Source organism: Hoplias malabaricus, chromosome Y (genome assembly GCF_029633855.1).
Source record: "Hoplias malabaricus isolate fHopMal1 chromosome Y, fHopMal1.hap1, whole genome shotgun sequence".
Lineage (NCBI taxonomy): Eukaryota > Metazoa > Chordata > Actinopteri > Characiformes > Erythrinidae > Hoplias > Hoplias malabaricus.
The window spans coordinates 17038918-17183096 of NC_089820.1; the positions used below are offsets into that span (position 1 = coordinate 17038918).

A 144179-nucleotide genomic window follows, 5' to 3' on the forward strand; every position below is an offset into this window, starting at 1 on the left:
AGGAAACCAGAGCACCCGGAGGAAACCCACGCGGACACAGGGAGAACACACCAACTCCTCACAGACAGTCACAGATGATACTTTTTTTTACAGCAGTTACATATGAATATGATTTCAACATTATCCTAAATGCTCACATAAATGTCAGCTGGAATGTCACTTGACTGTAACACTGTATGACATCCTTGGCAGACAGACTGAATATCCATCTATCTATTTATTCATTTATTGACTGACTGACTGAATAGAAACACATTATCTATGTACATGCCCCTCTCCAGGCAGATAAGGATGGAGTTTTAATGAATCTCTGCTTATTTTAGGCCAGAGGAGTTAATCTACAGTAGTGAGAGTGTTGTGAGAGTGAGGGAGAAAAGCCTCTTGGTTAAGTAGGTCACTGTGACAGAGTCGTCCATCACATAGTGATACATAAATAGCCAGCACCTGTCCAGAGCAGTTTTCACCAGCCTTTTGTCTCTTCACAGCCAAAAAGGTGATCTGCATAGTGTTTTCCCACCCTCTCTCTCTTTATCCACTCTCTCTTTTATTCTGTTTTCACTTTAAACATAATTTGAAACATCTAGCTGACCTTTACCCAGTGTAAATGGACTGACAGGTACCTCCAAACTGCCTAGTATGTGTTACTGTTGGGTTGTTTTTATTCAGTTCAGCTCATTTCTCAAAGGAGAAGGTGACCTACATAATAATTGTGGGGGTTCATTGATCAGTAAGGAATTTAGTAGAAATGTAATATTTGCTTCCATTAGTGCAGAAAGATTTTTTTCCAGCTTTAATTAGTCTACTATGACAGGTCAGATATCACCATCTATTTATCAACTCCCAGTTTAACAAAAACACATAAAATACAACTCTTCTTGCAGTAAATATTTCTAATGATTTTTGACATTAAATAATTCACTTGAATAAGGCATGAGTTCATCCTGACTGGAGGAGATGCGACTAACAACTGTGCAAGACCTGGTAGGCTATTAAAACTCATCAGATAAACAACATTTAGACCACATGTGTCAAACTCAAGGCCCGCGGGCCAAATGTGGTCCGCCGTGTCATTCGATATGGCCCGCAAGAGCTTAAAAGATCCGATTGACTGCAATCTAGTGGCCGTCACTTCATGGGTTACATAATCGGCATGAATTGTGGGAAATGGAGTTTATGGTCAATGCACGCTTTTAGACTTTATTATTAATTATTCCGCCACTAATTCTAAAGCATGCATTGAACTTAAACTACATTTCCCACAATGCATGCCGATTATGGTGCCTGCCAAGTGACGGCATTCCACCACTAGTTTGCAGTGTATCCTCTTCGATGTAATTGTTTTCAACAAGTGGAATTAAGAAATACCTATTAATATTGATCCCAAAATGTCCAGGAAAAGAAAAATGCTCGCAGCAGAATATGTTCACAAGAGCTACGGCCCAAAATGACGCAGCTGTGAAAGCTAGCTTTATTGTAGCTGAAGAAATCGATCCCATTTTCAGAGAGTGCATTTTTGATGCAGTGTATGATGAAGGTCTGTGAGCAGGTGTGTCCCGACCGGATACAGACATTTAAAAATGTCAGGACCAAATTAAGGAACTCGCAGGAAACCTGGCAACACAGCTGGCCGCAGAGACACGCAACTAACCTGACAAATTAACAGGATTTATGTTAAAAAATATTTATAAGTTGAATAAGTAATAAATGAAAGTTATTTAACATTAAAGAGTACTTACATTTATTCTACATTACGTTTGTTTACAATTAGTTACATTTATACTGTCTTATAGTTACATCTGACCACTTGAGGGCAAGTCAATGTGATGTGGCCCTCTGTGAAAATGAGTTTGACACCCCTGATTTAGACAAATCTTTGCTATGGGTCTGAAAGGATTTAAAACAGTCAAGAATTTGTCACGGAGTAAAGGAATTATTTGCTTGTGTTCTCAGAGGGGAAACGTATTAATACTGCCAGCTTGTTCAGACTTGACTGTGCTGTCATGAATTAGAAAATATTACAAAATTGTAAAAAGTGTCCTATTGCTATAAGCACATGAGTTGTGATGAGTCCTTCACAAAAACAGCATGCAAAAACCCTCATTAAGTGTGGAGAAGAGAGAAGAAATAAAGAAGGAGGGGAATAGAAGTGCAAGGCCACACAGCAGGGTGATTGGTAGCTCTTGAATCATTATAAGTGAGTGTTTATGTGTTCATTGATAGTGTCTTGATAATGGCAGTTAACACAACCTTCACACATCGTCTCGGCACCCACACTCATTACAACAGGAGAGAGAGAGAGAGAGAGAGAGAGAGAGAGAGAGAGAGACAGAGAGAGAACAGTGATATATTACACTCCACTTAGAGCACTAAACTTTACAAAGAATGCTGACCTTCTAGTGACCAGGCCACTGCTGACTCGCTAAGGACAGACTTTACAGTCTGACAGACAGAGTTACAAACAAGCCCTAGGAGTACTTTTATTTACATTTATATTTCCCTCTCATGCAATATGACATGATAAGCATGCCAGTGTCAAGAAAGGAAAATAAAATTGGATTCTATACCGTATATACTTACACAAAATGCTTGGATTAATCTACTGTTTTGGCTTACTTGGCTTTTAATGCAGTATAATTTACTCCAACAAAGATTATATATAAGTCCTTTTATAATATTAATTCATTCATTATCTGTAAGCGCTTATCCAGTTCAGGGTCGCGGTGGGTCCAGAGCCTACCTGGAATCACTGGGCGCAAGGCAGGAATACACCCTGGAGGGGGCGCCAGTCCTTCACAGGGCAACACACACACACACATTCACTCACACCTACGGACACTTTTGAGTCACCAATCCACCTACCAACGTGTGTTTTTGGACTGTGTGAGGAAACCGGAGCACGCGGACACAGGGAGAACACACCAACTCCTCACAGACAGTCACCCGGAGTGGGAATTAAACCCACGACCTCCAGGTCCCTGGAGCTGTGTGACTGCGACACTACCTGCTGCACCACCGTGCTGCCCTTCCTTTTATAACAGAGCATGGATGTTTTGACACAGCATTTCTACACATACTCGTTTTCTAGAAAGCATAAATGATTTTTATGTGCATACTATAACAGAACTATTCCAAACGAAACAAAAATCCCCAGGGTCAATATTATTAGCCCCCTTAAGAACTGACTTGTTTATTGAGCCATAGCACAAACCACTGCTGTGTAATGGTGTGTTTTAACTTTGTGATGATGATAGCTTGTTAAATCAAGTCACAGCTGAGGATTATCTCCCAATTTACACACAGTATAAAAGCTTCAATAAGAGTTTGAGCTGTCACGTGAGAAAGCATCATGCCAAAATAAAAGGAAATTAGCTAATGCTTAATCATTGATGCTTACAAAGCAGAAGAAGGATATACAAATTTATCACAGCGTTTCCAAACGTCAAGAACTGAAGTGAGAAGTATTATCAAGAAATTTAATACACAATACAGATCAAACCTGGCAGAGGTAGGACGCGCACGATTTCAAAGACCCTGGAAAGGAAACTAATCAGAGATGTGTCTAAAGACAGCAGAACACTAGTGAATGACTTAGCAAAGTCAGGAACCATTGTCTCAAAAAAGACAATCACTAGATCCCTGCACAGGAATGAATTGCGAGGTTGCAGACCAAGAAAAACTCAAAGGACTCTGAAGTATGCCAAGGACAACCTGGAGAAAGATTGTGCATACTGGAAGCATGTCGTTTGATCAGAAGAGACAAAACTAGAGCTCTTTGGCCATAGAGACATTGCTTATATTTGGAGGAAAAAGGGAGAGGCAAAGAACAACGTCCCCACACTGAAACACAGTGGTGGGAGTATTATGCTGTGGGGATGCTTCAGTGCATCTGGACCTGGGAATCTCGCCAAGGTGGAAGGAATCATGAAGAAAAAAGAATATGTGAAGATTTTAAAAGAAAACTTTAAGCAGTCAGCAGCAAAACTGCACAAAGCCCTGACTTGAATCCCATTGAAAATATGTAGGGTGAACTGAAGAAGAAGGTTCACGCCAGAAGGCCATCAAATCTGGAGGAGCTTGACAGATTTGCTAAAGAAGAATAGACTGGAATTCCTCAGGAGATGTGTAAGAGACTTGATGAAAACTAGTCTCTTACACAATTGACCATTACCCTCGGGGAGGCTAATAATTTTGACCACAGTAGTTTTTGTGAAATACTTTCATTTCTGTGGGAAAAGAAAAATGATGGAACAGGGCAAATGCATCATACTTTTATTGTGCAAGTTTTTTTTCAACTCTCAGGTCCATAAAGTGTATAAATAGAATATAATAAAAACAATATTTGTTTGTCACAAAAACGGCAGCACGGTGGCGCAGTCCTGCTCCGGGTGACTGTCTGTGAGGAGTTGGTGTGTTCTCTCTGTGTCCATGCAGGTTTCCTCCGGGTGCTCCGGTTTCCTCCCACAGTCCAAAAACACACGTTGGTAGGTGGATTGGTGGCTCAAAAGTGTCTGTAGGTGTGAATGTGTGAGTGTGTGTGTGTGTGTTGCACTGGGAAGGACTGGCGCCCCCTCCAGGGTGTATTCCTGCCTTGAGCCCAATGATTCCAAGTAGGCTCTGGACCCACAGTGACACTGAACTGGATAAGCGCTTACAGATAATGAATGAATGAATGAACACATTTGCACAAATACGCCTGTATATCAGCCCCACTTAATCATGCAAAAGCCATAAAGAATGTTTCTGCCTTGACAAATTTGTAATTGAGGCACAATACCATGCATCCATAGCTCATTCACATATAATCGAGATTAAAATCAATGAAACAAACATAGTTTTTTTTTTTATATGGAGGCTGTAAAATGGTCGTGTAAGATTAAACAAAGCTGTTATATTTGCTTTTTTGTTGCCTGTTTTGTTGCATATTTGTAATGGTTGCCTGTTTGACCAAGTGAATGTACAATAATTTCTAATGTCAAAACAGTCTAATGTGTGTCTCTGGGGAAGATAAACAATATATATATATATATATATATATATATATACATATATATATATATAGAAAATGAATAAAAACAATCATTATAACAGAGACCTGAATTTGTGTAGGATAAGATTATTTTTATCATTTCTGCTCATGCATTTTTTTCTTCAGTTCAATTGTACGTCTTAAAATAGTAATTAATGACTAGATTCTAGTGACCAACCCACAACAATGTTGTAAAGAGCCTATGAAACACATACTGCAAAAAATGTAAGATAACACGAACCTTTGGATAGTATACCAGTGAAATTTGTCATACATTTGTCACATATTTGTCCCTGTCCCCGGTAGTAGGTGCTTAGTGAAATAAATTCGGTTCTGAAATAGTAATAGTATGAAATGCATGTGTGTTTAATTGGGTAAAGTGGGCAGAGACTAGTGAGATGATACCTTTTATAAGCTTACATTTTAAGGGTACGTTTTTCATGAAATCTAAGTGCATTCTAATTGTACTGGATGTTTTAAATATAAGATTATGATGGGTAAGGAGTTATTAGGATATGAGGGTGAGACATGATAACTTCCAGAAGCCGGTTAGAAGTACACGGAGGGACTAGCCCCATGAAGCTAATTAAAAATCATGACAGAATTTGGACAGAGATGTAATGTTGGGTTATTCATCAAAGTCTCTGTATCATCCACAGATCCATCTGGGTCACTATCTATATTTATCCAAATTTATATTTCTCCTTCTCTCATTTCATTGCTCATCTTAACTACTGTCTGCCCAGTTCAATCCACCTACACATCCAGTGCTAATCTCTTTTCCGTTTCCTATTCTCCCCATTTCCCATTACAGATCTCTTCTTTCCTATCCTTTCCATATTGTTCCATTTTCCTCTTTTTAGTTCAATTTAGCTTTAGGTGTTATTCTCTTCTCTTCTCCGTTCTTGTGTTCTCTACATATTTCATCTCCTTTCCTTTCCTCTACACCTACCATCTCTCCTCTATTGATCCCTCCTTCATCTTTTTTCTTTCCTTCATCTGCTCTTATCATTATACCTTCTTCTCTGACTCTGGATCCCCTGTGTGTAAATGCATGCCACACTCACAAAGCTTCACTCCCACAGTTACCAATAACATGTCCTTCATTTGCTGTTTTTAATGAGGGACTGTAAGCTATGCACAAAAGTGTCCATGGAGCTGAATCAGTCACCGGAATATCCAACATAATCAAAATGAAGACCCAAGGTCTGCATGCTACTGTAGAATTTGACTTTACATTATTACTAGAGAGTCATATGGGGATGGTTATGTTTCTTTTGCTATGACATTAGACACATTACTATTACTACTACAAGCTCTTACAATTGCAATTGAACACCAGTCATGTGGTTATGTAGTATGTTTCTAACCGAGAGTTCTGGAGGATATCACCACAGAGGCTTCACATGTTTCACTGGAAACCAGTTTATTGGAGTCTGAATATAATAGGCATGATGATTCTGCATTATGCAAATAACACTCATTGCTAGCAGCAAGAAAGTCCAATACTCCTTGGATAATCACAAGGCATTCATTCATTATCTGTAAGCGCTTAACCATTTTAGGGTCACGGTGGGTCCTGGAGGGGGCGCCAGTCCTTCACAGGGCAACACACACATTCACACCTATGATTCGCCAATCCACCTACCAACGTGTGTTTTTGGACTGTGGGAGGAAACCGGAGCACCCGGAGGAAACCCACGCAGACACGGGGAGAACACACCAACTCCTCACAGACAGTCACCCGGAGCGGGAATCGAACCCACAACCTCCAGGTCTCTGGAGCTGTGTGACTGCGACACAGCAGTCTGTCAGAAGGCATTCTCCCTCACAATTATCATCCTCACTGTCATTCATAATACCATCACAGTAACAAACCAAATGAGAGTCACAACCATGCCCCAACTCTTTATTCTGACTGCTCCTCTCTCACAGAGAAGTCTTTGTCATGTACAGGGAAACAGGTAAGTGTGCTTCACAATACAATTCATTGGCATCACAATGCACAAAGCTCCTCAGGAGACCAAGATAATAGAGAAAAGGGTCCAGAGGAACTCGATGACATCATCACAGGATAAATGAACTTACTGAGGTTTTACATGAAATTATAATGACTGCTACATTATTTAGCACACACAACAGTCCCCATAACAAATTTATAACTGTAGTGCCAACGCCTCTGAACCTAAAGCACTGCTAAATGACTACACAGTCTCTGCACTAATGTGGTGAAAATTCTATGTATGTCTGTATTAATCAAAGGCAGGTGAGTTAAAATGTGTGCCATGTATTTAAGGCACAGCACCACTTCGGTATACAGTAAATTCACCAGTGTTAAATCAACACTATTAGTGTTAAATTAACACCGTTAGTGTAATAATGTAACACTCTCAGTGTTAAGTTAACAGTAATAGTGTTTATTTAACACTGTGTACCAAGTAACAGTTTCCCCTCTGTGGCAGCAGTAAATAAAAGAATTTCAGAATATCAGAGAAGAACAATGACTCCATGGATGGTTGGAGCACAGTATAAGGTCAAGTAAAGTAAGTGATAACAATGGCAGCATTATTAATAAAAGAACGATCGATACCACTTTAGAATAAAATTATACTTACAAAGGTTAACAAATGGTTTACAATCTGTTTATTAATGGTTATTTATTAGGTCATAAGCACAAACAGATCATTAATAAACATTAATCTCCCCCTTAAATATCCACAAGGATAGTCAAAGTGTCTGTGCTAGCGCTGAAATAAAAATTTTATAGAGCCCTCATTAGTGTAAATAAGATGTCCCCACTGAACTAAAAGCATGCAATGAGTTATAGGTATCAGATACTTTTTATAACATATCAGCATGTGTTCATGTGTTAATGTGTGAATGTGTGCGTTTTTGTGTGAATTTGTGTGCTTGTGTATTTGTGAGGGGGTATGGGTAGACACACACAGAGAGAGAGAGAGAGAGAGAGAGAGAGAGAGAGAGAGAGTTTCAGGTGTCTAGAAGAGTAATAGAAGTGCCAGACACTTGTGAGCTTCCGATTGATTTATGGCCCTCTTTAGCTCTCACTAAGCTTACACAATTCACACACACACACACACACACACACAAACTCTCTCTCTCTCTCTCTCTCACACACACATTCTCACTCACTCACTGCACACATTCTGAAGTGAGAGTGTGTGTGAGTACTTGTTTAATAAAGCTTGGAGAAGGCCATAAAAAGCATAAAATAAGTGAAATGCTGCAGCATTAGCTCATTAGCAAAGGGCCATGAGAGAGCAGAGGCATACAAAAATAAACATTTATCAGAATTACAAAAGACCTTCTGAACTTTAATGTACTCTAAATTTGCAAGATCTCTTGCCAAGACGTTTTGGACAATTTCTATGAGTCTATTCAAGATGAAGTATTCACACAACACCAAATGTCGTCTAGAGACATTGAGTTAAGGAAGGACTAAACTGGTCTAAGCATGGGTTTTGCAGAATGCTAATTAATATTTACAATGTGCGTCCCTGAACACTAGGTAAGATTAGATATTTATGAGCCTGGGCTCACCCTACAGTTACAGAGTGTGATTCACTTTTATAGCCAAGTGTTGAAATGAAGTGTGTGTGTGTGCTGAACTCAGAGTGGAAATGACAGTGGCTCTATTTTCCCTATTACATTATTTATATTACTACTCTCCTTCATGGTGACTGCTAATGTTTTCTATTAAACACATTTTAATGAAAAAAGTACAACACATGCAATCAATAATCACGTTCTGAGGCAAGTGTGTAATGATATTTCGCAGTGCTGTTCAGTGTGACTATGGGCTCACCTGTTAGCAAGGTTAACCTTGTAAGCCTATTTAAATTCACATAAGAGTATATCAGTGTGTACTTTCTGTGTATATATTCAAGCATTGATTATACAATGTCAATTAAAACTTCAAATTCCACACTATAAAGAACCTAAAACAAGGCATCAGTCTATGATGAGCATCTCTTGTGATAATCAGTGGGCCACTAACCTTTAGGAGGTGCAATGTGAGAGGAAGCTTGATTAAAAGAGATTGGCTGCTCCAGAATACAGATAAACAGACTGCAGAGTCACTGAGAACTCAGTGAGAGAGGAGGAGGGAGAGAGAGAGAGAGAGAGAGAGAGAGAATGTGTTCATAATTTCGAGGCTTTGATCAGTCAATCTGAGAGATGGTCAGCATGTATTGTGTTCTTTTCATAGCGAATGGGTGAATGGGGAAAGGTATACAGAGGGTTCAGGGATTCTTTGATGATGAAGGGCATTCCACAATCAGGTGCATCATTCAGTCTGTTGATCACATTAACAGCAATAATTATTAGTAAATTAAGTATGCATGATTATATAGTTTTCATTTCTATACTGGCAGATATCTGCATTTAAAAATGTAAGCAGTGATCTTTCAAAAGGTACTTAGTTATATATTTTTTCTACTCTGAAAGAGCATAACTTTTTGGCAACACTTGGCAACTCTGGGTTGCCATGCATTGTACTGCATTTGTGATGCTCTATATATCTTGATTTAAAGTCTCAATAATAATATTGAAATAATAAATATCAGATATCAGCATTAGTAAACAATCCCTCCAGTGTATCTGTAAAATAAAACTAATATACCATATCCCAAAGAGCACACCTGAAATACTGGGATGTACATTTCTGTAAAGCAAACAATAGCAACAAAATAGCTATCAAAGATGTTTTTTTAATGCCTTTTTTGGTTCCCTACGTGCAATTCCCACACTCAACACAAGCCCGGAACCCTTCTGTATACTGCCTCCTGCTGCCGTGTTTCTATTTTAAGCTGCAGTTCAAATGGGTCCCAGTAGGTGGTGCCACACCCATACACAAATCCCGCAGCTAACAAAAATAGAACATCAGAGCGGAAATACAGCCCAGCCTGAACAAAGCTATGTACTCATTAGACATGCACCCCTTTATCCGCTGTCTTGTTCAATCTCTATATTCCTTAAATATTCCTCATGGATAGTTAATCATAGTCTAAACCAACAGCCTTACTTTAATATAATCTGCCAGGAATAAGAATTCTGATAAAGTAAAAGCATGTATATACTAATATTTTCCTTACAAACTGTAACATAAAATGACATAGTGTCTGCAGTAAATGTACAACAGCACCTGAAAACTGATTACAGCAATGTAGTTATGCATGCATATCTGCAACTTCCTTTAATGTGGTTCTATTTCAGAAGGCTTCTCGGAACAGAGATCAGCCCTTTGTTATCCCCTGCTGTCAGTATCTCAGTGTTTCCTAATGTGAGGTGGGATTAAATATGTCTGATTAGAGCTCTGTGAATCAGGGTCACATGGATTGGCCCTCCATATTCATGCTGCCCCTCAACCTCATCCTGTACCAGTGCTTCTCCATCAACTGTGTTCCTGCTGCCTCTCTACCTCGTGCTTTCTCACTGCTTTGAGAATTCCCACTGCCGATCTAGCTCTTTTTTATTGATGCCCCTTACTCGCCCTGCTTCTCTACCTTTGCACTTATGCTGTCTCTTTGTCATTTTTTATTGCCTCAGGTTGCCACTTCTCTATTTTGCCCCTTCTTGCTTTCTCAAGCTGCCTGTGAACCTGAAGTCCCCTCAATTCAGATGCATTTTACCTTATACAACCTCATCCATCTTCACAACCACACACTGTCCCACTACTTGAATGCTTCTCTGCCTTCTGCTGCCTCTCCCAGTATTATATTGACCCCCACTGACTGTCCCAAGCTGCCTCACTACCACGCCATCTTTCTACCTTGTGCTGTCTTTCTTTATCTTGTGTTGTCTAATTTTTACATTTCACATTTCCTCCCTCTGATGTTGCATCTCCATGTTTACACCACACTCCTAAGTTACATCACTACCCCTTGCTTTGTTGATTGATTTATGTTGCTCATATTGCTTCTGTATCTTGTGCTGTCTCTGAGGCTGAGTCCCATTAAGTGGGCGTGATCTCAACTAACACTGAGAGACCCTATGAGTGCGTAACTTCACAATGTGACAATAGGGACTAATATTTGGAAGCTATTTTGCTGCAAATATTTCTGCCGATATCATATTGACAAAAGTCAGCCATGATTTGGACTATATTTGTTATATTCCAGTGGTAAATAAGGCATATTTTAAGTTGTTCTGACTTGAAGGCTTATTTGTGAAGTGGAAGAAGCAATAAAAGGGCAAAAAAAAATCCAGTAAATCAACAAAACAAAGATCTCATATAGACAGCTTCCGTCAGGCATTAGGAAGAGTTCAATAATGAAGCAGAAATAAGTGGGCACACAGTTTGATATCATTTTACATTGCTTTTATGTTCGAACTTCAGAGGAACTTCTCACTTCCTACATCATTAATGAGAGATGCCAAAAATTTCTCCAACAACAGAGGTTGCATGATTTACGTTTCTATTGTGCGTACAGCCTGGGGCAGGTTGAGCTAGAAAAGATATTTAGCACATTAAGATGTAGCCTCATTGCAATGCAAGTAACTGTTTATTTGTGTAAACATTTGAGAATAATATCTCTTTTATGGCCTTACACTCAATAAGTCTGACGTTCTACTAGTCATCAGTCAAAAAAAAATACTGCAGAGTTCAAACCAGGAAGCATACAATCACAACCCATGCAGCGTTTATGCTAAAAGGCTTAGACTGGACTACGTGAAGTACAGAGCAATATTTAGAACTAGCAACCATCAAACAACACAGAAAGACTGCAAGAATACAACAGTAGACATGTTTAAATCTGTAGCCTGTCATCCAGCCCTATGAGTGCAATATTAGCTTTCATGAATTTTTAATTGATATTTTGTGGTAGGGGTGGGTAATATGACAGTGCTATTCTTATTATAACTTATTTCCTATTCCATAATCTGAGCACATCATTGATATCATCTAATGGGTAAAAACACTGTGTTACTACATAGTACCCAATATTCTCAGTTTTTATATAAAAAATGAATGAATATAAATACTCATGCTCTGTGTATATTTTTTTTAATTTTATAAATTAGAATTAAAATGTTCATACTACGTTAAGAATGTTGAGATGATTTTTTTATCATCATATAACTGACCCCTAACGTATGTAGCAATGTTAAATCTCATCAAAAAATTATTTTGGTAGCATTTAGAAAAGCATTTACTACAAAGTACAGAAGTTTGAACTTGAAGTATCTTGCATTGGGAAAGCCTGTGAAATGCAAAAACCCAGTGTAACCAGGGCTTAAGGCTATTCATGCCAAACCAATCAATGAGCACCTTGAGGAAAAGTAATTGGGAAATCCTGGGGTACGGGAACATACTGGAGTTGATTAATTGTTCAGTTTACTAATAAATATATCAGTTGATATCAGCTCATAGCTTGATTGCAGTAGCAGTAATGATTACAGAAATCACTAGTGCCATCTGAAATGTGAGGCTGCTATTTAAAAATATATATAATTTATTACAGCAATTATGATTAAATGTGCTGTCCTGTTTTTAGAATATATCTCAAGAAATCAATTCTTTAAACTGGACTGAGCCAAATTCCAAAGTACCATCTAAAGTAAAATTTTCTGACAGCACAGATAACACTCACACCCACACATGCAGAGTCTTGAGGGCTCATACACGCAGAACAAATAGTGTTAAAGGAATATACTTAAGCTATCTTCAGGATCTTTGTGGTTGTGTGCTAGAGGCAGGACAAAACCTGATGTGTGACTTTTTACACTTCGTTGGAGGCTTTGAAACAAGATGAGAATTCTTTTTTAGGATAAGAGAGACTGTAGCTCAAATAAACAAACAGTCACTTTGGTTGTTATGTAAGGTCACAGCGCAAGGCATTCTTCCAGGGAATAACAATTGATTATCGGGCTGCCTGAAAACTGAAAAGTCAATTATATCTATCTCCTCCATGCTAAAAACCTCATTCTCAGCTCAGGCCTGCAAGAATGAGATTTCGCACAGGGACAGGCAGGCAGCCCCTGAGTTCTTTTAATTAAACTGTGGACCACTCTGCTCCTGCACCTCTTATATCCACTATGTACTAGGAGGATAGAAATGACCTAAAGGTGTAGTTCATTAATTTAATCAAATAACACTTTTTATAAATTTCAGAACATGTTTCCTCACCATTTGCTAGCTCTCCAGTCTGTTTGCTTGCTCTAAATCCGGTCTGATGTGCTTACAAGCCAAATGAGCAAAAACAAACTGGCTCGGTCTGGTATGCCAGTATTTTTCTCGCTCTCTGCTTATGGCAGAGACATCTGGAGTTGTTTTAAACAACAGAGAGCTCTCCAAACATTGAAAAACATGAACCAAAATAACAATTGCTCTATCCCTCCTCCATAGGTGGGTAATGACTTATATTTGCTTTTCAGGATCACTTAGTAAATGTCTCCAAACTTGGGAGATGGCTAACTGCATTACAGAAAGTGCTGCAAAACTAAACAACTCAAGTTACAAATGAGATTCTGTGGTAATTCAAACAGTGAAAATAAATTACAGACAATTTTAACTTCAGCCACCTACAAACAACAGTCGTCATTTTCCCTCAAATATAATGTTTCACTTTAAAATGCATAGAGCTTAGAGTTGCATTTCCCCACAATCGTAGATGTTCTCTTTAATAAGATAATGTAATTAACCTGGGGAGGTGTAACAACGGAGATATATAATGATATGTGTCAGATATTTGTAAAGAAACAAACAAACAAACAAACAAATAACAATATTACATATACAGGGGGTCCTCAACTTGCGACGTTGATCCATTCCTACATCGCGTTGTAAACCGATTTACGGTGCAAGTCGGAACATACGTACATACTGTACGTAAATAACATACTGTAAGCACTTATCCTAACACCTATCCTCCTCAGTCCCAAGCCGCGTAACCGTGTATTCTTCCGCCGCGCACAACAAACACGAAGTTCGCTTTACGATGTTTACGATGCAAAACCTCTTAAGTCGAAACAAGGCTTTATACAGTAAATGGGAGATGTGTCATAATTACGAAACATCGTAACTCGAGACTGACGTAACCCGAGGACCTCCTGTACACAACTTATATATATTTTATTCAATTAAACTTGGTCACCAAAATCTATTACTGCATTAAAGTAGACAAACTGTTTTATTGATGTTTAATCATTTTTAAGTTTAATTCCACCAATTTTTGGAACATAGCTTAATTTGTTCATTGACAAGTAACCAAAGACTTGTTTTGTGTATGGAAGTAAAAGTTTCCATTCTAGGCAAATGTATTTTGGGAGCTGGAATTACCGAACTGTAATGTTTTCCAGAAAGGAGGATCTTTGACCAAACCGATCTGAATGACTATGATTATTGTTAATTTAATTTAATTTAATTATAATTAAATTAAGAGAGTTATGATGAAAGTCTGAAAAATTGTAATATGCAAGGAAAAGAAAAGAGAGAGACATTTCCTTTTAGTGAAGATGAGTAAAATGCCGTGACAGAAGCTTTAATGTAGACATAAAAAGTTATGGGCAAAATATCATGACAATGTTTTCTCCATAATATTTCAATTGTCCTTTGGCCATTTTCTGCTACTATGATTTTTTTCAGTTTTAGAGCTGAGATAACCCCAGGCAACAGCGGCATGTGCAACAGTGAGCGATGTCAGACAAGTTATACTGTATGGGTAAGCAGCAATGCCACAGGCTATTTTCACCCAGAGATGTATGCGTAGTTTTCCCTCTTCATCCGTACAGGACATAAAAAACAGCTCTCTCTTCATATGTCACATTTGAATTAATTACAAACGCTGACAGGACTATACACTGTCCTTTCTCTATCTGCCGGGACCTGCCAAGATGGCCTGTCACATTACTCACCGGCAGATCAATATAGAAACTTTCTTTGCAGTGATTATTTCTAACAGAAAAGCCCAGCCCCAGCTTTCCTACAAAGATAATTACTGCTCTGCTGAAGGTGGTATGAGGTAGGGGTTCCAATGAATATCACTGAGAACAACAGAATGTGATTACATACCCACACATCTGCTGACACACAATTGGTCCAATTACAGGGTACCAAGTAAAGCTACTACAGATAAAGAGTGCCGTCCCAAATAAGATGGTAGTTTTGGCACCTATCAAACAAACTGAAACAGCCCAGATATTCAGCTGCCATTTAAAGCACAAAACCCCAGTCATAGACACAACAGGCCAAATATAGCGACACATATTCAGCTGCTGAAGTAGCCTTTTTTGTTGTTATTTTATTTTTTTCATTTGCATATGTATCACAGACATATCCATTATACTTCAGTTTTAATTGAACTGCAAATGGTTTCTGCTCATTTACATTCTAAAGGAACTGAATACAGATACTATTCTAGTGCAAATATTTATTGTCAACTAGGCCTTTTTCCATCTCTACAACTTAGTTTATATGTGGCAACAACACAACTCCTATTAAATTGCATTTCTGATTGAAACCCATATAACACTTTGCTGGCCTTTCATCTAGTAGACTGTCACACATCTTCTTTAAAGAAAAAGCATCATAAAAAGCTTTCATGAAGTGTGACTACCAGCACTGAAGATACAAGCAGAGCAACCCTTGCCTGAAACCTTCTTATTAAAATGTAATATCAATACAAATGCTAATTGCATTATATTTGTCTTGAATAACAGAGCATGCATGTGAACTCATTAAGCACACTTCCATGAGTTCATCTAATTAAATGGCAGGGGCCTATCTTGTTTATTTTTCCTAAATGACAATCAAATGTATTTATAAATCTATTTACCTACGTTGGTTATTAATATATTAGTCATTGTTAGCTTCATGGATGATATAACTGGAAGCATAATTTTATTTCCACGCTGCTGTAAAGGTCTATGAAGATAATTAATAGGGCCAATTAAATTGAGTTTCAGTCGTATTACTGCAGAACCAGATGAATAAAAACATTAGACTAAATCTTAAATTCCTTTGAGACTAATTGTTTTCTTGCATGGTCTCCAGTTCTTAAGCGACACCAGGAGGACTTCCTTCCCAATGAGTACAGAAAGGACATCTATAACGCAGACCAGCAGTCTGGAAACTAGAGTGTAAATACATCGGCCAGAAGAGAAAAAGACTCTGCACCCACCCGGCCATGGAAGAAGATTACACCTCTTGTTTGCCTGGATAAAAGAAAATGGATCATGAAACATTGCCTCTAAACATGGGACTTCCAGTAGACATTACCATCACTAAACATAAACACAGCTCTAATAGAACCAAATCTAAAGAGGCAGTGAGCTCCTTGTTGTCCCACTCATTCAGAATTTCTTTGTAACAGAGGACACAAGTAAGCCCGAAGCATGAGTAGGTTCAACAGACGTACTTAATTAAAGCTTTACAGTCCCTCTGCATTGGGCTGTGGAGCAGTGGAACTGTATTCCTGGAGTAATCAGTCTGCATCCCTTTCCTGGAGTAATCAGTCTGCATCCAATACCCTTTGCATTAGCTGGAGTGGCCATGATATACAGTCTGAGCTTTAACTTAATAATGCGAATAAGAATTGTAATAACAATAATTATTTCTACAGTTCTTATGGCTGAATGCATATTCATATTCTCACTGCATCTTCCAACATCTAACGTAAAGCTTTGCCAGAATTGTAGAGGTTGTTACTGTAGACAAGTCTGGACAGAAACTCCCTACTTATATCCTTGATTTCATTATTTTAAATATATTTCAACAATGCTCCACCGACTCTTACACAAAGAGTTTGCAGCACTTCCCGCAATAACATGTGATAACTGCTTCATGAGAACAAAAAGGAAGCTTCATTTACTGTAGGCTATTTTGGTAGACCTGACATAGACAATCCAATTAACTATTTCTGAATTGTTATTCAGATTGTGAAAATGTTATATTTATAATGTAGGACTTGTTGTGTTGACTTCCTGTTCATCAATATAAAATTAACAAATTAATATTTGTTTACGTTTACATATAATCTGTCCAGTTTCTCACACTAATCACATAGCCAGGATATTTTGTATATTTTGCATGTAAATGCAGCTAGTGAGCTGTGATGATCTTGTTTTACATTTTCTGCTGTCATGTTCTTCATGTGTATCTTCAGATCATCCCTCACAAGCCCCCTGGAACTGCTAGGAATGATCATGATATTATTGTGACGGCATTGGGGGAGGAGAGCGGAGCATTGTGATCTACTAAAAACAGCTGGAGATCAAGGGTCTTGTGAAAAAGTGGAGGAGGATGGGTGGGCCATTGTGGTTTACAACTGGGTGCGAGGAAAAAACATGACCCAGATAGCATCAGAAAAATCAAATCACCATTAAATAAAGATTGCTTGTGGCTCTCTCAGAAAGATTTCAGTAAAACCTGGCTTCATTCACATTTTTTGTTACATTTCTGTTTTGCATAAAAATGACAAAGTCAGCAACAACCCAACTCTCTAAAGGAGTAAAGAGGACAGAAGATGCCTATAATATTTTAACACAATAAAGCAGGTTTATCCAACCATAGCTATTATATATGTATGCGACAAAAGTCATGAGCCAGCCTTGTCTTGGGTTATGGCATATGTTTATTGTGCCATTCTTGGGCCAAATGTAATGAGCCAGGCTTGACTTGTGTTATGGCACATGTTGTATGGGTCAGACAATTTGTTCCACAACACACCCGAAACCTGGCCCATATAAATGGAGTCAACCAGAATCACCCTGAGTCAACACCATCATTCAAGGTCAAAAGGTCACATTCACTCACACCTACGGACACTTTTGAGTCGCCAAACCACCTACCAACGTGTGTTTTTGGACTGTAGGAGGAAACCGGGGCAACTGGAGGAAACCCACGCCGACATGGGGAGAACACACCAACTCCTCACAGACAGAGGGTCAAAACTGCAGATGTGCTACATTTGGGCCAAACATTCATTACTATCTGGGAAATATCTGTAACATTGGCACTCCAGAGTGGCTCAACTGTCTAACAAAGCACAATTCATGTTCTCTAGGTGGGCAGGATGGCCTTCCCTCTCCCACATCACTCTATCACTCCATAACAGAACCATGCAGTTCCCATTCTCCTCCAAACATGTTAAGCTGCTTTCACCCTTTTAGCTTTGCAGTGTTAATGTAATTTGGAAACAGAAACATGTACTCTGTGTAGGGATTCTAATTTTGTTTCAAAGTCTTTTGTCTGTTATACAAAGGTCTAATATCCTTATTTAATTTGAGAATTGTCAAAGAACAATTGTAGCCAAACAGATGGCAGTAGAGGACAGTCATAACATATTTCTCCTTTGGGAAAACTCAGCAATCCCAAGCCAAACCCAGACTACATCTGTGAATGGAAGTCTGTTCCGGCTTTGAGTCAGTGATCTGAGTTCTTATCAATAGAATAAGAAGTGTGTCACGACACCAGAGAACTAAGACTTCAAATGAGATCCCTCCGGACAGGGATAAAATTAGGCCACATGATGACTGGATAAAGACATCAAGCTCTCAACGATGAGTCCAAATGAAGTTCTTTGGCGAAGGCTATTTATGCTGAAGCCACCTTGATAACCACAGCCTATGAATCACCATCAATGGAATCTAATAAAGGATTAGCTTTCATAAGGCACACTCACACAAGCACCACTCACTTTCATCAACATGCATTAGTCAATACCAAAATAATATTATAACATCTAGAGCTGTATTGAACATGAATAAGGCCTAGTCTTGTACTGCTTTAACTTGTCATTGAAGAACCAAAACTAAACATTTTTGTCTTAAGCTTCATATAGTCTGGGAACATGGCCCCAGTGTTTATAGAATACAGAAGCATTCACATATATGCAAATGATTTAATATATCTAACCAAAAAGGTATTATATAAATAATAATATACAATTTATAGAATAATATATATATATATATATATATATATATATATATATATATATATATATATATATATATATATATAGATAAACAAGGATTTCTGCTTTGTATGTGGTTTAATTGACCACAGTGACACAGAAAAAGAGGACAGAGTCAAAGACAGGTGACGGGTCCTTGACTTGTCATATAAACACAGTCAGCAAAAAAACAATAAAAAAAAAGGAAGGGAAGCCATTAGGGATACAGCCTGAGCTAGCATTCATAATGTACCAGTATACTCCTCACTACTACGATATAATATAAATGTGATGATAGCAAAATGGTGGGCTTGTGTCAAGCAGTTGTTTCCTGCTCACTTGTGACCTTGCACAGTCAACACTGCTTTGTAGCATCATTAAAAGTCTAAATCTACACTTGACAGCAGTCAGAGAATTGCCCATATATTTTTACCTATAAGCACACAATTCACTGCATGAGAGAGCACCCCTTACCGGCACTTGAGTGGTGAATTTTTAAAACAGGTCAACACAGAAGAAGGAGAGACAGTTACATCTATTATATAAGTGCTATGGAGAGCAGCATAAGGAAGGGAGCTGGAGGAAAAGAGAGAGAGAGAGAGAGAGAGAGAGAGAGAGAGAGAGAGAGAGAGAGAGAGAGAGAGAGAGTGAGTTTAATTATGAATTGAGCGAAGGAGCTGACTAGACCTCACATGATGTTCCAAGTTATCCAACAGTCCAGATGTATATGGGACACATGTATGAAAATAGTCCAGGCTTTCTACAAATGTAAAAGCTACTCACTAGCGGTTTCAAGCAGTGATGCTCACTTGATTGCGGGTACATATAATTAATTTTCATTTATCTTTCTTTCATCCTTCATCCTCATATACTGTACTGAAATATATTACTGGAAATATTGTACAGCATAATATTTTGTAATGTTTGTATCATAAACTTTTTAGATGTATATATTTATATTGGTACAGGAGAGACCAAGTACTAAATAAGGTATGCTTAAAATATACGTTCATTAATTCATTCATTCATTGTCTGTAACAGCTTATCCAGTTCAAGGTGGGTCAGGAGCCTACCCGGAATCACTGGGCACAAGACGGGAACACACCCTGGAGAGGGAGCCAGTCCTTCACCTGACGACACACACTACTACATGATATACTACCTGCTGTGCCACTGTGCCACCCAATATGCATTGAGATATATTTAAAAATATTCTAAAGCAAATGGATCCCAACAAATTTCAAACATTACCATGGGTGGAACAAAGTATCATGTGAAGTTATTAGCTTGTGGGTTATTAAAGGCTAAGCACCAGCTATATGAAAGTGTCAAACAAATAAATACATTGCCACCCCAATGTGACGTAGATGGTGGACAACAACTCTAGAAGTTGCACTTAATTTAATGCAAAATGACGAAATGGTGTGTTGTTTTTGGCTGCAATAATTCAATCTACAGTGGGACATCTGTGCACAAATGGCCCAATGATCCCAAAATATCCAGAAAATTTACTAAATTTGTCAACTTTAAACGAGCACTTTGGAAAGGACCATCCACTCACTCCGTTATCTGTAGCTCATTTCACTGGCACCCATGAATAATGTTGGTTATTTAGCTAGCTAGATACTGTCATAACAGTGTTTTACTGCGGCGTTGTTCAGCTGTTGTCCACCAGTGATGTCACGGTTGCGTACAAGAATTTCCGTAGCGAGCTCGGGTTTTTCCGTAAATTTAATAAAATTGTCAGTTTTAAAGCAAATTAAGCTGCTATTTTCATTTTAATTCATACTTATATATGTCAGTAACTAAAATAATGTGAAATATTCATGGATGTCCATTAAGTGTTGCTTAGCCCTTAAGCAGTAGCTAGCATGTGGCATGTTGTTGGCACTATAAAGCACATATATTTATCCAAACAGGACAGTGATATTGTAAATCAGTACCCATGCTGAGCATTCTGATAAATGGAAAATGAAAAAATGAACACATTACCATAAGGTTAATTTTAATTTGGGCTGGAATTTGGGCTGCATCTAAAAATGTACCTAGGTCATCACTGTATTATATTGATTAAAATAATTATTTTGATTTAAAAAAACAAAAACATGTTCTTCTGCTGCTGCTTATGCAGTTACCATCAGAAGACTGCATGCTGTCATTCATCACAACATAAATTATATTGTTTCAAAGGAAGCTGAAATTTCATACTGTCCAATTCCACAAACATTAGAAGAAAATTAAATGTTATGAGTAACATAAGCAAATTGATTCATCCTGTGAAAAAGCCTTCTATTTTCTCCTGTTAATTTGTTATTTAAATGACTTCCAGGGCATACTGTTTAACAAAGTTATACAAGACATGCTTTTAAACAACTTATCAACCCAAAGTTATTTTCCTAACAAAGTTTTATGTTCTGCAGAGTCACAGTGGTAGGATAAATATGTCACTCTATTTCCCTAGTTATACATGAAGGAAAGCAAATATGTTTAGATGGCTGATTAAATATGTACGCACTAACTTGTTTTGTAGTTTAAATTTGTTGGTTATTCCTGAGGAAACAGAGTATACAATAGTTGAAGTTTTGTTTGGTAAGGGTTAGGGCACTTATGGTCAAAACCTTTTCCTATGGAACATACAGAGATACTGCATACATTAATTCATACATATGACCTATGAATATCCTAAGTACAAAAGAAGGCCCTTTTAGTCTCTATGTTATAATTCTTTCCTTCCAAGGCTTTTTATGTATTCTTTATTAGAGACCCTTGCATGGCAGCTAAGCCCTTGAATTCATGCACAATAATGTGTGCAAGCCACAGAAACAGGCCTTTGTCATTTAACAAAGACTAAGTCTAGTGTTAACACATTCAGAAGTGATAACCACCAAACTAACAGGTTCAGGGAGGGTGACAGATATGAAAATAAATTGTAGAAAAACACCTTTTAGACAGTGCCTTTAAATGAAGGGTCTAGTTTTAAGAGGCATTTGGACAGAACGTATTTGATGCTTATCAGATTAAACTCCATATTAACATTATTTCATGCATTATCCTTTATTATCTCCTTCTGAAATGAAAAAAAAGTCTATAAACAAAAGAAATCACACTAAAATAATGTATTATTTCTTTCATTAGTTACATAACAGAAATCTGTAAAATTTACAGTACTCAAAACCAGCCTTTAAGTGGGAGTGAGCAGTGCTGGGTAAGAAGTGATCTGGACCATTGCCAGTTTTTTTTTTTTTTGTTTTTTTTCTGCTCAAGCCTGTCAGTAACCACATCAATACAGCATGAGCAGCACTCACATCCAGCTTTATACAGCCTTCTTTCAATCTGAGGAAAAGGCTTCAAGCTACAAAACCTAACAACCTAAAAATCATAAATATACACTACATAGACAACAGTACTGGAATTCACAAACTAATGATTGAATTCAGATGTTTCATTCTGCCCCATTGCCACAGGTGTAAAAAATCAAGCACTTAGCCATGCAGTCTACTTTTAGACATATTTGTGAAAGAACAGGTTGATCTAAAAACTCACTGAGCTGGGGCATGTTACCATAATTAGATGTCACCACCTAGATATTCCATAATCAAATTTCAGTGGCGTTACTGAAAATTGGAAGCATTTGGAAGGGTTATTGGCCTTGGCCCCCTTAGTTCCAGTGAGGGGAAAACTTACCAATGCTGCAGCATATCAAGACATTGTGGACAACTGTATGCTTCTAACTTTGTGGGAATAGTTTGGGGAAGGTCCTTTTCTGTTCCAGCATGACTGTGCTAGGGGATGGGCGGTATCCACCTTGTTCATACCGCAATTCCGGCTCAAAATATTATCGCGGTATACGGCATTACCGTGGGGAGGGGGTGCTCTGTCAGGCTGCACTGAGCCTTATATTTGTGAGCACAAAATCGAGTAAATTTAGTTAAACACAGCCCGACAATGCACACCAACACACGTTTTGATGATAAAAACCCATATCTGAGAGAGCAAATTTCAGCAACTGGTGCTGAAGGAACAGAAAAGTTCAAAAATAAACAAAGTAAGACGGTTTAGCAGCACAGATGGCGCTAACAGGCACTGGTGGTTTAGCACACCACAGCAGATTTTTCAGCCAATTGAGGCTCGAAACACACATATTTAGAGCATAAAGCCATATACGTGTGAGCACAAAGTCGAGTGAAAGACTTTCTGAGAATTTTGTCTGTTTTCAGCTTTCTTTCTCTCTCTTTGAACCCAAATTCAGCACTAAACTTACAACTGTGGTGGGTTGTTGGGCTTGTGTTTTTCTCCACCCGTTTTCAAACTGTTACATCAGTAGTCATATATCTCCCACAACGCCCCCTCCCTGTGGCTCTCTTAAATGCACATGAACATTTTAGCTGACTTATAAAGACACAAAACAGAAATTTGGCACACCACACAAACACCATATATACTGCCCTCATTTTGAGATACCATCCACATTTTAAAATACCAGGGTATATGGTATTATCGTTATACCGCCCAACCCTAGACTGTGCCCCAGTGCACAAAGCAAGGTCCATAAAAGCATGGCTGAAAGAGTTTGGAGAATGTGATTGACCCTCACAGAGCCCAGTCTTCAACACAATCAAACACCTTTGGAATGATCTAGAATGGAAATTCTGAGCCAGGCCCTTTCCTCTAACATAAGTGTTTGGCCTCATAAGTGCTCTTCTGGATGAATGGGCAAGAATTCTCACAAAAACATTCCAAATCTTGTAGAACGTCTTCCCCAAACAAGGACATGAAGTGTTTTTAATGAGGGATTTTACAAGCCTGTTCAAGAGGTTCTCTGTATAAATATATCTTTATATTTCAAAGATTAACAGGTAATATATCCAAGATGTTTGACATAGAGTATGTTGCAGTTTCCGGTAATGAATCAAAATAAAGACGTTTAAAACATGTACTAATGCTTTGCATAAATATTAACATATCATTTGTATAATGGCCTAGCTAATATCAGTAGCTTGAAAAGTGCTATAGGCCAAATTCCAAATTTCCTATACAAACTATCCTAACTTTGCAGCACTTTACAGGCCTGGGCAGTTTTCTTGGTTTACTGTTTTCTACTCACAGAAATCAAACATATTCAGTTTATAATATGTCATAACTTACATCAAAATATGTTCATTGTATTAACTAAGCTTTTAAATGTCAAGAATTTAAAAATTGATCTTCCCCTCTAAAATTGGTGGCAAGCTCCCCAGACAGCAAGCATATATTGGTCCTCTGGCATAAAAAGGCTGGCACACCACTTCTGGTCCACCATCGGACCACTCAGATTATTGTCCTGTACAGGATATAACTCATTTTTAATCTCTTCAAACAGATTTTAAATTCACAGAGACTTTAACTCTGGAAAACAAACTAATATAAATATTACCAACAACTGTGAGAGAAATAATAATGAGTATAAGCTTGATATAAAATGATTATGATAAAAATGTTGACACTGTGCTGGATTAAAATTATTTACTAACCTAATTTATAAAGAATAACAAAAGAACCTAATGAAGGACAAAAATTGTAAATTGGACTGTGAATGGAAAATGTTGCATTTGTCTAAAATTCTGTTAAATCACCAGCGGTCTACCAAGAAAATGCTGTGCAAAACACTAGTGGACCTCCAGCTTAGCCCTCAGTGGCCAACAGTGGTCCACCACCCCTTGCTATCAGGGTCCACATCTCAACCACACAAACTGATGTGCTTTTTTTCTGCAGAAGCTACAGGTCACACTTTTCCTAAAATAAACACTAGAACCCATAACTAGCATGAGGTAATCTGCTTTGTATCTATATCTGTATACTATGAACTGTCATAGCATAGCATCAGGTGCTAGCTGTTGTCCATTTTGATTGTAGCATCTTAATTGCAAGAACTACAAGTTTAGTGTGACCTAAAGTCAACAAAAGAATACTAATGCTAATAAATCTGCTAACAGAATAAATACCATAATTAACAGAAACCTTTAGCTCCTATTCACTTTGTGGTCTAAGCTGCTAAGGTAGACTTCATAATTGTTCATAACTGTCATTTGTTTTACTTCCATTTGACAGAAACCATGTTTATGGAGCAATCTGTAACACTGACAGCAAGCATTTAAAATGGCTACCGCAGTCCATATTCAAAACACTGGAGAGAGATTTCTGCCCCACCACTGTCCTCCCTATATGCAAAGCCCACACAGGTTAAGGACACGTCAACTTACGCAAATGATCAAAAGACAAGTTCAAGAACTTTGAAAATGGCAAGTGATAATGAGTCCAACTGTAAGCTGTTCAGCTGCTTTGAATATATGTATTGTTTGCACATGATAAACCAACTCATGTGGATTTTATATAACTCTGTCAATGTTAGCTGGCTAGGTTAGGCAACGCTAGACCTAAGTTCATTATTCCGAAATCAAAAGCCACTTCACCAAAAATACACACTATCAAGTTGCTGTTACTACTTTCCAGACCCAGATAACATACTGCTCTGTTGAACAGATAACGCATCAATTATTTTACATTCATTTTGAGTGTTCTTCTTAGATGCACCCTGATATAATTTCAATCTGTTATAAAGTATGTAATATGCCATATTCAACATATTTACAGAGAAGAGTGTACAAAAACACAGAAATATCCACCTAAGCTAGCAAGATTTCACTACATCCACCAATACAGTCACAATAGTGCCGCTCAATGCCCCAGAGAGTACTTTGAACAATGCCATAAAATAACTATTATTGGTTCCATAAAGAACCATGTTTGATAAAGAGATATGTGTGTGTGCAGAACCTTTTAAATTGCCTACACCTGAGTAAAAATGGCTCTTTATGGAACCATTTGGCAACTATTTGGAACTGCTCAAAAAACCCTTTGTAGCTCCTTTATGTTTAAAAAGTGCATGGGTTAGAGGTATAGCCCTCACAGGCTGTGGAAAAGTAGAGCTGTATTCTCTAGAGTGATGAAGCCCTATCTCTGACATGAACTATGTCCAACATCAGTACCTGGCCTCACTAATGTTCTTGTGGCTGAATGCAATCCAATATACACAGCAATGACCCTAATTCTAAAGCTACCTTAGAAGAGAATGAGCCATTAATGAAGTAAATGGGGACAAACTAAATATTTATTTCAGAATAAAATTTGGATGAGGTTTTGTCCTCAAACTTTTGTTCTGATAGGGGATAAGTTACAGGAATGACCCATATGACCACTTTTGAGGTCATTTCATAAAAAAGCAGTGTCCTTCAACAGAGACAGCCCTCTGTGAGACTCAAGATTTGGACAACCCTCAGACACTGACCGAATCGCTGGCGTTCTTGCTCAGCTCATCTTCACTGGACGCTGCGGACTCGACCACCAGTTTCTCGAAGCACGCCGAGCCCAGAGACGAGCTCTTCTGCTGCTGGGACAGAGCCAGGTGCGCCACGGTGAGCTGCGGACTGCCGTGAGCTGAGACCGAGAGCTCTGCTTTGTTAGACACTGCTCCGGTGGCGGTAGCGGGCCTGGAGATGGAGACGGAGCTGGGCTCCGCTTTGTCGGTCAGAGAGGCCGGGGGAGAGGCGCTTAGGTTGGGCTGAGAGGACGAGAAGACGCGGTCCAGCGCCTGTTTCTTTTTGCGCTTAAACATCCAAAGCCCTGTCTCTTTTTTCACGGAAGCGTCCGTGCCTCGTCGCTCCGAGCCGAGCTTGGGACTCAGAAACGGCTTGGTCTTCTCCTGGAAGTTCCTCCACATCCTGCGCTGGTAGGACGTCGACTCCTGTGCCTTAGCGCCACCGCTGCTACTGTCATCTTTGGGTTTCTCCTCCATTGTACCCGAGCAGCAACCCGCCAGTCTTCTGCTACTGCTGCTGAAGGAGCACGAACACACACACACACACACACACACGAGCGCGCGCTAGGGTCAATATCCCGGTCAAAAGACCCTCTCAACACGCAGGGGAAACACTCCGCTCAGTCATTAGTCGATATAGCTACAAAACACGAGGCAACTGAGCGTAAACGTGGTCGTTAACAGTTCGCGCGCAACAATTCACAAAAGCGCGTGCCACTGTCATCAGTCATGAAACCTACTGTGGAGCTCCACTCCGCGTTAAAGCCCTAACTGCTGATACTAGCCTCTGACTCTATTCAGGACGCTTCGGTTACGCAAGGTGAACGGACGAAGGCGCACAATATGACTCTGCACGTGCGCTGCTCTTAATTTTCGCCTTTGCCCTCGTTCTCATCCTCATCCTCGCGCCCTCTAGTCCACGCTGACGCGCGAGCAGCCAAGAGTTTCAACGAGCAAAAAAAAAAAAAAAGGAGAGAAAAAAAGTTTACACTCACGATTAGAGTACCACGAGACGCCCCCTGCCGGACAATGTGCGTCATTTGATCTGAAATGAATATGAATTTTCAGAATATGAGTTGTCAGTTTGTGTTTGTGTGTGTGTGCGTGTGTGTGGGTGTTTTATCAACCTACCCTATGCAATGATATATACATTATCTTATTCAAACTAATATATGAGCTATAAAATGACCACATTCTTGTTTCTAAGGTGTGGTTTCTTGTTTCTTGGTGTGGTTGTGCTGCTGGTATGAGTGGATCAGACAAAGCAGTGCTGCTGGACATTCTAAACACTGTACCAACGTACTGTCCACTCCATTAGACACGCCTTCCCTGTTGGTCCACCTTGTGAAGGTAAAGTCAGAGACAGTAGCTCATCTAGTGCTGCACAGCTTGTGTTGGCTGGATATTTTTGGTTGGTGGACTATCATTATTGAGCAATGACAATGGGGTGTATAAAAACATCTGTAGCACTGCTGTGTCTGACCTACGCATACCAACACAACGCAAAATAACACCATCACCAGCAGTGAGAATGATCCATCATCCAAATCATACATGCTCTTCTGTAGTCCTGATAGGAGGCTAACAAAGTATGCAGAGCAACAACAACAAAAAAAGAGAGTAACTGATGGACTACACTTTGTAATTGTAGAACTAAAACGTGTATATGGTAAATGGAACTGATAAAATGGAAAATGAGTGTACATAGATACAGAGGATACATGTCCATTGCTTCTAGTTAATGGAGTAAAATCAATGAAAACAGTCTTTGCCCTTCCTGTTTTGTCACGTGTGCACACTAATAATTGAGATTTTAGCAAAAATCAATAGGAGCTGAAAATAACAGTAGTCAGATTTACTTGAGGGTGTTCTAAGTTATGTCCTGTGCCTTGGTTATCACCAAAATGGAGAGGTGGTGTTTTTAATTGGATAATTTAAGCACTTGACAAGAAAAAAAGGGAAATCAAGAATAAGATTGTTTTTTATCTCTCACTCTGTTACTCATCTCTCTCTGTTTTTCATGTGAGCACACACACACACACACACACACACACACACTGTGACACAGCGGTGAGGATTAGAAAGCCCACAATGTAAAGTAATATGGTAGAAGTAATCCAAGGTCACATACCACTTTTTTCCAACCCCAGACAAAAGTGTAATTGCTTGTGAAGGACGAGCTGCATATTCCTGTTGAATAAATTACACACACTTATTCCTCAGAAATGACCTAGGCTTTTGCCTAGATTGATTTTAAAGCTATTCTTCTACATATGGGATTTATACTAAGGGACCACTCAACTGATTGAACTAAAGAGCCAAATCCAGGACAAAGACACTTCTTTTAAGAATGCCACAGTTAAACATCATTTCTCATCAAATCCTCAACAGCACAAAAGTGGATGCAGTAAAAGGTACAACATCTGCTATCCAGTGTGAGCAATACAGCAAAATAAAACAGCATATGTGTTTAAAACTTTCATTTCAACTATACAGTTCCCTCTGAGAAGTTTAGCTCAAAGTGGATGGTAGATATGAATCAACATAGGACATGTAACATTTTAGATATGAATATTAATAAACTCCTAAGGCAGTGCTGATGTTTATGAGGTGATTTATTGTATGCTCAGTAAGGAGCTCAAATTAAATTCAAAGTGTCTGAAATGAAGGGGTCCAGATAGAAACATGTACTATATAGTCCAGTTGTCATGTAGACAGACACGCCCACAAAGCACTTAGTGCCGTAGCTAAGAGATCGATCCAAACAACAGACGTACAATTCACCCACCAGACGACAGGAAGCCAATCTGCAAGTGAGTACTGATGTCGGCATCAGAATATAATATTAATACAATAAAACATTTTTTATGTCTAGCAATTAACTTAAGTTTACTGGGTGAAAAAAAAAATCATGTTTTTAGTTTAGTTTGCTTTCATTAGACTTTATCAGCATCATAATTCATCAACAGGTCTTATAAGCCAATAACAACATTCTATTTTAACGTTATAACACATTTAGTTTATTGGAACACTGTGGAGATTGTGGTTGAATTTAATTTACATGAGCCCAGCTTAAAAAGATAACTGCAACTGAATGTGGTCTAGTTTGTTTCCCAAATAAATAAATAAAAATTACCTGGTAAAGAACCACTTAAGAAAATGGTTCATTAACTAATCAGGGCATTCTACATAACCATTGTCTTTACTGGAATCATTGAAAACACAATTTTCAAAAGTGCGTACCTACAAATCAGAAATGCTTTAAACCTTTCAATGGGCTTTCACCATGAAATGTCTCATTTTCTAAAGGTTACCTGAAAGGATCTTTAGGAAACCAAATACGTACCTTCGATGACATTGCTGCTAAGATCACTTTTTAAGCAAATTTTTTCAGCAGCCACAGAGTATAGTCATGTTAAATGTGAAATATTTAAAAATCACTGACACAGGGAGTAGGATATAACTCTTATCTTGAAAAGTGCTGTTAATTAAGCTTCCAGATCAAGGAGTTTAGATTTTATGACAGTGACAGACACATAAATAGTGATCTTTTAGTTATTTGATTTTGTCATTATTAAATTAATCCCTAATCTGAAAAGATCATCTGCTAGACACAGGACACAGAGGTAGTTGATCAATGACTGCTGTGGTCTGAGAAGGTCCTCGGGGGTTTGGTCACAAATTGAACAGAATTGAAAAGAGTCACGGCTCATAGAGTGTTTCCTGTGCTTTGAACATTTTGTCCTTCTAATATGGTCTCCAAGATCTGTAAATGTAAACAATGACTGCTACACTGATTATTAAAGGAGTAGCACAACAAAATATTACACAGCTAATAATGCTAACAGTGCTAAAGTTAAATAGAAGCCAGCAACTACTGTTTGATTCCAGTTAGATTTCATCTGCATAATGCTAACCATTGGCTCTTCACTTTAATACCTCAACTCGGGTTATCTTTTCTGTCCAAACTGTTCCTTTAATGTGGAGCAAGGCGTTCATACAGCGCTTCATTTCCCTGCCACCTGTATTCTGAACTAGTTCCTTGAAAAAAAATAAGTCATAAGATTCATAAGTAATGTCCTGTGTTTAACATAGTAATAGTTTCATGTTTTATGTTTCATGTGACTCTACAGGACACATGACCTTTCCTCAAACCCTGAAAATGTAGACCATAAAATGAATCAATCACATAGAAAATATCCAATGATTTGAAGAGGTTATTCATAATATTTAGTGTTTTGTTTTATTTCGGCCTGCAGAGGTAGAGAATCTCTGCATTGGGGCTTCACAAAACCATAACTCCAAACACAAAAATTCACCATCACCTTGCCAGCCCTTGAATTTGAGAAATATTTTGTCATTTCATAAATTCCAGCATAGCTGGAGATGACCAGAGAAGAGAACTCCTTGGCCACCCTGCTACAGCAGGCCTTCCAGATTAAAGAGGACATGCTCAGCAGTTTGCATGTCACCCAGGGCTCTGTCTTAATGGAAGCATCTGCTAGAAAACTTCTACAGAACCATATTCAGACCATTACACACATTGTCAAACAGCTCAGCAAGGACATTCAGGTCAGTAGAATTTAAGTGTCAAATTTGATTTCTTATCAATGACGTTCAAAAGGTCTAGCAGAGATCATGGCTCTTATTCTTCATCTAATATAAAGTCACAGATCATATTTTACATTTTCAGGTAATCATATTTAAAAAAAACTTTCCTGTATAAAGGCTTAAGTGGCTGCACTGACCACAACCATCAAATTCAATTAAATTCGATCAGAGAGTCACCACTAGATAGTTCTTCAACACCATCTGAAATGTAAGACATCCCAGACAAGTACTGGAAAATGGTTAGACATAGAGTGTTTCCTTCTGTTCTTGCTCAAATCAGTTTAATTACACCAGCAAAATGTCACACATAACTACATCTTGCCCACCCTTCTTCACTCATTCCTTGTATGTAAGCAAAAATTGTAATGAGGTTCAATAAATTGCAAAAGGTTTTCAGAGCAGATGCCAAGAGCCCCATTTAACAAGGGGATATATTATGTGGGCACAGCGCATAAAATAGGGTAAATTAAATAAATCAACATTCACAGGTCATCTGTGGCAGAAAGGGCTTATGTCAGAGGGACTACAAAGAATCGCTTCTGAGCTGCTGATGAGAACACAGTAAACCAAAACAAAGACTTCCATCATATCAGCTTTATGCCTCTATCTAAGATTAAAACAATAGCTCATATCAGACATTCTGCATGCCTATCAAACACTGAACTGCTTAAGGCAACCATATTCCAATCAATCAAGTGTACTGTCACACAACGTACATAGAGTACAGTCCAAATTTAAGAAACTATCTTCAATTTATTCCATTTTTGGGGTATTATTTGCATCAAGAAGCAAAACTGGAAACATATATTTAAAAGACAGTATACAGTACCCTTAAATACATATAGATTATATCAGTATTACATCAACAAATGAGGATACTGAAAGTAAAACAGTCAGTTTGTAAAAAAGGTAGGTTGTTACTGTTATCTTTTGTCAGTTTTTTATGTGTTTGCCAGTTATTGGGCGTTCCTTTTCTGTTCCTCTCACAAACAAGCAAGCAAGCAAACAAACAAACAAACAAACAAACAAACAAATAAATAAATAAATAAATAAGAAGCGTAAATAACATATCAGCTGTTACTCACAGGTACTGGAGGCTCAGATTGTTCAAAGGGATAGTGTAGCATCAGGGACATCATTTGCAGTTCAACGTCTGGACCACAAGAACTTGACGGGTATTGGAGACCTCCGGGGCAGAGTGGCCAGGTATCTGTCACGATGAGAAACATTAATGTCAAAGTCATGAAGCCAAAACACACACACACACACACACACATGCACTTACACAGTGGCCCTCTGACACTGTCTCAGTCACAGTTTCTAATCCACCTATATCTTTCTCAGCTAAACATGTCAGCATCAAGTTTTTTTCAGTCTGTGGAAAGTTGTGCAACTTCCACCTCGTAGCACGAGTCAGAGAGAACGAAACATCAGATGTTGAGAGATGTAACTAAAATCAATCCAAAAACTAAATAACACAACAAACATTAGACATCCAATTAGTCACGTAATACTGTAGCCCAACGTAACTGTCTGCGATCCCTCAGAAACCTTTAAGGTTAATAATGGATTATCTCACTGTGACTTTGCTAATGTGTCCTAAAAATGACAAAATGTTTCCTAAAACCAGTGTCCATTTTATCAACTCCACTGACCATGCACTTACAGACTGTAGACCATGAATCATTCTCAGTGCTGTAGTGACTCTAATGTGGGGTAGTGTGTTATTGTGTGTTGGCCACTGGCCACTGTATTAGATACACCTACCTTGCTGGTCCATGTTGTAGATGCAAAGTTAGACCATAGCTCATGTGTTGCTTTACAGTTTGAGTCATCTTTAAATCTTTCATCACTACACATAGTACCTGGTTGTATGGATATTTTTGGTTATTTGACTATTCTCAGTCTAGCAGTGCCACAGCAGTGTTTTAAAAGCATAAGAAAACTTAAAAGCCGTTAACAACAGACATTAACATTTACAAACAATGTATTTAAATATATTTAATTATGTACTGTGATGATATTTAAGCTTATGAAATGACAAGATTAAAAGGTATAGTTCCATTATTTAGCACCGTTACTGCCTCTTAGTACTGTTAAATCTTTTCTTAAATCCTTTTTAATTTTTGATGTGTACCGGAGACTTCCTTGAGCTCATGTCTCAGCAAGCTCATGTTACACGGGATAAAAGTAGATCAAGTTGATCTGGTCAAGCCCTTGAATGATTGAGGGCCGTAGTGAGAAGGAAGCACTCCAACAGATCCAGTGCAGGTCACAGCAAGTGGACACCATTAGTGACCAGGTTTTGATGAGAGGTCACTCACTTCTGTGCTAGCGGAATGTCATGTCAATGTAATTGATTCTGAAGATTTACTGTCCTACATCTCTGGGTAATTTTGTCCAACTGTGACTCGCGATACAATAATGAGAAATTTATTTATGATGTTTATGGCTTGAATCATTCTTCTTGCAGTCACAGTCATTAAATTCACCATGTAGTCTGACATCGCTAAAAAACTGTCTGAAGACGAATCACCAAAATCTTATCCATTATGTTCCTTGTTACATTTTTCCATCACAAAACAAAATTCAAACCGAAAACCTCGTGCTTATTTAAAAAGTTAATAAAGAAATAAACCATAGCTAGTTATTTTAAATGTCATTTGTTTCCTCACTGCCAGATCTAGTACAGTATTTAAATCCTTTTCCTCCGTCTAGTTCCTGTCCATTAACATTTCTATAGATTGTTCGCATTAATAGCATTCCTCCTCATTAAATTGCTGTAGACTACATAGGGAGAATATTGGAAATTACATCCCAATCATTATGGATTCAAAATGTTGGTTTTGCGGCTTAATTTATACAGGAATTTCAAGGACTGTTACCAGCATCTGACATGCTTCAGCCTCTATTTCCTCAGGTGTGATGCTGGCATTGCTAAGCTGTCAGGGGATGTCAAAACTGGCGAGCAGGAAATAATGAAACTCCAAAAAAAAGTTGGTGAGATGCGCTCTGTGATTGAGCTCCAACTGAGAGACATAGAATTTAAGGTAAAAAGCTTATGTGTCCACATGGAAAGCCATTACTATAATCTAATATATTTCCTTTTAAAATAAAGCTGATAATCTGGAATGATCACGTTATCTGATCACCAAGTGAAGGAGAAGCTCTAGGAGCAGCTCATATGAAGTGGGTGTGGGAGTTGTGAAAAGTGTTACACTAAACTGCTTTGCACAGTCATGCAGTTTCCCACATAAGTGACCAACATGTTTTGAGGCTTTAGTTTACTTCTTTAGTTAGAACTGCATCTGCAAGGCTAACATAACTAGCAAAGCATAGCCCAAATCTTTCATGTAACCACACATTAGGACGGATAGGTCATACTCTTAAGTTTTCTTAAACAAATTCGGCTTGATTCTACAACATTTCACATGCAACACCTAGATAGCTGTCTTAAAGATATTTAAACATTTTTATAAAAACTATATTTGTCAACAGAGTATACTCTGAGTATACAACAGAGTAGACTCACACCTATAGACACTTTTGAGTCGCTAATCCACCTATTAACATGTGTTTTTTGACTGTGGGAGGAAACCGGAGCACAGGTCCCTGGAGCTGCGTGACTGCAACACTCCCTGCTGCACCACCGTGCCGCCCCGGTGTCAAACACTAATATAGAAAATATTCTAACAATGCAGTATATGCATTTGAGCATACATAAGTTGGATCTTATTATATTTTAACCTGTCATTTAAAAAAACAGCAAAAAGGATCACAGTAGGGAAGACTGGAGGTAAGTGTAGACATATATATATTTACAGTTAGGTGACCCTGATCAAATGGCATATTTATTTGATTAGTGAATTCCCATCCTTTACAGAGAACACTTCTGGATTCTAGATTTTTTTTTTTTTTTTTTTGCATTTTTAATGTAATAATGGTTGACTAACATGAACACACAAAGCATGAACTATTATTTGTATACTTAAAATTGAGCATTAAAGTTAGCAGAACCATACCATTTTAATATGTTCTGCATAGAGGATATGTGGAGGATATAAGTGCAATAAAAATTGTGTATCTCCATAACACACTGGATATATGCTAAAGAGTAAACATGGAATATAGAAAATATGGCTGTGGCTATACTAATGGACTCTACCCCATAAATGCTTATGAACGCATTAATAAACATTTCTGGAGAATGAAAGTGTTAGGAAAGTGCCTCAGATTCAACACATATAGCTCATTACTACTGGCAATAGTTCATGTCGGTTGGATAAGTTCCATAGGAAAACCGCTGTCTTCTCATTTTCCCTTTAAAAGCCCAGTTTCTGCAATAGCTGCAGAGCTCTGAGTTGCATGGTAAATCACTGTGATTTAAGTCTAGGGGGAGTGGTCCCCGGCTGCCATAAAGGTAATTGAAAATGAAAGGAAGCAGGTCAGTGAGAGCCAGCAGCAAGCTACACAAGGGAGCTCTCTTTCTCTCTGACCAGCACAAAAGTCAAAGGCCAACAGGGCTGCAGGCATATGAAACGCAGAAAAGATATGCATATCATTAACACGTGTGCTTTGCATAACTGCCCAGTTGAGGATGCAATGTGATGAAATCTAAAAATGTTTTCTTAAAAGCACTATATAATGCACAAGTTACATTTCCTCTGTTTGATTTGTTTATATTTTAATTTAATGAAACAGCTAAATGTAGAATGCAATCAACTTTAACATCCCAATTTTTTTTATTCATCCCCAGTATGAAATTCATACTACATTGCTTTATGAGGTCACAATACTCCCACACAAACACATATGAATTTAGTCTACAGCAGTATAGCCCTGCTAAATATGTGTGTTTATTCCACTTTGAACTTCTTGAATGGGCAAAAGTACAGGGCAAGGTATCAGAACAGAGGTGATCTACATGGGTACATACAGGGGTTAGACAATGAAACTGAAACACCTGTCATTTTAGTGTGCGACCAGACTGGTGGCCAATCTTCATTAATTGCACATTGCACCAGTAAGAGCAGGGTGTGAAGGTTCAGTTAGCAGAGGGTAAGGGCACAGTTTTGCTCAAAATATTGCAATGCACACAACATTATGGGTGACATACCAGAGTTCAAAAGAGGACAAATTATTGGTGCACGTCTTGCTGGTGCATCTGTGACCAAGACAGCAAGTCTTTGTGATGTATCAAGAGCCACGGTATCCAGGGTAATGTCAGCATACCACCAAGAAGGACGAAACATATCCAACAGGATTAACTGTGGACACAAGAGGAAGCTGTCTGAAAGGGATGTTCGGGAGCTGACCCGGATTGTATCCAAAAAACATAAAACCACGGCTGCCCAAATCACGGCAGAATTAAATGTGCACCTTAACTCTCCTGTTTCCATCAGAACTGTCCGTCGGGAGCTCCACAGGGTCAATATACATGACTGAGCTGCTATAGCCAAACCTTTGGTCACTCATGCCAATGCCAAACGTCGGTTTCAAATCTTGGGCTGTGGACAATGTGAAACATGTATTGTTCTCTGATGAGTCCACCTTTACTGTTTTCCCTACATCCAGGAGAATGCCCAGAGTGAAGCATGGGGCTGGATCAGTGATGGATTGGGCTGCCATATCCTGGCATTCCCTTGGCCCAATACTTGTGCTAGATGGGTGCGTCACTGCCAAGGACTACCGAACCATTCTGGAGGACCATATGCATCCAATGGTTCCGTGTATCAGGACGACAATGCACCAATACACACAGCAAGACTGGTGAAAGATTGGTTTGATGAACATGAAAGTGAAGTTGAACATCTCCCATGGCCTGCACAGTCACCAGATCTAAATATTATTGAGCCACTTTGGGGTGTTTTGGAGGAGCGAGTCAGGAAACGTTTTCCTCCACCAGCATCACGTAGTGACCTGACCACTATCCTGCAAGAAAAACGGCTTAAAATCCCTCTGACCACTGTGCAGGACTTGTATATGTCATTCCCAAGACGGATTGACGCTGTATTGGCTGCAAAAGGTGGCCCTACACCGTACTAATAAATTATTGTGGTCTAAAACCAGGTGTTTCAGTTTCATTGTCCAACCCCTGTATGTATTAAAGGCACAAAAAGCCTGTTTAATTCTGATGCTATGTTTTTGTTTATCATCTCTCATAGATAAACTCACACAAACCAAAATAAAATAATACAGAATATTACAATTAGTCTGTATATGTTCTGATATATTTCAGTCACTTAGAAGCTTGGAGGCTTCCCAGTTGGAGCAGATTACATCCCTGAAGAATATGACAGTAAATATACAGAGAGACATCCAACAACTTGAAACAAGGTGAAGTAAACTATATTGCCAAAATTATGTGGCATCACGACACATTCAAAATAGACACTTAAAACAGAAGTTTATAAATCACATTCAGTAAGATACTAGAACAAAAAACAAGAGTTGGAAGAAGAGTTACTTAATTAATCCACTTGGGGATATGAACTCTCTGCATTTCACCCGTAGTGAACAAACAAAAACAAAATAGTGTTGTTTTTTTGTTTTGTTTTTGCTACAAACACTAGTGCTACTGAGCGCACAACTGGAGCATCACGATTCCAGCCCTAGCACCCAGAGAATGGTTTGAGGGTTAGGTGCGTTGTTTAAGGGCCATAAACTCATATATGGGGCCTGTGTCATACAGATTCAGAGACCACATAAGCATAAGCAAAAATAAAATTACTTGTGATTACATAAAATCATAATGTTTTTTAGACAGGTCTCAGCCATGCAGTGTGAAAGTAGTGTATAATTCTCCATCATGTAGTCTTTTATTAGAGTGTTACTTGTTAGCCATTTTGCCCTGTGTCTACAACCATATGGAACTTCTCCTTAAAAGAAAGGGTCCTAATGGCAATGCACACAGCAGCAGCCAAGTTCAGACTAGAGTGGAGTTTCTGCCATATCACATTAAAAAATCAATTCACAGTGTGCATTAGCATGGCTGCTTGAGGGTCCACAGTCATTTTTGAGTATATGCACTAAGGAGAAAACAAACAGTTTAAGGGGAAATTGTGCTTTCAAGAAAAACTTCTCCACTAATACAAACATTACCAGAGGTGACCAGAGTGATTTTCCAGTAATGCCTGTGCCATGCTTTTATACAAACCTATAGGATTTACTTTTTCTTTTTTAAATTCCACAATTTACAAATGTATTGGCTAGGGATGGGTGGGTTATTATGGTTTAATGTACCTGTACTAAAATAATGACCTAGGAACACTAAACCTTTTTCAGTTACTATTTAGCATAACTATACTACTAAACTGTAACTCAAATGGTAAGTAAAATATTTTACATTTATAGTATATAGTATATTAAGCCATATTAAATTGTTTCCTTATGGTTTAAATGGGAAGGAAACAGCTTAAACCTATTTTTTTTTTTTTTTACCTCAGGCTCATTGTTTTAGCTACGGTGACCAGACGTCCTCTTTTACCCGGACATGTCTTCTTTTTTAGACTTAAAAAATGTCCCGGCGGAATTTCACAAACGTCCGGGATTTTGTTTTTCTAGAGCTTACATAGAATTTCGAGAAGTTTCGTTCACAAACTAGTCCCGCCCTCCCCTACTCCGATTGGTTCGCTTGAGTGAGAAGGGGGCGTGGTGAAGTAGCATAAAATCTTCTGATTGGACGGTCTGACTGTAGAGCTGCCGTTATTGGTCGATAACCTTCTCTGTAAACATTTAATTGGTCAGTCTGCACGTCAGTAGTCCTTGTTTACGTCAGGCAAAGCTCATGTACCTACCCTCATCTCGAGCAGCTATGCGTAAATGTAAGTTCAAGAATGAATTAAAAAAGAAATTCCCATGTTTTGTGTAGCAAATAAAGGTGTAAAGGACCTAAAAGCACACATAGGTCTAGCTAAGAATACAACGGCAACGAGGGGCGAAAGCTCATCACCCCCCCGCAACATTTAAAAGCAAAACTGGCCAGTTAAGCATGAGTTAACAGACTAACACCACAGCACACACCATGTTCCAGTGAACTGAGGCTCAAACATGCGTTTACAGAATAAAGCCTCAATGTCAGCACAAATTTGGGTGAAAAGTTTTTTTCAGAATGTTTATCTGTTTTAAGCTTCTTTTCTCTCTACCATTAGCTAAACACAGCTCATAACAGCCTACTAGTGTTTTCCCCCACCCATTTTCAGTGTGAGACAAATTAGTGAGTTCCTACAGCGCCCCATCAATATGGCTCTCTCTATGGGAAAGGACCTCGTTTTGCTGTATACTTAGAATAAAAATGTAACAAACCAGGCACTTTACAATTTTGAAATACTGTCTTCATTTCAAGATACCATCAACATTTTTAAATACTATGATGTAAGAGTCACACTGCTCAACCTTATCCAAGGCTACAACACATTATGATAATATTAATTTATAATATTATATGTATTAACTTATACTGTGGTGTCTGACCAGGATTCTTGTAGACATTGCACTAGCCAGTCAAATTTTCACGATTAAAGTAGCTAATCTGAGTACAGTATTTTATCTAACCAAGTCATCTAGCTTAGCTTGTAGCTGAACGTTTTATATATAACTGTAAATATTTAATAAAAGCATATTTAAAAATAATAATGTACCTGAATCTTGTGCTCACTGTGATGAAAGTCCAGTGGGCTAAGGTGCAAGATACTTGCATGATGGTAAAATAATGGTGTGTCATGTTATTGGCTGTGAAGGATGTCCAGTGGGCTGAAGGAAGTGGAGGAGGAAGCCGCTTGCCTCAGGAAGTGGACAGAACAGCAGCTGAGCAGCACAGTCAAAGCACACACAGATTGCAGTCAGCAGATGCACTTACTGCTGCAGGACAAAGTGGTAAACTGTGTGGCTATGTTACTATTCAGGGTCATTGCAAAAATGCCTAACTCTACTGAATGTATTAAGTATGACATTGCGATTATGACAGTATGGGTCACATTTCAACATACAACCATGATGAAAGAAATATGCAAGTGCCTCGTGCAGAAGCAGATGTAGTGCGATACATTTCATGGATGTGAATCAATTAGCAATCTGATCTGAATTAGAATATTGGACTTTTTTAATTGCTGTCCAAAGAAAAACCTACTTTAATCTATTTTTAGTTTGCTACATCATTTTAACAACATTGCCTTCAATTGTAAGTTTGGTTATTTTTCCTTCTCCTTTAAAGCTGCCATTCTAGAGATGTTTTCATGGGACAGTGACGATATGCACCTTGTGTCTCTGTGTGTCTGCAGGAAGATTTGGAGGTGAAATTGAAAACACAGGTGGATCTTCTGTTTGATCATGTTGGGCATGTTGAGAAGCAGCTGGAAAAAGAGCGTACTGCTGATTGGGTCAAACAATCTGAAAGCAAACTCAGCAGCAGGATCAATAACCTGGAGAAAAGTTTCAAAGATGAACTAGAGCAGATAAAGAGAGAGTATCAGTCAGGTAAGTGTACAGCTTAACTACATATTCAAGATTCAAGACTATTACAAACCTAGAGACTTACATGAATACACATAGTGTGCACCCAGGCACATGAGCCTGACATCTCCAAGTTTAGTTCTTACACAGCTAGCATTCCAAACTAGAGGATTGTTTCAGCTACCTATGGACATCCATCCACTGTCAATTTCCATGTGATTCCCCCAAAAGTATTAGCCCCCTAGAGCTCAACACAAACACACCAGGTCACCTCAGTAAAGCAACTGGCAAAATAAGCATGACAAACCAGCATTCAACCCCATGGCACAAGCTAAAGCCTTTCAATCAAGCCCTCACTCTCTGTTGTGAAGCAATGAGGCATTATAGATGAGACCAAACAAACAACGCTCTATGGCACAAATGCATTTCTGCAACTGTTTGTAGGCATTCCTCAAAGATTTTGTGTGTCTGTGAACTCTTGATGGACAGGGTTCCAGTCAGCCATGGATGCCATTGCTTCCCTGAGGGACATTGCTGACACTAAGGCCAAGCTAGACAAAGGAGAACTGAAGAAAGACATCAGACAGATTCAGAGGAAAATGGCAGCACTGCCAGCGACAGACCTATAGGGAAACCTGAGACGGCAAAGGAGACTATGAAGAACAAAGACTTTCCAATAGCATTACCACATACTGATTATGTTCAGGCAGACCAATTAAAGAAAGACCTCCTTAGAAATGTTCACCAAATATAACCCATTCTATGAACATATGATTCATGCAGTTTAAGTGGCTCTGTTTGTTTTATATTACAATAGATATGGAGGTACTCTGATAATCCATGCCCCCAGAATATTCCACTGTAATCTATTACTCTCCAAGTCAGCCCTGTGACTCATGCTGTAAGTGGAACAAAATGATATTATAAATCATGAAAAAACTTCACACCCTGTGTCCAAACTGAAGTTTTTATGTATAAAGTTAATAAAATCAAACACCTGAGCAGCCCCCAAGCTAATACATTGGCTTTATTACTTTTCATTATTTATTACAGAAAAATACAGGGTTAGTCCCCACTGAAAACCTAACTTCCCATAAATAAACAAGAAATTTAACATTGTCAGTTTTTGTTAATTTGCTCAGTTCTTTTATTTGACAAAAAGCATGCAGCCCAAAAAATAAATAAAAATCTGCAGTGTGTTCAACAAATTTTAACAACATATTTTGTAAAAAATACCCACACATTGGGTTTTAAATATTTTCATGATTTTATTGGCTGTTTGTATAATATATTAATACAAGTTTCAAGATGTGACAGCATCAATCCTTCCAACAGTTGAGCACTTAATGAAGTGGGGGGGAAAGGAAAAAAAAAAAAGACAAATGTGTTGGCACAGAGATATAGTGTCTGGGTTTCTGGCTTGAACCATGATAATATCCATTTAAGTACTTGTTGCTGCCCAAGGAAAATTTCCCTTCATGATCCCGCCCCCCATTGGCAGCGTAGGTAATGAAATAACCTTTTTGCTTTGGCAAAGCTTTCTTCAATTAAAACACGCACTGAACTTATTTCCCATGCAGCATTCAGCCCCTCCATCGACACTGTGCCAAAATCTAGTCAATGCTTTAAGATTACCTCATAGCAGTTACTGCCTGGTGACAGCTCCATTTTTTTTTGTTTTTATTACACAGCAAAAGGAACAAACCCGGCAGTAGCCTGTAGCTCTCTCAAAACTGTTAAGGTCAGCTGAGTGTGTAAAGAAGGCAATGTCCCAAATCGTCTCCAAAGTACATACAGAGTAGAGCCATACAAAACAGATTATAATTAAGCAGCAGTTAACACATTCATCTTCTGCATCCATACGAGCTTCTATATAATTATTTAGATGTGTCATCTACACGGATCAATACAAAGGTGTCATGGATACTGAAGAAGGATGAGTAAATCTGTGTTTGAATGATGTGTAGAAAGTTAAGACATAAGCAGAAGAGGGAAGTTTAAGAATGTAGTTTCTGTATTGGCTATTATATTTTTAACAGATTTGTATGGTCCTGAGTTGATGAGTCTGGTAGGAAGCATGTTCAGGGATAGAGACGTTTGTGGAACTCCAGCAGTCTTGAGTCTCCAGCTGCTTCAGCCTCCAAAATTAGGGTCTACAAACAGGAAACCAAAGACATGCTTAGACCAAATCTTTCAAAGCACTTTCAAAACAGAACTTCATGACTCCTTTGAAAGAGCAAAAATCAATCATTCTTGCTTTGCACTTTAGGGGAAATTTAGGTCTGTCCCAAAGCCTAGTGAGCTGCCTAAGCAGGCACTGATTACATGGACAGTTGTTTAAGGAGGCAGAATTCTGGCCGTCTGTCCTCATGAGGCAGATTATTCAGACGCTCTCGTTAGAGAGTGATTGTATTTTAATAGTAATAAATAATGCATTTTGATTCATTTTTCATATCATCACCAACCAGTGTAATTCATGCAATCAGAGTTTAACCTGTTTGGCACTCTAACATCATATTACAACATGTCATTCTCTTCAACATGACACAGCCTTAAATATACGTATGTGGTTGGTCAGTATAAGATGTTTGTGCTTACATCTATCAGCTGTAGGTCATCTTTGGCATGGAGGTGGCGTAGGAGGTACCAGCGTGCCACTGAAGCCACTGTTTTGGCCTCTCCCGAACATGGGCCATAAACAATCTTCTCCAAGAAACGCCTCGTTTCCCTTGAGGACAGATCACACAGGACATATAGTGGTAAATAAGACAATGAGAATAGTGAGAGAAGTGAATATTTATGGGACATTTGACAGCAAAGCTTCCTCCAACTAACTAAATGGGTGTTCATTTGGTCAAACAAAGGGGTTATGTGAGCTTATTTAAAAGAGGCCTTAGAGAATCAATGTATAATAATATAGCTTCTGTGCATTTTAATGGATTTATCTACTAAAAGATTCAGTATTTTTCTGCCAAATATCTGCTTCACCTGTAGCATGGTACAAGTATGAACTTAAATGGGTACTGCCTTGGAACCTCACAATTGTCCAATTGTCAATTGGAATTCACATAAAATGAAAGTCACTGGGCAGATGCTGAATTACATAATTTTCAAAATGGAACTACATTTTATATATTACGAGATTTAAAAAGCTATTTATCTGAGTAGTAAGTGTTTATATGCTAAAAACAAAAAACAACCAACAAATGATGCCCAACATTAGAATAAAACCAAATATCATTATTCCAGTAAGTGTGATATTCTGTGTGTTAACATTTTACAAATCTCCCCTCGTGGCAGTCCAGATTATTTGAGGTTATCATCCAAAACTTAGTTTTACTGGTTAATGAATAATGATTTTAAATAATGTGTGCTGTTGATTTAATAAAAATTCAGGCAAGGAGAATCTGAACAAAACATTGTTCTTCAAACTCACTCACACCTACTAATTTATAGAAAAAAAAATATGGTCTTAAATTTTTTTATTTGTTATATATTATAATTTTTTGTATTTACTGTGATTATATATAACGTTATACAAGCACCACGCTTACTGAGAAGGCATAAATATATATAATCATCTTAGGTGTCTAAGACTTCTGCATAGTACTGTGTTTACACACACACACACAGAGCATTGTTTTGTGGGCATAATATAAAATGTCATGGCTAGGGCAATAGGCATCATGCAATCTCAAGCACTTCAGAAAAGGTTGGAAAAAAAGTATTCCACAGTTACAGACATTCTGCTAAGGTCTCCTCCTCCACTTACCTGGCACTCATCTTGATGGAAAACTGAAGCAAAGCCTGAAAGAGCAAAGCAGGAGGAGAAGGGCCTAGCTTCAGCACCTCAGAACAGGCATCCCGCACAAGATCCTTCCACTCACCCCCTCCAACACCAGCCTGAAAACACACACACACACACACACACACACACACACACACCTTAGTCACTGTAGTGTCTGCACACTTTTATTGTCAGTCACTGTCAGTTTTACGCTCAATTACTGTTCTATGAACTGAAATTAAATAAATTGCTAAATATTTTACATACACTGTTTTTTAAGGCAAGGTCATATTATCAAAAAGCTTCTCAAAATATATTTTTGTGGAAACTAGCATGTATATTATGAATTACGAAAATAGAGTAACAAATGATAAGGAAGCAATTCCATCTAATGGCAAACAGCAACTCTAATTGGTGGTTAGGGATAAAGCTAATCAGCTTGAAAAGATAGTGAAATTCAGCTGAAACAGAGGGATAATTACCACACTCTGAAAGAGTGGAAAGGAAGGGAAGGAAAGTATAGTGAGGAGAAAGAGACCAATTAGTGCCTTGTAGGGACTGGGGGGCATACTGTCTGAAATAGTTTTGTGACTACAAATATTATAAATTATATTATAATATATTATATTATAAATTATAAATGCTACATAGATGCCAATATACACCTTTTTTTCCATCTTGCTAGGAGTCATCAATTATCAAACATATAAAGCACTTGCTGTATATGCATGAAATATGGGAATTAATCTTTAAATTAATCTAAAATATAAGAATATGTATTTTGTATTTTTCCCAACATTGCTCTCTCTCTATATACAAACAATTTCAAACCCTTTCTGTAAAAAATATTATATAGATTACTTACAAAGAAAGATTTTTATTTACAAATTAAATAATTGTATTTATTAATAAATTACCCTGCACATTTGCTTAAGTACATTTCTAAGGGGTCAACCTCTTAATTTCATTGTCAGAGTTTCTCTGCAATGAAAAACTGTTTTTAACACCTCTGCTGAGAGCTTATTGCTGGCAGGATCTATCCATCCAAGCACTGTAGTTTGATGTAGAGACAAGAGCTCTGCTGATCTTCCTGTCAGCTTGAGCTGTTTACTTTTCCATTGCTCTACTGTCAGCAACAATAATGTGACTCTCCAGTCTGCCTTCACTTCAGTGTCTAACTGCAGCAGGCAACACAGGGCATTTGTTCTGTGTCTGTGTGCAGTTGTCTCCTGGTTAACTTTTCCTACTGCTATGCATAGAATAAACTGCAATGTAGCACTACTCATTACACCAACAATAAAGCAATATGTTCAGTTTTGTTCACAGTTGTCTTTGTTACTAATTAGATGGTCAATCTAGCAAGACAATTATCCATTATTTGGAAAGGAAAGATTTTTAAAAAATAAATAAATAAACAGTCATATTGTGATAATATTTATAAAAGTTTTAAATATCTGCAAAGGATCATTATGTACAAAGGAGTCTTTTTAACTTATAATATGAAATGTACACCTATGTAACCTAAAGAAACATGTAATGCAGCGCCCTGAATATGATTTATATATATATATATATATATATATATATATATATATATATATGTACACACACAATATATATTTGTGGAAAAAAATATGTTCGTGAACACCAATACTCACCATGCATGGGGCAAGAGCAAGCAGGGCCAGTCGGAGAAGGCTACCAATCTTTCCACTGTAGTGGCCTAGCTGAGAGGCCAACTGGAGAGACTGCCTGAGGGCCACCGAGGCCTGAGCCAGTAAACCCTGGGAACGGTAAACCTCAGCCAGCCACTGCAAGAAAAAAAGAGAAATGAACGAGAACAGAAATAGACGCATATTAAAACACACTAAAGAAAATGTCAAATACAGCATTTTAAATGGTTTATATTATGTATCATGTTAGGTCTATAAGAGAACTCATAAAATTCTCATTTAAAACATTCTTATTTAGTACAGTTAAATACATATATGCTCATGGTGAGAACAATGTTACAGCACAATATTTTAGCAGATCAAAGTTCTCTAGCAAACAGAATATCTCCATAGATATAATAAAAGTTGCAAGAAAATTTAAAAATGATTCTAGCTGGCAAAATTGATGGTAAATATGTACCTACATCCAATATTCATATTTACTAAAAATGTTCCCCTTTTTAGATTGCTTAAATAAACTGGAAACCACAATCATATGTCTACTAACTGAAGTCACTACTTACCAGATACATTCAGATTTAAATTAAACAGATTTAAACACACAAAGTGCATGTGTACTGGCTATTATTAATAAAATCGTAAATTAGGGACGTGAAACTGTCTGCATACTCTAGTAGAGTTAGTTTGACCAGTCAGTTAATGTGATGTGCTACTCACATGCCAGGCAGACACAGAGTTAGGGTTGGCCATGACAGCGGCACTGAGCTGATCCAACACTGTGGCTGATATACATTTACCAGTATCAGACAGCAGGAGGCGCTCACACTGAACCTGCCTCAGCAACAGGAACACTGCAGGATGCTCTGGTGAAATGTTCAAAACCTATGACACCCAAGCAACACAAACCTTTAACTATGTATTTCTATAACTAAAGCAGAATTCATGTAGTACAGCAAAAACAGAATCAGCAGTGAGTTACAATAAAAGAAGAAAAGCCTAAAGTCTCAGAATAACATCCAAAAAAAAGAGCAGGATAAAGGTGAAAGTGTGTTCGGAGACAGATAGGACTCATTCACAGATATAATGGCTCTGACACTCGTTCATGTTGCTAATGCCAAAGCCATAAAAATGAAGGTTACACTGCCCCGTCTGCACATGTGGCCCACACATAGGGGATGAGAGATGGGCTGACCAGTGATGAAAGTTTAAATAATATATAAAAAGATAAGTAGATATATAAAAGTTTTTGAAAATAAGCATAAATTAATTTCCTAATTTTTTTTCTATGTGTATTTACTAACATTTCTACATTTATGCATTTCTACATATATTTATTTACATTTTAAAACATTTCTTTAGGTATTCATTTCCATAGTTCTTCATTTATATATTTATGTATTTCCACATTCTTATTTCCGGATAGCATTACAATTAGCATTACAATTAGTATTCAGTAATAGTCAGAAAAATAGTACAATTCACAAAAGGGAAAACAAGCGACCTGTGAACAGAGGGCCTCAGCTTCATCGTACTGGCTGCTCTGTTTGAGAACAGAAACAGTTTGCTGCAGAGTCCAGCTCTCAAGAGCCCGAGCCAATGGGAAGTCCTCCCTCGGCAAGCCTTTCACTGCATGATAACACAGTACAGGACACAGTCAGCAAACAAACAAGAACACACACCAAGCAAATTTGGGCTGATAACCGACAATAACCGATAAGTAATAGCTTTAAGTTAATAGCGGTATCTAAGAGCATCTGCTAATATAAAATAACCATTAAACTTAATGCTCACTGACCTTTCGCTGACACCATGGTCATAAGTGCCTTCTCCAGACCCTCTCTACAAGGGGTGGAGCCTGAAAGAGCACATGCTGTGTTCTCAGTGTGACAAGCAGCCATAAGCCCTGCCCACCCTGCTGGATCATCTAAAAGATAGAAAGAAAAAAAATCATTAATACTCACCAGACAGCACATATACATCACTGAAAGACTACCAGCTGCCCAAAACTGGAGGATTGTTCGGCCAGGCTTGCTCCAGAAACTATTATTGATTACTGAAACCTACATCTTCATATACACTTCACTCGACAAGTTGATGCTTGTCTTAAACAATGTTACCCCAAAGCTTCTAAAGCTCAGTTTGATCAGAAAAAAAATACTGATTGTGAAAGCATGCATCTTTCAAAGCACACTCTGGTGAGAATATGTAAAAAACCAGAATAATAAATATGGCTTTAAATTAAGATAAATACATTCCCAAAAAAATGTACAAGTGCCAATGCGTATTGATAACCAGGACACAAGTAATGACCACTGCATTCATCACCTATTTTATTTTACCCATGATGCACAAATTTAATACACTTACAGTATAGACAGATCTGTTTTCTTTCTCTTTCTTTCTGTCATCTAAACTCACCAGGGCAAAGAAGCACAGCTCTCTGGATGGTCTTTAGAGCATTTCTCCGCCTATCTTCCCCCAAGTGTCTGCCAGAGGCCAACTGATTCACTCCACTATACAGCAGTGCCCTCTAAAACCCATGAGCAAAACGTGTTAAAGACATAAGCCCAGATAGTCTAAAATTTCCTTGAAAGTGAATACACACTTAAACTCACCTTTCCCAGAGTCATGCTAGCATGGCATGCCACACTGCCTGCTACAGCTCCTCCCTGGTTGAAAATAAGAGAGTTTATGAATCCCCTCAGACCAAGTCCTCAATAAATTGTATTTAATATGTTTGTTATTAATTGGAAATGAACATGCAGGTTAATTGATATAAGATTCAGACTGGCTCTAAGACACTTACATCAGCTTTGCTGGGAGTGTACTGTGGCACCAGTCTGGACAAAAGAGCCCAGAGAGATGGATTTCCTGGGTTTCTGTCTCAACAAATGGTGAGGTAGAAATGTCAAGATTCATATGCTATAAAATAATGATGCGCCCAGCAATATCTATATATAAGAACTACACCATAGGAAATACGATGCTTAGCAGTGAGCTCAGGTACCATTTTTCACAATCTGGCCATTTAATCAACTCATTTTAATTAACTAATGAGTTGTTTAATTAATTAGACTGATTAGGCATTAGGCAAGGGCTCTCAAGTGTCTGAATTGTTTTGAAGACTTCAAACAAAGACATTCACACAAGGTCACTCACATTTCAGCCTAGGTAATAATAAAGGAAAGTTTACTTAAAGAAATTCTATCACCTCATAAAAGCCCCTGCATCATTTTGTATCATTCATCAAAGACTAAATAGAAAATACAAATTAGAAATGTGATAAAACATGCCTCAAAATTGTCAAAATGTACTCATCAGACTTCCCTGTGAAAGGTGTGGTTTGTAATATCCTAATGAATGTTTTTGACTGACAGCAAAACATGTCCTTGGCAAAAAACTATTTTTTTTGTTACGTTACTATGACAATGCATAGAGATTTGAGAAAGATGCTGCATTTGTTTTAGCTTTTTACTTTGAATTGTGGTTATGATTTTACAGATCTTTATAATTAATTGAGGTTTTCAGTTCTGCAATAGATTTAAAAGCCCATTTAGAGATGCACAACATAATGGTACATGCAGGGAGAATCTGCATATTATAGAATATTAGATCCGTATATTTCAGCCTTTGCAACAAAGGTAATTTATTTTGTATATTTCTCTTAAGATGGAAATAACATTTGAGGCCCTGCATTTAAATATATAAGTAACCAAAGAATTAATTCTCTTTACCAAGCTCTATTTTTCTTTTAGCTCATAATATCTTGGGCTTAACCAAAAAAAATGGATTTCCTAAACTGCTCTTGGATCAGAATGAAAGTGCAACTTCCAGCAGTTTCGGCATGTACCTGAACACAGCTCTAGAGGCCTCTCTCTGCACCGAGCTATAGTTGCCTTGCAAGGCCAACAGGGTGCAAGTGAGAAGGCAGCGCTCTTCCACAGCGCCTCCTAGTGCTCCTTCCAGCTTCAACAACTCAGAGAGAGCAGCGCTTGCCAGTGTAACATCCTCATGAACTAAGCCCAGAGCACAAAGACAAACCAGACTCTCAGGAACTGGCTCCTTAAGCAAAGAACTGTGTGGAGGACAAATGACAATGAAGATTAGACCTTGACACACATGGCAAGTGCAGAAGTATTCTGGTTGCTGACAACTTAACTCACCACTTGAATAGCAGAGTTTTTGCTGTGTCCATGTTTCCTAGTCTGTGTTGCAGTAAAGCTAAAGCCGTCAGAATATAGGCTTTTTCTTTCTCGGTCGAGGCAACTGCAAGTGCCTTCTCATAGGCTACAACAAAATCCAAAAAAAAACAACAGAAATTTGAAAATGTTATATGTGCTAGCATGTCCTAGTACCCTAGTAATGAAGGCTAGATATCACATATTACGATTATAAATCATGATTCCAAATAAAAATGTAGTATCGTTAATATGAACAGATCTTAAAAACAAACTGTGTTTACCGTCTACACTCTCTTGCAGGCGTCCTCCTCTGCAACAAGCCAGAGCCAGACCAGTGAGATCATGCAGCTCCTCTAACGAAGTGGAAGAGTAATGGTGAACTGCCTCCTCCCACAGCCCTGTGTCACTACATTTAGAAATACAAATTTCCATTAAAATCAGCTCAATATTCCATAGGTGTTAACTAGTAAGACATGACATTGAGTTTTTGAGGCGTACCAGAGAGCCCGTGCATAGCCTCTACGAGTAAAGTTGAGTTCCTCAGTGAGGCAGCTGTTCTGGAGCAACTCCACAGCTCTAACAGAGAAATGACACTCAGATTTGTGTACAAGGGTAAAAAAAAACAAAATTCCCAATGAATTAACAACTTGTAAATACTTAATGTATTAGGACTTTAGCCCTTGTGCCTACCTTTTATAGGCCTCAGAGGCCTGCTTCTTCAGTTGTAGGTGTTCATTTAGAAAGCCCAGCATAACAAATGCATCTGTGTCTGTCTGAATCCTCTCTGAAAATGTACAAAGGTGGGTCACTCAAACAGCAATACATGATCACTGTCTATTGAGATGATGTCAAAGTAAAGCTTAGCAATTCTTCATGTACAATGATTTGAATGGAAAACAATACATGTACAGTGATTTTGGAAACAAAATGGTATTTGCATTAACACTGCTTAGAATTAGATGTTCTGATTTGGCCAATATTTGATTATGTACTTATTGTACTCCAGAGGAACATAATGCAACACAGTGTAACGCTGAGCTGAAAAGACATTTTATTTACTACATTCATAAAACACCAATAAATGCTCTCTTTGGTGATAATCCAAGAGGATCCTCAATTTTAACATTTCATACATTTTTATATCCACATTGTTATCAGGGTAAACATATACATAAATTTGTATTAACAGATACTGCCTAAGACGCCCCCATTGGTGAAATGGCGCCAGCAGCTTTAATCAAGTACACACTGTGCATACATGTTTTATGGTTCTTTTAAGTTTATTTTAATTTAGTTTTATATTCAATCTTTAAAATACAATTGTGATAAAAACAGATTAGTTGGGTTTGTTTTACTGAACGATTCATTTGAACTGATGTACTTTTGCTTGCATCTGCTGTATCCACTTATTTTTTCAGTCCGTCATGCAACGTACAGGCCCTGTCCAAGAAAAAGTGCTGTGCTCATCCTCCCTGCCCCTTGCCTCCATCTGATGATGGATGTAGGGCCCATCATGTTATCCTAGCAGTGCCCCTGCATGTGTGTCTGCATTCTAGCTTACAGCTATCATAAATGTGGATGGGTTCCACTGCCAGTACCACTGTATTAGTGTATTTGATATTTTAAGCATATTTTTATATAGATGTGTGCGAGTTGTACTCTACCTGTGTATTTGCTTAAAGCCATCTGTGCAGCTGAGACAGCATTCATCTGAACTATGTTGTAGCGATAGAGCTCAGAGCTTCGATTACTCTTGTCTAGTAGAGTGGAACAGACCCAGTAGGCATAACCCTTCACTCCTTCAGTCTAATGACCACAAATACACATTAATAAATGAGTATTCAGAATGAAAATATTATTACAGAAATCATGTCCTATAACGTGTAACTCGTACATGAGTGCTTAGCTCAGTAGTGTGTCTGAATAAGTCCATAGTGTCATAGCTTCCTACAGTCTCAGCAATAAGAGCCTATGGTATAGAAAGAGAGAAATGGTTAGCTATAGATTTTAGAAAGTAAGGGGCACAATAAATGAAAGCCTTGCCTTTTATATGTTTAATTATACCTGTCCAATCCAACAGTTGACATACAGTGGCTCCAGAGACTGGGCAATTTTAAAAGCTTCATGTGAAAGCTAATAAGGAAATGAAAATGTTATTACCAACAAACGTATAAACACAGTGCAATGGCATGTACAATACTCTCTATAAATATATGCATCTAAACATTAAAGCAAAAAAAAGCACAACTTGCCTCAATGTTGCCCTTCTTTAGATACAAAGTTCCAAGGTTTGTCCATGCCACAACATTCTGAAAATAAACCAGTAATATCTTCAATTGTACTACTGAACACATAACCATATTGAAATCATGTTATTTGTCTAACACTTACATTTGCTTCCACTTTGACTGACTTGATGAAGCAGTGCTGTGCAAGAGCAAAATTTTCAATCCCTTAGGAATAAAGCACATAAAAAAGACTAATATTAAATATTGAATGGAAAGAAATCTTTGTATCACAACTACAAACATAAGCTCATTTTACCTTTAGTCATAGCTACCACTCCTAATGCATTCCAGTAAGTATGATTCCCACTGTCCAGCATCACTGCCTTTTTAACACACTACAAAAAGATCACAGAAATTAACACAAAAGTTAAATTTAAGTAATCTTATTTCTATAGTGATCTAAATCAGAAGGAATACCTGAAGGGCTTTCTCCAGCAGTGGCTGTGCATCCTGATGTGTCTGCTGTGAAAGGAGTAGTCTGGACTGGTGATAATAATTAAGACCCAGGTCACACCAGAGGCTTGGAGCCTGTGCCATTATTTTCAGAGCTCGACCATAACATCTGAGACAAAGAAGTTACAAAATGTTTAGTTTAAAGCACATGTTCCAAACTCAATATTTAAATCTGAAGGTGGCATATACACACACACACACACACACACTACATCCTTTGGACACAGTGGCTGTCCTTCACATTGTGTGAAAACTTCATGATAAATGGACCAGTTCAAATGCTCCAGAATTACTTGGAATAAAAAATAAAAAATATTTTTTTTTTTAAAAAAAGGGAGGGATTATTATATAAATAATAAATATTTCCCTCTGCAATAATGTGAATTTAAACATATAGATATAGATAAGACATACAACAGTGTATTTAATGAATCTCTCCACAGCTTGTGTACAAGTAAAAGTGGGGTGGCCCACCTCTCTCCAAGAGTGAGTAGTTGTTTTTGGTTTAGCACATGGTCTTCATCTGGAGGGTTTGCTCCACATAGAGCCCCTGACACCAGCACGCTGACCCGATTAGGAGACACTGTACTGCAGCTGGTGCAGGCATCCCCTAGTAGTTTCCACAGACACGAGAGGTCAGAACGCTTCTGTACTGCCCTGCACATATAGGAGATACAAAACTCCTCTGCATTAAGGCACATCAAAATATTATTTGCCTTTTCCACACAGACTTGCTAAAATGAAGTAGACACAGAATAAAATTGCTCACAGATACATTACCTAAACAAATATTTGATTGCTTCCTGTATCAGGTCTACTGCTTTGCCATCAAGGCAGTCCTGCATCGCAGTCTTGGCCATGGCCAAAAGACATTCACCAAAACCTAAAAGTAAAAGTAAATAAGGCAATGGTTATTATGCTACAGCAATAATTCAATTCATTAGCAGTAATTTAATTTTCAGTGAACATCAAAAGATTTTGAAGAAATCTAAATATTGTGACTGCAATTTGAATAGAAACAGAGCTCCAAAAACACACATTCACCTTTTAATGCTGGCACATACTCTTCTGTGGATATAATCTGTAGGTACTCTCCTGCAGCCTCTTTAAACCTGCCCAGGGTCTGTTTGATTGCAGCAGCCTGGTATAGGCTGTAGATGGAGTTGGGCTGGAGCAGATGGGCCTTACCAAAGGCTTTAAGGGCAGCTGTAAAACTGTGACGATTGAGGTAGGCCTCTCCTAAACACTCCCAACAAACCCAATCTTGAGGGTCAGCCCGCAGTGCAGCCTGAAGACTGTAGGAAAGAATAAACATGGCATAAATAAAATATATCTTATGTTAGGAAGCATACATTGTTGATTAAAATGCAAAACTCATACTCTGCAATAGCCTGTGAATGCTGAGCCACTTTAAGGTGGTAAAGACCTCTTCTCATCCAGGCCCATTTGGCTGAACCAGGTGTAGCTCTCTCTATCACTGACTGCAGAATCTCTAAGGCAGATTCCTAAAGAAGAGACAATACCAATGGTCAAATACACACCAGCACGTGTCACCTTTCTTATGCCAGGCTGAAGAGAAAAACATACCATGTCACCCTGCTCCATGCTGAGGTCCACACTAGCAGCCCCAGACTCTTCATCGGAGGAGTCCAACTCAAATGCTCTCTTATAGCAGCCTCTGGCTCTGCACACATCCTTGGCCACCTCTCTGTAGTAATGACCAAGGTAGCGGAACACAGAACCCAAATGTGGATCCAGCTTTGCAGCCTGTAAAGATAACGTAATGACAAGTAATGAGTAAACAGACACAAGTCGCTAATCGCTCTTTAATTCTATTAATATTATTTCTTCAGTTCAAAGTAATTCTTTGATAAAACACTTGAATTTACACTGAATGATCAAATATGCATATTAATGGAACAGGTTTAATAAAAATAAATATACCAATAACACAAGCCTTCTTATATTGGTAAAAAAAAAAACATTAAATTTAATAACTAATTTCAAACAAACAATATACAAAAGAAGAAAATAGCTGAGAATTGTAGCACCCCACCTTCAGTAGATGCGTGTGTGCTTTGCTGCGGTCTTTCCGTGTTTCTTCCCCCATGCTCCAGTACAGTTTCCCCAGGAGAAAATAGACCTCTCCACTATCCGGTGTTTGAGCCAGAGCTTCTAAAAACCTTTGAGACAAAGAAGAAACATGCAAAAACCTTTACGGCATGTGGTGTGAAGATATGCTCTCTTGTATTTGCACAAGTCTGACAACGAATGGCCTGAATTAGGGTGGGACAGGGGATTAAAAATAAATAAATATGCAACTCCTCATGCCATGTTGCATTGGCTAAATGACCAAATACATTTTTTCAATATAATCCCATAGATTCTTGTACTGTAACTTTTTTAAATCTAATACTGTATAACTGGATGTAGTCCTAGCCTCAATAACAATAAATAAAAGATGATTTACACTTACCTCTGTTCTGCTTGCTGGTGCTCTTCTTTAGCTGCATGTGCCAGCCCTTGTAGGATTAAACCCTCAACTGAGCCAGGGTGAGAGCCGAGCAGCTCAGAAGAAACCTTTACAAAAAAGTTATTTTAGAAAATGTTATTTGTTTTTGTTTTTATCTTGTTACATGAAATTAGGAAACACCCTATAGGGAAAAAAAACACAAGGAATCCTGAAACACAAGGAAAAAGGGAAATTTTCATACCTGAATGGCTTCTTCAAGCTGTCCCATTTGCAAAAAGGCCCCTCCTTTTAATGCTAACAATGCAGGATCATTTCTGGAATCTGACATCTAAAAGAGAATCACTGGCTGTGAGGCAAACAGCAGAACCATAAGCTGAATCACAGCACAATGAAACATAGAAAAATCTACAGGAACCTGCTAGTGTAATAGTACCTGAGAAAGTATCGCCAGAGCTTCTTTTGAACTCTGCTCTGTTCCAACTTTTACAAGAGCTTCTAGCTTCAGCCTCAGCAGCTTCTGGGTCCAGCCTTCATCATTCCCTGTACTGACAATTAACCCTGGAATACACACCAGTATAGTATGACACACAAGCCAGGGCTACTGATTCCCTTTCCAGGTTTCACATTTCTACCAAAGCATTACATCCAAAAAAGGCTGTTTTTGAAGCTAAGTATACATTCAAAACTTGTTTTAATAGGGGGAGTGTGTGGTGCAGATCAGGAAAAAAGTAGAATTGTACCTTGACTGGAAGACATGATACTGTCAGAATATTTGTGCAATTTCAGTTCAGCCTGAGCAAGGCCATACCAGCCAATGATGCTGGAGCGTTTCCGCTTTAGCCCTGCAAAGATAAGAATATTATTACAAAGCCGCCACAGGAAATTTCTCTAAAATCATGAGACAGAGAACAGCAGATACAACAATGTTCTGAACTAAGTATAGGTAGATTTCTGTATCATTTTAGATCATTCTGCTGCTTTTCAGCTACGTAAAACTGAAGCAGTTTTTTTTTCGTTCTATGATGTATGATATATGAATTTAATACACAAGATTTCAGAATACAACAGCATCCACACCAAGGTCAAAACTTTTGGCTGCATCCTCATATTTCCTGTTTTGAAGGGACCTTGAGCCCAGGCCAAAATGGGCTAGTGAACTGACTGGGTCTAGCTCCAGCAGACGAGTGTAGCAGCTGACAGCATCCTCACTGCAGTCACCTAACCAAGCACACAGGTAAGAAACACAACATTATATGTAAATCAAACATTTGTCATCTACACTACAGAGTTTATGCCACATTGATGAGAAACAAGAGCAAACATTTTTTGAAACCTTAATACTTCTGTATTACACTTGTGCCAAAAAATGATTGCTAACAATGAACACATTGTGACTGCCAATAAAGCTGCATAACTAGTGCATCATTGTGATTATTGATCACAGCATCCATTAAAATTAGATGCAGAAAAATCATATTTTTCTCCTAATAATTTATATCTTCTAGATGAATATTGGTTCTGGTATAATATAGAAAGGTAATATCAATTTATATCTTCTACCACTGTAGTCCCTTACCTGTTATTAAATAATGCTCTCCTAGTACTTCTAGAGGATATGGACATTTTGGGTATAAGGTGAGTGTGGCCTCACAAACCTCTTTCAGCTTGACAACTTCATGAGGGAGCTAGAATTAAAAGAAAATGTATGTATTTAAATTAAATTTACATATTTTATTCACAGTAACGCAGAAACAAGATATTTCAATCACTTACCTTTGAAAGACATGTAATATAATCTTGTGTGAGTTGTCTGTGATCTTCACTTGGTATGTTTTCTGTTAGCTGAAGAGCTTTTTCAAAGGCAGAAAGTAGCTGTAAATAAAACAACAAAAAGTAAACTGAAAAGTAACATCTAAATACCATTGAAGTAGTATTACTTATGTTTACTTTTGAACACACTATAAATTCAGCATGAAACAGAAATGAGAATGTATTGTGACTGTTTACTCTGATGTACTTCTGGGTAAAACAGGACTTGTTTAGGAATGAACACATCAAATTTTGATTGGATAGTGACAAACCGGTGTTTATATTGTAGTTTAAAATTACACCATGGTGTAATAGAATTCTTCATCATTTGTATGAGCTTTCTGACATACCCACAACTCATAAGTTGTTTTAAAAGGGAGAAAAACTTATATTTTAGTTAATGTTTATGAAATACATTTAATTTTAAGCATAACACAATGAATCTTACATATTATAACCTAGGACTTTAAGAAACAACATAGTAAAAGTGTCATTTCGATTTCAGCATGATTTTAAAGTTAAAATCATACATTTAAAAAATAATGAATTAAACAAAATTAATAAATCAGCAATAAATGTAGGATCAAGGTCATAAGATGATATACAAAGGTATATAAATAACACAGATTTATACTATGTATTACATGTTTTAATAATCCATATTATTATTTATAATCACATTTCACCTACATGTTGCTGAGTCTCATTGTCCTGCTGCTCTACACTGCCCAGCAGCAACCTGGTCATTTCCCTCCATAGTTCCCCCAGCTCAAAGACCTCCACACCTTCTTCTGTCTCTCTCACTTGAATGAGCCGCCGCCACACTCTTGCTACCTGTACAAAACAAGACAACACACAAATACAAGACCAGGTTTTTTAGCCCTTTAATTCATATTAGAGATGCATTTAACAATGTGGATTCTGAAGTATTATAGACTGCATCAGTTTGTCTTACACGGTTATTTTAAGATGATGTGGGTAAGAAAATGACCATTTATTCTTGGGTCCAGAGGTGAAAAGTAACAAATTACATTTACTCGCGTAACTGTAAATGAGTAGATTTTTTGTGTACTTGTACTAGAAGTAGTTTTTTTTTTAATCTGTAAATTTACTTGTACTTAAGTACATTTTGCTTTAAGTATTGTACTTCACTACATTTCAAATCACATTTACTGAGTAAAAATGTAAATAAAAATGCAAGAAAAACAAATAGAATTTAGCACTGGAAAATCAAAAAAGAAAAAAGAAAAAATGAATCCCTGCAATATTTAAGAGACAACTTCGGCTTCAAGCGCAAGAAATGTGACATCTTTATAATGCAGTGCAAGCTGTGTTTGCCAAGAGAGAATTAGCTGCTCATAAAAACCCAACATCAAACCTGTGCATGTAGAGTATGTACAGGTACATTAAAAAATAGTAATAATAATTGTACCATTGCACTGGGAGTTAAAAATAAGTGTTCCTATTTCTGTAAGAGGCTCAAATTAGCTGGTTGGTTAGGACTGTGCCATCACGATAATATCGTCATATTTATTAAATGATAAACAACTAGCAACTATTCTTTGTTTGTTTTGTTATTTACTGTGAAGATCTAAGGTTACTTTTTGTATAATTGTTTCCTTTTGCTGTTAATATGCACACACTACATTTTCTGCACTTTGGTTGTGTGGTACATTTTTATGCTACATTTTTTAGTTTATAGAAAATCAGAATATTGGTAATTTACTGTTGTTTACAAAATAAGCAAATGTTTACTGATTTCTTTTGTCACTTTATATTTGAATCTGTTACATTTGTAGAAAAATAATAAACAAATCATTTTTTATAATAAAAACAATTTAATGCTATTAATACATAAACATATTTAATATAATAAATGGTATATTAATATATTTATATTTTGTTGCATTAGTGTGTTCTTGAAATTATGTGTGTATTAAAATACTTCACTGAAGCGTCAGGTTGCTATGACAATTTAATCAAGAGATTCATAAAATCTAGCTAGCAACCTTCAAATATATATTATTTCTGTTGTTTTTAAGTGGGTATGTATGAAGTACATTTGATAAGTAAATGTATTACCTATAGTAGACAGCAGGCTTCCAGTTCACAGGAGCAGACTGGAAGACTGAACTAAAAGACAGCTGAACACCGTCTACTCCGGGTCATACACTGACTAGGCATAAGCACTTCATATATATCCACTTAAAAACAACAGAAATATCCCTTTAATAATGATGTTGAATAGAAACATAACACCAACTATTTTAATAGTCATTTTCATATCTTCAGTCCTCTCAATGAGCAGTTTATTTCCTTTGTAAAATTAGTCCATTAATTAAAACCAACTGGTTTGAAGTTTATATCACTTTGTTTTTATAGAGCAGAAACCCCACCACACACACTATTAAAAAAGTAAAAGTAAATTTCAAATGCACTACTTTTTTACTATTACTTGAGTACATTTCAGACCAGTAATTTTTCTTGTACTTTTCAAAGTATCAGTACTTTTACTTGACTACAATATTCTACTCTTATAGAATATTATAGAATTATAGAATATATAATATCTTATAGAACTAGAATATATATTACTCTTTCCACATCTGCTTGGGTCTTGGGCAGCCTTTAACACATCATACTCTATGCTAAGAATATCTCTGCATATAATCAGCATTATAAGTGTCAAATAAATAAAACAATTGTGAAAATCCCAACATTGTTATATACTGACCTGTAAATAATTTTTTTCTGCCTGATAGATGTCCACCAACTTCTTGCTCACTTCAAAGCATCTGACCTTGTCTGAGCTGCTGATACCAAAATGCAAAGAGCATAAGGTTTAATACCAAAAATAAAAAAATTAAATAAAAGGTGCATCACAAACGCACTTACATTTCATATAATGTTATGAGTTTTTGATAGATTTTGGGCAGTTCAGCTTTGAAGTCTTCATGGTCACTATTTTCATACAGATTTGCAAGGCCCTGTAAAAGAGATTAACGATACAATTAACATACACCGTGGTAAATAACAGCAAGTCATAAAGCAACACAAATGAACAACCCATTTACTTATACGAACATCAGCTACAGTACTTTATCTTTGCCAGTTTGCTTCATCTCACCATCACTACATGTAGGAAATTTAGTTCGTCACTTGTGCAAAGCAAACGGACACAGCCACACATCTATAAAGCAATGCCATACAATAACAGTTACCAACCTGCCATGCCAGCAGTTGCTCGGGCTCCAGTTCGGCCGCTTTTCTGTAGGCGCTCTGGGCCTGATCTGGCTGCTCCAGCTCTGCAGCCGCAACTCCAATGAACACCCAGGCATTGTAGTTATTCTTCTCCAACTTTAAAACAGCCTGGAGATTACGAACATAGGCTTATTTTTTTTATCTGAGACAACCACACTGGCAAACTGTTGCTGTCAGGCTGTAGTTAATGCTCACCTTACAATGCTTCAGAGCTTCTTTAAACTCCTTGTTCTTAATAGCTTCTCTGGCACTTTTAAGAGCCGACTTCACTTCTTTACTTGACATTTTCTTTGAAAAATCAAGTTTAACCGACAATAAAGTTCCTGTTGGTGTTGTCTGTTAGCAACCGACCAGCTAACTAGCCACATAGGGAAATGAAATAAAAGAGGACCTCAGTAATGCAGTACACTTCAAAACGCAACCTTCATTTGCAACACTAAAACACAGTAATATAAGAGTAAAATAACAGTCATATACTACAACCCAAATTCCAGCTAAAGCACATAACCTGATTCATCCACCAGTGAGTTGCGCATGCGCCATTTAACAATTTTAACTTGATCCTTCCTCCCTGAACCCTATACCCTACACTATGCTCCATGCTCCCTACACCCTACTCCATGCTCCCTATTCCATGCGCCATGCGCCATGCTCCCTGCTCCCTGCTCCCTACCCCCTACCCCCTACTCCCTACCTCCATATATAATACGTTAAGTCGGACTTTATTTCTCATGTCCTTTACATACACGGGCAATGTATATTAATATCGGCTTTTATAACAGTAGGCAGTCACATAACACAGGCTTATTGCCACATGGGGTCTAGCTGAACTATACTGCAACCTAAAAAAACTTGACTAGAGGGCGTGCCTAACAGTAGTTCAGCCAATGCCTACGAGAAACTCACGCAACCAGCCAATCAGAACACGTCTACGTTATACTTTGGGTTTGTGTGCGCCTTTGTGTTCTCCATGTGTGAGTTGCCTTGTGTTGCTGTGGTACAGACTGGAGGATTAACTGCGTAAATTCATGTCTTAATTCCTCAGGCTTTAATTCCAAAACGTTTTAAAATGAAGAGGAAAATTGTACCTTTGACGGAAGACTTGGAGAATGAGGTATGGCTTTTATGTTGAGATCATTAGGGCCTGAGGTTCACAGCACGGTTTCTCTAACTTCTTATGGGCGTTATGAATGGAGGCCACTCACTTTTTACACGTTACGAATAAAAAGACAGTGGCCTGCCATTAATGTCTCCCATAAGAAGTTAGGACAACTTTTTGTCAGCTACACCGGTGTAAGATAACAAATAGAAGGGAACACTTTTAAACTACCTGAACAATTTTAAAAGTCCCTTGCCTTTTTATTTTCACCATGAGCTCAATCCATTGCCTGACTATCATATATTATTCTGATTATTTGAAATGTGTTTATATGGCGCTTAAACATCAAATGGCCACTTACATCATGTTTAAGCTTAATGAGATTGAAACTGACAAGAAATGTATTTTCTCAGATGGAACTCTTACATGAAGGAGATGAAAGTGCCAAAGCGACCAAAGGCTCCAAGAAGAAAGCAGGGATTCTAGTTTCTGAGGATGGTGTTCTTCATCCACTCAAACTTTCTAAAGGAGAGCTGTACAAAGCCCCAACTGTTGAGGAGCTCAGCCAGCTGAAGGAGGCAGAGAATCTGTTCCACTGTAGCCTGTTAAAGATGCAGGTCAGTTGAGTTTTCGGGTGGAAGCCCTTCCTAGGAATACCCTGCTACACATCTGTGACTGTGTGTATGCTTAGATGAATAGACATGCACATTTTCATACAGAATCTTGGTTGTGTGCCTTTTGTTGTTATATCACTGGTTCTCCTGAATGATCTCTAGATGGAGGAACTTTTGAAGGAGGTGTCATTGAGTGAACGCAAGAAAATGGTGGTGGACGGCTTTGTGCAGCAGATTACAGATCTTCTGAAATCTGTGCCACCATCTCCAGTGGTGGAGGTAAGTAACCACCATAAATGTCATCTCCTCTGGACTAAACTTGGACAATGCAAGGCATATAATGAGATATTTATCTTCTATTTTTTTTTGGTGTCTATTTGATTTTTTTAATTGAATTAAGGAAAATTTATTTTCTGCCTTTAAATGTATAGTATATGTAAATATACTATATATATAGTAAATTATTAGATCAGTGTTAACATAGCTATTGTAAAAATATACTAAATAAATAAAATAAATATTGTGTTTTGTTTAAAAACCTTTCTGACTCTCTCCTAGTTGTTGGACCAATCATGGCTAGTAGACTCAGGCATTAAGGTCCCTTTCATTCTGGTTCCTGAGGAAACTAAAGGCAAGTTCCACATGGAGCCTCCTGCCTCTGTTGATCTGATTGGGAGTTATCCACTGGGCACCTGCATCAAACCGAGAGTTTCTGTTGACCTGGCTGTCACAATTCCTCATGTAAGATCCAGCTGTTTCAAATCATGTGCATCCATGTAAATATGCATTTAGCTTTTGTGGGAACCCTTATCCCTGATTAACCATCACAGCTGTTGGATATATTAGTTATTTGCTTTTATTTTTTCTAGAATATCCTACACCCAATGGATGGCATAAATCAGAGATACCTCCGTAAGAGGGCTTTGTACCTGGCAGGTCTGGCACAACACCTATCCTCTACATTAGCAGTGGGCTCACTGCGCTATTCCTGCCTCCATGGCAACCGTCTCCATCCTCTCCTACTAGTCACACCTCCAGGTATGATGTTTTCTTAAAATAGTTTCAGAGTTCAAGAAATCTGAACGTCAAAAATATATTAATGGCAAAAATATATTAATATCGCATGACTTAAAAAACTATCATAATACATATGTATCCCAATGGTTTGATTATCAGAGGATTTATAAGTTAGAACAGACAAAGCATTAGTAGTAAGCAGTTTGTTAAAAATCTCAAACTATCACCACAGTATTTTATCATACTGTTTTGAAATGATGACCATATGCTATTTTGTCACTTGCAGGTAAAGACAGCAGCAGCATCACATTGCGAATTCACGCCCTCCCACCTCCAGACTTCCTCAAACCAAGCCGCTTCCATCCTCAGAAGAACAACGTAAGAACTCAGTGGTTTACTGGGAACAGCTCTCAACAAGGTGACAGTGTTTTACACCTTTTCATTTTTGCAACAATTACACCTGTCAAAAATCACTAATATTTCTGTTGTTTGGCTGTGTTTTTTTAGTGATCAATGAGCCTCCTACCCCTCATTATAACAGTGCAGTACTGGGTGATCACCTTCCTCGCTCACACCTGCAGTTTCTTGCTGCACACAGTGCCCAGTGTCCTGCGTTTGTAGATGCTGTAGCTCTGCTTAAAGTGTGGCTGAGACAGAGAGAGTTAGACAGGGTAAGCACAGTCCAAATCAAGCATAATGTGTAAAGTGATTTTCATTTTTCTGCATCATTTAAACACTGCTCTACACATTATTTAAACATTTTTTGTTTAACTAATGGAGATGCTCAGATCTCATGACTAGGAATAAAATGTCTGTTCATTAATTATCATTAACATGTGTTTGGAACAATGACAATGCACAATGAACAATGACAAGGCCCATCTAACCCTGTTGTGTGTGTGTGTTTCTGTAGGGGACTGGTTGCTTTGGTGGTTTTTTAGCTGCCATGCTGCTGTCTTATCTTCTCTCCACACACAAAGTGGGTAAAACTATGAACGCATATCAGCTGCTGAGAAATTCATTGCACTTCTTGGGTAAGCACAGGTTATTTTTATTTTGATGTGATTATGGCCTACCCCTTCTGTTCACAGAGAAAATGTAATCTTTAAACCTTTGTGTAAATATCTTGGGGTTTGAGAGTTTTCCAATGGGAATATCTCAGCTTCTCTGCCTGAATTGAAGCTTACCTGGTCAATCCTGTTTTTGAAATACCATAATGTCCCAAATCCCATCACAGAACTGTGAAAATATGTGGAAGGTTGTATGGTGGTGACATTAATTATCATATATTTCTGCCATTAACAGTGAACAAATAGATACACTCAATTAGCTTTAGTTGGGCAGTTACTTCTAGTTTGACCTGTATAGTATGAATCTGTAGGTTTGGTACCCTGGCAGGAAAGGTACCAATTCAGCATTGATGATATATGATACTTACCCTGTGTTAATACAAAATGCATGATATGAATGGAGACACACAGCATATGTACTGAAAGCTGGCCTCTGTTACACCCTTTTGTATGTTTTATTTGTTCTAGCGTCCACAGACCTGACGGAGAATGGTATTACCTTGGCAAAAAACCCAGATTCAAAAGCAGTGAGCAATGATTTAACTGATTTTAACTATTTGGCTTAACCTGTAATTCTTTAAGCTGTTTTAATACTTATAACACCACTTTTTTCTTTTTCAGCCTTCACTGTCGGAATTCCATAGTTCTTTTCAGGTGGTGTTTGTGGATCCCTCAGGTCATCTCAATATGTGTGCAGACATGACCTCCTGCACCTACAAACAGGTCAGCATTATTATTAGATTCCTTGTGACTTTAAATATTTAAAACAGGTCTCAAACTGGGCTATGTCCTGGCTACAGTTTTGAAAAGATACCATTTTATTGAACATGTTTTTACTAAAATAATTTTTTTATGTTAAAACTTTGTGAATATGTCACAGATCCAGCATGAAGCATCACTCTCTCTCCAGTTTTGGGATGACCCCACTGTAGACGGCTTCCAGGCCCTGCTTATGACTCAAAAACCAATGATCAGATCATATGACAATGTCTTTCAGTGAGTGTTCATCACATTACCTCAGCAATTTTTGAGTTATAATTTTTACTGTGTTCTGCAACAACTCAAAGGCTCCCAACATCTGTGCCACAGCCCAAGATTAATTCCTTTCAGAGTTTTTTTTTTTTTCCTCTTTTGTGGTGGCTTATTGTTTTTCTGCATATTACTCATGTCTGTTCATTACCTCTTAATGACAAATAGCAAAATAAGTCAGACTGTATGTCCTTACTATGGGGTGTATAACAGAAATACCGTGCATACATAACAAAACACAAAACATGATACAGCAATAAATTGGTTCAACCTAAAATGTATGTCATTAATGCACACATTATACTCCTTTTATTTCACAATGTATATATTTTGTAGATATATGTATATATCTACAATGTATACATGTACTTCAGGTGTGGGAAAATTTGGAAATGTTTTATCACATTGTTCAAACTAAATCATTTTTCTCTCACACAGATTGAGTAACTTGGTGAAAATGCAAGCCTCTTGTAAGAAGCTCACTCTCCTCAACAACCTCTTGGACCTCAGTGGGAACTATGTTCTGGCAGTGCTTCCTTTCATTCTGTCTCTTCTGCAACGAGGCCTTGGGGATAGGGTTCGCCTTTTGGCTCATTCACTTCCTCCAGACCCTGAGGTAAATTCTTGACAAAGATGATTTTTGATTAAAACATAGAACACAAGGGATTATGCAATAGAACAAAATCGGCACATGAGTAAAGGCCAAATTCAGGTAAAACATAAATGCTGTTTTATGCCAGTTGGTCTGTATACTGAGTTGTATTTGAGCTGTGTTTTAGTTGTTGGTACTTCACAGCTGAAAATCGTAGAGCTTGCTTAGCAGCAACAGCACATTTATAATTTAATGGAAGCCTAATATAGTCAGTAGTTACTATACTATAGATTTGTTTTTCCCAGAATGTAACAAAGCAGCATGTCAAGAGAAATTATCTAATATAAAGTTTCTATCTTAGATTTTTTTGTGCTGTGGGCAAAATAAGGTAATATTTCACTGTGCTGTAAAGGTCACAGTTCCTGTACAGCAGAATAAATTGCACTGTGATTGTCTTTGATTTATTTATTTTTTTAATAGTGGCCAGTGAACAGCGAGCCTCCTAAGCACAAGGACCAGCCGCCTCTGTCCATTGGCCTACTGCTGAATCCTGAACGTGCCTTTTCTGTGCTGGAAAGAGGGCCTTCAGCTGACAGTCCTGAGGTAAATCTGTGTGTACTTTAGTACTGTATGCTAGCTCTTCAAATGCGCTAACCCTTGAGATAGTCAGTGCAATGATAGCTGCATAGTTGCTTATTGAGTTTAATCCAAATAAATCGCTATCCTCATAAATTCTGTCTTTTGTAGGCAGCTGAATTCCAGCAGCTGTGGGGCAGTCGCTCTGAGCTGCGACGTTTTCAGGATGGAGCTATCACTGAAGCGGTGGTGTGGTCTGGCTCCTCCACATGCCAGAAAAGGCACATCTTGTTGGAGATCATCACCCACCTACTGCAACTGTACGTGCATATTGCCTTAAGAATACTACCAGCAGATTCCTACAAAATACACACTAATCTTTTTCTCTCTCTAGTCATGCTGATATACCTGAATCGTGTGTCCGGTTTGTGGGAGGATATGTGGATAAAGTCATCAGATTTGGAAATGAAGTATGTATTTATGAGGATTGTTAAAACATATACAAAACTGTAACATTATTTTAGGCTTGTGCTCTTGGGATATTTATGTGGGTACAGCCACTGCACTTCACGCAATAAAATAGATTTCTATTCCCACCTTGGGTTGGGAAAACTTGGGCAAGAATATTTGCAATTGTATTTTAAACTGCATTAGACTATTGCTGTAACCTGATTGAATTTATACGTCAATTTGGATAAGAGCCTTTGCCAAAAGCCAGCTGTGTAAAGGTGATGGCAGCATATAGCATGTTAATAATTTGTACCTATTCTGTTGCTCAGGTTAGTAGTACTGGAGAGGAAGAGAGTTTGACTGTGGTCCAATCCTTTGATGACCTGAGCAGAAAGCTTTGGAAGCTGGAAGGTTTACCTCTGTCCATCACCTCAGTACAGGGTGCCCACCCAGCCCTCAGATACACCCAGGTTTTTTTTTTTTTAATTTATAATATGGAGCTGTAAACTCTCAACCTTTTTTGTTTGCCTCAGTTTTGTTTAGTAAAATTTGTGTTTTGCTTCTATAGGTATTGCCCCCTGTACCGGTAAAACTGGCCAGATACTTTTTTCAGAAGCAGGAGAAGAATTTGCATGCTTTGTCTCCAGCAGAGAAGAAGCCTTGCCCTTATTATATTACTCCTATTAAAGGTGAAGGCAAAATAATTCTTGAAACATTATTTGTTCTACAGTCTCTGCTATAGAAGACACTGTATTTTAAATATGCTTTAAATGTGTGCAGTATTCCTGTATACTAATACTATATATATTTTTTGAAAAGAATCTAAATGTGTTCATTTGCCCACATTGATTTTTGGAATATTAGGATCAATTGTAATATCAGAATAAATCATTACTGATTTTGTACCAATTTATTCATTTTCTGTAAGCACTTTCTCCTATTTGTCCCCAGTTATTTGCCACATGGAGGGGAGTGGAAAATGGCCTAGTGACCGTTTGGCGATCCGCCATATTAAAGCAGCCTTCCACATTCGCCTCGGAGAGCTGCTCAAACAGCAGCATGAATACACGTGCTGGCCCACACCTACACATCTGGACGTTTGGAAGGTGTCTGTTTTTTATGGAAAAAGGCTTGATTAAGGATTCAAGAACCAATTTTCAGTTGTGTTATCATGGGAATTTAGCATTAATGGGTTCAAATAGGACATATGTCTTTGTTTAAAATTAATTGCTTTGGCTTTATATCAGTACATTATGAATTCTTAATCAGCCTTTCTGTTTTCATTTGTTATTGTCCATGTGTGTTCAGGATGGACTAGTGTTTCGGATCCAGGTGGCGTACCACAGAGAGCCACAGGTGCTAAGAGAAAGTCTGACGAAAGAAGGCCTGCTGATTCAGAGAGATAACTCAGAGGCACAGGCACTGGAGCTTGAGACTCAGCTCAAACCTTTCCTCACGAGCACCCTGCATGGGTACAGAAACACGCACGTACATACATACATGCATGCATGCATACATACATACTTGAAATGATAGAAATATTAATAGTATATCACCATTAATAGTATAAACAGAAATATATAAGGAAATACTTGCATCAGATTCCATTATCACATTAGCATTGAAGTGAACATTTTATAGATTAGATGTTAGAATTAAATTAATTTTCTTTTAATTGTGAGTTGAATCACTAAATCAAATAACCAATCAGGTCTGAATGCCTTCTTAAGATAACTGCACACAAAGGCATGCTATGTCTTCCAAGATTTTAGTTTTTGTAATTATGTAAATGATTCCTTTTTGATCATTTTTGAGTTTCAGAAGTTGAAATGTAATTAAAACACTTACTTTATTTTTCAGCCACTGAATGGGCTATGAGACAGGGGAAAGTAGGTTTAGTTATTTTACACTGAGACTTAGTACAGCATGTATTCCTTGCCTGGGAATAGAAGAGAATTAAGCCTACTATGGTGTTAGGCAATTATCCAATACATTATGCAAACGGTTGAGATTGCTTGTTTCTTGTCACTGCATCTCCTAATGGAGGATGTGTTTCAGTTTGCAGCAGCAGCACCCATGTTTCAGTGCTGTATGTCGTCTGGCTAAACTTTGGCTTGGTGCACAGCTCTTCAGTGGAGAAATTGGAGAAGATGCAGCTGACCTTTTAGTGGCCTCTCTCTTCCTACAGCCAGCCCCTTTTACTCCTCCCAGGTAATGTTCACTAATTATGGACCAAAATTGCAATTGTAAACCAGGAAAAATGTCTTTACATACCATTGCACAAATTATATAATGTGTAATTTTATTACCATAAAAAGTAACTGTAAAAATGTTATTCAAGCCTATTGTTTTTGTCCATTTTCGGCAGCCATTTCTCTGCACCTTAGCCAGGTTTTTAGTGTTAGCCTGTGAAATTCATATGTAGACTGGCAGTGTCATTGTTCTCCTTACCCTTAGTTCTCCTCAGGTTGGTCTCCTTCGCTTCCTTCACCTGCTCTCATCTTTTGACTGGAGGAACAGCCCTCTTGTGGTCAACCTCAACAGCAAACTAACAGGTTTAAAATGTTTTAAAGGAAAATGCTGCCTAATTATTTACTGTTTTTCTGTATGTATCATGAGTGTTTAAAATGAATGTGTTTTCCTCTGTTCTAGCTACTGACTACACTGAAATCAAGAACCACTTCATAGCATCCAGAGACTCTCTTCCTGTAATGTTCATTGCGACTCCCAATGAAAATAAAGCTTCCATTTGGACCAAGGACGGACCCTCAGTACAGGTACAGGTACAAATAATATCAGATAAAATGTGTGGACATTTATTGGATGCTTTTTGGATTTATACTGCTACTTCTTTTTGTAGATGCTTCAGCGTATTGTGATGGTTGCAGCAGAGAGTCTAAATGTCCTGGAGGCCCAGCTCCTGGACCCCAGCAAGAAACAAGATGTTCGGGTCAGTGCTTTTTTTTATTTCAATTAATAAGTATGTTAATGAGTTGTATGTATATATCAACTTTCTGGCATTCAGTTTTACTTTACAGGTTGAAACACACAAAACAGGACAATTATGAAGCACAAAAATACATATACATAAGCAGTGTGCATTTAGAGGAAGGGGAAAGCATCGAGAAATCGTGCCATTTTCAACAGCGCAATACCAGAATTGTACAGATGGAGTGTAGGGATGAAGTTCAGCATTGTATGAAAGGGCATATCTATGTATGATGAGAAGTAACTTGGATTGACTTTGGAGAGGGACAGTTAACCAGTGCAGTTTGTGTGGAATGAGGTTTCTTTCTGGGGTTTCAATGCATGTAGGTGAATTTCTGTAGTATTAAAGAAGTTATATGTTCATTAATTTATTTATTCATTATCTGTAACCGCTTATCCAATTTGGGGTCGCGGTGGGTCCAGAGCCTTCCCGGAATCACTGGGCGCAAGGCAGGAACACACCCTGGAGGGGGCGCCAGTCCTTCACAGGGCGATACTCACACATTCACTCACACCTATGGACACTTTTGAGTAGTAAATCCACCTATCAACGTGTGTTGTTTTGGCCCGTGGGAGGAAACCGAAGCACCCGGAGGAAACCCATGCAGACACGGAGAGAATGTTAAATGCTCAAATTAAGTGAATTATCTGTGCAAAAGCCAAGGGAAAAAATATATTTTTGTTTCTATATTCCACCAATTCATCCCATCTTGTTTGTGTCTTCAGTGACATTTTAATTACTGGTGCACACAAGATAAAAAGCAAAATTGAAAGTTTGAAAATCAAGATGCCATTATGTGTTTAATGATTTTCTGGAGAACAAAGAATTAATTTGTTGTTTTTCTGTATTTTAGGTGGTGTTCAGACCCCCATTAGAAGTCTATGATGTTCTTATCTACCTCAGACCAAAATACGTCCCCCTCTCATCCCATGGTGTGGACCCCCCTTCTTACAGCTTTTCCAGAGGCCTCTCAAAAGACGAAGTACAAAGCTCACGGGGTCCATTCCCTGTTGTAGACTTTGATCCTGTGAAACTGTATCTGTCTGAGCTCAGGGTGAGTACATCCATTGCTCTTTGAATGTATTGGTTCGATTTCAATCCAATGAGCTAAATTATAAATTATTCCTTTCTTGTTTCTTTTTTTTAATTTTGCTAGATGTCTGTGATTAAATTTTTCTGCCTTTTAATTAAAGAATACTTCAACTATTTTCTCATCACATTTGACCAATCATTGCAACATTATTTGTTGTTGTTATTATTGCTTGCAAATGAGGGGAACTGCTTTCTTGATAACCAAAATATATTCCAATGCTTGTTTAGGATGCATTTGGGGATCTTGCTCTGTTTTTCCACAACCCATATGGAGGAACAGTCATTGCAGTGCTGTGGAAACCTAAAGCTTTTCAGCCACAGCAGTTCAAGGTTTGTTAAAGTATAGTAATGTGGTTTGTTTTGTATTACAATGTAAGGTGTTAATCATGTCTATATACATACACACACACACACACAGTGAATAATACTTAGAGTAATTAATTGTATTGACAAATTCTTATGTCTGTCTTCATTTAGACTTCTTTAATGAATGCAAGGAAAGTGGAGGTGACTGGGGACATGGCCACCACCGTTCCTAATGTAAAGGCAATTGTGCAGGACTTCCACATCATGGGAGAGGGCCTGGTCCACAGAGTGGAACTGAGGACTGAAAAATGGGTTGTCTGAGCTGAATCTACACACTCAGTTCCAAGGATTATTGTTGTTTAATTTTAGATTAAACGTCATGGATTTTTCAAGATTTTTTTTTTATAAATAGAAGTAACTTCTGGAACGTTATCAAACGAAAACTGTTAATTCTACAATAATAGAAATAATATTTTTTTTTTCCCCAACATTCTTATGTACATCTCTGTGGTGCCTGGTTTTTAAATACATATTTAAATTGCAATGTAAATTATCCTCAATCTAGCATTGACAATGTGGGTTTTAAAAACTTGAGAAACACTGCTGTGTCTGATCCTCTCTTACCAGCACAACACACAAATACATCACCCCCATGTCAGTGCCACAGCACTGCTGAGAATGATGTACCACCAAAATTAGACCTTCCATGTGGTGGTTTTCTGGGGGTTGTGACCAGTGAAGAACAGAGTCAAACAATGCAGAGAAATAGAGACAACAATTTGTGCTACAAAGTGCTTTTCTCTGGTCAGAGAATTACTATCTCTTGACTATTGAAAACGTCTGAGATAGATATAACAGAGGCCCTGCAGACATTTTGAACGACCACAAGATGGCAATAAACAATTTGAGGACGTTTTAAGTGCAAAGAAGGCACGGCCTCATCCCGAATCCGTACTCCTACCGAGTGAACATCGTGAAGTGAAAAGAGGGCTTCTGCACCCAAATAGTGGGCTAAGATCGAGTTATACAGATAACGGCTTAATATACATTACTTGATTTTAGATATATGGTGAACTGTTTAAGTGTATAAGCCGTTATTCTTAACAAGTGCACTACATAAAGTACAGAGAGCCGTTTGAGATGTCCCCAGAGTGGGCGCTGGACTCGTGATTTCAGAAGGAACTTTTTAAAAGACAGAGATGTCTGGGCTTCTTCGCTTGCCCTGTTGTCACCGCGACCCTGAAATGGAAAAGCGGAAAAGAAGATGATGATGATAATGACTTTTTAAAAGGCAACACGGGTACCAGTAAACAAGGAACGTCCCTGGACGTCCAAAATCCATCTTAATAAGTTAGTTAAGTGGTGACCAATCGATAACGTCAGTGGACGTCCAAAACGCGTTTTTTACAAGTAATTTATTTCGGGACCAATTAATAACGTTAATGGACGTCTTTTCAACTTTCATCTTCAACCTTAAGAGAACGTTGATTAGACGGTAGTCATTACGTTATTTCAACGTTGAATCAACGGTTAATTGTTTACTGGGGTAGCTGTAGTTTACACAGATGAAGAAGGTGAATAATGTTAAATAACAGCAGATCCTACAGATGTGTTGAAAGTAGTTTAGAGAAGCGAATTTAGTTTTCACTCAGACTCGTCTCCTCTTTGGGACAGACCATATTCTCCTCCAGGGTTAGGACTGATATTATAACCTGAACTACCATGAAGAACACCTTGCTGCTGCTGCTGCTGCTTCTCTATCACGGAACGGTCTGTTCAGATATGAACAGCTCATCACATCACACTCCAAACATAGTGATGGTCATGTCTGATGCTTTTGTAAGTTTTTCATAGCCATCTTTTAAAACAACAGACTTTACCGCATAAATCATGAACAATCATTAATAGTTTACAAAACAGCACACAATTATGAGGATGCTGAATATTTTACTAAGTTAAATGCTTAAGGGAGAAGTTTAAATCTAAAGTTTTAGTATAAAAAGACAATTTAAGTTTAATTTCCCTGAAGATAACTTCACTTACATTGAACAGTTCACTCTAAGTAAAAGGCATGTATAATTACTGACTGTAGTCCACCTGTTTCATTGCATACTTTCTTATCCCCATTTCATCCTGCTCTTCAGTGGTCAGGACCACCACAGATCAGGTATGGTTTGGGTGATCATTTTCAGGTCTTTAGTGACACTGACGTGGTGGTGGTGTGTAGTGTGTTGTGCTGGTACCAGTGGATCAGACACAGCACGTGCTCTTTGAGTATTTAAACAGTCTTACAATGTAAGCAGTGAAAAGTAGATTAGTTGCACTGTAAACTACTCAGGAAACAAATAAAATATTTTCTATATGTTTCATTTATGTGTAAATGTTACTGAATTTATGTGACTAGACACTGTTCACAGCTGCAATTTTTTTTTCTTCTTCCTCCCTCCCTGTACTGTCTTTAACAAGGGAGTTTTAGGGCCGCGGCATTGAAAAAACCACACAACCACAGTGTAATTGTGGAATGCAGTGTGTTGCTGAAGTCATACTATGGTATAAATTTCAGGAATAAACACTCAGTCCTCATCAGGGCCAGAGTGTGATTAGTATTTAAACCCTAAATCTGTGCAGAAAAACATTTATTCAGAAGAGGGCATGTAGTTTCACAGGATACAATTAATGATCACAAAATGATCAATTCAGAGTGAGTGGACATCTGAGGTGCTGTATGCATCGCAGTCAGGGGCTGCACTGACGGGGTTTAGTCGTCATGTCGTGTGAATGCGTTTAATAAATAATTCTGTTCACTTCACTGACTGCTTCTTTCACAACTCACTCTAGGCACACAGACTGTGAGTCTGTCTGTCTTTATATTATAATTAATAATAACACTAATATTCTGACTTTATTCTCAGAATTATTCTGACTCTTTTTTTTCAATACTGTGACACTAAAACACTGTCACAGTCTTTAGCATGGCATTTTTTTAAACTGAGTGTATTATTGTTTTAGGATGGGAGGTTAACCTTTTCTCCAGGGAGTAATGTTGTTCAGCTACCGTTTATAAACTTCATGAGGCAAATGGGTGCTGTATTCCTCAACTCATACACCAATTCTCCTATATGTTGTCCTTCAAGGGCAGGTAAAGTTGTACTGTTATGTGAACACAACAAAATATGGTATGTTTACTTATAAGATTAAAGATTCACGTACAAGATTAGATATTTATTAATCCTAAGCGTAACCTTGGACAATGGCAATTAACTATTATATATATTTATATTTTAGTGTCAAACTGGCTAAAATGCTAAAATTCATAATGTAATTTTTACTAAATTTATGCACTAACCATAAATACACATGAATTTGTCCCAGAGCAATCCTGCAGTTCTACGTTAATTTTAGTACGATTGTTTTCAGCTATGTGGAGTGGTCGTTTTGTCCATTTAACTGAGGCCTGGAACAATTACAAATGTCTCACTCCCAATGCCACAACATGGATGGACCAACTAAAAAAGGCAGGGTACCACACCCACAGTATGGGGAAGTTAGACTACACATCCGGAGGCCACACAGTCAGGTGACAGGAATAAATTGCATTAGTCAGTGATATAGTCTGTTTAGTTCTGTAAGTACTGCACATGTAATATTAATAGTGTTTTGCTTTTAGATGCCAGACTATTATTGGTTGACCTTCTTTTCATTATCAGGGTGGTGTTTTTTTTTAAGCTTTATGAACAAGGTAGATAAGACAAGATGCTATAGCAATGGCACTTTCTGAAGAAGGCAGAGGAAGAAAAATAAAATAATGCCATGGTGGCTTATCATACATTGGAGTTCATGCTGTTAATGTACACTGATTTGATACAGAACATCTATAACTTGTTTTATTGCTTTTGAACTGACAATTTAAAAAATAATATTGTTATCAGAAGCCACCAGATGAAATTATGTATTTAATTAAAAACTGAGTTTGTGATTAGCCAGGATACTGTAGGGCTAACTTATCGCTGTCTTGTTGAAAGTGTTTTGTGTTTGAATATGACACTTTGTTGTGGGAATTTGAGTGGAGTATGGTAATGATCCATCATGTAATTCTCTGTAAACTCTATGATCTAGTAATCGTGTGGAGGCGTGGACCAGAGAGGTGCCATTTCTTCTTAGGCAGGAGGGCCGTCCGGTGACAGACTTGGTTGGTGATGCTTCTACAGTTAGAGTCATGTCCAAAGACTGGAACACTACAGATAGAGCCGTGGAGTGGATCAGAAAGAGTGCTGCAGCTCTTTCACAGCCATTTGCCCTGTACTTGGGACTGAATCTACCACATCCTTACCGCACAGAATCCCTGGGCCCAACAGCTGGAGGGTCCACCTTCCGCACATCCCCCTACTGGCTCAAAAAGGCAAGTTACTTCACACTGCTCCAACAATGGAATCTTAGAATTCAGTATTCACAATTAAACAAAAATAATCTAAATGAGAAAAGAAGAGCTGATGCAAAGATTCAAAGTACAATTGTGCATTATGGGCAAAATATATTGTATTGGTACACAATTAGATTCATCCTCATTCATTCGTTGTCTGTGACCGCTTATCCAGTTCAGGGTCGCGGTGGGTCTAGAGCCTACCTGAAATCATTGGGCACAAGGCGGGAATACACCCTGGAGGGGGCGCCAGTCCTTCACAGGGCAACACAGACACACACACACCTACGGACACTTTTGAGTCGCCAATCCACCTACCAACGTGTGTTTTTGGACTGTGGGAGGAAACCCACGCGGACACGGGGAGAACACACCAACTCCTCACAGACAGTCACCCGGACCGGGAATCGAACCCACAACCTCCAGGCCCCTGGAGCTGTGTGACTGCAACACTACCTGCTGCTCCACCGTGCCGCCCATATATTAAATTTTAATATATTAAAGTTTTAATATATTAAAGTATCTCAATCTAAGTGTGCCCTGTCCAGGGTGTGTTCCTGCCTTGCACCCAGTGATTCCGGGTAGGCTCCGGACCCACCGTGACCCTAAACTGGATAAGCGGTTACAGATAATGAATGAATGAATGAATTTAATATATGAAAAACCACAAAGGACTCTTACAAAACATCAAATTGGTTATGGGGCACTTTTGCATATAACAGATATCATTAATGTCATAATTCTATCTGTATTGCATTATTATTATTATTATTATTATTATTATAAGACATATTGTTGTAATGTTCACATAATTTTACTTCTTAAAAGGTCTCCTTAGAGCAAGTTTCGGTGCCAAAGTGGTTGCCATTTTCAAAAATGCACCCTGTTGATTTTTATTCTACCTTCACCAAAAACTGCAGTGGCAACTTCTCTGAGCAGGAGATTAAAGACATCCGAGCCTTTTATTACGCTATGTGTGCCGAAACAGATGGCATGCTTGGTAAGTGGACACATTACCATTATCATATTTCCTGTATATTTCCTGGGCTTTTGTTATAGTTTTACTGGCTCAAATTTTATATAGACTCATTCTGTTACAGGGGAAATAATTGCTGTTCTTAGAGATACCGGCTTATTGAACTCCACTGTGCTGCTGTTCACATCTGATCATGGTGATCTGGCCATGGAACACAGACAGTTCTATAAGATGTCCATGTTTGAGGGCAGCTCCCATGTCCCCTTAATTTTGATGGGTCCAGGAGTTAAGACTGGCCTTGAGATTACTTTACCAGTCTCTCTTGTAGACATATATCCTTCAATGCTGGGTATGTTCTTTCATTTTCATTGTTATTTACTGTTATGATTTATACATCAATACTTGATATAATTATAGTAGAAGATAAAATTAATTTGACCCCAGATGATGTTCAGCCAATATATTTTGAGTGCTTGTAGTGAAATTAAGAGTTAACAATTCTGAATACAAAGTTAATATCTGAAAATATCTTGTGATTAATAATCAAATTTTCTGATGTATAGACAATTGCCTACATTTCTATTTTTGACTTAAACATCCCTTTAAATACTGTTCATGTTTATGGCATTATTTTAAAAAATGGTTATCGTGTCTTGGAAGTGCCTCCATTCCATTGTATGTTTTTCCTTGCTGACACAAATAAAAATGTATTAAAAACACAAATATGTTACAAAGAAATGTGCTGTACATACAAACCATCTGCATGTTATTCTATATTACAAACCTGTGTGTCATATTTGTTAGATATTGCAGGTATCCAAAAACAAGATGGCCTCAGTGGTCACTCTCTGATTCCTGTGGTCTCACAGGGTGGTCAGAAGATCACTCACCCTGGCTGGGTACTCAGTGAATACCATGGCTGCAATGCCAATGCCTCAACTTACATGCTTAGGATGGGCCAATGGAAGTACATCACCTATTCAGATGGCTTGAGTTTCCCTCCACAACTATTTGGTGAGCTGTCAGTAGTGTTCATACTCATTTAGCTCTGGTCTCAGAGGGCTTTAGACCTACACAGTTTAGTGATTTCCCTGTTCAAACCCAATTTAACTCAGCACTTAGTTAGCCAGGTTTACAGTGTGTGAATGGTGACTATTTCAACCAAGAATTCTTACACACTTGTAGTCAAATTACCATGATTTTCTTTGGTCAGTGATAATGCTGACAAATAACTTCCATGTGTTAAATTTTAGTCAAATTTATATTGTATATTACTGTAAGGATTATAGCAAGGATAAAAGTAACAAGTTTAATTCCATTCTTAGTATTTGTATTTATGCATTTACACTTTTTGATATAGGTCTTGGAAATATGGTATGTGTTTGTAAGGAGGGACCTGTCAAAAATCATCAAGTAAACATGAATTATGAACACTGGTCCCAAAAAAAATGTAAAGCCTCAGGGAAGACCTCAGGGAAATAAAAAATGTAGTATATGGGCACTCTAATATCTGGCTTGTTAAATTTGTCATCTTATTTTAAAATCACTGATACAAATGGAACTTCATATACACCTTTATAACTACTACAGCTACTAATGCTCGTTTAACTCCGCCTTCTCAGATTTGTCAAAGGATAAAGCCGAGCTACACAACATGGCCTCTGGTTCCCCCACTGTGTGTCAGCAACTGGATAAACTCCTGCGGTCTGTAGTGGACTATCCCACTGTCTCCAGAGCTGTCCAGCACTACAACAAACAGCAGTTTCTGGCATGGAAGCAGAGTCTTGGGAACAATTACACACAGATCATTGCCAACCTACGCTGGCACATCGACTGGAAAAAGAATGAAAAGTATAACGAGAAAGCTATTGAAGAATGGCTTACAGGTTTAAAATGACAAAAAGAAAAAAGTTTCAAAGCCTGTTGCAAGAAATATGAATGTTGTTCCTGCTTCCACTAGGTATTTAAATAAATTTGTGACTCTTAGAAACAGACTGAATCATAAATGATATAGGAAATTTGATTAGTGCTTGTAAAATATTATTTTAATAATAATATATTAAGCTTAAACTTAAATTAAAAAACTATGTAAATTCTGACAAACTCTGTACAACTATACATTATATTTTAATACTAACATCTCAAACCAATTGTAAAGCAATGTTTTGTAAGCATTTTTTTTTTTTTTTTGTAATAGTGTTCAATGAGCCAGCTAACTAAAGCCCAAGCTTGTCCTGGAACAGAGCTGAGGGTAATTGAACAGTTCTCAATTTTGGATTTAAGTTAGCTGGCAAACTGAGAAATCCTTCTTTGTGGAATACCCACTCTGGATCTACTGTCTCTGTAAACACTTCCGTTGGATTTCACACCAAACTTATCAGAATAACTTTATTTAATAATGAAAAAGCACGAGACGTAGCCTTTAAACGGTGTTCAAAACGCCATAGTTAAAATGTCCCTGTTTCGGCTCTAATTTGCGTTGTGCAGTTATGTTTTGGTGTTTACCTGCATAGCCGTAAGGGGGCGACAAAAAAATCAAAACTTTTTCCTCATGTAGTAAGTAGAATAAACAGCAACGCACCTAGTCGGAGTTCTGTTGGAATACGACAAACACGAGCCGAGTAGAAATGTGGAGCGAGCCAGTTCTGGTCTGAAGAGTTAACATGAGTGTAAAACCTCTTCAGGTGGAGGTGCCGACGGTTAGTTCGCTGTGTTTTTGGAGTTTGTGGTGTTCAGGATTGAGCGACACAGCAGGACTCTGAGAGGAAAACATTCGTTAACTCTTTTTGGACTGGGTATACTTTATTCAGTATCCCTGAAGCTAGTTAAATATTTCAGAGGGTTTGCTACTTTTGTTAGTTTGCATAGCGGCAGGCGAATATAAACGCAACCACAGTAGCGGGAAAAAGTACTGTCTTCAGTTATTCAGAAAGTTCTGTAGAAATGTACGTACGTTAGCTTGAACACTGAAGGAAAAGGCAGTAAACGAAAGTCTGAAGTGTCGGTTTGACTAATGTCTTATCAGAGTTCGTATTCATCGAGTTCAGAAGAAGACGTGGACCCTGAATCCGAACAAACGGACGAGCTTGGTGGGACCCTCAGCAAGGTAAATAAACAAAGCAAGCCCCCTCGTTGCTTCTGCTAGAGATTTTAGCCTAATAACCTGGTCAAAGTCAAAATGACCCAGTTCAACATTAGTTTCTGCTCATAAACTTTCAGAGATAAAGCTTCGGAAATAAATGATCTCTTTTCGTTAAACGTGCATATAAAAACTCCATTAATCAGGGTGCCATATTTGTGTGGCATTCAAACATAAAAGAAAGAAAGGTAAAGACCATTTTAAACAGTAGCTCAGAGGCTTTCACAGCAGCCTATGGAATATGTTTCCTGCTAAATTTCATAAAATATTAGTAAAACCTATCTACAGAACTTGGAACATTGTTGTCTCAACGCGAACACTATTTAATCATACAAGTATGTAATATATTTTATTATTCACAAGTTACGCATAAAAACGTTTAACATATATTTTATCCTTTCCATTCATTAGAACTATTGTACTTCAGCGTTCACTCACCCCTGGTCCTGTTCTGTCGGGTTATGTAGATGTACTAATTAAAGGGAAGTAAGAAGAACATTTTTTGGAATATATATCACTATTTTGAAGTTGCCACTCTATTACTCGCATTTTCATATGAAAGTAACAATTTATTAAATAGTATATATTAAGTAAATAATTAAAATATCTCCTGTCCTCGCGTGATTAGCATGGATGCTAGCTAATTAGCGATAATCAATTTTTTTAAGGTCCCTCTCAGCTCATCAACGTTAAGCCACTAACTTCTCTCTGTTGATCAAAATTACATATGACGTTATTTACAAAGAAAAAATCCCTTCATTTCAACTCTGTTCCTTTGTCTTCATTTAGATTGTCAGGATCTATTTGGCGCAATTGGTTCCTTAGTTTGTGATGTCAGAAACCATGTCTGTCTGAATTCACCTGGTTTAGAATGTCTTTGGAACACTCCAGTTTAAAAACAAAAATTAAATTAATTACGTAATGATAAAACCATTCTTTGTCTTATAAGCCATTATTAATAAATACATTTCATATGAATACTATTACCGATACGTTCTTATCATTATTTAGCTAAATGATAAATAAAGAAGGCCTTTTATCTTTTATGTATCCCAAGTGCAGTGTTATGTATGATGTTTCTGTTGCTTTATTTGCAGTGGACCAACTACATTCATGGGTGGCAGGATCGTTGGGTTGTGCTGAAGAACAGCACTTTGAGCTACTACAAGTCACGAGATGAGAGGGAGTACGGATGTCGAGGGTCTCTCTGTCTCAGCAAGGCTGTTATCACCGTAGGTCCAGATTTAATTTTAATTATTTCAAAACCAGTGGCTATGGAAATTGCCTGTAAATCCAAACCTGGTTCACTAAACACATAACTGGATTATTGCAGGTGGGTCTTTCCCAAGAGGGGAAAACATTGTCTCAAATACTACCCTGTGTGTATAGCATTTTTCTACTGTTTGTAAACCGAGTTTCTTGCATGTTAGTGTTACTTGTATCCTTTTGTACCTGACTATTTATTTGACTAAAAAGATCTTGAAAATATGCATGTAATAACCCCTTTCTATTTTATATAGCAAAAGCTTACATGAAAATACTTTGCAGTGTTGTGTTAATTTACTAATAATGTTATCCACAGTCAGCAGCCATACTTTTCTGACATGTCACGTTTCTGTGACCCGTTTATTTGAGCTGTATGAGAGAAATAGCGAGAGCAGGCATGAAAGGAGGGAATGTGTTACAGTCTTGTTTGAACAAGCACAGCTTGCTGCTTCTTGATAAAACCTCAAAAGGTTTAAGTCCATACCCTGCTCTTTTGTTGTGCTGTCTGAAGTATGCGGAAAAATTGTTGAATAGCAGACACGTTGAACAGAATGATATTGGTTAGCTCAAGGTAGATTGCCTGCATGTAGTGTATAAAAGAAATAGATGTAGAACTAGAGTAAATAGAGTTTTTCTTGGATTGTTTAAATGAAATTATTCAAGGCAACAAATTTAGTAGATGGAGTAAAATTAATACATGTTTTCAATCAAGACAGCTGTTTCTGTGGTAGCATTGTTCTGTTTAAGAATTATCTTCAACTAGGTAACAAACCAGAACATGCACATGCTGAGAGGAAAACAGCTGAGTGCACACAAATGTGAAGTTTTATTGAGTCTGTGTGGTCCTTCCTCACAACTTTGCTCAGATTAATGAGAAATACTTTGAATTACTACAGTCAGAAGTCAAGAGCAGTTTACATGGAAGAATTCGGTCAAGGCCTTTGTAAGACCATATCAGGCAATTGGTAAACAACACCACAGTGGCATACTGTTTATGTCTAGGTGATGAACTCCAGCACCTTGGACTCGAAATGTGGTAATGACTGAGGTTAAAGTGCAAACTGCCAGCTTGAGGGTGTGTGTATACAAATGAAGAAACATTGTAGGATTTACAGCCTGTTTGATGCAGCCCTAGAGTTAATTTCAGATGTAATATTTGCATCTGGACTCAATTGCTGTTATGTTTCCACCAAAACTGACGGTACTGGTTAAAGTAAATGTAATAGCTTGCATAAATGTATTATTTTTGAGCTACTTCTAGAATAAAACATGGCATCCAGAATCCTGAACACCTGCCATCAACTCGTTGAACTGTTCTATTTAAGAGATTGTTCCCCTATTGAAAAATTCAGCCTAATAAGTTTGTCTTGCTCTAGAACACCTGATCCAGCTAAGCTGACTCATCTGATGAATGGCTAAGGAACAGGACAACACCTCTACAGAAATGATCCTAAAAGTGAAAAGTTATTCATAGTCCAATACGTATTGGGAGAAGAATTTGAAAGGTCCAAATGTGTGGAATAATCATCATAATAGAGTTGGGGAAACAATGGTTTAGCTAATGAAGTATTAATGTAGCATGTTAGTCTAAATAGTATCCTAAATTACTTATTTTTTTTTTTATTTTTTTATTCCACAGCCCCATGAGTTTGATGAATGTCGCTTTGACATCACTGTGAATGACAGTGTTTGGTACCTAAGGGCTGAAGATCCTGACCTTCGGCAGCAGTGGATTGATAATATTGAGACTCACAAGGTAAATTTTGTAGTTTGCCTGTCTTCTCAAATGCTTTGAGACGTCACTGTGGCCCTGTTAGGGTGGAAGAACCTGATTCTGCATTCTAGTGAGGGCAAATTACTGTTGCACAATGAAACTGGAAGTACCTGTTGGAATTTTCATGACATACTACCATTAGCTTTGGGATTATTATACAATATATATGATTATATTCAAATGATTCAATGTAAAAAATATTTTATAAGTTAATTGTTTATGTTATTTATTTACTTCTTTTCAATACAAATGGATAATAATTTCCATGTTAGCTTTGGCTTAATATGGATCTTGTAAAATCTGATATTTCTTAATCACTGTATTTTTTAAAGTCTTCTAGCAGGATGTGTCTTTAGCTGCTTTCAGTTCAGAGATAGGTTTCTGAGGGAGTGTCTCCAGGAATTTAGCTGTTGTTATCCCACTCACACTACGAATAGGGCTAAACTCAGAGGAAGGCGTGTGGGGCTGTGGTTTCAACACACAGCTGCTCACATGTTTGGATCCAGATTTTTTTTTTTTTTTGGTGTGTGTGTGTGTCTTTGTGCACACGCACTTGGGTGGGAGAGTGTTTGTAGGGTTGCCTTGGATAGACATAGGCCTGGATTTGCGCAATAGCTTTGCTAATAAAACATACATGCTGTCTGTTAGTGTTACATTTTCAGTGTAATATGGTTTACATTTAGTTTAATACGGTGTAAAAGGGCTTTCCATTATAAGCAGTTTTGATCCTGTTAAGATTTCTCTTATGAGTAAGAGGACATAAGATTACATTAGCAGAGATTGAGAGGGCTTTTATCCTGCTCATTATAGTGTGTGTGTACTGAGTGAGGTGAGACAGAATGATTTGACAGCAATCAGGATGTTTCTAGGAAACAATGCACAGGAAAATATTCTGTTGTAGAATAACTCAGCAGCGCCATCAACTGGTGGCAAGAGATTTTCTGATTGTTAAAGTGCCAGTCAAAGTAGTTGTTTTTATTACTATCAGTTATATTAAAGTAGTAATTCACCAGGTATTAGGTTAGACAATAAAACAGGAATGTGACAGAAGAGTCATGAACTATGCAGGGTTTTGTAAGAATCCACAGTACATTTCTAGGAAAACTTTGTAAATCTACAGGGATTAGTGTCAAGGAAAAAGCATTTTAATATTAGATTTTTCATAGTGCTTGTTGTTTTATTATACAAGTTCATTAAATGTACATGTGGCCATCAAAATACTTAAGCAAAAGGAAAAAACAGTGAATTATTTACTGGATGCTTTCAGTTCACTGTTTGGAAAACCTTCACAATATTACAATTTTACTAAAAGAAATCCTTAAATCAGTTATAGACAAATTGTGTAGTTTAGTATTAGCTGTTTTTCAAGCTTACCAAATGTCTGTTATCTGTTTTATGCTTTCTGATTTCTACTTTGCTCCTGTCATTCAATTTGAGGCTTGCTGGTCTATTTTTGACAAATCAGTAAGCTGCATTGATTGATTTATCACATTAGTTTTTAGTTGTTGTTTTCCTAGAACATGTTGATATGGTCTTTTTTTTTTTTTTTAGCTGAAAATAGTTTGAGTGCTTTAGAGAAGTGATATACTAGGGTAGTTTATCTAAGAATAGAGTTAGAGCTTATTTCAGTTTTTAGAAAATTCAATAATTACAAAATTAAATACTTTTTAATTAGAAGACAAATGAAAGTACGTATAATAAAACAAAATAATACTAGTAACTGAAAAGGTGTGGGCTGAAACTTCGACTTATTTTCCCTATCCTTTTTAACTAGTATCCTTTTTTTTTTTTTTTTTTGCAAGTTTTGTTCTTAACGTCATGTTCACAAAAAGAAAAACATCATAATTTATAAGCTTATAAAAAATAATTTCTTATCTTTATAAGTGTCTGCTATGTTATTTTTAAACATTATTGGAAGTATTAAATGGGTAAGAATTATTGTCCAATTAATGAAAATAATTTTTAATCATTATGCATATAATTTTGGGTCGTTGATCACATTTAACAAGGTTTTGTGTTAAACACTTTATTTTAAAAGTTTGTAGAAACATAACAATGAATAACACTCATTACATTAATACAGTAAAAGTGTGCCCCATGAGGACACTGACAAGCGCAGCTTGAATAATCTCCAAAGTGAACCATGCATAACAGGAAATAAGGACACCCATTTTTCCTTTTTTAAGATTGAACTTTTATTAAAATATTATAAAATATTTTTTTAGATTACTCATATATTACTCATTTATTATTTTTTTTTTACTCAACATCTGTCAGGTTTCTAGTTGGGCCCATTTCTTCTCCCTTGTTCATTCTTTATTTTTTTTTTCATGTGTGTTTGTTCTTTTTGGCTTTGTGCCTCTTGCCATTCAACCATCCACTCTACTCTGTAGCAATAGGCTTTTAAAAATGAAAACATTATGTAAAGCAGAGCTTTTCTAAACAAAAGTTCACTGTAAAGTGGGCACTGCCCTGCAGGTTGCTATTGTTTGTTGCTAGCCTTGGATTGTACTGCTGAAAAGAGTGTGGGCGATTCAGTCAGGAGAGGATGGGCTTTTATTTTCTCCTAGCATTTAGCCATACACATGAATAATGCATGAGCGTTTTCCGTCTGAAGGGGTACATGCAGCATTTCGCTTCAAGCAAATGAACTCACGGTCAGGAAGAAAGGGAGTGGTCCTTCTTTGAAATGCTCCCTTTTTGTAACCCCCCTCCAGATGTAGCTGCTTGGTGTGATCCACGACTAGATTTAGTTGGTGTAGTCCATGCATCTGTCTGCTTAAATGTAATGTGATAAAGCCAGGAAGAGAGAAAGGAATACATACATTCTGCCTGGCGCTGAGGAAATAACCATTGACACTCAACTGGTTCTCTTCTCTTCTCTCTCTCTCTCTCTCTCTCTCTCTCTCTCTCTCTCTCTCTCCCTCCCTCTCCCTCTCTCTCTCCCTCTCCCTCTCTCTCCCTCTACTTCTCCCTCTCTCTCCACACACTTCTTGGTTTGCATTCTGCTGCGGTAGGGATAGAGGCTAATAATCAATGTAAGCAAGACGTTCCTTTTTTAGTTTTCCTGTTTTTTAGTCTTATCTGCCTACTCTGTATCTGACTTTAATCTTTTCCTCTCTGTCAGTCTGTCAGTACCTTTCACTATTATCTCCTCGTTCTGTGTTGTCTGTTTTTTTTTTTATTTATTTCTTCTCTCCTTTTTCTCTGTTCTTTTCACTCTCTCTCTCCCTCTTTCTTTCACTCTCTCTCACACACTCTCATCCCACTCCCTCCTCATGCTTTACAGGCCCACCCATAAAGCTCTTAGCTCATACCATACCAGAGGAAGCTGCACTTTTACAGGTTCAGCCACTTTTATTTGTTCTTCTCTGTCATTGCATTTTCTGTTTATTTTAAATTCTTAAATGAGATAGGAGCATCATTTGCCTTCTTTCTTTAATTCTTCATCATGTGCTAGTGAAATGTCTACAGCAACACCGGGAGTGTCTGGAGAGCACTGAGGGGCCATGCTCCGCTCAGCCGGACATGACTGTAGCAGATCCCTCTTCTGCTTTGGCTGCTGGAATGGACGAATGGTGGGATTTCACCTGATGGCATGTTAGCTTGCATGCTGCTTTACTTTATTTATGTCACATTCATTACCATAATTGGTTAAGAATATTTGCTGCTGTCTTGGTGTTGTGTTCTGGATTTTGTTACATGTTTTTGGTATATTTTTAAATAGGCTTACACTCTATATGAAAAATAATCTCCCTTATTGTTATTTATAATATTTTATATGGTGCTTGTATTCATATAGCCGTTGATGGCTTTGCCAGTACACACATTTCTGAAAGGAAAAAATTACATTGATCAAGATTAGCATTCAAAAAGTGTCAGATAAATTTATTAGGTCTTACAAACACAGTAAAAGGATCAAATGAAGGCTATTTTAGAATGTGAGAATGGTTTTCTCATCAAATAATGATTTACAGATAATATTTTTAATAGTCAATAATGTTGTGCATCCTTATATTGTTGCATGCAACAAAATACAGTTAAAATGTTAGCATTTGTACAGCTACATGACTGCTATATCAGCTTTTTATGACAATTAATATAAAATGTGTAATTAACTGAGCTTACTGGAGGTTTATAGCTTTAAGAACATTTATACCACTTTACAAATGCTTAACTATGAACATACATAAATTTTTGGCAGAGGCTTAAATTTTTATATAGACACTTTTCAGCTGTGTATGTGTCATACCGCCTCATAAACAGTGCTCTAGATTGCTTATATTGATGACAGATTTGAAAGAATTTAAAAAATTATAATACTACGTTCATCCATTTTAAAAATGATAGCATACTTGCATGGATATATCTTATCACAAGTACATTTACTTGTTCATCTTCTTCCACAAACATGACAGTGAATGAGGTCAGATTAGCATGTTTGTTAAACTACACATCTTCCTCCACTGTTGAGGCTGTACTTGTCTTGTTAAACTTACACAGTTGGTTTTCTATGATAGCTTTATTTACTTTAATTTTAGTGATTTTTACCATTATTCATTAATAACATTTTATCACATTAACATAACAATAGACAGTATACATGACTGCAAACTGATTTTATTTGGTGCATGCTGATACACTAATCTAGCTACTTTAAAATACATTTGCCCAGTTTGTTAGTTTGTATGCCATATTCATGTTTACAGAATTATGAAATTAGGTGGTGGTGTTATTATTATTATTATTATTAGTAGTAGTAGTATTAGCAACTGAGGGAAATAAACAAAAAACGTTTATTAGCTGATATATATCTCCTTTGACTGTTTGCTTACATTCTGTATCAGTGCTGTTTTTCCAGTGTTTTTTTTTTTTTCTCGTAGCCATGTTGTGCCCCATCTAATCCCTCGTTGGCTATTAGTTAAACCACTTTAGATAATGAAAACCCTTAGAAACCTCAGTGTTAGTGGTTATATAACACCCTGAGGTGCTGATTGGAGGAGTCTCTGATTTCAGTTTGTTTCAAAGGAATGTGTGATATGTCTATATATTCTTTAATATGATTTATACTTATGCATGTAAAAAAAAGTAGTGTCAACAGCAGTTGCATTTTTAACACCTCAGGAACATCATGGGATCTGTAGAAATATTATTTATGGACAATGAAATGGTTGTCACCTCAGCCAATATATAAGGCTGGAGTTTTAATATGTTGGAGTGTAGAGATGATTTAAAGACTGTTGCATTTGAAAAATGTGCATTGAAAAAGCTGTAGACCATATTTTATTTATTTATCTGGGCTATGACCCAATTCAACAATTAACAAATTCAACAAAGATCAGGGCTATGAACTAATTCTCTTAACAATTGAGTTGTGCTCATGTTATTGTCCATCTTAACAGCCACATTGTTTTAGGCATTCTGTAACTGTCTGAACATGTATGATAAGTACAACAAGGCACAATTTGAAACGTAATGACCATAATTTAGGTCTAATTTAAGTCTTTCCACTTGCTACCCTTTTACTCCTTTCAACATAAACTAACTTTTCCACGTAAAGAACATCTGTTTGTTTCTCTGTTGGTACAGAACAGGTGTTGAGTCTCTCCTTGTTATCCATAGCATGTTATAAAGCCTGCTTTATGCATTACATAATTTACACCAATCAGCCCTATCATTAAGACCACCTCCTTGTTTTTTGATTCACTGTCCATTTTCTTATTGGTCTAGGACCTCACATGCCCTGCATACTTTTTTTGCGCCCTTTCCCCCCTTTCTTCAATGATCAGAACGCCCCCAGGATCACAGTAGAGCATTTTTGCTGCACTGAAGTTACACTGATGTGGTGGTGGTGTTGTGGTAGTGTGTGCTGCGCTGGTTCAAGTGGATCAGACAGCAGTGCTACTGTAATTTTTAAACCTGTCATGGTCAGTCACATCGTGTCACGTATACTGTATATACTCTGTGGTGTTCCTGAATACTGAAGAACCGGAGCAAATTTACAAATCGGCTACCGACTAGAATTGTAGAAAGTGCATCTATAAAGTTAGTAGACAGTGAGTGTGGAAACAAGGTTGTAATAAAGTAATGGCTGATGTTGTTATGGTGTATTTTGTGATGTACATTTATATACATTCCTTAGTTGATAATACTGTAGGTTTTTTTATTTTCATAGGGAGTTCTATTCCTTTGTGCACACAGGCAGAGTCTGGCTATGGTTCTGAGAGCAGTCTACGACATCATGGCTCTATGTTGTCCCTCACCTCTGCAACCAGTGGCCTTTCAGCTACATCCACATCCTCCTTCAAGGTAAAAAGAACTACTCAAGATCAGGATTGCTTGCTTCTAGCAAAGATGCTTGCTGCAGCAGTAACAATGTAAAGACGGAGAACGAAAATCAAGCCTGCAACCTACTTGTAATTGTAATTTGTTGAAAGATAAATTGTATACTGCTGGTGACTATGCAGAAAGGTCACAGTCTACGGGAGAAGCTGGCAGAGATGGAGACCTTCCGGGACATATTGTGCAGACAAGTGGACACATTGCAGAAATATTTCGACAACTGTGCAAGTGGAGACTACAGAGATGAATACCACAGGGATAAAGGTGAAAAGTTAGAATGTATTTTTCAGAGTAATCCTGATCTAAACTGTTAAAATTAATTTTGGAAGTGTAATTGGAATTCAAAAAGATTCCAATAGAGAGGGCAAAATAAATAGTGACTGAAATATCACATTCACTCCTGGAAAAGAATCAATGGGAAAATTCATTCAGCTATTGCACAATAAGCGTTTTCATTCATTATCTACACTCCTTTGTCAGAAGCAGGAAACTAAATAAATGTTTTTAAGAATTTTATCCGTTTGTCAAAACATTAGTAAACTTATGTCTTCATAAGTATCTACTGAACAGCCTGATGAAACTGCTTAATAACCATATCATTTAAGTCCAATTTTTTAGTTAATTTAAAAATGTAAATCCATTGTTCAGGTGCTCACACCATATTTATTTGTTGTTTACCATGCAGAAGTAGAGGATGACGAGGAAGATTTTTCCACCTCAAAACCAGATGGAGACTATCTGCTCAATAGCAACAGTAGCAAAGAAAAGTGTGAGTATAAGTGTATGTTCTTTGCAAATATGGTTTATTTTGAACAAAGGTATTTAAGGATATTTGTCAACAAACACAAAGTAATAAAATTGTTTTCTACAACAGCAGTTAACTGGTGGTTCCCTGCTTAAATATCTTGCTTGTGTTCATTTCTGTCTGTCATACATTGTTGATATTAGTCAGGTTGCCAGCAGTAAAGTAGGATTTGCAAAAAGCCTTTTAATATTTCAGGCACTTTGAAGCTGAGTGGGTTTTCTAGAGCTATCAGTAATATTAGTCAGTGTTAGAGATGTCTGCATTAGCTATAAAAACTAGCTTGTGAGTTAAGTATTTTACTGGTATTAGAGATTAGAGTTGCCATATTTTCAGCTATAATTTTGTAGTCTCTAAGCTAAAAGTAAGTTGTCTCTACCTGTGTGAGCTGTATGAGCATTCTGAGCCCAAGAAGTTTAATTTGGGGTGTACTTCCCTTTTCTGTCAATCATTTAGTATTCCCAGTGGCCAATTCCAGAGGACCCACTGGCATTGATTTCAAGGGTGAAGCCATTACTTTTAAAGCCACTACTGCAGGGATCTTGTCCACACTCTCCCACTGCATAGAGCTTATGGTCAAGCGTGAGGAAACCTGGCAAAAGCGACTGGATAAAGTAAGTTGAAACAATATCTATGTCACTATTTTATGCCTTTAACAAGTGTTAAGAGATTACATTACATCAGAATAAAATCAGACTGCACTCATGAATATCTTTGTAATCCAGCAAGTTTTGTGGCCTTAACATAAGTAACTGATATATCAAAGTACTTTTATTGGTGGTGTATTGGTACCTTTTTACACTGTTGCATTTACTCAAACCATTGCATAACTCTATTTAAATAAAACTTAATGAAGATAACAAACTGTCAGGAATTAGTTTCTTTTTGGTGTGTAGAACTTACTTGAATTTTTAACTTCTTACCCCTAATGACACATTCAGCAGATCATTATGACTTTCACACACTTGTGACATTTAAGTGGCAGAATTGAACAGCAGAAAAGTACCCATGAGCAACTTAAAAAGAAGGTTATAGTAAATATAGTGGTGTCAATTGATTAAAAATGTTTTATCAGGTTCATCACAACACTCTCTGATGAATCAAATTTTCAAATCAAATTTATTTGTATAGCGCTTTTTACAACTGATGTTGTCACAAAGCAGCTTCACAGATTTCTGGTAAGACAAAGATTTTTTTAATTAATCATCAAAAGGGAGATGGAAGGGAGATAAATGTGTAGAGTAGTATGCAATACAAATTGATTAAAGGAAACTGCCCTTTTTAATTTATTGTAACATCTCAGTGTAACAGTATTTTTATGATCTTTGAATTAAAATCTCACAATTTGTTCAGTATAAGTTTCAAGGAGAGAGTTAACTTCAAACAGGATGAAGCTAGGAATTGAATAAATTGCAGCACACAGCTCAGTCAGTGAAACATCTCCATGTTCCAACTTCAACAACTTTATAAGACATAACTTTGTGGATTAAGCAAGGCACGAGAAATAAATGTGCCAAACCTTTCGCAGCAGCTGTCTATGCTTACTCACTCACTCACTCACTCACTCTTTTGTGCAAGTTATGAGATTAAATCCATATATCAGCATAAAAATAATCTACCTTCAGACAACAGTAGTGATGCTGTGCATATATCGCTTAATAAAACAGCTATTAGGCCACTGTGCTCTGTAAAAACAAGTGAATTGTGAGAGGAAGTGGCCAAATTTGGTAAAGTGGAAAACTTCAATTAAAAAAAAGAATTAAGGCATTTCTCTATTAATCGCACACATTTCAGCATTAACTTTGACCACAATTTGAACACATTTTAACAGAAATTATGAGGGCTTTAATTTATGGCTTAACTCTCAGTAGATATGTTCACTGCTCAAGCAGTACCAAGCTTGCTAGTATCCAGAACGAGAAGCTGCATTCTGTGGAAGTGGTGCTAATTTGACCTCAAGCACTTCTTCTCAGAGACGTGTTATACTTTGCCACCACCTTACTGCAAAAACTCACCCAACAAGTTTTCCTTATACAGTCAAGCCCAGAAGCACCTGAAGGCAGGAAGTGCTTAAATTCTATTTCGTTCTGAGCATGCACAAGGTTAAGGAGTGTGTCTCTATCAGTATTTTGGATCAGAGAAAATAGACCTTCTTGAAGATAAACTGCTGTATTCTCACATCTGGCTCACCAGCTTTTGTGGATGCTTGCGAGTGGATTTAAGATGATGACCAGTTTGCGCCATGTTTCTGCAATGAATAGCTGGACATTTTGGGTTGCTGAATCTCTTGGGTCAACCACACAGAACTGGATACCTGTATGTACTCAGAGCAACATCTACACTGTAGGTGATATCTGACTTACCTGCCTGGAAGGTATATGGTTCTAAATTTGGGCTGGTTATGTCTGTATTTTGATGAGATATGAGGAATCTCATGTTTAACATGTTTAAATAGGCTTTGGACCATGTATTTTCTGTACCACTATATTGCAATACCCACATTCCATGATTAGTGTAATTTTGATTTTCATACATGGTTGTGAACATTATATCTATTATATATTAGCCATACATTAGGGGATTGGCTGCTGCCAATTGTTCAGTTTTTAGTCTTTTATTGTATTTTTGCACATTTTGGTGTTCAAATACTACAAATTGTTTTGAAAATTCATAAAAATTATGCTATAAAAGAATAAAACAGATTCCTTACTGAAAATGGTTTATTGTGTAAGCTTTGCTTTGGTGTTATAAAAAAGAATATAGAATAACATAAGGAAAAAACAAGCTGTGTGTCATTTATGGCTTTGAATATCTGTACTATAGCATGGATTTTCATTAACTTTAATTAATGCGCAATTAAAAACCACCTAATAACTTTGATATATTCAGAAAATATCATAAAAAAAAATCATAAGCGTATCATCAGCATAATCATTATGGCTCAGGGACAGTTTGGGCATTATTTTTATTACTGTATGCACATTTGCAATATGTTATATTTGTGCTTTTCTCTTTGGATGCTTGGATGTGCACAAGGGGAAACTAGCACTTTCTATTCTGCCATAATACTGTTTCGTGGAGTTGTATGGCTTCATGTGGCACGCCTTCATGAGTCATTTACAAAAGGGGTGTTTAATATTTGTATGATATTTTCTTCTAAAGCAATCAAATGTGAAGGTCTTCCACGAGGATCGGCTCATATACTTTTTGTAAATGTGTGTTGAAACTTTGTACCTTAAACAATAAATGAGAAAGATTCAAATGGTCTTCTGAGATCAACTTGCTCCCCTAGTTCTCTGTTTTTTGTTTTTTTTTTCTGTGCAACCTGTTTGCAGCCTTTGGGATACAGGCCCCACCTTGTCCTGAATTAAGAACTGGGTTTATGTGTGCATTGGGATTTACCCTGGTTCATTGTCTTTAATATATGACTGAAAATACAACTGCTGGAGCAAAGGGTTCTGTCTGAATTTTTCTACAGACATTTTGCTGTGCCCTTGTGTTTTCTGTAGTTTCAAATAAAGTTGATTTGAGAAAAATGCATAGTAAATATTTTTTACTATGCACTGTACTTACTATTCCAATAATTTGTCTGATGTGACAAAACTAAAAGAGACATTTGTTGTTAGGAAATGGAACGGAGAAGAAGAGCAGAAGAAGCCTATAAATCAGCGTTATCAGATCTGAAGAAAAAATCACACTATGGAGGACCAGATTATGAAGTAAGTTGTGCTTACGGCTAATGTCAGTGTTCAGTAAACTGCCACCATATTTGTGTGGTAGTGCAGCTGCAAGAAATCATTTTTTAGTAGAAATACTATGTTAAAATGTTTCATTTATGACTTTCAGGAAGGACCCAATAGTCTCATTAATGAAGATGAATTTTTTGATGCTGTTGAAGCAGCCCTGGATAGACAAGACAAGATAGAGGAGGAGGTGAGCCTGAGGAGGTGTTAAATGTGGCTTGGAATTAAAATGGTTATATTAACCCATACTTGACGGCTTTAACCAAACCTATGTTAATTATATAAGGCCTTGCCTTGGGTGTGCCTGCTACAGTTACTGCTGTATTTGCTCAGTGTCAAAGGTCAGCACCAATTTAAATTTCCTACCATAAACTTACCTTCAGGGTTTGTTTTTTTTTTCTTCTTTTTTCCATTGTTGACATTACCAGAAAAAAATGGCTTCTTTAAGGACACTAGACACCAGGTGACATCATATTTCTTTTAGCCATTAATGAAAAGGAGCAATCAGTCATTTTCTCCCGTGATGAAGTGGAGACACATGGTGGCTAACAGACTTTTGGTTCACAATTCCTCAGAGAAACTTTGATGTTTTGATGATGTTTTTTCTTTGTGTGTTTAATGCTGTTTAGACTGTAATGGTACTGTAATGTGGTTATTAGTGTCTCAGCAGAGTGAATTATTTTGGTTGCTCACTTTCTAAATTAAGGACTCTTATTATTCTAGTCTGAGAAATGCAGGAGCCCTCGACCAATTACATTCAGCCCAGATGCCTTCTGCTCCATCAGTGCCCAGAGATACTCCACCAAGGTACAATCACTATGAGTTGACAGATAAGTGCCATATAGATTATTAGTATTATAGTTTAATAACCAATGGTTCCTAGTTAATGAAAGATAAAGTTCAACCCAAAAAAAATTTTTTTTCCCCCCAGAGTGTTTTTGGCCTCTCATGTTTAAGATGTGTATATATAGGATATGTGACTGAAATCAACTGGAAAATAGCATTTACTCAATTAAATTATTGCAATCAATTTGAATAATTGTGATTTATTATGCATTTAAGCAATAACTGTAACAAGACAACACATGTACATATGCACATTTACTCGTTTGCTGGTTATTAATTTTTGTATTAACTGGAAGAGTATGCTTTCTCGTTTATAGCATTCTTACTGAGAAATACTGAGACTTTCTATTTTTCTGTTTCTGACTAGATACATGGTGACAGCTCTTAGTCTTTTAAGACTAAGAGTGATTGTACTCTGCTTGATACCTTTATATCCTCCCCCTTCTCTGTTTTTCCTTCTCTCTTTGTGTCTCTTGAGTTCAGCCTCATAGCCATGCATCTTCCCTGTCCTCTCTCGACTTAGTCAGTGCCTCTGATGATGTGCACAGATTCAGTGCTGAGGTATAGTGCTTTGTCTCTGCTTTAGCCTGCGATAAACTGTTTAATTACCTATATCCACCGCTTTCTCTGCTTCTTTTACATCAACATGAGGTAATATCTAAGAGAAGTCTGTATTAATTTGGAGTTAACAAAAGGTGCTGCCTCTGTTTACATTTAGAAAAGTAAACAAGATCATTTTTCTTAAGTTCTGCTTCAGCTTCAGGTGCAATCAATGTGTCAGAACTCTCCAAGAGGACCACTTCCTAGGAATATCATTAAGCCTCCTATCGTTAACACTGTTAATATCGCTAACAGCTGACTTAATTAAAAAAGTTATATATATATATATATATATTTTTTTTCTTTCTAATCCATTTTGGAAAATTACTTGAAGCTTTGCACCTGACAAGACAATTCTATTTACGCAATATGCAATTCATGTTGTGCTGGTTTGCATGCACAAAGCAGTTCTTGTGTAGGAGACTGACTTGTGTTCCTGTTTGATTTTATACAGTTGGAGGAGATGGTGCATAGCCACATGACCTATTCCTTACAGGATGTGGGTGGGGATGCTAACTGGCAGCTTATCACCGAGGAGGGAGAGATGAAGGTGGGTCAGTTCAGTGGGTTTGATTTTGACTGTTTATATTCCTTTAAATCACAAAGAAGCTTGGACATGAATTTGAAAGATGCTTGATGAGCTCTGGCAGGTATTGTTTGTTATAAATCACACTCAGCCTTTTGAGTTTGTTTTTTGATTGATTTCACAGCCCACTGGAAGCATACCCCATTATGTCAGTATTGTAACTGTGGAAGTGTAACCATTTATGAATAATCTGTCTGTGGGTGACATGCTTAATTTTTGACTGTGCCACCAGATGGCACAGGCAAACTAGATTTTTTTGCTTTGTCAAATTGCTCAAATATAAACAGCTGAAATCTTTAAGCAAATATCTGCTTACAATATCTGATAAAAAGCAAATAATTATATGATGCAGCTATCATCATACATCCTTACATGACATATACACAATCATTTTATGTCAAATAACACATACCTAGATAAACATCAAAATTAACATCCTATATTGACTAAAGGATCTTGTGTGATGGTGTCGTAGAAGGCTTAAGTAATTCAGTTGTTCATTATGTCAGTTTCTGTAATGGTGCGAGCTGCACATTTTGTGTTATTCAGGTGTATAGGAGAGAAGTTGAGGAGAATGGTGTTGTGTTGGACCCTCTCAAAGCCACTCATGCGGTTAAAGGTGTCACAGGTCATGAGGTCTGTCATTACTTTTGGGACACAGCCTATCGGAACGACTGGGAGAGTGAGTTTTTCACACTTGATCTTCTTTCACACAGTTAAAATAGTTATCGTTGCCAGGTGCATCCTATTTCCAATTAAATTTTTATCTTTCCCTTTCTCTCAGCTACTGTTGAACACTTTAATGTGGTAGAGACATTATCAGAAAAGGCAGTGATTATTTACCAGACTCATAAGGTACAGTTGAAAATGTCATAACTGTATCTGATCTTTTTACCGTCAGATGTGTTTTAATATTCTCTGCTTATTCTAGTCTAAATCTATCTTCCTCTTAATGCTGTTGTAGAGGGTATGGCCTGCTTCACAAAGGGACGTACTTTATCTGTCAGTCATCCGCAAAATTCTTTCCTCCAATGAGAATGAGCCAGATACATGGTTGGTGTGTAACTTCTCTGTCGACCATGACGGTTATCCAGTAAGTGACCATTTTTTATGCTTCTGTGTTTCTTATATGTAAACGTTAAATTTGTAAGAGTGCTGCCCAAGCAGCCAAATTCGGAATTTAAATTTTTTTTTAATAGTGCAAACTATTTGTTTTTTATTATTATTTATTTATTTTTTTATTATTTTTTTTTTTTTACTTTTCAGCCCACTAACCGATGTATCCGTGCAAAAATCAATGTGGCTATGATCTGTCAGACATTAGTCAGCCCACCAGAGGGCAACAAAGAGATCAGCAGAGACAATATCATCTGCAAAATCACGTATGTTGCCAATGGTGAGTAGTGTTGAATCTATTGTGACAGTGGCTCTCTTCCCTAAAATTTATGGTGTATTTCAGCGTCACTATATTAATAAAGTTTATTCCACTCCCAGTTAATCCAGGTGGATGGGCACCAGCATCAGTGTTGAGGACAGTGGCTAGACGAGAGTATCCTAAATTCTTGAGGCGTTTCACATCATATGTTCAGGAGAAAACGAGGTGCAGTGCGGTCCTCTTTTAAAACAGGTGAGCAACCTGTTAAATCAAATTTTATATTTCATCCTTGATTTATACAGTTGCAATTTTAAATGCTTAACAACTTGCCTTCTAGCATTCCACGGCAGAATTTTCACTTAACTTTAACTACATGCACTTTCACTAAACCACAGCTGGCCTGCAAAAAGCCTCCAGCAGCTCACTTGTTTGAGAGTCTGCTGTAGCTGTCTAACTGTGAATAAACCAATATAAATGCCCTGTTATTACTTGGAATAAAATATTTTTACTTAAGGTTTTCTTTCTTCTGTAAAGTTACTATGGGAGATGCATGTTTTTTTCCCAGCCATATAATCTACAAAATAATGCAAAATTGCCCCAATAAATAGAACATCAGGAGCAGAGGATCAGTAGTCTGTCAGTTTAACGCAGACAGTACTTGGTCCATTAAAATATGCCAGAATACAATTAGGATGCCTGTAATTAAAATGTTCCATTTGCAAATGTGGGCAAATAGTTTATTTTATATAACCATAATTATATATGAAAATGCTAACTATTAATTTTGGAATAATAGAATTCATGGAATAAATTTGAATGCAATGTTGATAATGTTTTATTAACAGATATTATATTTCATGCAACTTACAACCTGAAACTTTAGTTTAGAAAATATATTGTAGATGTTTACCCATAGCCTTGCTCCCAATGATTCCAGTTAGGCTCTGGACCCACCGCGACCCTGAACTGGATAATCAGTTACAGATAATGAATGAATGAATGAATGTTTACCTATAGAAAGGTAAACAAAAGAAGAGTCAGTTAGGTACATGAAGAATTATGGCATAGTAGTTAAAGATAAAAATTGAGAAGTAAAAGGAATTTTTAGTAAAATTGAGCAAAAGTAATACCAGTCTACCTAATCAACAGTGCTGCTAAATTGCTAATTTAGTTAACAAGGTGTACATGTTCTTTTAGGTTGTCTTCACTGCGGATTCTGCCAACTTCCATTAAACACATCTGATTAAGAGGCCTAGTCCATCCCTAAAGAGTCCAAATCACAATGCTGTGTGTTAAATGCTCAAGAGGTCCAAAAAACTACCCCCCCCCACCCCTTCTTGAAGTGTTTACTTATGGTTTTGTAAATAGTTTGTATTACTTTTCCTGACACATTGTTTAACTATTGTCTTTATGCTAAATAAACACTATAAACTTGAACTGCTTTAATGCAAATCCTTCTCAGATTATTTTTTTATACCTCATTGTGATGTTGTTATTCTGCTTTGATGAAAAGAGAAGGTAAATAGCTTTAACTTAAATTCATTTTGTTTTCTACGTCTCCTAATGTGTTCATAGTATTGTCAGAAGGTTTGTACTAAGAAATACTAAGAAAAATGTGGATTGGCACTGTAAAGTGTTCACTGATTTTTGCACATTCTATGGATTTTGTTTAAAACATAAATATATTTTCATGTCTTCCTGGGATCTATAGTGATAATTTGTCAAATGTATACATATCTTTATTTAATAAGATCTGTTTAAAATAATTTTACAAATGTTTGTCATAGCCTGTGTATGAATTTTGAGTTCACGTTATCATACTGCTTAATTTTGTTTAATCACACAGACTGAAATGTGCACTAAAAACATTGTTTTACAATCAAATAACAAGTTTATAAACAGTTTGTGCATTATCCAGAAGTTCAGCACTTTTAATGGTACTTCTGTAAGGGATCAAACCGCTACAGGTTATTATTCCTGTTGACTTTAAGATTTCAAAATATCTTTTGAAGAATGTCATTTTTAAATATGCAGCAAACAAATATTCAAAAATATTTTGATTTATGTTTTTTTTTTTTTTTTCTTACTTCTCTATATAGTACTTGAAATAATTAAATGAGGATCTGGATAAAAAAAAAAAAAAGTTCTCAGTTTGTGTTGATTTACATTACTTGCCTAACACCTCAAACAGCTCTTTAGTTTGAAACCTTTTAAAAACATAAACGTGTTAGACCTATAAATATAGTTCTGATGATACGTTGATAAATTTGGCACTCAGGTCATGTCAACACGGCCTTTTATCAATAGATTCCATGTGCGGGAGATAATGATGGTGCCATATTGGAGATTAGGGCTGGCGAAGAGTGACACGGTTAACCCAGATTAACCTGTGTGTGTGTGTGTATAAAGTACTCTCAGTCCTTTTTACAGGTCTGGCTGGATCCTCTGTGAGTCTCAGCCAATCATCTGACTATGCACTGGTCAGATGTGATGCAAAGTGTTGTGATTGGTTGATGCACACTCTGGTGAGGCCAGAGTGTGCTGACGTTTCCACAGGACGACTCCTCAGACATGTAACCAATTTAACACACACAGGAATGGCCTCGGTATTCTCAGATGTAGACTGCTTCCTAAAAGACCGCACTTTGTTAGAAGGAAGCTACACCTCTAAGGTGTTACTGCTAGTTGACCATTCTTAACTCTTCAGAGGAGAAAGACACATTGGGAATTCACGTGTTTGTATCTCATATTTGAAAGCAGGTTGTTTAAATGACATGCCAGTACAGAAGTGTCATTATTTGACTCATTATAAGAGCTGCACTATAAGGTATTTATGCAGAATACATATTTTTTTCCATAACACAATTCAAGTTCAAATGATCTTGATTTCATATGAGTGAAAGTGCTGGTCATTAGAACACCCTGTCAAAGCATTAATAATCTGGTTCTTTACTTTTATAAACTGAAGATGTAGAATGTAGGTTCATATGATTTGTTAGCTACACTTCACAGCCAAAATGTTGTATACGTTGATATAAAGGGGTTTCATCATAAATGATTTGTCCCCCTCTATAGCATTAACAACATTTACATTCATTCATTATCTGTAAGCGCTTATCCAGTTCAGGGTCGTGGTGGGTCCAGAGCCTACCTGGAATCATTGGGAGCAATGCAGGAATACACCCTGGAGGGGGCGCCACTCCTTCACAGGGCAACACAGACCCACACACCTACGGACACTTTTGAGTCGCCAATCCACCTACCAACGTGTGTTTTTGGACTGTGGGAGGAAACCCACGCAGACACAGGGAGAACACACCACACTCCTCACAGACAGTCCCCCGGAGCGGGAATCGAACCCACAACCTCCAGGCCCCTGGAGCTGTGTGACTGCAACACTACCTGCTGCACCACCGTGCCGGCCACAACATTTGCAATAGATGTTAAACATTTCTGTGAAGATTTTATAGCATTTAGCTACATAAATGTTAATATGTGATTAATGAGTGATGAGGTGAGAGGTAGTGATGTGTGAATACTTCTGCATCACAAACAATACTTCAACCTGTCCCAAGTTATTGGATCATTCTTCAGTGAACAATGCTACTGCTGCACAGACCACAGCTGGGAGGCATTGTCATATTGACACATGGTATTGGAGACCTTAGGCTCATGTACACCTCCACGGCATCTCAACCTGCTGACATTGCTTTTTCTGTGGCAGCTATACAAAATGAATGTGAAATTAACTAAAATACTGTGAATAATTAATTTAGAAGTGCCCAAAACCTTTTAGACATAGTTTACATTAGTATCTAAAATGATAACAGATAGTAATCATATCTTAGCTAATTGCCTTTGAGGTATGAGGCATGGTAAATGATCTGATTTCAAATGAGTGAAAGTGCTGGTGATGATGTAGGTGGCCATATGTACCAAAACACCCTGTCAAAGCATTAATAATATATGAACTGCAAATGCTTTATTTTTTTTCTTACAAAAAGAAAAATATATAAAACTCTTATATATTGTTTGGCTCATACAGTTCATAATTTTCATACCTTTGGAAAACATAGTCGATCCTCTTCCTAATGTTGCATTTGGAAAGAGACCTCATGAACAAAGGTAGGTATGGATTTTTATCAGATTCTTATGTATCCAAAGCAAAACCATAAAGTGCTAAGCGTTGGTGTGTGACAGAATCCCAGATGGTGATAGGTAATACTATACTGTACTTGTAAAGTGTCCTTTATTTTTCCACATAGAGAAATAACTGACTTAGGTCAGGCTATTGAAGCACCTTTGTGTAAACATGCACCTTTGAATATTTTAATGATTAAAATATGTATATGACTTATAGTGATGTATGTGTTGTTCTCAGCTCTTTAAGTCCAGTGTACATTAAAAGAAAACAAACCAAGAGAGACTGCAGATGGCTGCTTTTGGCAAATATACAGTCATTTTTCATACTACCACCTGAAATACTCCAGGATCTAGTGATTCATTGCCTTTCAGCTCCTCTGTGTAGTCCTAATCTGTGTTTTTAAGTTGTCCCTGTAAAACCTTTAGTCCACCCATCTGACATACTTTTAAAAATATCCTCCTCCACTGGTTCAGGTTTAAAAATAGTGTGTAAAATGTGAAAAAAATACTACGATCTTTGTGCATCAAACAAGCACTGAAGGCCAACAGCATTTTTCTGAGATATTTCAGTAAAAATAGAATTGTACACTGAAATAGTGTACAGGTTGATTCAGCAGTTTTTGAGAAGATTCAAGATTGACAAAATGACAAAATATGTTCTCTTCTTGAGTGGGTCTTGATGTCCAGCTTGAGTGTAAAGCTCTCTTCAGGAAAGGTATTGAAATGATGATCAGTTTGCACTCTTCTTCCCTTTATGTTGTTTGCATCTCACTTAAGACCCTCTCCCAGCATCTGAATCTGTCTCAAGAGGCTTGCTTTGTGCAGGTTCCTGGTGTTTCCTGCAAATTTATTTTTGACCTAAAAGAACAAGGTTTACAATGTTTTATTTATTAGATATGATCACTTTGTAACATTTTAACCCATTAATCCAGGCTTGTCAGTAACAAAGTTTCTGTCATTTCTGTATACTCCATAATGCACACTTTAAACAACTCTGACGAACTCTGGAAATATCAGTGGAATTCCCCTTTAGGTTTAATAACTAAATAAGTCTAGGGTTTAGAGATCTAATGAGCACTTTTCAATATTCATAATTGCTCACCTGTTGTGTGTCATGTGGCTTTTGACCAGATGTCCAGCAGCAAGGGCAGCCATGAGTGACAGTTCCCCAGCCAGTACTGTAGCACACACAACCCTGGCTAGCTGCCGAGCATTCTCACCTGGGTGTGTTTCACTGGCACCTTGCACACCTAACATCTGAGAGGATCACAGAGAAATACAAGTGTTGATTGAAGTTAATTGAAGTATAAAAGTTAAAGACTTAAAGCACGAAGACTAAAGTATAAATACCTGCAGACAAGCTTGCTGAGGTGCCAGGTTAGTGCCTCCTCCCACTGTGCCCAGCTCTATAGAGGGCATTGTGCAGCTGATATACAGATCCTCCCCCGTGGGACCTGACGCTTCCATCAAAGTGATGCAGTTAGAGCTGCCCACAGTCTGAGCGGGGTCCTACCGCATATTCAAAAATAGTTCAGGTCATTTTACTGACATATACCATGGTCATATAAAAATCTTATCATAAATGTTCAGATTTTTTTCCTATAACACTATTTAAAAATACCAGTTGGTACATTACATTTTTCAAAATAGGAAATTCACTAGTTGAATTAATCCAAATATTAACTGATGAATTGATATTCTTGTACAATAACATTCCTGTTGGAAATTTACTTGCAAACAACTGATAACAATGCGCACAAGTTATATTTAACATTGTTTTATAAACATATATGTATATCATCAACATTCACAAAAGTACATAAGTCTACAATAGTAAGACTAGCCTCTACAGGCATTTTCAGACAGCATTTTCATCAATGAAAATGAAAAAAAAAAAAAGATCACCTGTCCACAGGCGATGTATACGGCAGCAACAATATTGGCAGCATGAGCATTGTAACCCCCAATACTTCCTGCCATGGCAGAGCCCACCAGATTCTTACTGATGTTAACATCCACCAGAGCTTCAGTGCTTGTCTTTAAAATCTGTAGAATACATTTACAAACGTTATAAACATAACCACAGAAAACCCTCTTTATACAATTTTAATAATCGTACAGCATAATAAAGGTATTAAAAAATACCTTTCGTACAGCATAATAAAGGTACAAATACTATACCTCTTTAACCACTTTGGCAGGAATGGTGGCTTCACACACAACAGACTTTCCCCTGCCTTCAATCCAGTTAATAGCAGCTGGTTTTTTGTCAGTGCAGTAGTTCCCACTGACAGCCAGGACCTGCAGCTCAGGGAATTCTTCCTTTAGCCTTGCCAGAGCATGCTCTGTGCCCTGAGGACATGATGACAAACATGTAACATCAAATCAATTTAGTAATTTAGCATCAGTAAATAGTTTACAGTGACAAATCAACACATGCAAAGATGTTACAAAGCCTAACCTTTGAGATCATGTTCATTCCCATAGCATCTCCAGTTTTGGACTGGAAGCGGATATACAGATTACGTGAAGCAAGGCCAATCAACAACTTCTCCAGACGCGCAAACCTGGGAAATTATATAAAAACTAAAATAAAAATGTTTTAGAAAGACATTCTAAATGACTGCAACACACTGTTAGACACACAAAAATGTAAAAGTAGTAAAAAAAAAGAAAAACCTGACAATAGTCCAGTGAGAATATTACTGACATGTGAGCTACAGTACAGCTCAAGCTAGCAAAGGTTGCACTCCTCTTGTTGGTGTTTTGCTGAATTAAGCCCACAACACCTCCAGAAGGCTCAACAGTGAAGTCTAGTTTCCGAGACCCACCCCCCTCGAAGCCAGCTCACCCTTTACCACACTTTACCATCAACAACCGTAAATCCACACTGGCCTCCCTGGTAACTAAAGCTGTACCTAGCCCCAATGGCACCGTTAAAGCATGCTCAGTGCCACCAGTTCCATGTGATCTTTATATGCTACATCACCAACAATCCCAATAGCACCTCTACAGTGCATTTTCCCCAAATAATTTGTGCTCTCCTTATCCACAACCACTGACTCGACCTTTCAGGTGTTTCTGATAACTCCTTCACAGCTGCCCTTAGTTTCCAGCCCCTGATGCCAAACTGCACAAGCAGGGATGTGGCCGATTTGGCTACAAATACTCTAACACCTATCTCCACCAGTCTTACATGTGCCTGCCACCCGTGTTCCCTCACCTCAGCCGCCAAGTCTGCATACTTCAGCTTCTTCCTTTTGAATGCTTTATCAGGCCTAAAACTATCAGTTTACTTTCAGAGTAGAGCACCATGTCTGGCCTCAGTGTAGTTAACACAGTGCACTCTGGGACCTTTTGATGGCTAAACTCCATTTGCTGCTTGATTTCAACTAAAGGTGGAATATCCTGTGGCAACTCTAGCTCCTTTGCCTCATCTTTATCTGTATACACACCACTGAAATGCTCCTTTAATTCCCTCTTTCCAACTTTTAAATTTCCAGATTTCTCAATACCAAATAAAGCCTTCACAAAATTAAATGGATTCCTAAAGAATGCTGCCCTTGCATGTTCCTTCTTTTCCTCCTTTTCCTCAAGTTCTCTTATTAACACTGCCAACCTACCTTTAAGCTCTTTCTGTAGTTCCTTATTGCCCTCTCTTTCCTCTTCCCCTACTCGCCTCCACCACTTTCTAAGAGCGCTTAGCTCCTGAATTTTAAAATAATCTAATTCTACTTGCCGTCTTGACCTTACTCTGTCTTGTACCCTTTCCTTTTTCTGCAACATACCATTCCATATTCGTAAATACCTATACATAAACATAAATTCAATTTGTTCTCTGTTGATCCCTTCAAACCAGTCAATATACCTTTCAAATCATCATTTATACACTTCCACCCTACCTTATCTACTGCAGCTGATCATTTTACCTTTATTCTCTGCCCAATTCTATTCTCAAAAATAATGGAATTAATTCTTTATTACTTGAAAGAAAAAGACAACAATGTGCAGTAAACATTAATAAAGAAAAGAAAGTCAGTATTATATTTGACGACCATTTTTTTTCTTAAATATTAGTCCTAGGTACATTTTATACAGTTTTATAAAGAAATTAGATGGTAGTTTTACTGAGTGTCTTGGAGAATCTGCCACAGATTCTTTTAAGAAGTTGGAATGTCACACAACATTTTTCATACAAAAACTCAGGAGCCTTCATTATGTTTTTTTTTTTAATTGAACGTAACTTATTTTAATAAGCTGCTTTATTTACAGACATAAAATTATTATTTTTTGTTACATTATTATTATTATTGGTAAAGTAAATCTAATATATTTTTGTACTTACTCAGCAATGCAGAATTCATAAAATAAATACCTATAACAGAATTTGTACTAAAAAAATAGGGTAGAACTTTGCACAGTAATATATATATATATATATATATATATATATATATATTTTTTTTTTTTTATTATTTTTTTTTTTAAAGTACATATTCTAGAATAATTATGTTATGTATGTGTTCTGTGTGAAAATCTGACATGCCAGGAAACAGGTTATCAATTATGGTATACATCCAGGTTAATTTGGACACTTTAAGGACCTGTTGTCAGGTCAGCTATAGATAAATACTTAGTTTTATTTTTTTGTTTGTTTTTTTTCCCCTACAGATTTAAGTCTTAATAACAAGACTAGTTTTTACATACCTGCTGGTGTGGTCAAAGGCCTCTTTGATGCACTTAAAGCCCTCAGGGCTCTCCAGCCAGGCCTTGACCTCTGCAGCCTGGCAAGCAGAAGGCAGTCGAATCACAGGCCCACGGGTCATTCCATCAGCCAAAACCCTGCTGCTGGCTCCACCACCCAGCTTTCAAAGAACCATCCAGAGCAAAAGCAGTTAGCGTGTTATACAGGTCTGTGTATAGCTGAGTTTATTGCATTTTAGGACTGCAGTTACAGGCAATTAATATACATATCTTTGTAATGTATGAGAACCTATTAACTAGAATCTATAATGAAACTTACTGCTATGGCTCTGCAGCCACGGTTGGTGCTGGCCACTAGACAACCTTCAGTTGTTGCCATGGGAACCTGGAACTGCTTTCCATCCAACAGCAGAGGCCCTGCTACACCCACGGGAACCGGCATGAAACCAATGATGTTCTCACAGCATGTTCCTATCACCTAAAAAACAGCAGCCAAATATAAACACAAGAGTCAACTAAAATGGCTTCCAACACTGAAAAAAGTAGAACCTGGAAAATGCTTGACTAAAAAATTTAAATGAAATTTAAGGTAAAAATACAAGCCAAATAAAGTAAAACAAATTAATGATGATCCATGTGAAAATGTACAAGTTTAAATAGATTATCACATTAACCACACACTGAAAATGCTTGGGGATTTTTACTCAGCCTTACCTGAGAGTAGTCATAGTCTTTGTAAGGAAGACAGGTAAGTGCAGACGACTTTGGGAGTTTGGCACACAGCATCTTTCTGCGGATCATCACTCCTCTCTCTGGACTCTCCATCATGGCTTCCAGCTTGTATCCAGGAATGTGCTTCGCATTTACCAAAGTAATAACTTCGGCATCACTGAGGTATTGAGCCCCCATCTGTGGAGTCACAGTGAACCATTTCACAAACAATATAATATTTTACATCATAAATTAATTGCAAAATATATTGTTTGATAACTGTATCACAGGTTGTGTCTTAGCTATCCAGATATCACAGAATCAGATATTTTTACGAATTGCAAGAGATATTTGCAACATACAATATTTTCGCCACATTGTGCAACTAGTTCTTACACAACCCTTTTAAATCAGGGAAATCAACTCTCTTAGATGGATGGTGTCAGAAGAGGTTCCTAATCCCTTCTCACGTCATACACTAATTGGTTAAGTGTAAGTGAATAAGTTAAGTGGGCAAGCTCATTAGAGATTATAGGGGTCATAATCAAGGTAAAAGTAACAACCGCTTCACTAACAGTTAGCTGTCTCTCCTAGTAACTAGTGTCAAAAAAGCCACGAAAAAAACCTGTCATAATGTTGACTACTGTTGATGGTAAAACCTGTTAGGAATATCATGAGGTTTAATTCTGTGCTGACCTCAGGACTCCTAAAGATGGTCAGACACTCATCCACTGGCCGAGGCTCTGAGGGAATGTTAAGTTGAGGCTCTTCCACAGCGGCACTGTCCAAGCTTTCCTCTTCTCCCACTACAAATGTGCTTTTAGGAGCAGCTTCTGTCATGCTAGGAAGGGGCTTAATCACTAAATCTATCAAAAGAGGAGCAAAACATTAAAAATGGTTATAAAGTAGCTTTTTACTGTTGTAGAATGTGCAAATAAACTAAACTGAATTTGTACTCCTTGCTCTAATGTACAAACACAATTTCCAGAAAGTAGGCATATTTTGGAATTTTCATCCATCCATCCATTATCTGTAACCGCTTATCCAATTTAGGGTCGCGGGTGGTCCAGAGCCTACCTGGAATCATCGGGCGCAAGGCGGGAATACACCCTGGAGGGGACGCCAGTCCTTCACAGGGCAACACAGATACACACACATTCACACCTACGGACACTTTTGAGTCGCCAATCCACCTGCAACGTGTGTTTTTTGGACTGTGGGAGGAAACCGGAGCACCCGGAGGAAACCCACGCGGACACGGGGAGAACACACCAACTCCTCACAGACAGTCACCCGGAGCGGGAATCGAACCCACAACCTCCAGGCCCCTGGAGCTGTGTGACTGCGACACTACCTGCTGCGCCACCGTGCCACCCATTTTGGGAATTTGAATTTAAAAAATAATCTATTATTTGTTATATCTCTTGAAGCTTTGTTTATCTGACACAAGCACAAAGAAAAGAATTCTAATGTTCTCACTCAAAAATTTGATTTTATTATGTAAATATAAACACATATAAAAGTTGATGCCTGCAACACACTCCAAAAATGTTTGGACAGAGGCTTGTTTACCGCTGTGATACATCACCTTGTCTTTAATTGCACTTTTTTAATCACTTGGTAAACTGAGGATACTCATTTTTTTAAAAACTGCAAGTCGATTTTTGTGCATTCTGGCCTGATACAGAACTTAAGCTTTTCAACAGGGGTTATTGCCTGATTTTCCTCTTGATATGGACTGCCAGAAACCAGTCAAGGACAGGCACGTTATGTCTACAAAACCGTGTTGTTATAGCATGTACAGATTGAGGTATTCTTTAGCACTTTGCTGCTGAAATAACCATGGACTTCCCAGGGTCAAATATCATCCCCGAAACCATGAGAGGTGGTTTTTGCACCCATCACTAATAACAGTCTGGACAGAAAGCACTATGCTACTTTTTAATAAAAACAAGCTAACAAATGGACCTGTGTCCCAACTATTCTGGAAACAGTAAATCTGTTTTCACTTTAGATTGACTGAGACATTTTACAAAGGTTTTGTAAAGCATTTCTAACTCGAAAGCAGTCCCTAAATTAATGTGTTTTTGTCAGAGAATGGATTAAAATTCCAACCTACCTACAATACAACTATATGCTTTCTGAACTATATAAACAATGAGATCAATACAAATGAACTAAAACATGATCTGCCCATACCTCTTTCTTCTTTGGTGATGAGAGGAGGAAGATTGAGCAGCTTCTTTGCTTTATTAGGGTGGAGGGCATATTCTTTCCTACAGCACTGGTCAGGAGACCACCTCTGTGTCAGCATGGAACTGGGGTTGGGGACTTTAAGAGACAATGTGGACTCTCTTTCCACCTGCTCAAAGAAGATGTACTTCACAGCAAGGAAGAGGGCAAGACCCAAAGTGATGACCTGCTCAATGTCCATGCTGATCATCCTATAGATACAATGATGCCATATTACCAACAATGCACTGCAAGAGATTCACAAATTGACATCACAGCAAAAACAAGATGATTTAACCCTTCTGAGTTAATGGGGTGTATGTGCAGTTATCACTGTTTCATTACTATTCAATTACATGATTAATTACATAGTTGCATAACGATTTCTTTACATTTGAACAACAATGACAAAAAATGCTCTTCACAATTTTTAAAACCATTAAATTTTTTTTTCAGTGAGCTACAAATGAGGAATAAGTTACAGCCAACTTTTCTTATAATTTTTGATAATGGGCATTTAAATGTGGCCTTGCGTATGCTCACCTGGACAAATAGAAATGCCATAGTGGTATATCCGGCTCAATCCTTTTTGGGGTGTGGGCACTTAAACTTATTCCAACTTGGGGCACATCAAGGGTTCCATTAGGAGAGGCAGGGTCGGCAATCCATCGGCTGTGAGCGTGGACCATCACTAAGCCAAGAGACTGCAAAGAATGAGAGGAAGAGACCAATGAAATGTACCCATACCATGTTCTCAAGTAAAAGACAGTTAGAAAATGATAGTAATGTTATTATTTTGGATGTGTTTAATACCATAATCATCTTGACTCTTTGAGTAACTGGGTTGGGTTTGTTGTCTTCCTCTTCCTCCAGGACACGAGCAAAGTGGCTCAGTTGCCATATAGGATGTCCTTCTCTGCTTTCCCTGGACAGCTGCGTAAGATGAGTGAGATGGAGAAAAAGTTCAGATAAAAGAATGCCCTTTTAAATCCTTGCAACCTAAATTGAATCTCTAGTTCTCAGGCAATGTTTCACTTACTTCAAGCACCAGTGAGACACAAGCTGGGAAGAAAGTCATGAAGACAAAGTAATTGGCCAGGACTGACATGCACCCAAAGCAGCACATAATCTCAAGCTGGCGAACACCTGTGATTCATGAGAAATGAAAAAATAATTACAATTTTTTTCCTATTGCAAGTAAAGTGTAATGTTGTTGTAATTAAACTGTGGCTATACTTCTGGCTGCAGAATGGTAGAGAAGAATTAATACCTGACAGAGTACCAACACCAATCACTAGACACTCCACCAGGGCATCCAGGGTGAAGGTAGGACCAAGTACAGCCATTCCCTTGGCAATGTTTTCTCTCACCTCATCCTGAGTCAAGATAATGATTTAAACACCATAATCAAAATCGGTTGTTCAATTTTATAGTAAGTTACTGTTATATTACAGGAAAATAAACATTCATATAATAAAACAAATAGAGGGCCAAGTACCTGTGAATTTGAACTTAGTGCAAATTTGGCCAGAGCACATGCTTTAGAGAGATCAATCAAAAGCAGGAAAAAAGGCAGCGCCTCACTGTAAAGAGCAGGAAATGTATTTAAAAGCAAAACATGAAAAAATAATGACAAAAAAGCTTTAAAACACAACATAATAAAAAAATACATTTTTCTTACTTTAGGCCTGTGAGCTCCTTATCCAAGAAATGAATCACGACCGTGCTGAAGACAAAACTTGAGAAGATTGTGAAAAGTCCAGCAATTCCTTAAAAATAAATAAGTAAATAAATGAATAAATAATCACAAAGTCACCCTTTTGTTTTCTTTTGTTATGTCCATTTTGGAGTCGTGCCCTTCCCATAAACATGTTAGATCATACCCAATATATATTTTGAGCCAAGCTGCCGAAGATTTTGGAACTGGAAATAAATGTAGACAATGGCTATGCATCTTGTGATGGTCAGAATAATGATGTCACTGCTGAGGACTTGCTGTGAATAACAATAGAAAGGAAAATGTAATTATTCACAAATTATTTAACTAGTAGTCTGTGTAATTTTGCTGTGTAATATACAGTGCCATGAGCACACCTCCTCAAATTTGGGACAGTCAAAGTTCCAGCCACAGATCTGGTTGTTGCCGGTAAACATGTTCATGGACATCATGCAGATGGTGAGTGTCACTGTGGCAACAATCACCTCCCAGGGATGAGAGGCGACAAAGAGACCATGGATACGAAAAAGTCTGGTCAGCATTCTGATCTCTCTAGTCTATCACTACAGCTGAGCTAGAGGGTACAAGAAAAAGAAGAAAAGGAGAAGTAAGGAAAAAATCTTGTCAGGCAGAAGAGGCACGATCAAATTCTCTAAATACATGAACCTGAGCCTTGCACATTGCCACTTTAAGATATTATGTAAGACACTTAGGACAAAGGAGAAGAAAACATTCTACTTTAATACGCTCAGGTTTTGGATATTTTAATTATAATAATTACTTGAAATATTTTACATATCAGTTACCACAGACTTTACAGTATGCAAAGAAAAAATGAAGTAGATTTTTCTTAGTCATGCATTTTTCACCTGCTTTTTAAATATCAGGTCGATTTCCCCCTTAAATATTTTTCTGATCCAAGAAGTCAGTATACGGACACTAATCAGATAATTAACCATTTGGAAAAAAATTCTAAACCTTAATTCAAGATTAAAAAAAGAAATTTTTAGTCACAGTAGCAAACTCATTTTGTGAAATAAAGTGTAATATTAATATAGGGGGGACGAGAAAGCGGCGGGATGGGGGATTGCTGGAATGACGTAGGATGTGAAGGAGTTCACGTTACATTGCATTCTGAGTAGGTTATGTGATTTAAATTTCATAGCAATGCAAATATGTCAATAAAAAAGAATCACTCAATAATTATTATTCATGTTTTACTCAGTTCATGTATATTTGTATAAAGCGAACGTGCGGCAGAAATGATTCACCCGCGGACATCATCAGCAGCTCGAGCTGAGTCATCCGGACCCTTCATACTCTATACTCCAGCTCTTCATTGTGAACGGTTTATATTCAACAGCCAAAAAACGCCTCTTTTCCGAATTTTTCGTTCAAACTGAAGTGGTGCAGCCATTATATTCCGGCGCCACAATGCACAATTTACGATGGAAATAAATATTTGAAAATATTTAAATATTGAAATATTATTGAAAACGGTTAAATGAGAAAATATTTGTATAGTTTTTTTTTTACATTAATTTTGGAAGAATCGAGGAGAAAAATGAAAATCCAAAAACAGGTCCCATCCCCAGCAAAATTACCTCGAGCATCATCATATATTATTGATATCAATCCGCCAAACAGTATTTGCAATTGATATATGTTCTGCTGTATGTGAATTAAAAGGGCAGAAGATCTGCTCGAGCTTAAGTGCTTACCAGAGTGAGGACAGGTTCAAGAATTAGAGGCTGGACGCTCCGTGAACTAAACAAATTGTCAGTACTGCTCCACCGAGATTTCCTCAGAGGTCCAAAAAGAAAAGCACCTACAGGCTAAAATCAGGGGTCATATTTAGTGTGTGTTGTTCTAAAAGAAAGAGAAAACCACTAATGCCGGTGTTAATCCATCGCCTGTGGGACGAGAGAGCTCTCCGCCGGCATCCTCCTGTCATTCGAATGGAACGATGGCATGGCACTGCGTCATCATCCAGCCGAGCCAATCAGAGTCGAATAACACATATGTGGACGCATAAACCCCGCCCATCTCCAAGGAGACGGGGTAGGGGGCGTGCTCAGACAGGAACGCGTGATCTCCTCATGCGGCGAATGTATTGGTCCACAATGATTCACTTTTAAAAATTCAATACATCGTGTTTAACAAACAAAATATAATAATAATATTAATAGGTACTTTAAATATTTACACTTACCGCTTCCTAATGGCATATCATTAATAGCATTCTACTTAATTTATCTAATATGTACAAAGGTCTTAATTTCTAATGTCCTAACTCTTCTGCTCCTAATGCATCTTCTTATATCCGTGACAGAATTATTTGAAAAAACAATAATTAAAATTATGAATTTGTACAATTTTACTCAGTATGTCTGTTTTAGCTTTTTTATTCACATATTATTTCTTTATAAATATGATCTATAACTGAACACTGATGGAAATCACTATAAGTGTGTGAGCAATTTCAGCCTCGCCGTATTTTTTGTACAGGTTTTAGCTTTACTATGCTGTCCTCTTTATCTGAAGTAAAACACAGCAAATCTATTAATAACCTGATAATGAAATTTTTTTTTTCGGACAAGAACGACACTGAGTGGAATCGACTTTTCATACCAGAATGCAAAGTCGAGGGATCGATTCTTTTGGAATCGACTCACCTACGTTGAACCGTTTCGCGGGCAAAATGTAGCTAAATTGGTGGGGCCGTTACGCGACGGAGAAAAAACGTTTCATAAGTTACTCAATACATTTGATGTCAACAAATTCAGCGCTAGCATGGACTTGAACACTGAAGTAGACACAGAAGAGGTGGTTTTGACAGACTCAGAGAGTGAAGAGGTCGATGAAAATTTTTACATTAACAGGTGAAGTTAAGCTGTAGCTAGCTAGCTTCAGCTATACAAAAGCTAACGGGCTAACTAACTGCTGTGTCCTGCTGCTTATATTAGTTTCCAAAATGACCGATTTATAGTATCAGTACACATAGAAAAAAATAGCTAGCAGTCTAGCTAAGTTAATTGGACAATAACGTCTCATGTATTATTTCCTTCTAAAACTTTGGTAAATCACTCTGAATATAAAATTTCATAGAAATAATAACAGTTGATACATTATGGAAATGAATGGTTAGTTATTTATGTAAAACCGACTCTAAACAATGTGTACCATGTAAACAAGAATATTCTTGAATTTACCTAAAGCAGTGGTTCTCAAATATCATGGGGTGTTGCAAAAGGCCAAGTCTCACGTGAGCATTTTTATATTTTCACTTAAAATTTGAATGCTTTACACAAATCTAATTAATATAAATTATATAGAGAATACAAATAACTAGGCATAAACCGAAAGTTTTAAACACAATTATACATTTATGAGAACATATAACATTTTTGAGAAATAAGTGTTATGAAAAAAAAAAACAAGAAAGCAGGTCAATTTAATATCACTTGCTTTAATAGGCTATAGATGAAAACACGTGACACAGAGTAGGTACTGACAGGCTGTAGCTTGCATCAGTAGCTATAGGAGGGGCAGCACTACTACAGTTTTCCTTCAGCTTAAAATTTTCTTCTATTTTGTCTTCATATGTATGGATTTGGGGGTGGCACAGTGGTGCCACAGGTAGTTTCGCTGTCACACAGCTCCAGGGGTCTGGAGGTTGTGGGTTTGAACCTCATTCCAGGGGACTGTCTTTGAGGAGTATGGTGTGTTCTCCCTGTTTTTGCGTGAGTTTCTTCTTGGTACTCCGTTTTTCTCCCACGGTTCAAAAACACATGTCGGTAAGTGGATTGGCTACTCAACAGTGTCCATAGGTGTGAGTGTGTTGCCCTGCGAAGGACTGGCACTGGGTGTGTTCCTGCCTTGTGTCCAGTAATTCTGGGTAGGCTCTGGAGACACTCGTACTGGTACTATGTGAATCATAAAGACTATAATCATAAAGTTTTACACGTCATACCAAAATAGCAGACTTGTTATTGGTCTTAAGGGGTGTCATTTTTATTTTCCTGCAGTAGTAGGCAGTTCTTGGCACCAGGCTGTCCTTAGAGACTCTGGCAATGCAAGACTAGAGAACCAATAACCTAAAGAATATAGGGCTGCAAAAATGAATTCACAAAACTGCTAATTAAAATATATGGCAACCTATGGAAGCAAATCTGTTTCATCAGACTTAATATTACCACCTTTGAATTTGTAGCACTGCTTTTTTTTGCACTGAAATTATGCATCTGAATTTTATTGCTTTTGAATTTGAAGCTTTCAGATTTCCACCTCTGAACATATTTCTTTGCAATTGTGCTTCTGAATATAACTGCTCTTGAATTAAACTCGTGAATTTTCAAAAACACATATTAACTGTTATTATTTTGAAGTTGCTCAAATTCGATAGACCAAATTCAGATGCCAAAATACGAGTTTAAAAATTCAGAGTATACATCCGGGATACAAAGGATAAGCAATTGATTCTGTCTCCAATCGAACCAACATCTAACCACAACGCTGAAGTTAGCTACTTACTCGCCAGTTTCTTATTAGGATTTTCTATTTCACCTTAAATTGTGCACTAGTTGCATTCTGTCACCGCTAGATGGCAAAATACAACAACAATGTCCATACCGTTGAAAAACTACATGTTTAGCGTTCTTCTGCAGATATTATCTCTTTATTTTCAAAGTGTCCCAAAAATCTGAAAGGCTCACTAAAGATACAATATAAAAAATTATTGATATCCTGAATATGAAAAAATGTCATTGTGGAATTTTTGTCTATGCCCTGTGAATATAGCAAGTGACACGATGAATATGTCATGTGCAAATCAGGGAAGTTCTGTTGGACTTTATCATAGTTAAATCTAGCGTCCTATGATGATCACCTAAATCTGTGATATTAAGCTGAATTCAACGGCTTATTCAGCTTTTTGTTCAAAACGTACACATTAAATTTTGCGCAATTGAGTCCCCGTTTAATTTGGCCCCATACGTCCTAAAACAAAAGTGCCACCTAGCGGTAACTTGTTCGTCTGCTGGCCATTGTGAATAGTGAAACATATTTGTGAATTGTGTTTAAAATAGCCATGACTATCAGAGATTACAAAAAAGCATATAATCTGTGAATTTCTGGACTTGTTTTAATTGCAAAAGACAATCAAATCATTTCTTGTCTTAAATTGCTGTGGTTATTTATGGTCTGCCAAATTAACATGTGAGGATGTGGTGACCAAAAGTGCTGATATATTAAATATGGCCTGACTAACTAGGTCCAGTCACTTCCTGCTTCCTTGCCATTCAGACGCTTTGCTGCTTAGCTCTGCTATCTTCTATTTCTTTCCTTTTATTTTTTCGAAACCTACTTGTTTTTCTGTGATAGAGTATCTGAGCTTTTTAATATACACAAGTCAGCAGCACTATGAAGCCAAAACTGGATATCTTCTGCTTTTGATACTTTTTAAAGTAGTGCGATTGCTCTAGGAACCAGGACTGTTCCAACAAGCAGGACATTTTCATCAGGCTACAGTAGAAGATACTTGTGAAATGCCTCATCATTTTGTTCAACACATGTGCTGTCAGAAATTTTACTTCTACAGAGAATGTCAGCTTTGGAAAGGGATTTTCGGAACCTGCTATCAGAGTTTACAGATTGACATGTGGGAGCTGTGCGAAGAGTAACAGTGAGTGGGAGTACGGGCAGCAGACAGCGGGCTGAGGACCTAACAGAGCAGCGGACAGTGGAGGGACACAGATCCAGACCAGAGGATCGAGTGGATCCCCTGCCGTGAGTACAGCTAGAGACGGGCAATGGGTGCAGATTGAAGCTAGACCCAAGCGCCATGCTTTGTATAGCTCTGTAGTCTTGTCTTCTACTCATGGTACTACAGCTGGTCCAGGAAATTCAGCTGCTAAACCTAATGCTGCTGCTGGGAGAGCACAGCACAGAACCAGACCAGAATATCGGTCTTATTCACTTCAGCTGAAAAACAGATTTGAACCACTGCATGCCCTTCGTGAGAATCACAAATGCAGTGAACAAAGCACAGAAAGTGCCCGAAGTGTCAGCCGGTCCCAAAACCCTAACAAACCTACTGCAGACACCCTGATCCTTGGAGATGACACTGTTAATGGGGTTACAAACTCAAAACTCATAGTGAGATGCGAGCCAAAAATGACCGTCCCTGAACTTACTGCAAACCTTCCAGCTGTACTGGCTGAGTACACGAATGTGAAGAGGATTATTTTACACGTTGGAAAGAATGACACTGTCATGCAGGAGTCTGAAGTTTTAAAAAGAGACTTTAATGACCTCCTTAACACACTCAGTAAGTTCAGCATACAATTTTTAATCAGTGAACCTCTACCTGCAGGAGGCACCAATATGTTCTAAAGGTTACTGGGATTAAACACCTGGCTACAGAACAGCTGCAGGTCAAATGGACTGAACTTCATTGACAACTTTAACTTGTTTTTTGGGAAGAGAGAACTTTTTAGGAGAGATGGACTGCACACGAACAAGAGGGGTGTTAAACTTCTGACAGACAATCTCATTTTCTCAGTGTGTATCTACTTCATGTACATGCAGTACATGTTTTCAAAACAAGCTTGGACATTTGGTGCCTGTAATCGCTCCCATTCCAGTACTTATCAGAGAGAGAAAGGACAGGGAGTTCAGGTCAGATTCTGTGAATGTAGCCAATCTACAGCATGTAAAATGTGAGACAGAGATTCTGTGGCAAAGTGCACGAGTTACTAAGTTAGCTCTTCTTAATATCAGATCTCTCACAAATAAATCATTTAATCACTTAATGATTTTATTACAGCACATGGGCTTGATTTTATACTTTAAACTGAGACTTGGCTAAATGAATGTAGTGCTGCAACTGTTTTATTGGCTCCTCCAGATTTTCTTTTCTTAAATGCATCTCGTGCCAGTAGAAAAGGTGGAGGTCTAGCTGCTCTGTTCCATGGTTCTTTTCAGTGCAAGCAGTTATCATTTGGTGACTTCACAACATTTGAGAATCTCTGTGTTGTTCTGAAAGGGACACCACAGATATTACTAGTAACTGTCTACACCCCTCCGAAGTACAGTGCTAATTTTATTGATGAATTTACAGAGATGCTGTCTTTTATTTCTACAGACTTTGACCATTTTGTTATTGCTGGTGACTTTAACATATTGACAATTCCAAGGACTGTTTTGCCAAGGAACTACACACCATATTGGACTCTTTTGGCCATTCACAGCATGTTACAGGGAGTACACATTGTCATGGTCACACGCTGGATATTATTCAAAGAGTCTCAACATATCAGTGACTGTGAAGGACGTCACATTGTCAGATCAGTACTGTGTGTTCTTTGATATGTGGGCCTCACCACTCATCAGAGAGAGAAGAGTTTGTGCCAAGAAAAGGATTATAAAGGACTGCACAGCTACACTTTTCATGAGTAAAATGTGCACTACACCATGTGAACAATCTGACTCTGTTGATGATCTGCTGAATAATTTTAATACAGAAATTGTCAGTGTAATGGATTAGATTGCGCCAGTTAAAATGAAGGCTATGTCTTGCAAACAGAAAGCACCATGGAGAAATGCTTCTGTTGTTTAAATCCAAAAGAGGGAGTGTCGCAAGGCAGAATGCAGATTGCGTAAAACAAGTCTTCATATTCACAAAGAAATCTACAAAGATAGGCTACGTGAATACAATGCGACAATATGCAAAACACGACAATCCTATTTCTCTAGCATCATCGACAATAACATTAACAACAGCAAAATCCTCTTCACCGTGGTCAACAGACTTACTAACTCACCCACACTAATGGCACCTGAATTAGTATCAACTGAGAGATGTAATGAGTTTGCATTCTTTTTTAACGCTAAAATCCAGAATATCGGACAAGCGATTAATACATCTGTATCCAACAATGAGTCTGTACCCTCTCTATCACCTCATAAAAACCCCTTAGTTAAAATGTCAGAGTTCAGTGTCAGAGTGTGTTTCACACTATAGCACCAGACATTCTCCACATTGTAAACACCTCACTCATGTCGGGGGTTTTTCCGAGCTCACTAAAAACTGCAGTTGTAAAGCCTCTTCTAAAATAGAAAAATTTAGAATCATCTCTGATAAGTAACTACAGGCCAATTTCTAATTTACCAATCATTGAGAAAATAGTGTTCAGGCAAATCACTAGTTTCTTGTCCATTAACAGTAGCCTAGACAAATTCCAGTCCAGGTTCAGGTCTAATCACAGCACTGAGACTGCTCTAATCAAAGTAATTAATGACATCTGCTTAAATACAGAGGCTGGAAAGGTATCTCTTCTATTACTTCTTGACCTTAGTGCTGCCTTTGATACCATTGACCATAAGATTCTTATAGATAGACTTGCAAACTGGGTTGGACTCTCAGGAACAGTTCTGAAGTGGTTCGTTTCTTACCTGGAAGGCAGGAACTACTTTGTAGAAATAGAAAATAATATTTCAGGGAACACACCAGTGACCTGTGGTGTCCCCCAGGGCTCTATTCTTGGTCCACTTTTATTTAATTTATATATGCTTCCTATTGGCCAGATTCTACAGGACTATGGGCTGTCCTATGACAACTATGCAGATGATACTCAGATTTACATGGCCCTGTCCCCAAATGACTCTGGCCCAGTTGACTCATTAAGCAAGTGCCTTGAACACATCACAAACTGGATGGGACACAACTTTCTGCAGCTGAATAAAGATAAAACTGAGATTATACTATTTGGGAATAGCACTGAGAGACAAAGATTGGCTACGTATCTGGATTCGAGGGCCCTCAAATCTAAAGAACTGGTTCGCAACCTTGGTGTATTAATGGATTCAGATCTCAGTTTTAGTAGTCATATTAAAGCGGTTACTAGATCAGCATTTTACCATCTTAAGAACATCAGTAAGATTAGAGATTTTCTAACTAAACCAGACCTGGAGAAACTTAACCATGCCTTTATTTCTAGCAGGATTGTTTACTGTAATGGTCTCTTAGCTGGACTTCCAAAAAAGACCATTTAACAGCTTCAGCTGATTTAAAATGCAGCTGCCAGAGGTCTCATTAGGAGCAAAAGGAGAGATCACATCACCCCCATCCTCAAATCCTTACACTGGATACCAGTCTGTTACAGAATAGATTTTAAGGTGTTATTACTGGTCTATAAATGTCTAAATGGGGTAGGACCGGCTTATTTATCAGATCTGCTACAGAGATATGAGCCGAGCTCTCGGATCTGTAGGAACTTGTCAGTTAGTCCTGCCTCAGGTCAAAACTAAACATGGAAAGGCAGCATTTAGCTACTATGCCGCTTTTAAATGAAACCAGCCGACTGAGAATATTAGAAGAGCCCAGACTTTAGACACTTTTAAATCAAGACTTAAAACACTCCTGTTTAAGCAGGCTTACAGCTCAGTTTAAAATATTCTGCAGTTTTCTGTAACAGCATTTTATTTCTTTGTTTTCTTTTATTGTCATTTTAAATTGTTTTAATCATTTTACTCTTTTTATGTAATGGTCTTATTGGACATTTATGATTTTATTCTGGCTTTTAATTGAATTGTTTCTTTTTCTGTAAAGCAATTTGAATTGCTTCTGTGTGAAAGATGCTCTATAAATAAACTTGCCTTGCCTTGCCTTTCCTTGCCTAGTTCTGTATCCTTTGCACACCTACACTATTTGAGCATCTGTTTCTACAGCAGGCGATGTACACTGATCGACCATAATATTATGACCGTGGACATAGGGCGCTGTTGGCTGGATATTTTTGGTTTTGGCCTATACTCAGTCCAGCAAACTGCTGTTAACACAATGTCACTAGACTACTGAATGCATGAGAAAACAAGAAGTGTATTTTGAATGTCTATGTTGGTTATGCCAGCTAGCAGAAGCCTGTATTGATGTTTATGTAACGCCTTAGGTAACACCAGGTACTGATCAATGAATCCAGCCATGAGCTCTGATATCCTGAATCCTCTAAGGGTAGAGATATACTTGCTGTTAAATACATGTTTGTGTATACACCATGGCTGCATGTATCATGCATCAGTTTTGCGTGTTGGTTGTACATGTCCTCAGAAAATATATGCTACAAGTGCAAGGTGCAGTACACTCAAAAACGGTAGGGGCAGAATAAAAATGGCCGCAAGTTTTGAAGAAGGCTGTGTCGGAGCCCAATCTGCAATTACCTGCGTCTTTCTGTAGTCTGCCCTGTAGTGGGAGCCTCCAGTTACAAGCTTAGGACATATGCAAGTATGTGAACAGTTACCTTCAGGATACAGATGGTTATTTACGCAAATGCAATGTATATCTCTACCCAAATTGACAATACACCATTTGGGAACCCATCCATTACTTCTGTGTTTGCATAGACAACTGTCAGCTTGTTTCATATGTAACTGGAGACTTCCCATAGAGGGCAGACCAAAGAAAAATACAGGTAATAGCACATTTGGCTCTGACACCACCTTCTTTGAAACATTTTGCCATTGTGATGCTGTTGATCGCCTGCACTGCCCCATATAATTTATGCATGTACTGCACTTTGTGTGTGTTTATTTTCTGAGAGCATGCATTACCTACGCACCAAACGGATGCAGGATACTCAAGTAAGCCCTGTTGTACGAGAACGTGTAGTTAACAGCATGTATATCTCTACCGTTAAGTGGGTATGGTTGGTCGTGTAGGACAAGTTTTTAAAAAGTTGTTTAAAATAGGCAGTAGTCCTGAGACTGCCATAATATTTATCTTAGAGGAATGATGATTGTAATAATAAAAGGCAATATGTAACCATTATCTTTTGAAAAGAAATGATGCAGGCAGCAAATGTATACAGAGTATATTAATCTAAGTTAAATCAGCCAGACATAGGGACAGTTTCTGGACATCAACTAAGCCGTGTGTTGGATTAAATTGCAAAGGTCACTGTTAACTGATTTAGGCAAATACTTAATCTGTATCTTGAAATCTGGTTATACAGTAGATAGCTATGTATCAGGTAGTTTAGTTAGGGTGCATTTTAACTTGGTAAAAGTTACTTTTTTACATTTTAAACAGATTGATGATATTGGATACAGCTGCATCCACTCCTCACAGTAACGCGGTGTCGTCATTTTATTTCAGTGGTAAGCATAATCATTACTGTTGTCTATATAATTACTAATGATTTTACCATTGTTACAGTGCCAAAAATGTTATATCTTATTGAGCTTATAACTTAATTTATGTACATAATATTTCCAAAAGCTTATAGAAACATGGATTTAATTGAAAATCAATTTGTGAAAGAACATAAAACTATAAAACAAACTAGTATACATAGACTAGTTAATTCTTGGTGATGGGCCAGACAAAGAGTGATCCATAAAGACACGGATGAAAAAAGAGAAAAACGTGGACACAGCCTCCCTTGCCCGGAGCAGGGTTACCGGGGCCTCACCCTGGAGCCAGGCCAGGGGGAGGGGCTCCTTGGCGAGCGCCTGGTGGCCGGACTTTCACCTATGGGGTCCGGCCGGGCTTAGCCCGAAGGAGATACATGGGTCCACTCTCCCATGGGCCCACCACCTGTGGGAGAGGTAGTAATCTGGGTCTGGTGCATTGTGGATCGGGTGGCGGTCGGGGTCGGGGGCCCTGGCGTTCTGATCCTCGGTTACTGAAACTGGCTTTTGGAACATGGAACGTAACCTCTCTGGTGGGAAAAGGGCCTGAGCTGGTGCGCGAGGTTGAGAGGTACCGGCTAGATATAGTTGGGCTCACCTCGACACACAGTATGGGCTCTGGAACCAATCTCCTTGAGAGGGGCTGGATGCTCTTTCACTCTGGAGTTGCCCAGGGTGAGAGGTGTAAGGCAGGTGTGGGCTTACTCATAGCCCCCCAGCTTAGCGCCTGTACGTTGGGGTTTACCCCAGTGGACGAGAGGGTAATTTCCCTGCGCCTTCGGGTTGGGGAAAGGGCTCTGACTGTTGTTTGTCTATCACTGGGGCTGAAGTGGCCAAGGTGGTACGGAAACTCCTTGGCGGTAGGGCCCCGGGGGTGGATGAGGTTCACCCCGGGTTCCTCAAGGCTCTGGATGTTGTGGGGCTGTCCTGGTTGACACGTCTTTGCAACATCGCATGGACATCGGGGGCAGTGCCTCTGGACTGGCAGACTGGGGTGGTGGTTCCCCTTTTCAAAAAGGGGGATCGGAGGGTGTGTTCCAACTATAGGGGGATCACACTCCTCAGCCTCCCCGGTAAGGTCTATGCGGGGGTACAGGAGAAGAGAGTCCGACTGATAGTTGAACCTCGGATCCAGGAGGAACAATGTGGATTCCACCCCGGTCGTGGAACACACGACCAGCTCTTTACCCTCGCTAGGATCCTGGAGGGTGCATGGGAGTTTGCTCAACCAGTCTACATGTGTTTTGTGGATCTGGAGAAGGCATTTGACCATGTCCCTCGGGGTATTCTGTGGGGGGTGCTCAGGGAGTATGGGGTACTGGGCTCTTTGTTACGAGCTATCCAGTCCCTGTACAAACAGAGTAGGAGTCTGGTTCGTATGGCTGGCAGTAAGTCCGACTGGTTTCCAGTCAGAGTTGGACTCCGTCAGGGCTGCCCGTTGTCACCGGTGCTGTTCACAATTTTTATGGACAGAATGTCTCGGCGTAGCCAAGTGGCGGAGGGTGTCCGGTTTGGTGGTCTCAGGATTCCATGTCTGCTTTTTGCAGATGATGTGGTCTTGTTGGCTTCATCGAGACGGGACCTCCAGCTCTTGCTGGACCAGTTTGCAGCCGAGTGTGAAGCGGTAGGGATGAGGATCAGCACCTCCAAGTCCGAGTCCATGGTACTCAGCCGGAAAAGGGTGGAGTGCTCTCTCCAGGTTGGAAGTGAGATCCTGCCTCAAGTGGAGGAGTTTAAATACCTCGGGGTCTTGTTCACGAGTGAGGGAAAGATGGAGCGTGAGATTGACAGGCGGATCGGTGCAGCGTCAGCAATAATGCGGGCTCTGTACTGGTCCGTTGTGGTGAAGAGAGAGCTGAGCAGAAAAGCAAAGCTCTCGATTTACCGTTCAATCTACGTCCCAACCCTCACCTATGGTCACAAACTTTGGGTAGTGACCGAAAGAACGAGATCGCGGGTACAAGCGGCTGAAATGACTTTTCTCAGCAGGATGTCTGGACTCTCCCTTAGAGACAGGGTTAGGAGCTCGGACATCCGGGAGAGACTCGGAGTGGAGCCGCTGGTCCTCCACGTCGAGAGGAGCCAGTTGAGGTGGTTCGGGCATCTGGTTCGGATGCCTCCTGGACGCCTTCCTGGAGAGGTGTTCCGGACATGTCCAACGGGGAGGAGGCCCCGGGGCAGACCAAGAACATGCTGGAGAGACTATATGTCTCGACTGGCCTGGGAACGCCTCGGTATACCCCCGGAGGAGCTAGAGTCGGTGGCTGGGGAGAGGGAGGTCTGGGTTTCTTTGCTCCGACTGCTTCGCCCGCGACCCGGACCCGGATAAGTGGTGGATAATGGATGGATGGATGGATAGTTAATTCTTAACTAGTTACATTCTGTTAATAATGGTTTGGCAGGAATTTCTCCACAGATTGATGCTTTGCCATGTAGTGGGCCAAAGAGACCTCTTGAAAACAAAAAGGTATATTATAGGCCAAACAGCAATACAAAAATTCAAAGAGTTCATTCCTGTTTTATCATCTATTTACTTTTCGGTAAATTAAAATAATAATACTGACAGTGAATTATTACAATGAATTATTCAGTTCTCTAGCATTGGAATTTTTGTGATATTGTTACAGGCTGATGGCAACCCACTCATTCATTCAATGAGGTTTGAATTTTTTATTTCAGTATCTCTTATTTACACATCACACTATCTGCATGGAATATAATGCATTGAAAGGTGACATGTATTTATTTTCCTTTAGATTGAGACAGGCTGTTAGCAAGAATGATGACAATAAATCAAAGGGAGATAACATACAAGGTAGTAAACTGAAACTAAAAATGTAATTAACACTTGACACTTACACTATGGGCTGTGCTTAAATTAGAGTGTGTATGTTAATGAGTGCTCAAAATATAAATGTATATTTTTTCTCATTCACCTAATTTTAAAATGCAGTTAAATTTATAACAACATGAATTAAATCATTTCCTATATATATAAACACAGTTTAGCTGTTGTGCAAATTTTTCAAACTGCTGCCATCTACTGGTTATGCTTTGCCAATTTGGCATTGTTATAATGTCTAATGTCAATGGCTGATTCTTTTTTGTATTATTTATAGAGGCATTGAGACCAATGAGGAGTACTCCAAAAAGCAGATCTCATACCTTAGCATCTAATATTAATAGTGTGCCTCAGGCCAGCCCTGTATCAGAGTCTGCTCATTCTCCCATATCTCTAAACTCCCGTGGCCTATCACAGAGTACGCGCACTGAGCAGAATGTGGGACCACTCAGACGATCACTTAGAGAACTCAACAACCCATGCTCTCAGAAAGGTTTTGAAAAACAAAAGAAGGGAAAGTCAGAAGTCATGCAGGGTAAACAAAGCAATAGAAGGTAATTTTCAGAAGTTTGGAAATATGAATGAAACTTCATCTAATAGTGTTTAGCAGAGTTTAAATCATCTAACATTTTGGTTGGTTGAGTAGGTCAAAAAGTGCATGCAAGTTTAAAAGTAGACCTAAGAAGAGTACCACCTCATCATATCCTTCCAGAGGGGGTCAGCAGAGACCAAGAGAACTGTTCAGCAGCTCAAGCAAGTGTACAACCATATGACCAAAAATGTGTAAAATATTTTTGTCATTCAAATTTAAAAGAGAGATTAGGAAGTGCATTTTTTATGTTCATCTGATAAGTTGTATGTATGGAAAAGTGCCACAAAACTCTTTGTAATTATATTTTTTGAAGATCATCAAGGCCAATTCGGTTTAGTTAAATGTAACTTTACTGATTTTATTCAACATCACATTAGGCTTGCAAAGTGTTTCATTAACAATTATTCACATGTATCCTTAAAGTGCTAACATTTTATTTTTAGCCATATAGTTTGTTTAGTTTGAAGAAATTATTTCACATTTGTAATTTTTAGAAATGAGTTTGTTAGGGAATAATTTTCCTAAGTGGACATTCTTATGTTAATTGCAGAAATGTTACATATTTAATTTTTTTAGATGGTCACAATCCAGCCATTAAAAACCCAAAGACTGAAAAGTCTGTCAGTGTGTCCAACATTTACAAGCGAAATGCCTTTGGAGAAACATGCCTGCATATCGCTGCAATGAAGGGGGATATTGAGTCTGTGGAAAAGATGATTAAAAATGATGCTTGTGTCAACATGACAGATAATGCAGGTACAAAATAATGGAGGATGACACAAAAATGCTGGAAAACGTTTGCAGTTCTGCTGTATTTGATTCAGAACCATTTTTGATGGAAGAATACCCACACCCGATGACATATCAGACATTTCTGCATCACTGTATGACTGTTGATTAAACCTAACCTGAAGCTATGATGTTTTTTCAGGTTGGACTCCTCTCCATGAAGCAGTGTTTCATGAGCATTATTCTGTTGTAGAAAGTCTGGCTTTAGCTGGAGCGAACATTAACCCTGTAGGATACAATGGGGTCATACCTTTACATGATGCAGCACAAATTGGTAGCCTTAAGGTGTCTACTTTTTGTGTCTTATGAGCCTGTAGATCCGGTAATTAATTAGGTTTTTCAGTTAAAATTCTGTATTTTTACTTTGGATCCTGAATCTAGACTGTAGATCTGCTTCTGAAGCATGGCGCTGATCCACTTTTGAAAGATAATGAAGGAAAAACTGCTGTAGACCTCACCACAGATATAAATGTACAGGCACTGCTAGAAAAATACCTGCATTCAGCTGAAAGGGAATTCTTGTCAGGTAAATAATAAATAAATGTATAAAAATGGTATTGATGGAAATATAAAATTTTATTAATAGGTTGTATAACAGTATTTTACAAGTTTTTTTCTTCAATAGCCCCAAGTGAATCCATTACAAATTCATGTAGGAAAAGTGAAAATTTTGAGCTTTCCAGAGTAAGTAAAGCATGTATCTGCGTAATCATAATTAAATACACAAATAATTTTAAGATGTATAAGCTTTCACAAGATACACAGTTGATGTTGTAATAGCCTGTATTTAGAGAAAATATGTTTCATCAATTTCATGTTTTTGATGAAGCTATTCTTTCTGATTAAGTGCTAATAATTCAGTCAAATTAACATTGATTGAGTATTTAAAATGATTTTAAGTTAATTGCCCTTTTACTGCATAAATTCATACATAGTAACTATGACTTTTCTTGTATTGTATCTTTTCTCTGACACAGAGGGCAAAACAATCTGCTCTTAAAAATGAAACAGGAGACGGTCAACAAAGCAGTGCAACTGAAGCTTGTGTTGGCTCAGATGCAAAGAATAATAAAAAAGAACATGCATCTTTGACCAAAACAATGGTCTCTTCTAAAGGTACATCAGTACAATGGAGATTGAAAACCAAGATATGGAAATTGTGATATACATTACATATGTGCACAGCTGTGGGTATATTGAAACATCCATAGAGTCTATATAAATATGAAAATGTATATGTTAGCAAAGAAGGCACAAATTGGTTAAATCACAACTGCTTAAATTATTTTAATGTTTGGAGTAAATTAAAGAGAAATATGTGTGTTGAAGATGATTTGATTTTCATAATACTTAAACTGATCAGAAAACATTTTTACGTAAATGTGTTTATAAACAATATGTAGAGGATAGCTTTTGATGCGTGAAAAATACTCATGTTTTTTACACAGGGCCTTGCCTGTATCTAAATATATACTAAAATTTTAATTAATAAATTCTTACTATAAACTTAATTTCAGCACAGGTTCACGTTCCTAAATCAAAGATGATTTATTAGTTCTCATTTATTTTCAGTACATTCTTCAGATAATACTGTTCCCCCACTAAGAGCCCAAGAAGAGGATTCCAAGCACTCTATACTGGTTCAAGATCTAGATTCAGACAATACATCCACGAAGGCCAGTGATACTGAGAGTGATGTTACTGTGGATTACATAGAGTCATCACCTGCACACTGGTTTTTAAGTGCCACTCAGGATTTCTCTGGATCCATATGCAGTTAGTATGACACTACTGATCATATGTCATTAAGAAAGCTAATGAACAATATCTAAGCTTGTGACACTTTTGGAGATGTTTTCCTTATGTTCATGTTAATTCATGGTATATTCATGTTTGATTGTAGAATGCATCATTTACAGAACACAAAAGTTCATTTTTGGCCAGATCTTTAAAGAAGTTAATTTTGTTATATTCTGACAGCTCTGTATTTGTAAGGATTAAAACAGCTACCATTTTTTTAGGCAATGCATACTAACTTGCCATTGCTGGAGCTACATTTTCAAGATAATCCCCAAGAGAGTGTTTAGTATGTTGAATGTTCTTTCTTTTTACTTTCTGTTATCTGATTTGCTTCAGTTCACATTTTAACCACGGTTTCTTGTGTCATCTTTAATATATTCTTTATTTCTAATAAATATAAAAAATTATATATTTTATCTTGACTTGTTTTTAAAAATGTTTGTCTGGAATACAGCTAGCTGCCTGGATTGTAGACATACTTTAACGTAAGAAACTAGTAACTAAAGCGCTAGCATTTTTTCTTCTATCACATTTGCTTATATTTTAACATTCATGATTTTTAGGGTTAGTTGGAGAAACAGTAAGAGAGGATAACAACACCATAGATAAGGAACTTCATGTAAGCCAGGTGAGCGCTGCTCTCTCCTAACAGCTTTAACATCAGGGCTTTATTTTAACACTAGGATAAACATTGCCATAAAATTTGTATAAAATATTTTGTATATTTTTAATTTAAAAGATCAATTATACAATGGCATATTATTTCAGATCTTGTTTTCAACTGGTAATGGGACGAATTCAAATCGTTGCAAAAGCACTCTGAAGAATAGCTCTGATAATACAGCAAAGAGGGCCATGGATATTTCCAAAACTGATTATGAAACTATGGCAAGAAAAAAGATAAGACGGATCAAAATGTCAAGCAATGCAAATGCATTTTTAGATTACTTACTCAACTTTGACCTACACAGTGTCTCAGGAAGTGGCAGCATAACCACAAATGTATCAGATTGCTCTGCCTCTCAGATGAACAGAAATGTATGCAATTACACTTCCAATCCTGCTGTTTGCCAAAAAGAATACTGCTGGGAAGGCTCATGTGCTTCAAATGCTCAAGAACCCTCACATGAAGAATGCAGCATTTCTCTACTTGATCCCTGTAGAAATGAAATTGTTCAATTAGAATCAGAATGGCAGCCTGTGACAGAAAATAACACACACTCACCAGTGCTTAGCACTAGATCTTTTGAATCAACTGACACTGGATCACCCTCTCTACTTATAGGTCAAATTTTTGACCAAGGATTAATTTACAGTCCACAGCCCTTGGTGGGAGAACAGGTCTTGGGGCACTTAGAAGTAACTAGTGAGCAATTAATCTCTCAATTAAGTCATGGAATTTCAATGAAATCAATCACCACCCAGTCCTGTTCTGATCAAGCACTAGAGAAATCTAAATCTTCACCCAGAATTAACTTTAACAATAAGTCGAATACAACAGATAAAACCTCTGAATGGTCTCTGACCAATACAGACACTTTAAACACTCCCATGCACAAAGAAACCCTGACAAACACTAACACATTTGTGAAATGTCATTCTCAGAGTGACAAACTAGAAAAACCCAACAAACAAGTTCACCAGGTCAGTCCAGCTTATGTCAGCCCTATTGAAATGGATGGCACTCTGAACAGTGAAATGCTGAATGGTCATAGATCAAGTTTAATATTAGTTCAGACTTCTCCTGTTAGTTTTTCAAAAATTCAATTAAGTTCTCCATGCAAAAAGAAGGAAAAATACAATACTTCAAGTAGTAAAAACACAAGAGATGATTGCAAGATAATTCATCTTAAAAATACCACAGTAGATTCTAGAGACTGCACTGTCATTGAACAGCCAAAGACCTTTCACAAAGATGGAGGAGATGTAGTCATTCAGACAAACTTAAATGTCAGCCCAGTAGCCTGTGTTAAAGGAAAATACAGCAAGTACCGTGGCTTGTATGATGCTCCTTATGAGCAAAACATCAGAGAACAAGCAGAGGACAAAGCTGACCCCCAAGACACAATGAGCTCTGTCAGCACACCTGAACACTTAGTACAAAAGCCATCGTGTTTACTTCCGGCACAAGATATTAATCAGGGTACACTGAGTGTAGAAGATCTTCAGATAGCTGTGGAAATCTCATGTCAAGATAAACTGAGTCAGAAAAAAATGAAAAGAAGAACCACAAAACAACAGAAGCTCAGCAGAAAGTACAGTGCTGATTCAGGTGACTGTATAATGTAAATAAATACAAAAACGATTTAATAACTTCCAATTATAATAAAGGTGTTTTGTAGAACAAATAGTGTTTTTCTTGCTATATATATATATTATACTCTTCCTGTATAGCCACAAAACAATCCTTAAAGATTACTAAGCAGATGCTCCATCATAAAAATTGTGTGGGTGAGACATATCTGCATAAGGCCTGCAAGAAAGGAGACCTGTCACTGGTCAAAAGTCTCATCAAAGCTGGACACAGCATCAATATATCAGACAATGCAGGCAAGTTAATATCTATTCCTCATTATGGCCCATTTTTTAATCAATAAATGTAGTGAGGATGCTTCTACTTATATGATGACACATGATGTGTCCAGAATGGACAGCACTTCATGAGTCCGTCACTGCAGGTTATGTGGAAGTGGTGAAGGAGCTATTGCATGCAGGTGCAGATGTCAACAAGTCAGGGCTGGGAGGAATGACTCCACTTCATGATGCTGTTTTGTGTGGCCAGTATGAGGTATCTTTTATTCAAATGTAATATATATGTTTATAACACTTATGACTTAATATTTTGCAAGTGTTTTGCAATTTGTCTCAAGTTTAATTTCATGCACCAGACAAATTTTATCATCATTCAGTCTCAATTTTTGACCATGATGTAAATGAATTACATTCAAACTCTAAAATCATGTGCTTTCATATATGTGTGCAGAGTGTGACGCTCCTTCTTGAGTATGGCTCAAACCCTCATGACAAGAATGCACTTGGAAAGAGTGCACTGGACCTTGCAGAAAATGAAAGCATCAAAGAGTTGCTCTTGACATTTAAAGGACCTCTCCATGTACCTGGAGAGCCAACTGCATCTTGCAAGCAAGGGTCTGAAACTTTGACCCATGAACAAATACTGCAAGGTAATATTTTTGCCTTAGAGATATAAGCCACTGAAATAGACAGGGGAAAATAATGCTTACTGCTAAAGGCCTATTCTTAAGGGTTTTATGCATCTGATTATCACATATGCATTGCCCTTTCAGAAAAGCATGTTTGTTGCTGTGAAGATGACAGGAAAAGACACATTAAAGACATTCCAGGAAGTAGTGCTATTTATGAAGAGACCTCTTGCCAAGTCAGTAACACTGCCAATTGTATTACACTTTTTAACATTTATTGACCATTAATGGGGTAGCAGCAGGTAGTGTCGCAGTCACACAGCTCCAGGGACCTGGAGGTTGTGGGTTTGAGTCCCATTCTGGATGACTGTGAGGAGTTTGGTGTGTTCTCCCTGTGTCCGCATGGGTTTCCTCAGGGCGCTCCTGTTTCCTCCCACAGTTAAAAAACACACATTGGTAGGTGGATTGGTGACTCAGAAGTGTCCATAGGTGTGTGTGTTGCCCTGTGAAGGACTGGCGCCCCGTCCAGCTCAATCATTCCAGGTAGGCTCTAGACCCACTGCAACACTGAACTGGATAAGCGGTTACAGATTATGAATGAAAGACCATTAATGGTCTGTTACAAATTCTCTAATCCTAAAGATGACAATAGAGTTACCCATTTTTTTTAATACACGCTTCAAGAAAATGAGCAGAAGAAGATAGAAATGTCAGTTAGGGAGCTCAAAGACACTAAAAGTGGAGGTATTTAATTTGATTAATATTTTATTTGATAAAATAATTCATATTCAGTCACATATGTTGCCCTAGAAGTGACTGAGTAAAAATTTTGTTTATTATTGTAAGTCCACTGGTAAGCAATACAATGTATTTGCTTTTATCTTTTAGGTTTTTTGGGGTATCTATCTAAATGAATGTAAACTAAACCATATATTTCTTTTATATCCTGCACAGTGCAAAAATATATGTAAAAAATATTGTAATTGTTCAAGGCAGATTTGCCTTATTAGAAATTTAGTGAATAATGCATTCATCAAACAATGTGCAGAGATGTTTTACTTAAGTAATATTTATAGGTGAAGGCTTTCTTTCTTTGCATAATCAGAATACATAAACTGAATTAATATATGTAATAAATTATATTCTTTTCTGTACTTTATAGTCTTTAAATGTCCAATATATTTTAACTTTATAAAAAAAAGCATTTTGTTGATGTTTCTAATTTAAATTGTAGGATATCATCCTACATTGTCCCATGAGGGAAAAGGGCAAAATTTTGTTGAAATTCCTGTTCCTGCGTAGACAAAATTAGCTGAAACCTAGATAGAAGATGTTCAAAGACCACCACTGTTCTAGCATTATTTCCTCAAAAGGTATGCCAGAGCAGACCTCAGCTATGCAGAGTAGCCCAATTTGGACTGACCATAGTAATGAAAACTATGTTTACTCTAAAATTTCCTCAGACCCGGAATCTCAGAGCATTGTTTTAGACATAGCTCTTCCTAATTTGTTTTTGGGAAGTGCAACAACTATTGATGGCAGTGATATTTTGAGCCTATTAATTAAGAAAGGAGTTCTACAGCCAGGAGACAATGCTTTTGAACGGGTACTAATGGTAATACATTTTTTAAATACTATAGAATATTACTGAATTATGTCTTCCTTATATGTCTATTTTTTATTTACTCTCTGACATTACGCAATAAGATATTTCCATTTTTATCTCAGGGTTCTTGCCATAAGGCCTCCCTTTTACATGATGGCTCTATTAAAGACCTGCCTGGAGTCACTGGGCGCAAGAAAGGAACACATCCTGGAGGGAGTGTCAGTCCTTCACATGGGGACACACACATATACACACATTCACTCACACCTATGGACACTTTTAAATAGCCAATCCACTTATCAGTGTGTGTTTTTGAAACCTGGGAGGAAAACGGAGCACCTGGAGGAAACCCACGCAGGTCCCTGGAGCTGTGCGGCTGTGACAGACACTACCTGCTGCACCACAGTGCCGCCCTCTCAGCAGACAGTAGATAAAAAATTATGAATAATTTACTGTTGCACTGTACCACTCAGTTGCTAAAGAAATTAACATTAAACAGCATGTTTAGCCAGAGCAGTTTATATAAACAAGACTCAGTACAAAATACTTTTCATTTTGACAGGTGACATATGGGTCAAAGTCACTTTGGAATTACTCTTTAACTACTGACTCAGATGCAGACATTGGACCACCACAGTTGCAAGAACTTGCATCAAACTCCACTACAGGATGTCCTATTGAAGGTGTGGTAGCTATAAAAAAATTCACATCCTCCCCTACCCAGTTTTTCTAAACATAATCCCTTACTAACTTTTGAGCACTGATAACAACCTTAATTATAAAAGCCCAAAATAGACTGAATGTTTGAGTAGATTTTCCTGTTTGGCTCCATTGGGGCACAGTCATTCCCACTAACTGACTAACTCCCACTAACACTGGAATACTAATACAATACTGCTACTTCTTTTCTTTTTACAGAGCCGTTAACAAAAGAATATTTCATGCGTATTAGTTCTATCCACCTGATCCGTGATGAGGAGTTCCTTCCATGTTCCACAATGGACAAATATTGGGATTTATTCACACAGAGTGAATTCTTTTGAAGCATTGTACATTTATACTGTCTTTATAGCTTCAAGTTGTAAATCATTGTATTATTTGTTGTTCTTAAGACACTGTTGTTCCAGGTTCCTGTAAAGACCCAGTTCGGATAATTAAATTGCCTTACAACCTGTATACAACCTGTTTATTTACTGTTTGATAATTGCAGTTGTCAAAGGTGAGTGCATTAGTCTGAAGTTTTATTCAAGTAAAAGGTAAATGTACCCTTACTTTGGTGTTTTAGTAACACAAGAATGAAGCTGAATAATCACTAAATAAACTGAAATTGCTGGGTAAAAGCAAATTCTAATTACTTTAAAATAATATATATATAATGTTTTTATTAATATTATATATATATATATATATATTAATTACTGTATAATTACAAATACTTATCTTTCATATAAGTGCATGTTAATGAGTAACTAATAAGTGGATATTATTATATTTTTTTATAGTATATTAATCTTTACTTTGTGGGTTCTTATTGTGGGGTCTTATTGACTAATATCAGCATTATATTTTAGATTTTGGGTTATTTGTAGCTCTTACTGATCTGTTATTATTTTCAAAGTAATTTAGATTTTTAGGCGTAGGTGCATCTTCAGTCAGTCACTGTCAAATTCCGTGTTGTATTTCTGATTTTTTCATTTACTCATTTTTCATGTATAATTATTCCTTTCGTATTCATAGATCTTACTCATTGGCGGCCGCTTGTCTAAGCCACGCCCACTAACAGCCTTTGTTCAGCTCCAATAATGCAGAGCGCTTAAACTGAGTTTATTCACTGCAAAGCGAGGACGCTCAGTTAAAGCTTTGCTTTGACTTATTCTCTACTGTAAGTAGTTTTGTTACTTTCAAACTTAAACTGACACAAATGTGAGGACACAGGAAGAAGATATTTTCGGGTGGATATTTGCTTGCTAAAATTCAGCAGCTGAATTATGAGTTATGAACACATTTGCTGAAACTGGCTTCTGCTGTGGGGTCTACTTTTTCTTCTGTTTCGGTTGTTTGTTTACTTCGAGGAGTTCCCATATCGCCTAGATTCCGCTTCTGATCAATCTAAAAGTGAAAGCGTCGCCTTGTACTGCAGAAAAACTGAGGTCTGACTTTTTTAAAAATACTGAAGGTGGCTGTTGACTCGCACTGGACTGTACCTTCCTCACAGGTGGATCAGGACTTAGAGACCAGACGTTTTTGATGGCACGCGTCAGAGAAGTTGTTACACCACTAGAGTGCAAGGTGAGCTGCATTCACAAGACAACGTCTGCCCAAACTTGCTTTCTTAACATATCGGGGTTTAACGCCAATCTTAACTAAACATACCTGAGTTTGTTCATTACAGTATTTAACAGCACACTGTTATAACCTAATGTGTAGAAAGAAATCATTCCAGCGTGGCAGAGCTCTAAAAATGTAGTTGAGCTGCCATGTGCTATACACTGAAAATGAAAATGAGTGAACACAGATGAAACAATTTTTTTTGCTACATATAGTGTTTGAAACAGTGTACGGGAAATCCTGTTTATAAGGATGAGTAAAATATGAGCTAAATATTAATAGACCTACCTCTGACAGCCGTTATAATCCAAGCCAGCTTTCTAATGACTAAACATCATTAACAGTTTGCTCATCAGGCTTGTGTTTATTTTTTAATTTAAAGAGGTACAAAGTCCTTTACACTGAGAATATGTTGCTAAACTCAATATGTATGTTTAAGAGTAATGCTGGATTCGTTTACAGTTACTTTATGTGTTTGCTTACTTCACTTACAGAATGAAAAGGTGCTGCGCTGCTCTACATAAGTTGAGGCACAAGTGCTACCTATTTTTGGTGCCGTTCTTCATTGTGTGTGTGCTGAAGCTGGTCTACGTGAGCGTGTTAGTGAAAAAGAGATTCTACATTGAGCCCTATGGAATTACAGTAAGCTCATCCAAAGCAAAGCCTAACAAAGATGCCATTGACTGCACAGCCATTTATCAGCTGGATCCAGTGGAAATTGGCAAGTCTTTGGAGATAAGGCGCAGAGACATTGTGGATTTGGATGATGAGACTATTGTGTCCTTTACTGCAGATTGTCCCAGATACATTGAAGCAAGGGGCTACAGTGACATCTTGGTGACTGATGAGGAGCAAGACTTTCCACTGGCCTATGCTTTAGTAGTGCATAAGAACATGCCCATGGTGGAAAGGATTATTAGAGCCATCTATGCACCACACAATATATATTGCATTCATTATGACCAGAAGTCATCCAAAAGCTTCATAGAAGCAGTTAACAACTTGGCCAAATGTTTTCCAAACATAATTATTGCCTCCAAATTGGAGCTGGTGCAATATGCACATATCACTAGACTCAAAGCAGATCTCAATTGCCTGTCAGATCTAATGCATTCAGAGGTCAAATGGAAGTATGTAATCAATCTGTGCGGGCAAGACTTCCCTCTCAAGTCTAACTATGAGCTGGTGGAGGAGCTGAAGAAGCTAAAGGGAGCCAACATGTTGGAGTCAAGTCGACCTAGCGAGCTTAAAAAACAAAGATTCAGCTTTCAGCATGAACTGCAAGATGTCCCTTATGAGTATCAAAAATTACCAGTAAGGACTACAAATCCTAAAAACCTTCCGCCACATAACATTGAGATGTTTATTGGTAGTGCCTACTTTGTCCTTTCACGAGAGTTTGTCCACTTTGTCCAGACCAGTCAGGTGGCAAAAGACTTCTTAGAGTGGTCAGCTGATACATACTCTCCTGACGAGCACTTTTGGGCTTCACTAGTACGAGTGCCTGGGGTGCCAGGAGAAATTCCCCAATCGGAGCCTGATGTAACGGACTTGAACAGTAAAACACGTTTAGTGAAATGGAACTACCTAGAAGGGTCTCTGTACCCACCATGCACTGGAACACACATGCGCAGTGTTTGTATTTATGGTGCTGCAGAACTGCGGTGGCTTCTCCATTACGGCCATTGGTTTGCAAACAAGTTTGATCCCAAAGTAGACCCTGTCCTTGTTAAATGTCTTGAAGAAATTCTTGAGGAAAAAAGACGTAGACACTGGTTGAATACATTGTTTTAAATAATGTTCTTGTTTTTTCTCATTATGTATGAATAAGTATGGATAAGTATGTAGATTTGCTTTCTTATACTTATGAAAATACCTTTATAATTAAAATTTGTTCAGGAAAACAGACAAGGCATCTTCCTCTCAAAGTTAAACAAGGCACATTTAATGTGACACAAAAATTGACGTTTGAAGTGTCTTTCTGATTATGCATAGAGTAAAGTATAAATTATTTTACCATGAAAAACATTCCTATGCAACAACTTTCAACACAAATATTTGATGATCATATAAAAGCACTACCTCATTGATCTTAATGTTATAAACATTTTCTGATGTTTTGTCTCATCAAGTGCCCCTTCATTGTGCGCAAGATAATCTGCATGATAGGACAAATGTTAATGTTAACAATCTTAACAATAGAACTATCTTTTCTTATACATATCCATTGAAACTTTGCTACATTTCTACTCTGCATCACACAAATAAGACATTGTGTCTCTTATTTAAATAAAGGCAGTATCAAACAGAAATTATCTACTGTATTACATTCATTAGTGAATCATTTACCTGTGCTTTTGTACTCATTTGCTTATGTACACACTTATGTAAACACCTTATAGGTTATTTGTGCATGGAAATATTGATGATACTTTGTTCAGTGCATTCCACCTTCCAGCAAGTACTGACTGTTCAATGTCTGAGATCACAAAGGCTGAATCAATGTTTTATATGAGTTTAATTTTACTACTAATAAGAAGCAAGGTAGATTAATGAGAGGAAACTAAAACATTAATTAAACTCTCTGTAAATTGTGAAACATACTTCATAGACAAGTGAAAATATATTTCAGAATATTGGCATGAACATAAGCTTTCATAATGCAATGATTAAAATGCAGTTGAGTGAAACATTGTCATTAGATGTAATAAATTCAGTTACACAATAATGCATATACACAGAACACAGTGGCTCTGATGGCTCAGTTTTTGCTTTGTCCAATTTTGATTTTTATACATTACAATTAAGTTTCAGCTGTTTTCTGTTATTCCAGCAGTTTGTATATTGCCTCTTTTAACAACTGCAGTGTCCATAGACCGTTTATGCTATTAAATTCAAATATCAGATTATATTTAAATTAAAAACCTGTTGTATATTTATTAGCATGGAGATTATGGAGAGCCTCGTACATGTTTGTTATTTATTTTGCAAGAAATTAGTTTTTTTAAACACATTAAACGTACCAATATACTGAGAGAAATGTTATGATTTACAAAGCTTTATAAGCCAAAAGGCCCATATTAACATAGCATAATGAGCATCAATAAATAAATTAGCATGTCCCTGCTCACCTCTAGCACATTTTTTGCATTTATTTAAATGTGTATGAAAATTGACATGGAAATTCATGTTCAGTGACAGAAAAAGCTGAGAGGAACTTCAGTATTATTGCATTGGTAAAGTACTAATTAAGATATATATTCATTGCTACGTCTCTATCTTAGCTTCACACGATTTATTTTTGTGATCTAATCTGCAACACTGCAGTACTTGTAGCAGTGGGGTATTGTGTTGGTTGAAGTTTCCTGTCTGTTACCAACACCTGCTTAGTAAACATCATTCTTAGTAAGCAGTTGGGGAAATTTTGAGAAAGGTCTCCACCCCTTTTTGTCCTATATTCATCTATCCAGATCATTGCAGTTTATATGCGTTCTGAAATATACGCCACCCTGAACTCCTGCCCAAGAACTGTATCTGAGTTTACCTCCCTGTTTCAGTCTTTGCACATATATATGCACATTTATTTGGGTATCTAGAGCATAGACTGAACTCCTACCAACCCACAAAATGTGAAACAAAACAACCCAGACAGATTTCCCAATGCTTCATCTTGCGTACATAGCATACATTGCATACTCAGAGTTGTCCCACTTCCGCATCCAAGTCACCCCAACCCCAGCATTGAAGGCACAAAGACACATGACAAATTAATAAACACCAATACATCTCCTCCTTGCACTTCGCTTCTTTTAATTTTTATAATATTTCTATTTTTATATTCAAGGAGATAAAATGCACAACAGGATTAAATGCAAATTCCTGCAAATGTAGGTGTTAACAATAAAATGCCATTTGAAATCCCTGTTCCCCATGACAAACTTTCTGTGGGAGAAACATTTTATAGTTTTAACAATTGATGAAATATATGTCAACCTACAAAGCCCACATCATGAAAATCATGGGGCTGGTGCTCTCAGGGATATACCTGAGTAAATTATTACTCTTTACTGTTATCTTTACTGTGCCATATTCTTTGCAAACATACTTTTAGGGTTGGCTCCACATATCCTGCCTTGACTGCAGGCTTTATGAAGGTGGTGTATATGTATAATGCATGTAAGGTACACAGCTGGTTTGCTCCCACAGTCCAAAAAAAAACACACGTTGGTAGGTGGATTGGCGACTCAAAAGTGTCCGTAGGTGTGAGTGTGTGAGTGAATGTGTGAGTGTGTGTGTTGCCCTGTGAAGGACTGGCGCCCCCTCCAGGGTGTATTCCCGCCTTGCGCCCAATGATTCCAGGTTGGCTCTGAACCCACCGTGACCCTGAATTGGATAAGTGGTTACAGATAATGGATGGATGGTACACAGCTGGACTTGAGGAATCATGCCATGCCTTTAATAATACATTTATATATTATAATCATACATTTATTATTTACATAAATATACTAATGCAGTATCTCTTTCACATAAGAAGTGTTCTTCTAACAGTAACAAACCTTGAAGTTGTTTAGTACAGAAATAAATGTGTTGTGATTGTGACATTCCAAAGGTCTCACCAATGTGTTATACTACTGTGTGCTTTTTTAGAATGTCGCACTCTTACAACAGTTTCATGTGGTTGCTCACGTTGTCAAAACATGATCTGAATTGTGGGCTCAGGAACACTTCCCCAAACGAAGTTCTTCACAGTATTCACAAATGCAAACTGAAACACAAATGCAAAGAAATAGCCATATATGTACAGGATCCAGAAACGCTGCTGAGCTCATTTAAAGGGACTTGTAGTATGTAGTATTTGTATCTTAAAATGACAGCTTTAAAATGATCGTGAAGGTCCGCAGGCCTGTAAAAAGGAGATTAGTGTCTCTCTCACAGCTCTGCAGGGATGATTCTCTAAAAACTTGGCTAAGCACCTTCAGAATCACGGGGGCGGAGACCTCTCGCAAGCACTACTTCAGGCTTTATATATATATGTTTGTTTAGCCCGCTACAAGGAGAATCTATCTCAGTTTTCCCAGTTTGGACATTATGGCAGAGGCTGTGATTAAACCAAGGCCATTCTGCAAAATTGCGTGTTCTTATATTCTGATAGACTGATTCCACTGCCGAAGTTATGTTCCAGTACTCAAGAAAAAAAAAAGCTAAGAACAGTTGAAGTACCAGGATTTTGTTTTCTCTCTGTCAAAAATAGCAAAGGCGCATTGACTTATGACTTGCCAACAAGAACGACCTCAAAATCCCATGGTGCACTGCAGAATCACAACTTTACACTTGCGAGGTCAGTTGACAAGAACATTCTTCTAACATTCTTCTTGAGGAAACAAGCTCATTCTATGTGTTCTTGGTACTGAGAAACAGCCAGAGTTTCAGAGGAAGCAACTTTTTAGTCAGATATAGATTCTAATAATAAGTGCTTTTCTGTCAGGTGTGTGGTTTATTAACGAAGTTACAGTTTATGCTTGTAATAACAGTTCAGTGTCCTGCAAGCCTAGCTTTTTGAATGCAGTATTTGTGTGACATGAGCATCAAGACACACTAAGCTATGTTGAAGATCTAAGCAATGATGCAATCAGAAAAGTTGTAAAATACAAGGAGGCAGATGTATATGCAAAGATGACAGTTTATAAACAAGAAAATAAAATTCATTCATTGTCTAAAAGCACTTATCCAATTCAGGGTCGCAGTGGGGCTGGAGCCTACAAGGAAACACTGGGTGCAAGGTGCAAACACACCCTGGAGGGGGCACCAGTCCTTCACAGGGCGACACACACTAACACACTTTTGAGTCCCCAATTCACCTACTTTAGGACCGTGAAAAGAAACCGGAGCACCCAGAGGAAAGCCACATGAACACGGGGAGAACACACCAAACTCCTCACAGGCAGTCACCCGGAAGACATGAACCCGCAACCCAGTGTGACTGCAACACTACCTGCTGCGCCACCGTGCTGCTCACAAGAGCATAACAAAAGTACCCCTTTAAGGGGTTCAGATATGTTCATTTTTGTGACTTCCTTTATACAAATCTTCACAATGTAATTACCCATAAAAACCCAAACAAACAAAAAACTGGACCTACACTTTACCATTTGTTTTAAGTATTGTTTTTCTTAAACATTAATTTCCTAGAATCCCATGACAAAACCAAACCCCATATAGGTACATTTGCTTGTAAAAAAATATATATTTTTTTTCATATAAATCGCAATGAGCTGGATAGATGAGTATAAGACAAAAAGGGGTGGAGACCTTTCTCAAAGAACCAAATCACCCCAACAAACATGGCATTCGGCCTAAGTCACTACAGCCAGGTTTGGTGTGCTCTTTGGTCTTCTCTAACCACTGTCATCATACACATAATCAGGGTTATAATCATGCCCTTTGTGCCCCTGATGACAAAGGCCCTGGGTCACCGACAGACAAGCAAGCACCATGGTGACTGTGAAACAAGCCTTGTCACTCAACAGTGCTGGCCCAAAGCTACCCGAGCAAGCTGAAACAAAGAACCTTTATGTAATATCCTTCCTTTCTCTATTCTCAGCCCTCCACTCTGAGAGCATAGCCATCTCCACACTCCACACATCTGCTCCAAGGACAGCAACCAGAGGTCAACCATGAACTTACTGACAAAGACAAATACACAGGCTAGCTGGTACTGTTAAATAAGTATTCATTGTTGAAAAAATATAGAAGTAGGTTAACGTATAAAATAATATTTGCTCATCATATTCATAGTATCATTTGAGTACCCATTCAGTCACATTAAAGTTTTTTTCAGTGTGACAGAATGAAGATAAGTTTAATGCCATTCAGCCTAAAGAACATCAGTGAGGTCAGGAACAGTTTTTGATAGTTTCATTTTGGATCATAAACACCACTCTACTTTATTAAAATGGTATAATAATACCATAGAATAATGGCATAGTTTGGGAAAATCAGAAAATGCAACCAATATCTAAGATTGAACTTTGGATTTTTGAAAAAATATCTTTGAAAAACTGAAAGTAAGTCTTCTGAAGATGGTGGAAGCTGTTATACAGGCAACAGGTGAGCACACTAAATATGGTGAACTTACAATACATTTTGGTAGCAAAGATACAGATTTATCAAGAAGTTGTAGAAAGGGCACTAATGGGAACAAAATTAACGCCATAAGATTTAAATAACAAGATCAGTCAAATTTGATATTAACTGAACCTAAACAAAAGCACAGAAAAATGTAACATTACCTGTTTTGGGAGACTGCATGAATTTGTTTCCTAATCATTAATGCTAGTTGGGCAGTTTTCCTTTCTTTAGAAAATTGATTTAAAAAAATGTAATACAGCATTAGGTTTTGCACAAAGTATCAATGCTCTTGCATTTTCTTGATCAGTGGTTCACAGTAAACGCTGTAATTCACATAATGCCTACCAAATCTACTGTCCACAGTGAGGTGGAGGACTTCCTGGTGTCTTTTTCATGCTTGTTGTGGCTTGTCTTGAGAGTATAAAGTCGGCCAATTTTATAACAAGTTTTTGGGCAAGGTGTAAAAATATTATATTATTATATAATATTATATATATTATTGAGTACATATTCCTTACACAAACAGTATTTTTTATGGCTGTATTTGACATATTTTATTGATGATGTTCCTTTTTATCCCTTATATTTTTAGAAGGGCTGATTTAAGACAGGGCGGCACAGTGGCGCAGCAGATAGTGTCGTAGTCACACCACTCCGAGTAACTGACTGTGGGGAGTTTGTTGTGTTCTCCCCGTGTCCATGTGGGTTTCCCCCAGGGTGCTCCGGTTGCCTCCCACTGTCCAAAAACACACATTGGTAGGTGGATTGGTGCCTGAAAAGTGTCCATAGGTGAAAGTGAATGTGTATGTGTGTGTGTGTGTGTGTGTGTGTGTGTGTGTGTCGCCCTGTGAAGTACTGGCACCCCCTCCAGGGTGTATATGCGCACAAATGATTCTGGGTAGGCTCTGGATCCACCACGACCCTGAACTGGATAAGCGGTTACAGATAATGAATGAATTAATGATTAAAGACTAATCCCTGTAAATGTGCATGTGTCAGTGGATAACCTGTATTGTACCTCATTATTCAAGAAGCGGACTAAATCATTCATACCATGAATGAGCAGTGGCTAAACTGCGGTTGGATGTATAGTTCTTGCAGTTCTGCAATGCTTGTGTTTAATATATAATGATTGCATGGACTGGGAGGTCAGAAGTACATTTTGAAATATTAACTGTGCATCTGTTTGCATCCTACAGTTCTTCAATTAAAAGAAAAGTAAAATTCACATTTGGAGTCAAAACACAAAGTTCCAAAAAGGGGCACAGTGAAAGTTCACAACCCATTGACATCAGAATGTTTGTTTGTGATTCCTGTAGAAGCTCTCATGTTACCTTAAAGGTATTTCCTATTCATTCATTCATTCATTATCTGAAAGCACTTACAAGCAAAAGAGGGGCCAGTCCTTCGCAGGGTGTCGCACACTCACACATTCTCTCACACAATCACACCTATGGACATTTGAGTAGCTGATCCACATATCAATGTATGTTTTTGGACCATGGGAAGAAACCCACACAGCCACAGGGAGAACACACCAAACTTCTCATAGACAGTCAATGAGCGTGGCTCATTTTCTGTTCATAATGTTTGTTTGTTTTTTTTCCCAGCAACTGTTATACAGAAACCAACGCCCTTCCTGAGTACTGTGGTAAAGTCAGTTTTTCTTCATGATTCATCGATCAGCCATAACATTACTACTACCTCATTTTTTCTACACTCATTGCCCACTGACTGTATATGTGCACTTTGTGTTTCTACAATTACAGACTATACTCAGTCTGTGGCTCCGTCCCATGTTCTTCCATTGAAACACAGGATGAAAGGGTGCAAACAAAGTATGCAGCGTAACAGATGGACTACACTCTGTAATTAGAACCACAATTAGAAGTTGCTCTGGTATGGTCAGTGGAGCTTAGAGAATGGACAATGAGTATAGAAACAGGGTAGTAGAAATGTTGTGGCTGATTGTTGTCTATATTCATGAGTCTTTACTTCTGTCACAGTTTAATGGTCAGCCCAAACTTTGTATAACAAAGGCAGCATTTAAAGTTGAAAATACACTGGGTTTGAAAATTACAGTGCTTTTGGAGCACCGGTCAAGTCTGACAAGTCTAGTAAGATAATTATATCATTAAATGCCTTACATCAGTTACATATGGCTGTTTTACTCAACTAGTTTTCATGTGTTTTAAATGCTAATCCTGCTCAGCTAAATAAGGAAGGGCAAGCTACAATTCAAGAACCGGTTGTT

The 144179-nt window shown here is 37.7% G+C and overlaps 10 protein-coding genes across 15 annotated transcripts; 7 read left to right on the top strand and 3 right to left on the bottom strand.

Moving 5' to 3' along the window:
• Positions 1-26251: 26251 nt before the first annotated feature.
• Positions 26252-39681, bottom strand: zgc:194908 (uncharacterized protein LOC797835 homolog). The gene is made up of 5 exons (XM_066655575.1): positions 39544-39681; positions 31990-32114; positions 28425-28483; positions 27289-27338; positions 26252-26810 (listed from the first exon to the last, which is right to left on the bottom strand). The coding sequence occupies exon 5, from the start codon at positions 26768-26770 to the stop codon at positions 26252-26254; it is 519 nt and encodes a 172-aa protein (XP_066511672.1). The 5' UTR covers positions 26771-26810; positions 27289-27338; positions 28425-28483; positions 31990-32114; positions 39544-39681.
• fam81b (family with sequence similarity 81 member B) lies at positions 30680-41341 on the top strand. The gene is made up of 7 exons (XM_066656458.1): positions 30680-30865; positions 31992-32110; positions 33825-33954; positions 37143-37240; positions 39643-39778; positions 40183-40378; positions 40844-41341. Exons 1-7 carry the CDS (start codon positions 30680-30682, stop codon positions 40981-40983), a joined length of 1005 nt encoding a protein of 334 aa, XP_066512555.1. The 3' UTR covers positions 40984-41341.
• A 187-nt stretch (positions 41342-41528) lies between these two features.
• On the bottom strand, positions 41529-60788 carry LOC136679192 (tetratricopeptide repeat protein 37-like). Of its 2 annotated transcripts, none has more exons than XM_066657579.1 (40): positions 60475-60788; positions 60244-60387; positions 59914-60005; positions 59753-59828; positions 57709-57852; positions 56983-57081; positions 56786-56894; positions 56287-56427; positions 55950-56051; positions 55643-55767; positions 55451-55537; positions 55213-55316; positions 54793-54919; positions 54324-54503; positions 54117-54241; positions 53781-54031; positions 53517-53619; positions 53211-53393; positions 52701-52845; positions 52540-52618; positions 52387-52448; positions 52248-52304; positions 52060-52128; positions 51890-51964; positions 51660-51801; positions 50686-50779; positions 50494-50571; positions 50277-50401; positions 49978-50101; positions 49665-49889; positions 48621-48693; positions 48430-48483; positions 48233-48344; positions 47610-47738; positions 47316-47440; positions 46532-46696; positions 45800-45952; positions 44127-44257; positions 42953-43082; positions 41529-42507 (listed from the first exon to the last, which is right to left on the bottom strand). In XM_066657579.1, the coding sequence occupies exons 1-40, from the start codon at positions 60562-60564 to the stop codon at positions 42436-42438; spliced, it is 4701 nt and encodes a 1566-aa protein (XP_066513676.1). In that variant the 5' UTR covers positions 60565-60788; the 3' UTR covers positions 41529-42435. The 2 variants fall into 2 exon arrangements, with proteins under 2 accessions (XP_066513676.1, XP_066513675.1); XM_066657578.1 differs by having other exon boundaries at positions 59753-59831.
• Positions 60789-61248: 460 nt separating this feature from the next.
• Positions 61249-71695, top strand: nol6 (nucleolar protein 6 (RNA-associated)). The gene is made up of 26 exons (XM_066657053.1): positions 61249-61393; positions 61792-61995; positions 62155-62271; positions 62551-62733; positions 62862-63030; positions 63296-63427; positions 63517-63680; positions 63923-64043; positions 64548-64606; positions 64701-64802; positions 64960-65075; positions 65547-65724; positions 66181-66303; positions 66448-66596; positions 66671-66746; positions 67056-67196; positions 67295-67415; positions 67678-67832; positions 68035-68198; positions 68785-68937; positions 69184-69281; positions 69379-69503; positions 69587-69676; positions 70569-70769; positions 71036-71137; positions 71285-71695. The coding sequence occupies exons 1-26, from the start codon at positions 61349-61351 to the stop codon at positions 71432-71434; spliced, it is 3438 nt and encodes a 1145-aa protein (XP_066513150.1). The 5' UTR covers positions 61249-61348; the 3' UTR covers positions 71435-71695.
• A 619-nt stretch (positions 71696-72314) lies between these two features.
• arsk (arylsulfatase family, member K) lies at positions 72315-78519 on the top strand. 2 transcript variants are annotated; one of them, XM_066658139.1, is made up of 9 exons: positions 72315-72687; positions 72788-72952; positions 74123-74252; positions 74531-74690; positions 75230-75512; positions 76362-76533; positions 76634-76858; positions 77314-77523; positions 78132-78519. In XM_066658139.1, exons 2-9 carry the CDS (start codon positions 72836-72838, stop codon positions 78404-78406), a joined length of 1572 nt encoding a protein of 523 aa, XP_066514236.1. In that variant the 5' UTR covers positions 72315-72687; positions 72788-72835; the 3' UTR covers positions 78407-78519. The 2 variants fall into 2 exon arrangements, with proteins under 2 accessions (XP_066514236.1, XP_066514237.1); XM_066658140.1 differs by lacking the exon at positions 72315-72687 and having other exon boundaries at positions 72778-72952.
• A 546-nt stretch (positions 78520-79065) lies between these two features.
• Positions 79066-99086, top strand: cert1a (ceramide transporter 1a). 2 transcript variants are annotated; one of them, XM_066656168.1, is made up of 19 exons: positions 79066-79208; positions 79535-79615; positions 80746-80880; positions 82554-82670; positions 88890-88997; positions 89156-89294; positions 89716-89799; positions 90289-90446; positions 93459-93551; positions 93679-93765; positions 94299-94382; positions 94905-94982; positions 95476-95571; positions 96157-96289; positions 96392-96462; positions 96572-96700; positions 96874-97003; positions 97102-97234; positions 98180-99086. In XM_066656168.1, exons 1-18 carry the CDS (start codon positions 79173-79175, stop codon positions 97227-97229), a joined length of 1887 nt encoding a protein of 628 aa, XP_066512265.1. In that variant the 5' UTR covers positions 79066-79172; the 3' UTR covers positions 97230-97234; positions 98180-99086. The 2 variants fall into 2 exon arrangements, with proteins under 2 accessions (XP_066512265.1, XP_066512266.1); XM_066656169.1 differs by lacking the exon at positions 94905-94982 and having other exon boundaries at positions 98180-99084.
• A 1931-nt stretch (positions 99087-101017) lies between these two features.
• hmgcra (3-hydroxy-3-methylglutaryl-CoA reductase a) lies at positions 101018-112402 on the bottom strand. The gene is made up of 20 exons (XM_066656413.1): positions 112211-112402; positions 110867-111063; positions 110656-110767; positions 110454-110541; positions 110271-110355; positions 110043-110148; positions 109812-109918; positions 109586-109705; positions 109316-109476; positions 108740-108984; positions 107237-107406; positions 106544-106738; positions 106149-106307; positions 105833-105990; positions 103587-103692; positions 103307-103477; positions 103031-103171; positions 102476-102634; positions 102228-102382; positions 101018-101983 (listed from the first exon to the last, which is right to left on the bottom strand). The coding sequence occupies exons 2-20, from the start codon at positions 111029-111031 to the stop codon at positions 101929-101931; spliced, it is 2658 nt and encodes an 885-aa protein (XP_066512510.1). The 5' UTR covers positions 111032-111063; positions 112211-112402; the 3' UTR covers positions 101018-101928.
• Positions 112403-113186: 784 nt separating this feature from the next.
• LOC136679551 (ankyrin repeat domain-containing protein 31-like) lies at positions 113187-128062 on the top strand. The gene is made up of 13 exons (XM_066658147.1): positions 113187-113371; positions 121576-121643; positions 124079-124143; positions 124304-124335; positions 124433-124491; positions 124796-125072; positions 125165-125271; positions 125687-125866; positions 126042-126184; positions 126281-126425; positions 126525-126583; positions 126877-127015; positions 127472-128062. The coding sequence occupies exons 1-13, from the start codon at positions 113283-113285 to the stop codon at positions 127678-127680; spliced, it is 1572 nt and encodes a 523-aa protein (XP_066514244.1). The 5' UTR covers positions 113187-113282; the 3' UTR covers positions 127681-128062.
• A 208-nt stretch (positions 128063-128270) lies between these two features.
• On the top strand, positions 128271-133763 carry LOC136679759 (ankyrin repeat domain-containing protein 31-like). 2 transcript variants are annotated; one of them, XM_066658433.1, is made up of 7 exons: positions 128271-128327; positions 130094-130249; positions 130345-130487; positions 130683-130881; positions 131005-131096; positions 133029-133149; positions 133385-133763. In XM_066658433.1, the coding sequence occupies exons 2-7, from the start codon at positions 130126-130128 to the stop codon at positions 133507-133509; spliced, it is 804 nt and encodes a 267-aa protein (XP_066514530.1). In that variant the 5' UTR covers positions 128271-128327; positions 130094-130125; the 3' UTR covers positions 133510-133763. The 2 variants fall into 2 exon arrangements, with proteins under 2 accessions (XP_066514530.1, XP_066514528.1); XM_066658431.1 differs by lacking the exon at positions 128271-128327 and adding an exon at positions 128891-129971.
• A 520-nt stretch (positions 133764-134283) lies between these two features.
• Positions 134284-137634, top strand: LOC136679179 (beta-1,3-galactosyl-O-glycosyl-glycoprotein beta-1,6-N-acetylglucosaminyltransferase 4-like). 2 transcript variants are annotated; one of them, XM_066657553.1, is made up of 3 exons: positions 134287-134348; positions 134682-134755; positions 135289-137634. In XM_066657553.1, the coding sequence occupies exon 3, from the start codon at positions 135290-135292 to the stop codon at positions 136586-136588; it is 1299 nt and encodes a 432-aa protein (XP_066513650.1). In that variant the 5' UTR covers positions 134287-134348; positions 134682-134755; position 135289; the 3' UTR covers positions 136589-137634. The 2 variants fall into 2 exon arrangements, with proteins under 2 accessions (XP_066513649.1, XP_066513650.1); XM_066657552.1 differs by having other exon boundaries at positions 134284-134755.
• The last annotated feature ends 6545 nt before the right edge of the window (positions 137635-144179 follow it).

Coding starts and splice junctions, on each gene's coding strand:
- nol6 (XM_066657053.1), top strand. CDS start 61,349: ATGAAGAGGAAAATTGTACCTTTGACGGAAGACTTGGAGAATGAG. Junction 66,304..66,447: donor CTTCAGCTGACAGTCCTGAG/GTAAATCTGTGT, acceptor TGTCTTTTGTAG/GCAGCTGAATTCCAGCAGCT. Junction 67,416..67,677: donor TTATATTACTCCTATTAAAG/GTGAAGGCAAAA, acceptor ATTTGTCCCCAG/TTATTTGCCACATGGAGGGG.
- cert1a (XM_066656168.1), top strand. CDS start 79,173: ATGAGTGTAAAACCTCTTCAGGTGGAGGTGCCGACG. Junction 80,881..82,553: donor TCAGCAAGGCTGTTATCACC/GTAGGTCCAGAT, acceptor TTTATTCCACAG/CCCCATGAGTTTGATGAATG. Junction 82,671..88,889: donor ATAATATTGAGACTCACAAG/GTAAATTTTGTA, acceptor TTGTGCACACAG/GCAGAGTCTGGCTATGGTTC.
- LOC136679551 (XM_066658147.1), top strand. CDS start 113,283: ATGGACTTGAACACTGAAGTAGACACAGAAGAGGTGGTTTTGACAGAC. Junction 124,144..124,303: donor GACCTCTTGAAAACAAAAAG/GTATATTATAGG, acceptor ATATTGTTACAG/GCTGATGGCAACCCACTCAT. Junction 125,272..125,686: donor AGAACTGTTCAGCAGCTCAA/GCAAGTGTACAA, acceptor TAATTTTTTTAG/ATGGTCACAATCCAGCCATT.
- LOC136679759 (XM_066658431.1), top strand. CDS start 129,104: ATGAAATCAATCACCACCCAGTCCTGTTCTGATCAAGCACTAGAGAAA. Junction 131,097..133,028: donor ATGAAGAGACCTCTTGCCAA/GTCAGTAACACT, acceptor TCATTTTGACAG/GTGACATATGGGTCAAAGTC. Junction 133,150..133,384: donor TACAGGATGTCCTATTGAAG/GTGTGGTAGCTA, acceptor TTCTTTTTACAG/AGCCGTTAACAAAAGAATAT.
- arsk (XM_066658139.1), top strand. CDS start 72,836: ATGAAGAACACCTTGCTGCTGCTGCTGCTGCTTCTCTATCACGGAACG. Junction 72,953..74,122: donor TGGTCATGTCTGATGCTTTT/GTAAGTTTTTCA, acceptor TTATTGTTTTAG/GATGGGAGGTTAACCTTTTC. Junction 76,859..77,313: donor CATATATCCTTCAATGCTGG/GTATGTTCTTTC, acceptor CATATTTGTTAG/ATATTGCAGGTATCCAAAAA.
- LOC136679179 (XM_066657552.1), top strand. CDS start 135,290: ATGAAAAGGTGCTGCGCTGCTCTACATAAGTTGAGGCACAAGTGCTAC.
- fam81b (XM_066656458.1), top strand. CDS start 30,680: ATGACCAGAGAAGAGAACTCCTTGGCCACCCTGCTACAGCAGGCCTTC. Junction 32,111..33,824: donor CTCCGGGGCAGAGTGGCCAG/GTATCTGTCACG, acceptor CTATTTCCTCAG/GTGTGATGCTGGCATTGCTA. Junction 33,955..37,142: donor TGAGAGACATAGAATTTAAG/GTAAAAAGCTTA, acceptor GATATATTTCAG/TCACTTAGAAGCTTGGAGGC.
- LOC136679192 (XM_066657578.1), bottom strand. CDS start 60,564: ATGTCAAGTAAAGAAGTGAAGTCGGCTCTTAAAAGTGCCAGAGAAGCT. Junction 53,620..53,780: donor GTATGTGCCAGCATTAAAAG/GTGAATGTGTGT, acceptor TTTTACTTTTAG/GTTTTGGTGAATGTCTTTTG. Junction 48,345..48,429: donor CTAGCATGACTCTGGGAAAG/GTGAGTTTAAGT, acceptor CATGGGTTTTAG/AGGGCACTGCTGTATAGTGG.
- hmgcra (XM_066656413.1), bottom strand. CDS start 111,031: ATGCTGACCAGACTTTTTCGTATCCATGGTCTCTTTGTCGCCTCTCAT. Junction 103,172..103,306: donor CTGCCAAAGTGGTTAAAGAG/GTATAGTATTTG, acceptor TGTATTCTACAG/ATTTTAAAGACAAGCACTGA. Junction 102,635..103,030: donor TATACATCGCCTGTGGACAG/GTGATCTTTTTT, acceptor AATATGCGGTAG/GACCCCGCTCAGACTGTGGG.
- zgc:194908 (XM_066655575.1), bottom strand. CDS start 26,770: ATGGAGGAGAAACCCAAAGATGACAGTAGCAGCGGTGGCGCTAAGGCA.